General features: G+C 42.1%; 1 long non-coding RNA gene across 5 annotated transcripts; it reads left to right on the forward strand.

Moving 5' to 3' along the window:
* The first annotated feature begins 17,134 nt into the window (after positions 1-17,134).
* On the forward strand, positions 17,135-88,308 carry LOC102153408. Of its 5 annotated transcripts, none has more exons than XR_005365638.1 (11): positions 17,135-17,351; positions 18,227-18,342; positions 18,486-18,629; positions 31,677-31,769; positions 32,010-32,142; positions 50,474-50,590; positions 57,112-57,172; positions 68,166-68,316; positions 69,314-69,398; positions 87,160-87,260; positions 87,990-88,308. It is a non-coding gene; the product is annotated as an uncharacterized LOC102153408 (long non-coding RNA). The 5 variants fall into 5 exon arrangements; XR_005365641.1 differs by having other exon boundaries at positions 57,112-57,150; XR_005365640.1 differs by having other exon boundaries at positions 17,153-17,273; positions 18,488-18,629.
* The last annotated feature ends 55,871 nt before the right edge of the window (positions 88,309-144,179 follow it).

Below are 144,179 nucleotides of genomic sequence, written 5' to 3' on the forward strand. Positions count from 1 at the left end.
CCCATCATCCTACCCAAATACCTTCCTTGCAGCTGCATCTTCCTGTTCCGTGATCGATCGCTGTGAGGGAGGGACATGGGAGCCATTCTGTGCAGGCACTAGGCCATGATAGAGAGAGAAAAGGTCCTCAGTCCCAGTGGGTCACAGACTTGTGAAGGATGTTCAGAGTTGGTCAAAACAGGGGAGGTAGAATTAAATGTCCCGGAGCTTGTGTGGAGTAGGTGGAAAGCAGACAGTAGTCAGTTCCAGGCAGGGCAGCAAGGCCCCGGCTCCCTTTTGTCCATCAGCCACCATCTTCTACCATTCTACCTTCCCCTCACCTTGTTCCAGGTGACCTGCCTCCTTGCTGTATTCTGACTGTGCCTGGCGGGATCTGCTTCCTCCGGGTCTGTGTGGGTCCCTCCTTCATTTTATTCAGGCCTCTTCCACTCTAGTCTCAGCCCTCTCATGAGAGAGCCTCCCTTCACCACTCGTCTTGCAGAGGTGCTGCCCTTCCCTCCATATTGTTGGGCCGGTGGGATCAAGGGCGATTGGGAGGCACCAACAAAATGGTGGCGGACTGTCCATCTTGTTACCCTTGCCTTGGAACTTTCCCACCACCAGCAGACCGCCCAAGGACAGTCATCAGGGGAAACAGGGCCTATGCAGGAAACCCGAACTGCACCTTACCCAAACCCCATACAAGGGCATAAGCAGTTATCTCCCCATACAGACACAAGCCCTTACCCCTCCCCCCCTTAAAAAGCTCCCATGTGCTCCCTTTGGGGGCGACTTCCCCGCCTGCGACTTCTCCGCTCTCTCCCTCCCCTGTGGGGCCGTGGAACCTCTCCTGAGAGCCCGTCCCATTAAAAGCTTGCCTCAACCAACTTTTGCCTGGCCTCTCTATTTCATTTCACTACCAATCGGATTAAACCTGACACATATCACTCCATCACCATACACTGCTTATTCTTCCTTACAGCATGTGTTACCATTTGACATGTTATGGATGTTCATTTGCATATTTCCTTATTTTCTGTCTCCTCCAACTAGAAGTGAAGTCCTGTCGAGGCAGGGATTTATTCTTTGCACTGCTGACTCCCCAGCACCTCAAAGGTCACCAGGCATACAGTACAATGCTAAATTGATGCTTGTTAAATGAATGGGTAGATGATACAAAGGGTTGCCAGCAGATGGTAGACCTTGGGCTGGCCTTGAAGGATGGATGGGGTTGAATGGATAGACATTCCAGAAGGAAGCATTTGTGGGGGCAAAAGCACGGAGGCCAGGAAGTGCAGGAGAAATGCAGCAGGTGGAGGATTGGGATATGGGAATGGAAGGTGTGAGTGCTCATAGCCAAAATGGGGAAGGTGCATGTCAGAATGTATAAGGAAATTCACTTCGGCCTGTGATTGTGTTGGATACCCACCCATCTACCTCCATGATTCCTCCTCCATTCTAAACACTCCATCTTCCTCCTGGCTCTGTCCCACCCGCCTCACAGGCTGTTGACCTCATGCTTTGAAATCTCTTAAAGTTTGGTTACAGTCTTGCCCTTGGCCTTTACTTGCTAGGTGACCTTGCCGCCTCCTGTCTCAGAGCCCCTGTGTCATGCCCTGTCCCACACATTGCAAGAGTGCTACCTGGGGCAGGCTCTCAGCACTTCAGGTGATAGCCTTCATCCATTGTCACCTGCTTCTCTAGGACCTGACCCTGATTTTACATCAGAATTATGAACAGTGACCCTCAGGTTAAGGAGGAAAGCAAGGGTGAATCTGTTCTACCCCCTTACTAGCTATGTGACTAGTATCCCGACCTCGGTGTCCTTGTCCATAAAATAGGAGTCAAACCACTTCCTTCCCAGGTTCATTGTGAAGATTAAATGCAATTCCACTGAAGGTGCTGAGCACAGGGAGGTACTTAAAACAATAGATCAAACTCCCTCACTGCCAGTTCCACCCCTCCCCGCACCCCCTACCAAAGGTCCCACAGCTTCCTGTAAAAACCTTCCTGCACAGCCAACTCCTTGGCTCCCCAGAGGGCCTGGACCACCCCAGGCAGCCAAGGCTCTTGCTAATTAATGGGCTGAATTTTCAAGCAACCTTAGCCTCTCCGAGGGGATCATCAGCCCCATTAATCAGAGCAGGCCTTCCCAGGTCTCCTATAAGGCAGCCTCGGGCATCGTGCAAAATTCATCATAAAAACCCAAATGAGATGGCAAAAGTATGTTTCCATTTGAAAACTCTGATTACCCGTTTGCTAATGCAAGCTGGCGCCAAGACAGGGGTGACATTTTTATTTATTTATTTGTGGCTCGGTGTTTGTTCTTGTGATGGTGTTTTTTTACCCTTCTTCTGAAGACTGATTGGAACTCATTCAGCAAGTGGGGTATGTTTATTTGCTTAGAATCTAATTACATTCTAGAACAGCCAGGCATGGCACCTTGCAGTTTTTCTAGGCTGCTTTCCTTTTCCAAACATGTGGGAAAGTGGACCACAAAGAAATGTTATAAAGCAATCATTTCTCTCGGATTTGGTAAATAAGTGGGGACCAGAGGATATGAGTGGATCTATTTCTGAAGGTGAAAAGGCCAAACCATCCCTTTCAGTTACCTACCCTGAAAACACTTTACATTCTGCTCACGTAGGTCAGTGGCTACTGTGTCCAGAGCATACTCCGAAAAATGTACTTCTTCCTTCCCAGATTTACGTGGTAATAAGTACTAATACTTACTGAGCTTTTACTAGGTGCCAGGCACTGTTATAAGGAATTTAGTTGTATTGTTTCATTTAAACCCCATGAAAGCCTTATTTATTAACTGTGTTATCTGCATGTAACAGATAGAGAAATTGAGGCATACAGACATTAACTGGCCTGCCATCAGTTATTAAATGGTCGGGCTGGGTATCAAACCAGGCAGATTGGCTCCAAAGCTGTGTTTTTAACTGTATTAATGTATTAATATTGATGTTAATGTGTTAATATGTATTATTGACATAAGCATATTGTTGATAAACAGGTTAGTTGGCAGATAATGACAAATAATTAAATTGATGGATTATGATCGGGGCTGACTCTGCTGTTGGCTTCCCATTTGATTTTCCCTTGCAGTTCCTGGATGCTCAGTTCAGGCTACACTTCTTAGCATCCCTAGCAGTGAGATAGAGTCATGTGACCAGGCATACCAATGGAATAGGAGTGGAAGTAATGTGTGTGATTTCTGTATCCCCTGGATAATAAGAAGCCTCAGTCCTGGACTTTACCTATTTCCTCCCCATTGATTGGCTATGGTGATTATTGGGATAGTGTTGGGAGCCTCATGCTGAAGGGAGAGCTACACTCCAATCCCACCCCAGTCTGGTTCCCATGCTGATTTTAAGCAGAGGGTGACAGTCTGCCCCCTACACTGTTATGCAGAGAGTCACAAATTTCTTTGCTTTTTTATTTAAAAAAATTTTTTAAAAAGATTTTATTTATTTGAGAGAGACGGAGAAAGTGAGAGCATAAGTGGGGAGAGAGGCAGAGGGAGAAGCAGACTCCTCAATGAGCAGGGAGCTGAACATTGGATTCAGTCCCAGGACCCTGAAACCATGACCTGAGCCAAAGGCAGATGCTTCACCAACTGAGCCACACAGGCACCCATTTTTTTTGCTCTTTAAGTGATTGAAAGTTTGAGTCTCTTTTTTTATGGCAGCCTACCTCTTATTCCAACTAATATAGTGATACCCACCTGCCTCTTTCATAGAATCAAAGGTTTTTTGTGGTTTTTTTTTTTTTTTTTTTTTTTTGCCTTTAAAGGTAATCCAGGCTAACTTTGAATCTATCACCTGATAGAACATTTCTTGGAGACATTTAGTTGTAGTTGGCTTACTTCCTATTAAGTCATCCCTAAAGTTCTACCATTATAAAATTGATAAAATTTAAATTCTGAGGTAATTCTAAGGTAAATGTAACTCAGTAACTCACATGCAGGGTTCCATTCTCCTTAAGACCATATAAAGTCATTGAGATTCTCTTTCCTACATCCAGAGCCTTCTATTTTCTGAGGACAATGATCCTGCCCCAGAAGTGGTCTTCTGGGCTAAATGTTCTCCATTTCTTCAATTTTCTTCTTATGACATTGTTTTGAGATCCAGGCACCAAATCCCCAACCGTATTTCAGGATGTGTATAGTCCTCAAAGTATGGTGACTCAGGACAAATCCCAACCTTGCATATGTGTTTTGCCCAACTTGGAGAATAGCAGGATAGCTATTCTTATTTTCATTTCTATGCTTGTATTTATTCATCTCATATTAAGCTCAACAAACATTTATCCAGCTTTTTCTGTGTTCAAGGATGCTTGGAGGTAATAGGTGTGGCTTCGGTAGGTGCTTAGCATGGCTGATTTACTCTGAGCCTTCTGTGGGCTGCTACCATATTGTCCTCACTGTTCTGTGAGGACGAGTGCCAGCTGGAGTCAGGGAGGCAAGAATTCCTGTCCTCTTCAAAGGCCCTCTAGCTGGACAAAGAATCAAATAGACATGAGACAGATCAACAAGAGAAAATCAAATTTAGTGATGTGTACACATAGAGAATCCATGCAGATAAGTAAATTCCAAAGACAGGTAAAATGAAGTATATATGTAATTCTGTAGTAAAGAGAAGGGGGTAGGGGTCTGGGACTACAGAGGGAAGGGATGCAATGTACAGGAAGATGAAAACGAGTAAATGTTTGCTAGATCACTTGGAAAGAATGAGATCTAAAGGACTTTGATCAAACAGGTCTTGTTAGGTTTCTCCCTGTCCGCCATACCTAGTTCACAGTAAAATGTAGTTATCTGTGGTGATATGATAGCTCTCTTTCTGGAGCAAGTCTTCTATCCAAATTCTTTTCAGGCAGTTGAGGGGGAGGTAAAGAGCTTTTCCTGAATCTGCTGGGTTTTGATTGCTTTTTAACTCAAAATAATCTTCATGCCAAAGCGGCCCATCTTGGGACAGCCTACGCTGGTTTTTTTAGACACAAGTGCAGGACCTAACAAACACCTCTGTACAATTCCATACAATGACAGTTAGTTCCCCATACCGTCCAATCAAGATCGTCACCGCCTGATTCTGTCATCTTATGCTTCCTTCCAGGAAAATGATGAAGAGATAGACACAGTTTTGACAGAGAGCCTCTAAAGAGTAATAAGCTTTAGCTTGTCATCCACACACCACATCATTTATCTTCAATCTAGTATTTAGTTTATGTGTACAAAAAATGTCATTTTTTAATATTAGAGTGGACAATTTACTTGACCTTGAGAACTACATTACCCAGATTAATATTGTTTGGAGTGGTTGGGTAGAAAAGCCTATGTCATATTCCATATAAAGCCTTTAGGTCTCTAACACAGGTTTGAATTTCTGGTACTTGGTGAAACAAATAGTTCAGTTTATCAAAATTAAAGACTTGTTAGAGGGCCTTAGTGGAATGAATGGACGTGGTGTCTGAGGGTATTTGAAATGTCTGCCGAAGAAGGAATTCTTGGATGTTTCTCCAGTGAACATTGCTTTATTTGTACACTCCCTCTTCAAGTTCACCCCATGATCATGTGCTTTTGCCCATCCCCCATGTCTGTCTCTTGTCTGTCTCTGTCTCTGTCACATACACATAGCCAGGAGGGTCTGTTTTCCATGGCTATGCCTTCCAAGGTTTTCAGCATTGCTGCTGGCTGTCTTATTCTTTCTGGTTAGGTACCCCTGGTGACTTCTGTGTATACTACCATCCAGACCTGCCCCAAGGACCCTCATCCCTGGTCAGCTCCCCACAGCAGAGAGCAATTCCTGCACTTATGGTGTGCTCAGACATCTTACGACTAGTCACCTTCCTCAGGACTATTTGGGACTCTAGAAAACTCAGTGGCCCAGGAACCAAAACTGACAAATGTTAAAGGAGGCACAAGAGACAGACAGAGAAGACCCAGTCATCCCATCATTTCCTGAGGAGCTTGCTGGTGGAACAGGGTAAGACAGGTGCTTTTGCTTAGGGCTGCCAGGCACGTATGTCTCTTGAGGACAAGTGTCTCAGTCTGGTCAGGCCGCCATAACAAAATAAGATGGGCTGTCTGACTCATTTCTCATGGCTCAAGAGGCTGGAAGTCCAAGATCAGGGTGCTGGATGATTTGGCTCTTGATGTGAACCCTCTTCCTAGCTTGCAAACAGGCATCTTTTGCTATGTTCTCTCACATGGCAGAGAGAGAGCAAGCTCAGGTCTCTCTTCCTCTTCTTACAAAGGTACCAATCCCATCATGGGGGACCCATCCTCATTACCTCATCTAAACTGAATTTCCTCCCACAGACCCCATTTCCTAATACTCTCACACTGGAATCAGGACCTCAACATATGAATTTGGGGGCACACATCCATTCAATCCTTAGCAGCAAGGAAAATAGGCTGACTATTTTCACACCCCAATTTATAATCCCAGCTCTGCCATTTACTAGCACAAAACATAAAGTCTCCCACCTCAGCTTCTTCTCTAGGAAGTGGGGCCATAAGCACTTATGTTAATGCTTTTAGTGATATCTGCATGCTCAAGAGATGTCATTTCCTATCTCTGTTCCTTGAAAACTGGTTCATACTTCTTTCCAGTATTTGCCTTTGGTCATCAGTAAAGGTAGGGTTAAACTGGAGGAGATTAGAAGCCAAGTGTGTGGATAAAAATATCAGATCATCATCCCAGTATGGCTAACTCGAGAGGAAGGCAGAGGCTCACCCTCATGTCTACAGTCTCTTGGTATCCACTTCCTGCCCTCCCAAGGCTCATAGTTATTTCACAAATCAAGCAAGCAGTGGCAGGACTGTTGAGTGCTGATCCCCCTGCATTCCCAAAATGTTGGACTGGCCCCTTGGATGACCCAAACAGACCATAATGGCTGTACGGTGTTCTTAATAAAGAGCTGTTCATCTAACATGTATTTACCTGGAATCTCCATGTGTTGAACTTTTATACTGGAGGCTGAGGAGTCACAATTACATTGGTGAATAACAGGTGCCATTTCTTATGCTGTTCCCTCTGCCTCAAACACCCTTCCTCCTAACCCTCTTGTCTGCCTGGCAAACTGATATTTCAAAACTCTGTTCACACATCATATTCTGTTTCATGGCTTCCCTGATCCTTCTAGGTATCATTACTCTCTACCCTGTGTTCTTATGGCATTTGTTCGTAATCTCATTTTAACACAGCACTTTAAGTTATAGTGGTTTGTTATAGAACAAGAACCCCCTCCAAGACAGGGATAGTGACTTAATATTTGTCTTTTGGAGATCTTGTATGGATCTCAATAAATGTAGGTGCTCAATAAATGAATGAATAAAACGATTTAAAAAAAGTTTCTCTGTCATAGAGAATTTAGGGTCTAAGAGGGAAAGAACATTTATTTCCTCTATAATCCCCACACAAAAAACAAATCGTAAATTTAATTATGTCCATTTTATGGACGAGGAAACTGAGTCCCACTGAGATTAAACCACTTACTTGAGGTCACACCATGAATAATTAGCACACTGGAGATTCCAGTAGAAGCTGGAATTCTTCCCACTACTTCATATGCACGATTAACTGTGATATGGTGATCTGAAGACTCCTATAGCCCCAGGTGGAATGCACACTCTGCAGGGTTGAGAGTGTCACAAGAAGATTGTCAGGTCTTCCAGGTCTGGGAGACATGTAGGAGGCTCACAATAGATATTAGGGAGGCAATGGCTTCTCACTGATCAGATATTAAAGCAAGACTCTGATGAGGCTTGGGATTACCTGGCTGAAGTAAGACCACCAACCTTTGGATGGATACTGCCAAATTTATCTCCCCCTTACCCCACCCAGGGGAGTCACGTGAGAAGCCTGGGAGAGAATGTGAGACCATATTGAATCCAGAATATCCACCTGGTAGAGTGGAAATGTCCTGCTATTTGATCCCATTTACCTGAGTAGGACTTTATATACAGGCATCTCAGGTTTTAAATTACATGTCATTGGCAATCTTGCTCTCTGGACGTGACATGAGGGGTTGTCCTTTTAGGGAAGCCAATATGAGCGTAGTGTTGGGCATCTCCATCTCAAGGAAGGAGAAGTTTCTTGGTTTCGTACTTTTAGCAGATCTATGCTGAGTATCCCAGCAGTGCCAGGCCCTGTGGTAAGTGTTGGGAATACAGACATGGCCTCCTTTACGGGGCTCAAAACATGATAACACTAACAGCTACGATTAGTCTATTCATTCCTCCAACAAATATCTGTGTTACTTACTTTTCACAAGGCACCATGACAAGCACTTGGAGTCTATCAGTGACTGTTAGATAAAAAAAAAAAACCCTGCCCTGTTGGAGTCTACATCCTAGCTGGAGAGGAGAAGTAGTAAAAAATACAACAAATGAGTAAGCTATGTAATATGTTAGAATATGATACATGCTTAATAAAATGGGATGGTGGTGGGGAAACATGGTTAAAAAGCTGGAAAGTACTGATAAGAGGGAGGTTTGCATCTGCAAAAGGTGGTAAGGTGGCTATCTTTTAGGAAGCAGCCCATGATGGAAAACATGAAGGAGAGAATGAGCACGCGGATATCTTAGGAACACACTTGGAAGTGATGGCACAGGCCATGCAAAGGCTCTTATGTGGAGTGTGCCTGGTAGGTTTTGAGGTACAGCAGTGGGGTCCCTATGGGTGCAGAGAAAAGAGCAAGGGGGAGAGTAGGAGATGAGGTCAAAAAGAAAAGTGGGGGAGCACAGTATGTAGGGCCTTGTAGGCCATTGCCAGGACTTCGGCTTTGACTCTGAGTGAAATGGGAAGCTATGGAGGGTTTTGAGCAGAGGGAGGATGTGGTCTTACTTACAGCTGGAGAGGATTGATTATCCTCAGATTCCATCAAAAGTGGAGGCAGTGAGATAGGTGAGGAAGCTCACTTCAGTTAGGTGAGAGATGGAAGTAACTGGCTCTTTGGGGTCATAGAGGTAGTGAGAGATGGTCAGGTCCTGAGTATGCTCTGAATGCAGAACCAGTGAGATTGGGAGTGGGATATGCTAAAAAAGGGGGGATGATGATGCTGGCTTGAGCTCTAGAAGGTTGGTGTTACCATCTACTGAGGTTGGGAAAGCTGTGTAGCTTTGGAAGTGCCCATTAGGCATCAAAGCAGAGAAGCTGAGTGGATGGTTATTCACCTAAGCCTAGAATCTCATTAGCGTGGGAGCAGATTTTGAGGGAGGCTTGGACGGGAGATATGAATTAACAAGCACTTACCAACTGCCAGCACTGTATTAAGCATTTTATAGACTTTGTCCCACTGAATTCTTAATGCAATCCTGGAAGATAGTGTTTCCTCATGTACAGAGGAGGAAATGGAGGCTTACAGAGTTTCATGCAACTAGCCCAAGGTCATGCAAAGAAGCAGTTATGCAACCAGATCTCAAACTCAATGTCACTGTGGGATAAACAGTAAGTCCTAGGGGAATTGGTCCACTAAGCTTGGGTTATGCTTTAAAAAAGTATAAACCTTTTATACTTTTATAGTGTCAACCTTTATACTGCACTGGGACAGAGCTTGGGGGCAAGGAGGGTTTGTTGCGGTGGGGGTGGTGCAGGACCACTTAAAAATCTGGAGCATCGAAGAAACACTATAAGCTGGTATAGGTGAGATGACTTAGGTACCCAATCCAAAGGAACCTGAGGCTGCTAGGCTGAGTCTAGAAGGATTGGAATTAGACCAGAGAGTGATAGAGGTGGGAAAGAGGAATGTTTATGGGGGGCCTCTGGATATCCTGACTTCTGGTGGTCCAGCTTCAGACTCCCTCTGCTCCTCGTGAGTCTTCCAGAGCCACAATGGTGAGTCTGACACACAGAGCCAGACGTTTTACCATAGATTGTTCTCTGTATGACACAGTCATGACATCAGAACAGTTTGGCACGTCTGGGGATGACTTCCAGAAGGAAGAGTGTCTGCCAGCATCCATTGTAGATAATGGGCAGTTAATAGGATCCAGGTGAAACCACTGGCCCTGAGTCTTCCCAGAGTCCCCTAGTCTGGATTAGGTATATAATGAAAGATAATAAATGTCCTCACCAGATCTCCATGCCTGTCTTGCTTTGGATACTTGTTTTCATCCAAGGGAGCTCCTTGTCTTGATCTTACTTTAGAACACTGGGATTGACCAGGTCCTGAATGGAGCAGCCAAGTGAATCTTCTCTGCCAATCTTACAGGATTTCAAAGGTAAAAGGACATTAAATTATAATTCCCTAGTGGATGAATTAATCTCTCCTAGCATCCCAGTCTCTTCTTGAATGCCCTTAGTAATAGAGAACTTCTTAGACTATTAATGGAGAGAAGACAAGTTATGGCTAAAAGCCAATAGCCTTTGGAATTAGATGGATATGGGAATAAGCCCCTGTACTGATCCATCTAGTACCTGAGCCCCTTAATTTTCCAGCAAGTTCCTTCATTTGTGCTTTCGAATGGCTCATCTATAAAATGCAAATCCCATTCTCTTCCTAGCTGGTTGCTGCAAGGACCTTGTGAGGCAGGATAGTTCTATGGCTGTGGAATTAGAGTGAGTTCAAATCTTTGCTTTGCTCAAAACCTATGTATTCTTGGACAACTTACCTAAACTCCCTAAGGCCTCATTTTGTTTAGCTCCAAAATGAGAGCCAGAACAATGCCAACTTCCTAAGCAGGCAGGGCTACTGCCAGTTCATGCATCACTTGGACATGAATGAGAAAAAGGTTCTCATTCCTCCAAGTGAACACAGCTCCACACCTGGGCTCGAGCCTTGGCAGGCACTGTGGTCCCTCAGCCAGGCAGACCTCTTTCTGCAGAACACACATGCATGAGAGGCCATGGCATTCTGCTTGTGGTGTTATTGTGACGATTATTCCTGTGAGCCACTCAGAACATTGTTTGGTGCACATAAGAAGCATTTATTTAATTCATGTTAGTAATTATCATGATGTAAAAATATTAGTTCTTATGGCAGCCTGTTTTACAATGGGATAGTTTGGACTCTTTCCTCTTGCATGTGCTGAGATGAAATCTGTCTTCTAACAAATAAATCTTCACCCTAATCCCTGTGGCTTCATAAACTCTCCTCTGCAACATTGTCAGGTGGGCTTTTCTTATGGGGGAGTGGAAGACACACACCCCCGTTCTCCACCTGCCTTTGTATCTGTGCCCATTGCCATTGGATTTCTCCTCCGTCAGGATTTAGAATCTCTTTTTCCCATCCCAAGAATCTGAGCTGGCCTTGTGGCTTGGTCTTTTCTGCTTCTGTTCTTTCTTGAAACTTTGCTACCACTGCACGAGCAACCCCAGGCTAGCCTGTGGGATGATGGTGGACGTGTGGGCCAGTTCTGTCTTATATGGTTCAGGACTTGGTACCCCAAAATATGGCACCTTGGCATATATAATATCTTAAGCTGAGGGAGTTTGAGAAAAATGGCAGAAGCAGAAAGGTCACCTTGACCTTGTTTCTGTCCTTCTCCCCCTGCAGCTGCAGTTCATAGAATCCTCATATGAGAGGTACTCTTCCCGTACCTGCTGGAAAGGAGAATCTTTCCATCTGGAGGCAAAGGGATAGAAGTATCCAAACAATCAGGCCTTACTATTGTTTCCTTCAGTTTCCTACACTTTCCTATACTCATCTTTGTTCTCTCCTATTTCTCTATGACTGTCCACTCTTCATCAAACCCAGCATAAACACACTCAGGTTTAGCTGTTTCTTTGGGTCTTCATTTCCTTATGAGGTCTCCTGTGTCACATAAAGCATGATTAGATAAATTTATATGCTTTTCTCCTGCTAATCTTTGCCAGTTTAATTTTCAGACCCAGGTGGGGCCCCTAAGAGGGCCAGGAGAAACTTTTTTCTCCCTACACCCTCATTGCTTCAGCTGATAACCAGCCAACTACCAGACCTGTAAACAAAAATGTTCTAGATGAGCCATGCCCTGGGGGGGCCCACCCACTGATCACAGACACAACAGTAAGGCCAGCTCAACCTGGCTCATAAACTTGTGCTAGAAAACCAGTGCTTGTCGTAGGCCTCTGAGGTTTGGGGACTGTTTGTTACACTGCACTATTGGGGCAGGAGATAGCTGATTCAGGTCTGGACTTATTGGTGGCTGTATCCAGACTATGTCCCAATTTTAGACAGAATTCAATCTGTCCCATGTCATTAACAGCCTGCTACCCACCCAGCTCTGAATTTATAAATCTCCCCCACATCTGTCTAGAGCCCTGCCCCTAAGGCCAAAGTGATTTTCTGCTCCCCCCCAGTTCTTTCTCTGCCACCTCCTAGATGAGACTATGGGGACTAGACTTGGTCAGAAGGAACGTAGCACCAGCCTTGAGGCTTTCTCTCTGCTGGTCTCGATTTCAAAGGACATTTGATTCTGGCACTGCCGCACACAGTTCCAGGCTTAATGACATCTCAGTGCTCCCACTAGAAAAGCCCTGGTTTTTCCAAGGGTATATAACTTAGCTATTATGACTCACTCTAGGGTAAAACTGGGCAAACAAGTCCTACTGCCCGAAGGCGATTTTGATTTTTAAATTATGAAATAAATCATCCTGAGCTTTTATGTTTTGTTGGAGTTTGTTTTTGTTTTTCTCTCTTGCTCCAAAACTTCCACAGTAGCTTTCTGGTTTGGGATTATTTATCACTTGGCTCTCTTCTTGCCCAAACCATATTTGTTTTGTAAAATGACAAATCACCCTGTACACTCCAGGCCAGAACCTTGTGCCGAGTAGAGCATGTGGGCATGGAAGGGGTCAGAAGTAGAACAACAGAGGTTAGCTTCACTTCTGCTAAGAGGCAGGGAGTAGAAGAAAAAAAAGAAAGAATTCCCAAGGCATGTTGGCATGGGAATAGGTGTAAATACAGTTTGATGCTGAAGTCCCTGCCTTGGCAGATCTACTTTTATTATGTTTGAATATATGTTTTGAAACCAGGTGTTTGTTTTCCTCATTTAAAAAGTCTCCACAGATTTGTTGTGAACCCCAAATATTTTAAATCAGAAATTAGACACCTCCCAGAAGTCATGGGGCCATGGGTCCTCAAATCCATGAATGTTTTAGACTTGTCTGTAGAGTAGATAGATAGGATGTCTCACAGGTTCACATGTTCATCTTTTCATGAAATGTGTAGTTACCTCTGCACAGACAAAATTCTATTTTGGGTAATAAAGCAGAAATTTTTTAAAAAGCAACCTCTAAATTCATCACAGATTTTAGCCATAATACGGCTTCTCGGTTAATGAGCATTAAATATATGACTTTTACCATGAGGGAGGAGGTTGGCTACACATTATTATTATTATTTTTTTTTAGATTTTAGAAGAGTCTTTGCACTTGAAATCTTTGGGAAGCAATTTCCAATATGGAAAGAGTAAGGGGGATCCCTGGGTGGCGCAGCGGTTAGGCGCCTGCCTTTGGCCCAGGGCGCGATCCTGGAGACCCAGGATCGAATCCCACATTGGGCTCCCGGTGCATGGAGCCTTCTTCTCCCTCTGCCTGTGTCTCTGCCTCTCTCTCTCTCTGTGTGACTATCATAAATAAATAAAAATTAAAAAAAAAAAAAAAGAAAGAGTAAGGGTGCTGGAGCATTTGGGCATGGGGAATGCCAAGAGAACTAAGTATTTTCCTCCTGGGAATTGCTGGCCAGTTTTATGGATATGAATTAAGGTCACTGCAAAGGTTGCAAGTCTGGGGAAACAACAACAAAATCGTCAATGGTAGGTTCCCACCTGGCTTCAAGCCACACACCCTTCCTCCCAACTGTGTAGTAGCTACACTGAGGAGTGTGACTCATGGTGGAAACAGAAGGGGAAAATGAGAGAAGATGACAGCATGGCTACTTACGGGACACACAGTAGTGGCGACCTCCAGACTTCCTGTCCCAGGAGGGAATTCCATGTTATCACTCAGCCACTATGATGTTACGTGCAGTCAAAAGCATTCCTGACAGTGCAAATATGCATGAGTGCTTGCCGGATATGAGTCCATCTTGCATTGCACATCTTGAGAGTAGACTGTGATACTGTTCATATCTCGGCTTTCTGCAGCTTTAGCACAGTGCCTGTTAATACAGTTGGGCTCAAAACACATTGTGTTGAGTTACATTCCCTCTGTTCTCCACCCAGTAAGAAACCTAAATAAACCTAACTAATCTTGTCCCTGCTAGTCCCTGCTCCAATCTGTCCTTTGCACACAGACACCAGACAGATGACAAAATTCCTCTTCCCTACAGCTCTCCATGGCTCCCCAGGGGGTCCCATAATGAAGTCAAAAATTCATTTATAAGGCAATCAAGTTACTCAACAACTTGACTCTGACTTGTTTCCAGCCTCATTTCCCTTTGCATCCTGATCAATCTCCAATTCTGCACATCCCAGTTTCTTTATTGTCCTCTCTCCATATTCCCACGTGGGTCTCCCAACGTGGACCACCCATCTGCCTCGCCTCCATGCTTTCAAATTCTCAGCACAAGCTCCACTGCCTTGTGTAATCATTCCAACCAGGAGGAACAAAGCCTTGCTTGGAAAGGACAAGACAGATAGAAGAGACTTTGAAAGAGAAAACCAATGACTGACAATTGAACCAAAAGGACAATTCAGCAAAATCAGATAGAGAGTGGCCTGTGAATAAGTCCATACAGTAGCAAGAATTTTTAAAAGATTATCACGGAGCCTGGTTTTCCACTCAAGTGGAATCAATCATGCCGTACACTTTGACACCACAAAGCCATCAGATCAGAAGCTTATTTGCGAAAACATATCTCAGTCTGCTAAACTGAAACTGTTGTGCTGGGTTTACCACCTGGCCTGAGCCCCTCCTCCCACAGGGCTCCTGGAAAACATGATGAAGAACAATATCACCCCTAATTGAAAAATTGTTCTTGCACCTGTGAGCTGTAAACTCTCCACTCAGATGGGGGCCACATGCCCATTTATGTGAAGGCTGCTCAAAATTCATAGCCATGCTGGGCCTGATGCTTGGCTTCTGCAGCCTCTGGGTTGTTTACTGCTATTGTTCAGAGCAGGGTGAGTGCACATATGCACATTTTTGTGTCTTTTTTTGTGGGGAAGGCAAGTGAAGGCACCTGAGTGCATAAAACTTCAGTCCAAGTTCACATGCAGCTAGAAGAAGTCCACCGAAAGCCATTCATGTGTGGCTCACTTGGAAATTCATTTGGAAGGGAACATTTCAGGTAAAGTTGGAGGCCAAGCAATTTCTTTTCTTGCCAGAAATGTGTGGTAATGGCCTTTGGTGTGTTAGCAACAGGACACGGAGAGAATCGGTACTCATTGCAAGGTGCTTTGCATGCCTTCTCATTTAATCTTTGTAATAAACGGAAAAGAAGATATTGTACTTCCCGTTTCACAGATACAAAAAGTGAGGCTCCGGAACTGACATGAGTAACCAGAGCAAGTGGGGTGAAAAGAGTGGTGCTGGTGTTCACATCCATGCACAGCTAATGTCTCACAATTTCATCCTTTCATTCAGCTGAGATCTTTGAGTGCCTACTGTGTGCCAGGCACAAGTCTACACCCTATACTGGGGACATGTGTTCTACATTGCAGTGTGTGTAACTTTCAGAGATGAAAGGTGAGTTGGGCAAGTCTTAGCCATCGACTGTGTAAGACCAAGGTCTGGAGGGCTTTATTAACTTTCCTGAGGTCAAAGGCCAGTAAGTAGTGGTGTTGGAACTAGAACTTGGTTTATTCTGGCTTCAACCCACACTGCCTTTAACTGCTTGCCACTTCAGTTGGGCTAGGCTCGTGTCTCATTTCTATGCCTACAACTATCCCTGGAAGAGCCTCTCAAGGCTCAGCTGCACTTTCCCGTGCCACAACCCTTCACTGCCTACTGGGTGGTTATTATCCGATCCAATAAAGTAATCTGTGTCACAGTTTTTTTTTTTAGATTTTATTTATTTATTCATGAGAGACACAGAGAGAGAGAGAAAGAGAGAGAGAGAGAGAGAGGCAGAGACACAGGCAGAGGGAGAAGCAGGCTCCATGCAGGTAGCCTGATGTGGGACTCGATCCCAGGTCTCCAGGATCAGGCCCTGGGCTGAAGGCAGTGCTAAACCGCTGAGCCACCTGGGCTGCCCTGTGCCACAGTTTTATTGGGCACCTTAATGTCTTATGGAGCCCGGTGAGCATATTTGGTGCAGCCACTCTGGAAAACTGTGTGGAGGTTCCTCAAACAGTTAAAAATAGACCTGCCCTACGACCCAGCAATTGCACTGTTGGGGATTTACCCCAAAGATACAAATGCATTTTAACAGCAGCTCTTAATTCAGCCCCATTCACCCTGGCTTAATTCAACAAATACAAGGTTCGCTGTTTGCTACATACAAGGCACTTTGCTATGTGATGTGGGGAGACAAAAGGTGAAAACAACCCAGAATGTCTCTTCAAAGGACTCTCAGATTCTTGAGCAGGCGTGGGGGAATGTAAAACCTGAATACACAGAAAAATGATGCCAAGTAAAAACATAGAAGCACATTATAGAAGCATGAAGAACCATTTTGTCTTCACTCAAATGAGTGACTAAAGGTTTAAGTAAAAGGTAATGAGGGTCCTTGTCACCCAAACCCTGAATAAGGAGACTGAAATCTGAGTTCAAAAGCCTAAGACAGAGGTAATCTAGCTTCACAAAACATGTGTTAAAAGAATTTAAGGGCCAGACGTTCCAAATGAGCCAGCCACCATCTGGAACACTGTAACAGCTTACTAACTGATTTTCTGCCTTTGGTTTTGAATCTTCCAGTCCATTCTCTTCTCTGAAGAGCAGGAGTGATCTTAGTGAAACTCAATTCTGCTCATTATTCTCTTGCTTAAAACCCCTCAGTTACCCTCTGTTGCCTTTAGGATAACATTTGAGCTTCTGGACATTTGTGAAGTGGCTGCAGAAATAGATAACTAAAATGTCAGGTACGACTTCTCCTGCTCAACCATGCACCTACTACATAACAACTCAAATAATTGTGTCCAATCACGGGGCCTGTGCTGCAGAGGGACAGAGACAAATTTGAGCCCATGCAGAGGATATTATGAGGACATTAATATGACTTAAGCTCATGTCATAGGAGGAAGATAAAGGGCCTGGAGATGTTTAAATGAGAAGACCAGATGCTAGGACAATGACAGGGGAAGCAAAGGCTGAGGACTTAGCCCAGTCCTCAAATCTCTCTAAGACCTCCATATGCAAGAAGGTGGAGTCCTGTCCTTTTAGTTTCCAGAAAGTGGAACCAAGGATAAGCAATGAAGTTCAGAGAAAGTAAGATTATAACTTAACCAAAGAATGTCCCAAAGACCAGAGTGGCTCAAAGATACAGATAGTAATTTGAGATATCAGGTGAGGGTTACTTACTGTGATATCTTCCACTCACCCTGAAGTACCTCAATCTCATTCCCCAACTTTATCACAATCATGGTCTGACACCAATGACATAGGCAAGGTTTTGGGTGGATCTGAACTAGAAGAGACAACAATCTTGAAAGACAAAGCTTTTGTTGTTGTCATTACTATTCTGAGACAGTGAGTTCATTTTTGTTTTTTTGGTTCTGAATGCTAGATGTTGAATATCAAGAAGGAAAGCTCTTGTGGAATTTAAACCAGAATCAGTAGTTTGAGAGGAATACATGATGATAAAGAGCTGATTTTTACCACCATTCATTCATTCATTCATTCATTCTTTATTTATTGATTGATTGATTGAGTTATATTAGTTTCAGAGGTAGAATTTAGTGATTCATCAATGGTGTATTATACCCAGTGCTCATTACCTCATGTGCCCTCCTTAATGCCCATCACCCAGTTACCTAATCCCCTCACCCACTTCTCCTCCAGCAACCCTCAGTTTGTGCCCTAGAATTCAGCATCTCTTATGGTTTGCCTCCCTCTCAGTTTTCATCTTATTTTATTTTTCTTCCCTTCCCCTATCTTCATCTGTTTTGTTCCTTAAATTCCATATATGAGTGAGATCATACAGTATTTGTCTTTCTCTGACTGACTTATTTTGCTTAGAATAATTACCCTCTAGCAAAGAGCTGGTATCCAAAATCTATAAATAACTTATCAAACTCAATAACCAAAAAACAAAAAAAATCCAGTTAAGAAATGTGCAGGAGACATGATCAATACATATTTATTATTATTATTATTATTAAATTTTATTATTATTATTTTATTATTATTATTATTATTATTGAGCACTTATTATTCTCCAGGTTTTATTCAAGACACTTGGGAATTAAAAGTGAACAAAAATAAGTTACATGTCGTAGGATGGACATGTATCCAGTGTAAACCTAAGAAGCAAATGATATGATATATATGTTAGAAGGTGAGGAGGACTATGGGGAATATGGGAAGTGGGCTCAGAGGTGCTGGCTAAAAGTGAATTGCTATTTTAAAAATGATAGTGTGGACCTTACTGTAGAGTTGAGATCTTTTTTTTAAAAAAGATTTTATTTATTTATTCATGAGAGACACACAGAGAGGCAGAGACACAGGCAGAGGGAGAAGAAGGCTCGCTGTAGAGATCCCGATGCGGGCCTCCATCCCTGGACCCTGGGACCCTAGGATCACACTCTGAGCAGAAGACAGACACTCAACTGCTGAACCACTCAGGTATCCCTGAAAAGTTGAGATCTAAGCCCAACCTTGAAGATGTGGGAGTTAGCTGTTTAAATAATTGAGGGAATAGTGCTGTAGGCAGAAGGAACAGCCAATGTCGAGACTGAAATATGAGATTATGCTCTGCAGGTTATGTTAAGAAACAACAAGGGGGCCACTGAGGCTGGAAGGAGTGAGTGGGGGTGGGGAGAGAGATGAGACAAGAGAGCAGGGTCCAGGAGAGGAATCTGAGAGGTCTTATAGTTTGTTGTCAAGACTTTAGCTTTTTCTCTGAGCAAAATGGGAAGCTATTGAAGGGGTTGGAGCAGAAGAGGGATGTAGTCCAACTTAGGTTATAATGGGATCACTCTATTGCTGGTGAGTACAAGTGGAAGAATGAGAGTGGGAGCCCAGGTGAGTGTAATTGCAATAAACCAAGTGCCAGAGATAATGGGATGGAGATGGGCAATAGTCAATTACTGGAGGTATTTCAACAGTAGAGCCACCAGGATTTCCTGATGAACTGGATGTCAGTGAGAAAAAAGAGGCGTCAAGGATGAGTTGAAGGTGTGGGAGAAGCAACTTGAAGTCCCTCCCCATGGTGATGGGTAAGAGTGAGTGGAGCAGGTGTTAAGTCAGGTGAAAGACCAGCAGTCCAGTCTTAATTTTGGTTTGTTCTACTTGTTAGACATCCAAGTGGAGATGTTGATCGTGCAGATGACAGTCAAGGCAGAATTTCAGGGGAGAAGTCTGGCCTGGACATACAAATATGGGAGCAGTCTTTATGGAAAAATCTTTCCTCATCTTACCCTATAGTTACATTCCTAGAAAATCAATGTATATTAAATTCAATGTATATAAAAATCAATGTGTATTAAAGCAATGCAAAAAATTGCTTTTTGCTTATTTGGAATTAGTGTCTAAACACAGGTCATTATAAACAGCAAGAGAGTCATGCAAGATGAAGGATTCTTTACGTAGGAATGTCTCCAGCTTTGTAGGACATTTAACATACCTGAGCCCCACCCAATAAAAGCCGACCAGTGTCCCCAATCACAGTGACAGTTTAAAAGTACTTGCATACATTTCCAAAATGTCCCCTGAAGGGGATTACAACATTTCCTTTCTGAAAAATCTCTGCTCTGCACACTCTACTTTAGGCTTTAAAGATCACATATACTCTAGTGACAATTCTGTATTGCCAGGTGGACCTTTCTTGCATCTTAAGCCCAACTGGCTGCTAGACACCTCTGCTTGAGTGTCTTGCCAGCAACTAAAACCCAACATGTCCAAAGCTGCCTTTATTGTATAATCCTGCCAAATTGCACTCTTCCTCATCATTCCTATAAGCAGCACATGCAGCCACCTCATGGCTGAAACTCAAAACCAAAGCATTATCCTTATTTTCCTTCTCCCCTAGCCAACCCTCTAATTTAGCAAGTCATCCCAACCTTACCTACCCATCCCAACCTACCCTCTATGTCTCACCAAAGGCCCCACCACTTTCTTCCAACCCTGCTGCTATTATCAAATCTAGGCCACCATTCGGGACATTGCAACACCCTTCTCTGGCTTCGTGCCTTGTCTTGATTCCTCCAATGCATCTTCTCTTCTGGAGAGCTGGAGTGATCTTCAGGAACCTTAAATCAGATCATTATTTATTCTGCTTAAAACCCTGTAGTGACTCTCTATTGCCTTCAGGATAAAGCTCAGGTCTCTGGACAGCTTTATATTCTTTCATCTGCTGTTCCTCCTGCCCTATATTGAGGGTAACTCTCATCCTTTATTCTCAACAATACATATTTTTCTTCAGAAGGCATTCCTTAACCCCTGGCCCCAAATCTGGACAAAGTTCCCGTCTACATGCTCTCAAAGTGTCCTGCTCTTTCTCTAGCATATTTTTCCCATTGTCTTGTAACTGTTATTTGTTTGTCCCTCTCTTCATTCAACTGCAAATGACAGGAAGGCAGGAATCTTGCCTTGTTTTCTACTGTCTTCCTACTGCCTTGAATGGTTTCTGGAACATAGAAATTTCTTTTGCAATGACTGAATGGCAGTGGATAGATGGTTAGATGGAAGGATGCATAGATGGACAGCTGAATGACAAATGTAGGAGTTATGTTCAAAATAAGCCTGAGACATAGGCCCCTACCAATCAGAGTAGATGCTGACCATAAAAAATACCACCCACATCATATGCACTTACTGAATGTCAGCACTGGATGGATGGATGGTTGGTTGAATGGATGGATGGATGGATGGATGGATGGAGTACAGCTCTGAGAAATTGGGAAAAGTAAAAATACTGAGAAATGAGATCAGAGAGATAGATGCTCACTCTGGTCCTTCAGACAAGACTTAGAAAAGATACCTTCATGTAGACATCTTGGCCATGATTTCAGAGTAAGAATCCTTATTGTGTGTGGGGTCTGTGGGTGGTGTTCAGGGTGTTGCCTACAAGCCCATGGCAACAGCAGGCAACTTTTCCATTAAACTTGTTGATTTTAATGGCATGTAACTCCATAGCTTTTTACTAGGTTTCCAGAGGGTTCTGTGACCTAGAAAAAGGTTAAGACCACTGCTTTAAAGACCCAGACCATCAAAGGTGAACACTGCCCTATCTTTGAAGCTTTGCCCACCACGGTGGCTTTGAAGCTGAAAAGGCCATTCTCAAAGGTTTTTATGTTCAAGCAGGGGCCTGAAATTTTTCTGATGAGAAGCTATTTTTGACTTCTCTGAAGCCTCCTGAGAATGGGACTAGCAGGTGGAGGGGTGAGGTGGGGGCTGGTTCTAAAGTGCAAGTAGGTGAGGGATGGTATAGGCAGGTGCTGTGGTCTGCTCCCTATTGGGGATCCCAATGAGCTCCAGAGAAGGAAGGCATGTGATAGAAGCATCCAGCTGGGCAGTCAGATCTGTTCAACTTTGCACTTGTTTGAAGATTTTACAGACAGCTTTAGAAAAGATCATTTGGGGGCCCTAGCTCCAGTGTAGAGCAAGCACAAAAGGGTACCACACCCCAAAAACTGGATTATGATAAGCCAGTTGACAAGGGCCCTTACAGAATAATATTGGTGACTGGCTGGTCTTATCAGATGCAAGCTGATGGTTTGGGGAGGAGGAACTGCCATTCCTGCTACTGACATTGTGGATTGAAAACTCTACATAACATCTATCCCTGGGCTTCTTCCAGAAGGGCTATATGCACACACACACACACACACACACGTATGATGTGATATTGGATTTGATATATATAAAATACATATGCCTATATAAATATATATTTTTCTTTATATATATTTCCATATATGTATACACACATTTCTTTTCCAAGAATTGCAGAACTAATTATTATTTTATAAATACATTCATTTGTACACAATTTTATTTTTTTATTTTAGTTTTTTAAAGATTTTATTTATTTAGTCATGAGAGACACACACACAGAGAGAAGCAGAGACACAGGCAGAAGGAGAAGCAGGCTCCATGCAGGGAGCCTGATGCAGGACTCGATCCTGGGACTCCAGGATCACGCTCTGGGCCAAAGGCAGATGCTAAACCCACCCAGGGATCCCTATACACAATTTTAAATGAAATCAGATTTGTATAGTTCAACCATGCCTCGGGAGCCTGGAGCTATCCAATCTGGAGAGGCCAGATGAGCTCCAAGCAAAATAACATGCAGCCTTCCTTGACTCCAGGGCAAATGTGTGACCTTCTCCAGGCATTATTCCATACCATTCACATACTTCCCTTGGTTAAATCATTTCGTCATCTACACACACACACACACACACACACACACACACACAAGGAAATTGTCCTCTGTTAATTTTCCTTTGGGAAAATAAACCCTCTGCTTTTTGAGGACCCAAGACGGAAGTTCCCAAGCAAATCAAGCTCTCTTTCTCTCTGAAGTGATGTGAGGCCCCTCTGTCTGGCTGGAGAGAAGGGAGGACACCGGCCTGGCTACCAGGAACATGTCTTGTCTGTGACTACAGCTTGTGGTGCCCAGGTTGCTTTCTGAAAGCACAGGGCCACAATTAACTCCCTGGGCTGAGCCTGGCCGTAGCTAATGAAGCAACTAATTCCCTGGCAGGAGCAGCTCCTCATCCTGTGGCAGGAGACTCAGAAACCTGCCCTGCTCAGACTCAGTTCCTGCGTGTCACCCCTGGCATTTCTGCACATCTCTGCCCTCTGCAGGGCGGTTTTGCCTGGACTGGCTTCTTTGACATGAAAGGTTTTATTGTTCTTTAATGTAGTACTGATGGGGATCTCAAACCCCTGCCCAGGCAAACCCCAGAGCCTTCCTGTGTATGTGCATTGGGGGGCATGGAGCTTCTTCCCACCTCATGGTCATTCTGTGCCTGTCACTCTGGAGTCCACAGCACATAAAGGGTGAGAGGAATATGAGATTACTTACCTGGTCTTTTTTGAGGGACAATGAAAGAAGCTCTTAGCCCCTAACCACAATCTAAATACTTGTACAAATTCGTGAGGTGCCTTTAGAGTTCAGAATCCTTCATTCCACAAGGAGGCCTTAGGGTAAAGGGGAAAATATCCCACAGATCAAAAACCCTTTGACTTGACTTTACTTATGAAAGGACACACAAGAAGGAGATGGGGCTGTTTATCAGAAGAAGGCAAGCCGCAGTGACCGTCTGGCACTGCTGGACAGTTGGCAGGAGGCAGGAGGAGTGCCTTGGTCTGGGCAGTCTCCGGAGCTGTGATGCACAAAGCAGAGGAGATGCAGAAGGGTGATTCCAGCTTAAAACCAGGCAGGCACTTCCCTAGAGGCAACTGCAAAAAGGACAAGGCAGGAGTGAGACCTTCTCCAGGTAAAGCCAGGGACCCACTGCTGGTGTGCAGGGGATAGCTTCCCCACTTCAGGTGGGTGTTTCGAAAAAATAAAATCTACAAGCCTCATCTCATTTAAGATTTGATAAGAATTGCTGATGTCTATGCAAGAGCTTGCTGACTTATAAAGGGAGAGGGAGAAGAATGGGCGAGTCTGGAGGATCTGAAAAGAAATTGGTGTACCAGGAGTGTCAAAGAGTATGGGAGAGGGCTCTAGGCCTTGGGCCTGAGCTTGGTCTGCTGTGCCCTCATGGGTAAGAATGTGCCCTGTGCAGACTGAGCGGCTGGGCATTAGAGCTCAAGTTCTCCTACTGTTGATGCAAAGCAGACTCGGAGTAGCAGGGTTTAATCAGGAAAACTAGGAGAGCATTCCAAGGATCTACAGCATGGGTAAATTCTATGTACAAGCAAGTATCAGTGTAAGCAAACCTGTAATCTAGCAGTCAAAATTCCACACCAACATTTCCCAACAGTGGTGCCAGGTATTATGATTTTGTCTTTTAGATAGAAGCCATTCCCTTCTCTCCCCTCAAAATGCTTGCATTTCCCAATGGGCCAACACTAACACGTTAGAATGACTCGCAGAACAGCTGGATACTCCTTTCCACCACTTGGAAGTGTCACTTACCATCTCCCAGCCTGCTACCTTATCTCTTGCTTACAAATGATGCATATGGGTGGTTACAAGTATCAGGGGCTCAGGGTGGGAGGGTTCCACTCTTCTACAGTGATCTCTCCTTTCTTCTGGGAAAGAATTTATACACAGGGAGCAGGAAGCAAATAAGAACCATGGAATTGTTTTATTGAGAGCTCATCTACCGAGGTGAAGGCAGCACTGGCAAAGGCCCCAGAACCCAGGGTGATATCCTATTGATGCCCATAATCTGAATTGTAGGGTCAGTAGGAGCAGAGGGGATCTGTGTTCATTTGTCCAGCAAGTCACAGGGTGAAGAATAATGTAGTTGTGAGTACTTAGCCTTACAATGCCTGGGACAGGGTAAAAAGCTCAATTTATAGTAGCTATTATGAGTGATAATTTGATCTAGGATCATGCTCTCCTAGAAAAGATTAATGCTTTCCTAAATCTTTTATATTGAGAACCTTTTCCTTATTACCAAATAAATTTAACTTTCAAAAAACATACTTTTAGAAAGGCAGAGGTGTCAGCAGTCCAATTATAGCTATTAGATGAGGTCAAAAGGTCTCAGGTACTCAATTTATTTGGGGGATACATGCTAAAGTGCAACAAGACACACCTGGATTTCTCACCATCTCCCTTTGTTTGTCTCAGTTTACCTTTAACAGAGGGACCGCGACCATTTCTTATGCTTGCAGGGCGGCGTGTTGCAGGCAAATGTGGGCAACTTGGAGTCAGAAAGCACAACTTTTGTCTTCATCAACTCTGGTGTCATAGGCAGTCTCTGTCTCTCTGTCCCTCCATTATCATGTCTGTGAGATGAGTTTAGAGATGCCAGCCTTGCCACATTGCTGCCAGGGTCCCATAGCTCTTCTCTCTGGTGCTTGGCACATCAGAAATAGGTTACTCATTGAAGTTACTTGCAGTCAAACGAAAAAGAAAATTCAATGAATTAGAAGTCACATTTCCAGCTTCCACTTCCCTCACTTAGAAAACAAAACATTGCTGTCCTTCATTTCCATGCTACAATCATAACTAAGAAGCCGGTACTAAAACAGTTCATAATAAGAAAATCTGGATCGAATGGAAGGATCATAAACAATTGAGCCACATTTAAAGAGAGAGCTAGAACTCACATTCAGGAGATCCAAAAGTGAGAGTCTTTCTGACCCGGGACACCAATTCTGAATATGCAGCTCTGAGTATTTTTCATGCCTGTCCCTGAGGACATAGGTGAAAGGGTGTTCATGGTAGTGTTGTTTGCAGTGTCTGGGAGGTAGACGCCTCCTTAGGATCCATTGCTGGAGGGAATGGCTACAAGTAATGAATGGATGCTAGCTAGAGAATGTTAATTAGCAGGAGTTAGAAGAGGCCAACTGGTTATATACATAGCAACACAAATGGGTCTGATAAATATAGAATGAAAAAGGTAAGGAAAAAAAAAAGGTAAGGAATGTAATGAACCGTATTCATGCAATGCCATTCCTGCAAGTTAAAGACACCAATGCTCATACAACAAAATTACATATTTACAAAGCTATATGTACATTCAAGAATAGCTAACAAGCATCAGGATGGCAGTTCAGGAGGGTAAGTGAAACAAAATGAGTTGGGAATGGAAATTCTTTTTAAAAGGACACCAGAGTCAAGAAAGGGGAGACAATATAGCAAGGACAATATAAGTAAGAGTCTTGCCATCAACAACCAGTGACCCACACGGGATCATGTTATGTTTGTATTCTGGGCAGATTCAGAACATATGGAGAGAGCAGGAAGCAGGACCTCAATCAGAGTGAAGCGACGGTCAGGTTTTGTGTGGAGAACATATGGTCTGGAGCTGGGTCATGGTGCTGGGAATTTTCTGTGTGCCTCTCCAGATCTGCTGCCCACACTTGCTTTGCACCCAGAAAGTGGACTTCTATAAAGAGCATCTGCCTGGATTCTTTGCCCTGGGCTTCCTGGTGGTTTTGGTCAATGGGAGAGGCTGGCAGGAGATGAGCAGGATGAGGAGGGAGAGGTTGGGGTGTCCAGTTCCCTGGGTTCCTCCCCACCAGGTCTTTGTTTAAGAATGCTGTGCTCCTGTCCTGAAAGTGCCAGCTCTAATGGGCCAGGCCTCTCTCAGGGGATGGCTCTCACCATCCCATGTCCCTTCTAGACCTAAGATGGGTTACAGCTACCTGCTGTGGATGACCCCAGGTGCTTCACCCTCTCTTACTGTTGCTCCTTAGGTCTGTGCACGCATTTGTAAATGGTTCCTTCCTGAAACTCTTAGCCAGGACCCTGGTTCATACAGCAATTGTGCCAGAACTCGTCAAATAATATTCAGGAATTGGATTGCTCACATATCTGATGAGTCCTCTGACAATTTCCTTGCTATCAGAATGAGACACTGGTTATCTGTGGCATGTGTTGGTGTCAATTACTCAAATTATTGCTGGTGACAACATGGGAGAGAGTGCTGGTGGAGACCAAGACTTGGGGAGATTGAAGGACTGATATACATAGTCACTATGGCAACAATAGAGATTTCAGAGATGTCATGTGGGCAGGTTGCATCTGGTGGCACTAGAGAGAGTATACAGAGAAAAGGACAAATTGCAAGACTTGAATGTCCTTGAGAAGGTATGGGGGTAAAATTAGAAAGCCCCTATGGTCACTTTGAATGAGTCTCTTATGTCCATGAATAGCTTCTGGTGGTCAAACTCAGGGCCAGATTATAAGGGCTATGGCTGCCACATATCTTATGCTAAAGCAAGGGACTAGAGGACAGAATGAGGCCCTAAGATATGGGATGAGGATTTTGGCTGGAAAGAATTGCAACTGAGAGCTCTCCTTGAACGTTCCTTGTTGTCCCTGTCTGTGGAGAAGACTTCCTAGCCATAATTCCTTCATCCTAGGAACTGTTGAATTCTCAGGACCTGCGTGCACAATCTCATTGCCTCCAGGCTTGAGGTGACAGTTAGAGTCCTATTCAGAGAAGTACAACACCTGTTCCAAAGGGAGAGAGACTATTATTGTAGTTTAAGTTTTAGGGTGGATTATTACTCAGCAAACTAATACAAACAGCAAAGTGTTTGCAGTCATCTTCACCAGATCTATATGACCTGCTAGATTTGCAGTATCTTGCTGACTTTTTTCAACAAAAGTCTAGAGATTATGGGTGTTGATTCTAAGAGTAATAGATCAGAGAGATTACAATATATATGATTATATCAGAAGAAATCTGTCAATGAGGGACATTCATTTATGTTTTGAGATTGATGTATTGACATAAATGACAGAGAATGACGGTAACTGCCTACTGGATTGGGTAATGGAACATGGATTCAATAGCATCCTCTAGCATCTTTCCCTCAAATGGCAAAGAACTGAATCTTGCCAATACTTTGAATGAGTTTAGAACTGGATTCTTCCCCATAACTTCCATAGAAGAGCACAGCCCAGGCAACACCTTGACTTTGAACTTGTAAGACCCCAAGTGGAGAACCTTCATCTTCCTCTTATGTAGGCTTAGTTGGTTACTTCCACTCTGAAACAGAAACCATTGCTGAGCTTCTGATTTGGCACTTTTCTTTGGAGAATAAGTCATCTACCTTAATGCAGGTAGATTCCATTAGATTTCTTTTCTTGTGGATGAAGTAGCAATTTATATACAAGAGAATGTGTGTGTGTGTGTGTGTGTGTGTGTGTGTATGTGTGTATGTGTCGGTAGGTAGGTAGATATAGTATAAATATAAACTAACCTTCTTGGCTTGCAGTGCTTCTGTCTGCACCACCAGTCATTGACTTATGAAGGTTTTATCTATTGCCATGGTGTCCCACACTTACTGCCTCTGCCTCTGACAAAGAAATTTATTTTATGATGAAAGAAGAACACCACTACACTTACATCCATTTATTTCCATCACGGAAGAGAAGATGATTTGATAAACTGAGGGAATGCCTGTTGAAGCACTTATGGTGCCAGTTGAAAGACAATACTCTAGGAAGTGAGAATTTCTTAGGTGTAGTTTGTGCCTTAAATCAGCTGCCTGTATATTGTGTAGTCTCCCTTTCTACAAAAGAATAGAGGTGAAAGTGTACTTAAGGAATTTTTGCTTCCTTTCCCAACAACTTTACCCTTAGAGTGTTTAGAGGTCCTTGTGCCCAAGGGAAGAATGCTACTACCAGAAAACACAGCCATGGTTCTGTTAAATTTGAAGTTGAGAATTTTCCTAGACATTTTGGACTCCTTATGCTACTCAATCAACAGGCACAAAAAGTGTCACTGTAAAGATTGAATCCTGATCACCAATGAGAATATTGTGTGCTGTCTTATCCATCCTGGTGATAGCCCACAGTATACCATCTGTTGTATTATTTATCTATTGCTACGTAGAAAATAATCCTGAACCTTAGTGACTTAAAACAACAGGCAATTTATTAACTGAATCTTAGACTTTCAGGTCTCTCATAAGGTTACAGTCAACGCATCTGTCAGGGTTATATCTCATCTGAAGGCTCAGCTGGAGAAGGATCTGCTTTTAAGTTTACTCACATGGTTGTCAGCAGAATTTAGTTGTGCAATAGCTGTTGGACTGAGGGCTTTCATTCATTCAGTTCCTCAGGCTGTGGACTGGAGGCTACCCTCAGATCATCTCCATAGGGTCCCTCACAGCACATCAGCATGTTTTATCAGAACAAGTATGCCAAAAGTGAGAAAAATGGAGGGAGGGAGACAGGGAAAGAGATCAAATCCTTAATAATCTCAGTGTGCCTTGTGAGATTAGTCAGGAATATAATTCCATAGATTAGAATCAAGTCTCCAAAGTCTAGCCCACACTCACACACTTAGGGAGAGGGGTTTACACAAGGGTGTGAACTCCAGGAGGCAGAGGTCACTGGGGACCATTTTGGTCACTCATTTTATGATAAAGGATTTGAAGCAATAAGCTTCTATCCATTATGCCCTATCACCCAGAAGGACTAAATTGAAGACCAATCTGGGAGCCAAGGAAGTTTTCTGGGTCCTTCTTAGTACTTCCTTGCCCAATAGTCTTGATCAGTAGAAAGCTGGTCCTGTTCAATAAAGAAAGGTGATCAATTACTCAGAATCTAAAAAAGTGACTGGTTTCATCATTCCACCAGGTAGAAAGATCAAGAGATGTTTTGTAGATAGTAATTTTGACGTGGTAGAAGGAAGCTATGGTTATCAATCCATGCATTGTGACTAGTTACAGAAGTGTGGACTGTAACAGCTAAATTTTGGGTGAATTAATTATTCCCTTGTCTTCTTCCTCTCCTGCCCCACTACCTTATACAAAGAGCCCTCTTGGTGTTAATATTTTAGGTTTAAGGTGGGAATGACTGACTGAATTGGCATTATTAGGTGATGATACAATACCTGGAAAAATTTTGTGTGTCCCACCTGTTAAGGACAGGTATTTTCCATCCAAACAATAAAAGTGAATGCAAATGGACAAAGGCATTGAGTTGGATTGTGTTGGATGCTCTTCATTGCTCTCCCAGCTGCACTCCCTACACTTCCATGGCTCTTCTGTTCCCTGAGAGACTGGATTCTAAGGGTTGTTGGGTTCCTGCGGGATTCAGTCAGAGTCATTTACAGAAGACTGGAAGAGGAAGGAGACAAAGGCTTTGAGTATTTACCTCCTTGTGTTCCTTCTGGGTTACAGTTTGGGAATGGGTGCTTTCTTCTAATGAAAACCACAGTTTCAGGGAGGCCATAATCTCTAACAACCACAGCTCTCTTCAGTTCTAATAGGAGCTTCTTCCCTTGCCTCTTTGGTGTAGGGGAGGTAAAAATTTTCACTGTTGCTGGCCCCAGGGTGCTTCATTGTCCCTTGTGGGTTTCCCTTTCTGCACAGGCTTTTATAAATAGTCTCTTCTCCAAACTCTATCCTTTTGTGTGAACCATCTGTTTCACTTTGGGGCCACAATTTTCATGAACAACTTTTCTTTCTTTTTCTATTCAGAAAATATACACAATTTAAGTTTATGCTCATGAATTATTTAGTATAGTTTTTATTATAAAACTTGTTTTGTATTTCACAAAGGATGTTCAGCAAACACTTAGTGAATGAAATGCGTGAATTGTGACCTGAAATCTAACAGGATCATCCTTTTCATAGAGACAAAAAGCTAAGGAAACTTCAACTATAACAAGTCACTGCCAGAGTCCAGAAGGATTTATGTGACTGATCAGAGTTCATTCAATGAGTTAGAGAGCTCAAGTATAGGATGTACAATCCTGAATTTTCCTTAAAAGGGAAGCTGGCCAAAGTTTGCCCTCTTACAGAAAAAGGAGAGAAAGAGGGAGAGAGCATGGTGGATGAGGACCTTCTCTGATGAAAGGGCTGAAAAGTTTAAACACAACCTTCTGCAAATAACAGCTACCCAAGTCTATCTCTGAACTTCCACTCTGGTCCCCTAAGAGCCATCAAACCTGGACCTCCAGTGACTAGAAACTCATAAGTGAGTTATTTCACTTCCTGTCTGCCAAACATAGGCTGATGCTACTCACTCAGTGTCCATCAGAACATTTCAGAGAGGACTAGTTAGACTTGCAGAATGCCTTTGACTATTTTTAAGACTTGACTTTCACTTGACTTTAAAGCAACATATTTGGCTAAATAGTTTGTATCTTTGGCTTTGAGAAGCTGGCGTGAGTTGGCCCAGTGAGGCACTGTTTGATCCAGCTTTCTTCAAGTAGAGAGAGCCCTGGACCCCAGTGAGCACCAGATTCTTGAGCCTGTTCTGAAGTCCCTTCAAGACTTGTACCCTGACCCCTGGAAAGGGCCTGCCAAAATCTGGGTCTCAAAATTTCCATCTGTCTCTATGTTTCTCTCTTAATCTTCTTCAGAAAGATCGTCCCTGGAGCTTTTTATTTCCAGCTATCTTTGGATGTTTTCTGAGTTCTCTAAGATTTGATGGTGTTTCTGATTGATATCTATGGATGAACCATTTAAAGTGAGATTGATAGAGATTTATAGAATGTGTAAAGAGCTTATGTTATGTTATATTAGGAAAGAACTGTACAATGCCATCTATACAGTATGATCATAACCCCTTAAAATATGCTCAGGAAATATAATATCCTACAGGCCTTTGGGATGTGGAAAATGGAGTTAATTTTAATATACATTAGAAATAATATTTTAAAGAGTATGCATCACATGGGTAGTGTAAATATTTACTTTATTTAAAATAGGTTTAGGGTTATCACTTGAAATTGCAGAGTTTGTCCAGGGCTCTGGGGGCACCTGGGGCTGAAATTCAGACCACACCTTGGCCATGGCATAGAGGTGCACTTGCTTCAGGGTCCCACTTCTTTCACATTTATTTGCCCAGAGGAGGCATCTTTTTCAATCCTTATGGAGTTGTTAGAAAGAACAATGGCATCTCAGAATATGAAGCTGGTGAGTAAGTTGATCAGCCTTATAATGGTGAGGTTGGGGTCCTAAGTAATTTATCTAAATGAGACAATTGTGTTTTACATGTTCCTCACCCTCTGACATCATTTAGAAGCCCAGAACAATTGTTGTGTAATTGTGCTTTTTGGTTCCAAATAGAGCGGAACGATTCAAATCCAATCTCCTGTGCTATGAAGACACGCCAAATACAGTGGCAACTTTGCGCCTAAAGTTTGATCGCAGTGAAACATGGTAGGTGTTTTGGATCGTTCAGCGTTAAGACTCTGAGTAAGTGTCGTTCTCAGAAGGAAGCTGGGCTGATTCTATCTGTGCAAATTAATCAGAAAGTTCTTAGCCCAGGTTTTGCAAATTGAGTTCTGTGAGATGTTAATGCGATTTATAGCCACACATTCATAAATAGATGATGGAACTATGTTTTGTTCTAAAATCTACATAAAAGAATACTAAATTAGGTGCTTCCTATTTTTTCAGAGTCCTCAAAGGTCAAGAACAACCTAATGGTCTGTGGGGCTCCTACATGCTGAAAAGTGTGCTTCCCAGGATGTGAACACATCACTGCTTATACTGCTTCCCCAAACCCCTTCTAGCTTCAGTAATAGGAGAGGTAAGGGTGGATAAAGGACTTCGGAGAGATTAAAAAGTAAACACTGGTCAGAGTAAGAGCTGCCAGGGACCTGTGAGTCCCTGCTCCCCTCTTCACCAGTAGAGCGGGGGTGCTTCCCCCACAACTCCAGCCAAGCAAGGAAAGCTTCAAAAAGACATTTCAAGAACTTGACATGTGTTCCCTGGAGTTGAGGGGTTCAGAGCCTGGCATCTGACTCACATTCAAAAATTCAGGAAATGAGAGCTGAGGTAGACACTTCTCCAGCTGGCCTGAGAGCAAGAACAGCTGCTCTGGGAAGGGTCTGACTTCTAGGGTTTTGTGGTCCAAGAATGCATGCATATTTCTGGAGATTCAAATGTGGACCTCTAGGAAGGGCATGTGGCATCAAATCACAAGACAGACTCTCCCTAAGAAGGCCATGTGCAGGTGTGGAGAGGGAAGTAGAATAGGGGAGTGGGCCAGAAAAGACCAGGGATCCTAGGAGAAAGTCACCAAGGGAACAGTGACTGAGAAGATCCAGTGACCCAGAGAGTTTATGAAGAACCGACAAAGTCACTGGGAGACAGGAAGAGCCACTTCTGGACAACAATCTTATCCGTAAGGTTCCAACATGAAACAGAAACAGGGCTTATCAGAATTTCTCACACCTGCAGGAGTCTCAGGTGGTAGCTGGTCGGTGGAGAAGGTAGCATTAAGAGAGAAAATACACAGAAAAGACACTATACACTATACTTTCCTTTTACATCTCTGCTTCCCTGACTAAGATTGACATGAACAGGGGGCAGAGAAAGATTTTAAATTGTCTAAAGTTTGGAGTTTCAACATTTCACTGGACTTTATTTATTTATTTATTTTTTTAGTACTGGGGCAAAGGCTACTTGTTCAACAACATAGTTATAAAACTAACAGACCTTCCTGAGATTTCACCACAGACAAGGAGGAATGAGTCAAGAGAGGGGTTCAAAGGGAAAGTGGTGTGAAAGAACCCAGTGAGTTTCTGCTCTTGTCTTACCAGGTTCAGGCTCATTCGATTGGCTGGTTATGGATGTCTAACTGTAAAATCTTGGTTATTGATCTCACCTGCTGATAACAGCAGCCTTGACTCATGCTTCCTTTACAACGATATTATAGAAGGAGCACCCACTATCCTACTTGCTGGAGATGATTTCACATCAAAGTGCCCCTCTTTCATAATTTCTGAGGATTTTCTTTTCTTGTGGAATTGTAATCCTTACATGGAAGGGTACATTTTTCTGGCCCCCATATTCCAATTTTCTTGTTTCAATTTGCTGTCCCTCCTGTTGTTGGTTCTTATGAAAAATAGCTACTTTCTGTTGGTTCCATGGAGCAGACCTTGGTGACTCTTCCCTGGCCCAGGTGACAAGGCACTGCTTTCCTCATGTCCACAGTATCAACCTTGTGTGCTCAGATGGCTACTCTGGAGCAAGAAATCCAATCTTCCCCTTGAAACAGGAAGTCTTACAGCTGCTATTTTAGGAACTAGAATTTCACTATGCCCCTGGTACTGATACTGCCACCAATTTGAGAGCTCCTGCAAAATCAGAATGTTCAGTGGTGCCACTTATGCTTAGTTATCTCTGCATATCCTAAGACATCTCACCTCAGCTACCTGAACCACTCCAACTCTTCCCACATATCGCCACTGCTCCCAGCCTCAGAGAGGAGGGAGTCTCTTTCTTCCCTATTCCAAAACCAGTCTATTTCTTGACCCCAGATTAACTGCTTCTCCAGGATGACTGGCAAGGTAATTGTTAATTTCCTTCAGGAGAGTGCCCTACCACCAACCACTCCTGTGTAATATTGGCCCCAGCAACTTAGCAAGCCAATAAAAAATTTGCTTTTTCTAGGGTTAAGACTATCTATGACTGCCTTTTTACTCAGGAAGCTAAATATATTTATGTAATTGCCTTAATTGTTATGTGATAAACTATCTTTACAATGTATTATAGTATGTAAAAACCATACCAATTGACCACCACGTTAATATCATCTTTGTTATGCGTATTTCCTATCATTTCAACACACTTTTATGGTAATATTCAAATTGTATTGCATAGTTAATATTTCCATGATTCCAACGTATTCCCTGTAGATCTATGGCAAAAAGAAGGAAACCTTGAACCAATTGTGGAGTCTCATGGCCCTCAAACTGTGTGAATCAAACAAAAACTCAGAACACAACCCCAAGCGAAGACAAACAATTGCACTTAATAATGCATGAGCCGTTATTGGCATTCCATCAATGCAAAAAAGTTGTGACAGCTTATAAAGTACCAAATAGTTCAAGAAATACTGTTATTAGTAGATGAGAGGGGGCTGGTAAGTAGGAGGCAGATGGAGGTTGGTCAGGTTGTTTCAAAATCATGTGTCCACTGTGCTAAGGTCTCTGTGGCAAAGAGGATGAACAATCAGAATTTGCTTAGCAGTTAAGAGTGTGGGAGTTTTAGAAGGTGCCACAAAAGATTGTCATTTATCTTGCTGCCCAGGAGGTGTGGACAGAGCTCCAGTGACCTGCAGAGAATAAGTTATGTTTGTCTTTCTGCCTGCAGGCTCTCATCAATTACAGGTTCTATAAAAGTAAATTGGGTGCCCTGCTGGGGAGAAGGTGAAAGGTCCATAGGGATTTCTCTCTGGGCTCCTTCTTATTAGAGAGGATAAAGCAGTTCCTGAATGGGTGGGAGACATATTCCAACAAAGCAGTCAAAAAAAACAAAACAAAACAAAACAAAAAAAGGATTCAGAGAGGCAGAGGAGGGATTAAAACCACTGTCATGAGGCTGGCCAGAGGAAGAAGGCAGTGTGGAGGAATAAGGGAAGGGAAAGGCTTTGAGGTGGGCAGGCTGGCAGGTCTGGGGAAAGCTGTGTCTTCTGAAAGAGCTGCTGCAGCTCATGCTTGGAAACAGGCTGAAGGAGGCTTGTGACTCCAGGGGTGATCTGGAAGTCTGCTGAGCTGCACAGGGTGTCTGCATGCAGACCCGACATGCCTGATCTGGAGGAGAGCTGACTCCTGTGCCGACTGCCCATCTGCCCAGATGTGTCAGACCCAGCATCACTTCCCACTTCCTCCAGGCTGTGTGGGTGAAATTGATCCAGCCCTAAGCAGCTTGAAACTTGCCTAGGTATTAATAGTTTGATGCCTGGGAAAGAAGACTGAAGGCCCTCAAGATGCAGGTATTGACATTTCTTCTTCCTCCCACAGAAGGATGGTCATTTAGAGGAGAAAGGAAGGTGTGTGGAGTGAACCTGGTAGAAATTCAAAGAAATGGGTCATGGCCTTCTAGACTGTGTGTTGAGAAGCCAGAATAATGAGCTTGCTACCGCTAGAGGCTACTGGGAAGAGAGGGTCTTGTTAAAAGTGAACTTCTCCCCTGATCAAGGAGGCTTTCAACTGAAATTTGAGAGGGATGTAGGAAGGACCCAGATAAAAAGGTGTGTCAGGAGACCATGGAGGATGAAGGGTACCATCTAGAACAGCTATCCCCAAATGTAGGAGCTTCAGTTCTGCATGAGGTTAATTGTTGTTCAGGTAAAAAGGATTTTGTGATGAAGGAGGAGTGGGAATCCCCAGGTTATACTCTCAAGTTTCTTTGGGGAAGGGCAACTCATATTACATGTGTGGTCTTTCAAAGGGGATTAGAGAGAAGTGTCCCACAACTTCTTTGACCACAGAATATGTTTTTTTTCCCCTCACTAAACCTCTTAATTTTTTAAAAGGATTTTATTTATTTATGAGAGGCACAGAGAGAGAGGCAGAGACACAGGCAGAGGGAGAAGCAGGCTTCCCACAAGGACCCCGACGTGGGACTCGATCCTGGATCCTGGTATCACACCCTGAGCTGAAGGCCTGAGCCACCCAGGTGTCCCCCTTTTAATATTTTATAAAACAAAACATAATGATGATCCATGGCACCCCATTTGGGAAGCACTGATCTGGAGGCATGTAGCAACTCTATAGAATTCTCTCCATCTCCTTCCACAAGGAGTAGGTCAGTTGGCATTTAAGAGAGCTCAATAAATAAAGTCCTATTCTCTGTCAGAGTTAGGAACTGATCCAATGTGAACAGCTAAGCCAGAAGGAAGAACATCCAGAAGTCCCTTTGTTACTAATTGGAGCTGGGTGGACAATATGGCTTAAGGTTTTTTAGTCATGTGGTGCCATGGACTGAAATGTGTCCCCCCCCCCCCCAATTCCTGTGTGGTAGCCCTACCCCCCAGTGTGGTGGTATTTGGAGATGATGCCTTTGGGAGATAACTAGATAAGCCCATGATGAAGATAATGCCCTTATAAGGAGAACCCCAGACCCTGCCATGTGAGGACATGGGAGAAGGTGGCCAACCAGCGAGCCAGAAGAGAGCTCTCATCAGAGCCTGGCCATGCTGGTAGCCTGATCTCAGACTTGCAGCCTCCACCAGCTGTGACATTTTAGCCATCCAGACTGTGGTTTCTTGTTAGGTTGGTCTGAGCTCATTAAGACATGTGGCTTCCCTAAATGAATTCTACTTACGCCATCAGTCATAAAGAACTCTGGAAAAATGCAACCTTCCATCATGAGGAAGTTTGGCTTGGCTAAACTTGGCTAAGAACTGACTAGAATCCTTACAGGTGAGCAGATCTGCCATACAGGCCAAGTGGGTCCTCCCAAACTCACTGATTAGATATGTCATACACCCTACCTTAGGGCAAGGAGGGTGGAGAGTAGAAGGCAGCATTAGGGATGAATGAGAATGTGCTCTTCCCTCCCAAGTTTTCCATTCACCAAAGGAAAAGTTATCTAGTGAGGGAGCATTTGGAATGCTACTGATGTCCTGTGTGACCATGGAATGAAATCAAACAAAGAAAAGCAAGAGTGATTTCGTGGATGTTCAGGGCCTGACCTGGTGCATGGCTTGTGCTCAGTAAATATCTGCTGACTGTAAATCTGTGAGAGGCTACCTGTGTCTCCCAGTCTGCTCACAGAAACTCCAATGAGCTCATTAAGAGTAAACACTTCAATGTACACTAGTTCATACTTGTGGACCCATCTTGACAGCATATCCAGGACCACATGCAGTGAAGAGAAAAGAAAGTGAGCTGGGTATGTCCTGAGATGCTAACAGGGAGGTCAGAAACTCAGTGTGGATTCTAAAGATTCTTGGCAGAGAGATTGGGCACTGGGAGCCATGGCTCTGAGACCTGGGAAATTCTGATGCTTGTAATATTCCTCCATAAGGGATTCTTCTATTTTCCATAATGAGTAATAGTAAAATTCATAAATGGCAAATTCTAGGAGAGAAACAAAGAGATCAACTGGGTTTGGAGGGAGGGGCTTCCCAGGGACAGAGTGAGCTGTGGGATCCATAGCAAGGAAGAATGGGGTGTCCAAGTTTGTCTGGGCCAGAGGGGGACCTTGGCCTTCAGCAGTTACAGGATTCAGGATGGTATTTATGCCCAAATATGAAATAGAGGGATGCAACTTGTTTTAACAAAAGAAGTCTAAAAACATGGACTTGTTCTATCCATTATAATGACACCTGCAGTGGAGAAGTTTATTTATTTATTTTTAAAGATTGTATTTATTTATTCATGAGAGACACAGAGAGAGGCAGAGGGAGAGGCAGGCTCCCTGCAGAGGCTCGATGCTGGACTCCATCCTGGGACCCCGGGATCATGACCTGAGCTGATGACAGATGCTCAAACATTGAGCCACCCAGGCACCCCACAGTGAAGAAGTTTAAACACTCAAGTTGAAGCAAAGGTTCTGTCATAGTGAACTCATTCAACAGGCATCTGCAAGGTGCGCGCTGGCATAAAGCCATAAATTCATTCATTAATTGAATACATAACTTGTCTTACATAGATCTCTATTGGTTATAACACAACTGAGAGTTAGAAATGCATGTAAGATATAATCATTGCTAAACTTCTCTTGTTGTTGGTTTTTTGTGTTTTCTTGTAGGTATTTTTTTTGTGTGTGTGTGTTGTTGTTGTTTTTTAACTCTTGTGATCTTTGGCCTCCCAGTTTAGTTAGGTATATGTTACACGTAAAACTGTTCAGATCATGGTCAAGGATCACAAGTGAGACTACCTGTGCATTGCAGGGCAAACACAGCTGCATTGTAGTTTGGTTTTGAAACATTTTTTAAAGCCAACTTATTCTTTTTAGCTTGCAAAAACAAGACCAACTTTGAGCTATTAAAAACACCTTTAACTCTGGAATTTTTGGAAGAAAAACAGCTTTGTTATTTTGAGTCTGAAATTCTCCACTCTGAATTCTTTCCTTCCTAAAAGAAACGATTGTTATTGTAACATGATTTCCTGACCAAAGTTGTGTTTTCTCAAGAACACAACTTTCACATTTTGTAAGAGAACAAAACGTGCTCACAGGACCTGTTATGTGACAGGCTACTCTTTTCTGATCAGTGTCTTACCTTGGTTGCCACATTTCTGGGAAGTCCTCCCTCCCCCATCTCCATTCCAAGGTTGGACCATATCACCGTGGGCTATTGTTTATTTATAATTTGGCCACGTCTTCACCTTCCTAAAGGGTCTTGTTTACTGTTCTTTTTTTTTTAAGATTTTATTTATTTATTCATGAGACAGAGAGAGAGAGAGAGAGAGAGAGAGAGGCAAAGACAGGCAGAGGGAGAAACAGGCTCCAAGCAGGGAGCCCGATGTAGGACTCAAGCCCGGGTCTCCAGGATCACACCCTGGGCTGCAGGCGGCGCTAAACCGCTGAGCCACCAGGGCTGCCCTTGTTTACTGTTCTTATTACATAAAACAGACCTTCAGTAAATAGTGATTGAATAAATGACTTGACAAAAGGCAGATTTTCAGTGAAGTTAAAAGGGAGAAGGAACAGATGAGGTCTTGCAGGACTCTGGAAAAGGTCATTTGGCCAAACCAAGACACAAAGAATGAGCAGGAGCAAGTGAATTGAAGAGGTGCCGGGGTGGGGAAGAGAGAAAGGAAAGGAGAAAAAAAGAGCTCCATACAGAGGACAAGTATTTAGAAACCAAAGAAAGGGAGGACACAATGCGTCTGTTTTGAGAATAAGAATGTAATGTTCTTGAAAAACTTCATCTGATAAAAATTCAAATTATTAAAGTATCATTTCAATGGGAAAAAAGGGTTAAGGGGTTAGAGATTTTCAGGCTCAAAATAACAGATGATGCTTTTTCTATATAGGTCTCAAAATCTGCAAAGAATTAAGATCTTGTACCAGTAGGAATTTCAATGAAGCAGACATCTGCTGGAGGTCTAACTCTGTGAAAACACACCAACTGATAAATTGTTATAAAAACCTAATAATCATTTCATTTTTCAGAAGCTGGAGTAAGCAATAAAGGGGATAGAACTTAATAGCAATGGACACAGGACAGGGCAGTGATAAGCAAGTGGAGGACCTTTATGTGAGCCCTCCCCTCATCTTCCTTCCTATTCTCTTATTTTTCTTCAACACTTACTGGGTGCTCAGTGCCAGAGATACAAGATGAAGATTAATAATGTTCCATTCTTTTATGTCCTCTAGGAGCTCAGGGACCAGAGAGAAAACAGTAGCAAAACACAACTAAAAAGTGATATAAGAAATGACATATCTGGGTTCAAATTGTGCACTATCTATAAGGAGTTATATGCATCTGATGGCATTGGCCAGGGGGCTGCGTCCACTTTGAAGTTGACCTATAAGAATGTATAGGAGCTTCTACTTCGACCAAGTGGGATAGGGAAAGGGCTTTCAAAGAATTCCCAGTGGAAGGGACAGCTTAGGGAGAGGCAATATATATGAAGGGGAATCATAACTGTATGGGGTAGCTGAATTAAGAGGATTAAAGAAAAAAAAAGCAAGGTAAGGCTGGAAATGTGAGCCTGTAAACAGTGTCTGCCTTCACACATGTTGTTATGTGTCAGATGAATGTGAATTACAGAGGCAAAGAAACAGACAGAAGGGTTTTAAATGGAGGAATTAAACGAGTAGATTTGCATTTTAGCTCATAGAGCCAACTGAGTGGTTAATGGCATGGATGGGAGGGCTGTACTAATAAAATACAATCTGCTTTCCTTAGCTTTGAAGATAGTAGATTTTAAAAGGGTCCCCAAAAAGATAGGAGTGGTCTTACAGGTTCAGATGTGACAAGGGAGAACTTGTCAGGATATTCTACAAAACGTAACTCTCGATACATTTATTTATTCACTTATTCAACAAAGTGTCACCAGGTGCCAAATATGTGTCAGAGGATGTATTGGGTTCTGGAGAAAGAGCTATGAACAAGAGCTGAGAGCCCTGCCCTGGTGGCACTTACAGTCTGGAATGTACTAGCACAGCCTGTTGGTTGATTGTGAAGTGAATTTAATGGGTTTTGTCCATGAGCAGCAGCAGAGGAAGGAGAAGAGGAGAAATGGAAGCAGAAGGAGATAAAGGGGAGGAGGAGGAAGGGGACAGACAAGGAAGACAGTTAAATAGCATGGCACAGAGTGGAGGAGAATAGGAAATATAGGGTGACATCTCACATCATGGGAGTAAGAATTGCCTCATTAAAATGCTCATGTATGGCACCCATGTATGAGTCCATGTAGTGGCCCATGATGTAAGATATATGCCTCACCGTGCATCACAATCAAGAGAGTCTGAAGAGCTGCTGGTTTGAAGCAGCAGACTTTAGGGGTTTCCTCTGTTGGAATCCATTGCAGATACAACTCAAATCCCAACATTCCCTATTGATTCCACCCCATCTGGTTCTCTCTCTCTTCTACTCCTGGTACCTCTTTTCTCTTCCATTCTTTTGGTACTTTTAAAATGAATGTTACAGTTACTTACTTTTATGTGGAATCTACTGGTAATTATTTAGTTAATACAACATTCATGGAGGCCCCCTGCCCCATCACCATAAACATTGATGATTCAGAAGTGACTTCAATAAGATTCCCTGGCATAATAGTGTTTACAGTATAGTAGGGGAGACGAACATCACTGAAAATATCACACAAATAAATAATTACAAACTGTGATGAGTGATCCTAAAGAGGAGCTTAGATTTCCAGGAAGGTGTACCAATTTGTGCACGGGAGGCAGTGAGGTGCTTCTGAAGAAGCTGGAGAGAGAGGCTGTGCATGAGGGAAGGTGTATTCGTTTCCTGTGGCTACTCTAACAAATTGTGACAAACTAGATAGCTTAAAACAACAGAGATGTACTCTCTCAGGATTCTGAAGGCTAGAAGACCAAAATCAAGGTGTCAGCAGAGCCTGCTCTCTCCAAAGGTTCTGGGGAGGGGCCTGTTGCTGGCTTCTGGAAGTTGCCAGCAATCTCTGCTGTTCCTTTTCTCAGAGTGGCATCACTCAGATCCTTGCCTCTATTGTCACATGGCCTTTGTCCCTCTGTGTATTTCTTTGTGTCTTGTCCTCTTTTTAAATGTTTTAAAAGATTTATTTATTTATTTATTTATTTATTTATTTATTTATTTATTTGAAATAGTGCAAGTGAGTGGGGGGAGTGGTAGAGGGAAAGAGAATCCTCAAGCAGACTCCCTGCTGAGTGCAGAGCCCAACATGGGACTCAGTCTCATGACCCTGAGATCATGACTGAGCCAAAATCAAGTCAGATGCTTAACCAACCGAGCCACCCAGGCATCCCCATCCCCCTTTTAAAAAACACCAGTTACTGGATTTAGGGCTACTCTAATTCAGGATGATCTTATCTTAAGGAATTATATCTGCAAAACTATTGAATTAGGTGGCAATTTCTGCTATTCCTAAACTTCTTCCCAAGCTATATTAGGCATCCATTAGACTGCATTCTAAAGTTCTGAGATGGATATCAATTTTGGGGAGTACTATTTGAATCCCCCCCTCAGCCAGCTTCCCTGAGCCATGAGCTAAGTGTAAAAGCATGTAAAGAGTGCATTAGGCAAAGGGGTTTGGAGGGGATAGCGATCCAGAGAGAAGGAAGAGTGTGAGTTGGGAGAAGCGTGGGAGAGGTCAGAGCCTCAAGGGGGCTGGCACAATGTGGGGTGCATTGTGGCTCCTTTCATGGGGGCCAGATCAGGAAGTCTGAGCTGCCATGAAGGGGCTGGGTCTTCTAGGAGAGGGAGCAATGGAAGCCCCTGATAGCTTTAACCTGGGCCAGATTAACATATTACCTGTCTAGCTGGCCCGTCCATGAGAATGCTCTGTCAGGGGGTGCCCAGGATCATTTCTGTCCTCTTGACATACATCTGTTCTTCATCAAGCCCTGGCTGAGTAGGCCTTCTTAGCCAAGCCCTCCCTGACACTCCATCTCCCCCATAAAACAGATTGGGCGGCTCTTCACAGGACTCCCAATGAACCCCATGTTTCCTTCTTCCCAGTACCTACTAACCTGTACTGGAAGTGACTGCTGACTTGTCTCTTTCTCTCTGTGGAAGTGTGAGACTCCCAAGGATAGCTAGGCCCCAATGCCTAACATATGACTTAGTAACAAGTATATTGAGATGAAGGAAGAAAGAGAGAAAGGAATTGAATAGGGGAGGATAATCTCCAACAGTGAGAAAAGGACCTTCCCCCTTGTAAAGAAAATATGCAAACAAATGCAAAGAAACCTTGCTCATCTCTGTAGGGCATTTTCTCCTGTCTTCTTGAAACCCTGTGGCCAAATCAGCCCCTTGTCTCCATCCCTCAGATTCCATTAAATGGCTCCATGTGTATAGTCTGGGAGCTGAGGGAAGAAGGGTATTTCTTATGGAGCCACTTATTCCACTTTGTAGTCCACTGGATGCCTAATGCAGCTTGGGAGGAGGAGACAAGTTCATTACTTCCCAAATTAGGAGTTGAAAGTGAATTAAAGTATCACTGACTGGCTCTCATTTTAGCCATGGTTCTACTTAGGAAGCTTTTATATTTTTTTTCTAGGTCCATACATAAGATCTACAAATTGGACTCATTCTGCCATTTAGATCTTATTGATGGGCAGGAGTATTGCATCTTCGTCCAGAACATTCCTCTGCATCAGTACCTGCCTTCAGTACCTGCTTTCCCTCCAGGCTAGATGAGAATAGTGCTTCTTCTCATCTGTGTCTGTAAGGCAGAGGCAAGGAAATCAATTGGATACCAATGTCAGTGTGATTCAGTGCGCACTAGGCAGAGGCTGGGGATTGTCTCTGATTCCATGGGTAGATAGGGAAGCAAAAGACCAAAAATGGAGAGTTACCAGGCACAGAAGCTGTAAAAGTGTTTTTAAGATGAAGGCACATAGCACACCAACGCGATTAGCAGAAGGGGACTCTGGCATCTTACAAAGACAGAAAAAAAATAAGAGGAAAATAAAAGTATCCTTCTGGAATCCAGGAATCTCAGAGATTTGATTCTACCCTAGTGATTCCAGCTCAGCTCCCAGGTGCCTCAGATGGCCCCTAGCAAGGCATGCATGCAAAGAAGGTGACCAAAGCCCTGAGAGCCAATCCCCTGCCAGGTGCTGTACAGGGTGCTCTTCATCTCCAGTCTCAACAAACCTCCTGACAGCTCTATGAGAAAGGTCTTGTCATGCCATGGACAGCACATGGTACTGAAGTTCCCAGAGGAAAGTAGCTTGGACAAGGTCAATCATTCATTCTATACCAGTGACCTCTGTTCAGCTTTACAATGGGCAAGGGGATACTGTGGTTAACAAAACAGGCAAGATCTCTACCCTCAAAAAGCTTCAAAAGACAGAGAACTGGTATCCAAATAAACAAAAATAAAATTTCAGAGTGATGAGTGCCATGGAAACAATAATGGTGTAGTGTGATTGAGAATGGCTGGAGTTTGTTTTAGGTGCTATGGCCAGGGAAAGCCTCCCAACAGAGGTGACATTTGAGCTGAGAATGCTTGACAAGAAGGAGCCAGGCATAGGGATATCTAAGAGAGGACATTTCAGGCAGGAGACCACCAGTATAAAATGCCCTTGGCGGGGAATAGGCTTGTCATACTCAAGGGACAGGAAGGCCAATGTGGTTGGAGCACCATGAGAAAGGGATCACTGTGGCCCCTCAAGTGCAGGATTTGGGGTGGCTGAAGGAGGACATGGAGTGTGAGCTAGAGTTGCTGAAGCCATGTCATCAAGATGAGGCAATGGAACAGCAATATGTCTGTGAGAAGTCACAGCACTGGGCTCTATACTGACTTTTGTGGTGTTAAAAAAAAAAAAAAAAAGAGCTGCCATTGTTTTTCCCCTTCCACTTCCAAATGCCTCTTATGGCTAATGCATCCTGGAACTGCATAGAGAGTTCTGGAAGCTTTGTTCCAGATTACTAGATTAGTAAATATTTCACTCTAGGTCAACTTGGCACCCACATATCTCTTTTAGCTATATTTAACTTCTCAATAAAAATAATAGGAGAGTATTGCTTCTACCTAACATGTTTTTATGTACAATAAAAAATACATGAACACTGTCTCCAAAAAAGAACACAAAGTTCTTTACTCATCTTTATTTTTATTTATTTTTTTAAGATTTTATTTATTTATTCATGAGAGACATAGAGAGAGAGGCAGAGACACAGGCAGAGGGGAACCTGATGTGGCACTTGATCCCAGGACCCTGGGATCATGACCTGAGCCAAAGGCAGACCCTCAACCACTGAGCCACCTTTATCTATTCTTTTTCCAGCTAAGTCACTTCTCCTTAGATAACGTGTAGCTTAAATATTGAGATGTAAGATTAAACACTGTTACACACATTTTATGTTAAGTGGTGTGCAAATGAGAAGGCAAAAGAAAAACTGGCTAATATATATGCAAATAGATTCACATCCAAATAAGGAGGAAACACAACTATTATGGTCCTTGTTTCTGCAACTGGTCATGTAGTGGTAGCTGATATTTATAACTTCCATTTAGCACATACATCCCATATTCCCTTTGCCTTCAGCAAGCAGGTTAGTTCCTTATGGTTCTGTGCCTGGTGGGTGACTCCAAAATTTATTCCTGAAGAGTGTGGGTCACTGGCCATCTTGCCTATATTGGGTCATAGTTTTACATTTGACTTTAATCATAGGATATGGAAGTATAAGAGGCACCCTAGGGCGTCTCTTCCTCCAGATGTATCCTTCCTTCCCCAGATCATATAAGAATAACCAAATTTCCTCCTGATAATCAAGATCAATCACCCCATGTGTTAACCCTCTTCTTAACCTCTTCCACGTGGCTGAATACAAGTCTTAACTTCCAGTTTAATTGAGCCAATCTTTTGTCCACAGTGGCAGTGCTATACCATGGATATCTAAGACTTTTAGACCAGCATAGTCTACAGTTGCAAGATTGGGAAGCAAAAATTTAACTTGTGGATCATAAGAGAAGCCACTGCCATTTCTATTCTTTGACTCTCCATCTGTGAAACCTGGCTGTAGGGACACACACTATGCATTGGTTTCTAACCAAGAGCATGTACTACAACATGCAGGAGGACATTACCCTGGCTCTGTAAGATGTGACCCTCTTAGTGCCATTACTGAGACTTTATATATTCTGTTCCAGTTGTCTGCTGTTGGGTAATGAATCATCCTCAAACATAGTGGCTTGCAGTAATAACAATGATTTTATTCTTTTTTAAAAAAGATTTTATTCATTTATTCATGAGAGACAAAGAGAGAGATAGAGACATAGGCAGAGGGAGAAGCAGGCTTCCCACAGAAAGCCTGATGTGGGACTGAATCCCAGGACCCTGAGATCACAATGTGAGCCAAAAGCCAACGCTCAATGACTAAACCACCCAGGTGCCCAACAATTATTTTATTCTTATGTCTCACAGTCATAGAGTTGATTTGGCTCAGGTAGTGGGTTACAGCTCAGAGTTTTTCATGTGGTTCAAGCCGGCACTGGTGATGGAGTCACCTCAAAGGATGCCCTCACTCACATGTCTGGTACTATTTCTGGCTGTTGACTGGATTTCATCTGGGACTCTCAGTTAGAACATGTATTTGTGGCATCCCTAGGTGACTTGGGTTTCCTCATAGCAAGATGGCTACATCAAAGAGTGCTTGTCCCCAGATGCAGGAAGTAGAAACTGCTAGTTTTAAGGTATGAACCTGGAAAAATGGCCCAACATCACTTCCACCATCTCCCATTGGTCAAGAAGTTACAGAACACAGAAAAAAGAGAAGAGCACCTGGACACACCTCTTCTTGAGAGAAGCGGACAGGCATCAACAGAGTGGGTTTTTAAACACAGATGCAACGCTATGTATTCTTTATTTCTCTATGCTATCTTTGACTAAGAATCCTGGGTTTAGTCTAGATAAGAGCTAATTCTGTGATGTTGAGGAGAGTATTGTTTCCTTTCTAGTTATATATGAAAATGGAGGCTTGTATGAAGTCTATTCAAACTGTGTGGTACTAGGTAGGCCTTTTCAGGGTCCTGGGGACCATCTTCATCATGACTGGTTTTTCACATACTGAGGCCTCCATAGAAGCTTTCCCAAAGCTTTTCACAAATGAAACACCCTAAATGTCCATGTCCATAAGTGAGACGTCCTAGGTAAAGTCCTACCTCCTCTTCAACCACAAGCTGCAGTAGTGCTTTCCTCTGTAGTTTAGCACCTTGGCCCATAATGCTGTATTGTATCTGTTGATTAATTTGATATTTCACCCTACTTCAAAGAAGATTTGGGATGTGTTCTCTGATTTTCCAGATTGATTTAGAAGGGATCGGGGGGTAGTTAGAAGAGTATTGATTCTGAGCTGCCACTCTGCCTTCATTTTAACTCTGTTCTTGAGACTAGGCAAGCCATACCTCCTTTCCAGACTTCAGTTTTGTCCTCTATAAAATGAATTGGGAGACAGGGTTAGGTAGGATGATCTCTAAGGCTGCTTCTGACTGGTCTCAAACGTATTTATGAGATAGGTTAAGTGAAGGGGAGTGACTGATGCTTTTATATTTTATTTTATTAAAAAAAATCTTCTTTTAGATAGAGCTTTGTATACAGTGGGTGTTTGAAGCATTTATGCTCCCAACATGGTGACTTCTTTTGTCTTATAGACATTTCTCATGTTTGGTATCCCTAGTGAGATTATTGGTTCCTTAAAGAGAGGGGCACAAAGAATTGGTACTTGCCAAATACTTGTCGAATCAACACTAAAATGTTAGCAACTAGCTGAATACCACTTCAGGCTGGGATGGGGAGTCATAAGAAATATCAACAAACACAGTGTAGTTACTTCTTGATTCGTTAACCACTCCTGTGTTAAAGCATAGCCCAGAAGCTCTGCAGACCATATGGAATAAAAGAAGTGGTCCTTGGCCTTTGGCACCTTCCACACAGTGTGGAAAATTCAAGGAAGACTAAGGCAGATGGTAAAATATAAGTCAAAAATATCTTGAGACAAGAGAGAAGATGAACTGTCTGGTGAGATCATCAAGAAGACAGGATTGGACTAGGGATATGAGGAACAATCTGACCCTAAGGGAAGAGATAGGAAAAGAGGTAAAACAAGGGGCAGGGGTAAAAAAAGACAGAATGCTCACAGATGGGAATTACTGAGACTTCTTAAAAAGAGGAGAGGGGAACAGCAGACCTTAGATTTTATGTACCAAAAGGGAGAAAAACACAGAGAGTGGACATAGTAAAGACAGTTGAAGCCAAGCCATGGATGGACAGCAATGCTCTCCTAGGACTTTGGGCTTTCACTGTGTAGGAGATGGGAAGTCATTGCTGATGAGGAAGAATGCGGTATGATCTGACCTACACGTGGAATACTTCTTCCTCCTTCCCTCCCTCTACATAGAATCTTCCATGTGTCAGCCTGCATGCTAAGCCTGGGGAATGCAGAGGGGAGTAACATAGGGCCCCTGCTCTCAAGTTGTTCATAATGTGTATACAAACTGTGAAGTAGAATAGAAGAAAGAACCCTAGGTCTATGGTTGAAGTCTGGACAGGGCCCCATGGGAGATGACAGGAAGGGACACCTAATTATAACTGGGAACAGCAAGGGACTTGGAGGCAGAAGGGACACTAGGAAGGCTATTCATTTATTTGGTAAACATCTTTTTTTTTTTAAAGATTTTATTTATTTATTCATGAGCGACACCGAGAGAGAGAGAGAGAGAGAGAGGGAGAGAGAGAGAGAGAGGCAGAGACACAGGCAGAGGGAGAAGCAAGCTCTATGCAGGGAAGCCAACGTGGGACTCGATCCTGGGTCTCCAGGATCAGGCCCTGGGCTGAAGGCGGTACTAAACCACTGAGCCACCCGGGCTGCCCCAGCAAACATCTATTGAACACAAACTATGTGCTAAGTGCTTTTGTGGACACGGGAGACAGAGGTGCATGGAAATTATGTTAAAGTGGAAAAAGACAAACTACAGATGATAGCAATGGTATCTGACACTCCATTCTTGGCAGTGTGCCAGGTATCACTCTCAGCACCTTTGATGAATTCACTTAATCTTCATAACAACCTTGTGAGGTGGGTGTGGTTATTCTCCCCTTTTACAGATGGGAAACTGAGCCATAGAGTTTGAAGTTAGGTAACTTTCCTGAGGCTTTATAGTTAATAAGTGGTATAGATTCAAACCCAGACTGCCTGACCCCAGAGAGAAAGGTCTTAGCAACAGGGCCACATGACCTCTTCATGAATCAAATAAAGAGATTCCAGAGAACCAGAAGTGCCATAAAGAAACTGAAACAGGGCAACAGGATAGAGAGTAATGAGATGGGGTGGGGTGGTGCCACTATAACGGGATGCTATCGAAGACCTTATTCCAGAAATGACATTTGAATGATGTCTGAATGATGGAGAGGATCTGGCCATGAAATGATCCCAACAGCAGGGTCCAATGGCCTCCACTGGACCACTGAGAGTGAAGGAGAGAAAAGCTACAGAAATGCAAATTTCCTCCTGGCTGGATGTACAAGTCAAGAGACTGCTGAGCTAGAGATGCTTTCAAAGGACTCTTAAGCCCAAGTGGCATCAGAGGGAATGGGGCACTGACTTGCTTCCCAACATGGTCCAGAAGCCTTCCCCTTCCTGCATAGCTGACCTGGATACCAGCTTGCCACAAGTTGTCCCAAGTCCCAGCTGTCTCTGGCTAATGTTCATTGGCCTGGAGTTCCAGCTGAGAATTTAATGATACACATAGGCAATCTGGGCTTTGAGCAGGTGAACGTGTATTTCCTAATTCTGCCAGAACTGGGAGCCAAGTCTCAGGGAGCAAATATGTAACCAGATGTCTTTGAAGTGGGTGAGGTGTTGAAGCTTACAGCAGAAGGCAGAGGGGCTCTTTGCTGGTCAGAAGACCAGAAGCCTCTTCCAGAAGGCTGTGTGGGAGGCTGGGTCTTTGGAAGGAACTCTGGCTAAGTTTCTGGGAAAACGGGTGGGGAAAAAATGCTGTTCAAGTCATGGATCAAGAATTTGAAGACCTCAGTATTTACACTACTTCTGCTGCCAGCTTACTGTGTGATCTTGGCTAAGTCATTTTTTTCTCTCTGGGCCTATTCTCCCTGTAAAAATAGGGCTTTGAGCTGAGTTACCTCTATCCTGGCAGGTGCCCTGATCTTGGAGTTTGAGCACTTTATGAGCTGAGTCTTATTCTTCTAATAACTTAATATGTCAAGTATTTCAACAAATGCACCTAAGTCACTATCATGAGGAGGTATCAGAACTTTGTAGGATTCCTTATTTTTGTTTTGAGGTTTAATATGGTTTTTTGAAAGGTGAGACATACACCTAAGGATGCTTCTGAAGCACTGTCAACTGAGGGTTGAGTGTCCCTGAAGAGCTAACCCAGGTTTGCTCAGTTCTGCTTTTGCCTTCATTCATATCTAGGGTGGGGGCAGACATTTGGGTGGGGGAAATCCCACCTGTCTTTCCAGATTCCTGTTCTCAGTAGAAAACTTATGCTTTTGCCAAAAGTTTTTAAAACATAGCACTTAGGGATGGCACTGGGTGGTGCCATTGGGCTAAAGAGATCTCCATCAAATTTTTGCTTCTGTTTCCCTCTTAACCCAGGCTCTGTACTCAAGACTCAGAATGCAGCTTGAATGATGGAATTTGTGAAGTGCAGACACTCTGATTCCCTAGGATGTGATAGCAGATGTTTCTACAGATCTTCTGAAATTTGCTGCATTTGTTCTCCCAACTTAGAGACCTCTTCACCATCCCTAGTGAGACTAATGTGATGCTTTAATTACAGGGCTGATGGCCAATTGGACACTTGGCTAATCAACTTCACACTTAAAAGGGGGGGGAGGAGAGTCCTTGGGTGCAGCCAAGAAGCCCATTGTAAATGCATCATTTCTTAGAGAAATGGAAACGGCTATTTCAAATTTGAATGCTACCTCCTTGAACAGGATGATTTGCCCTCTTACTCTTTTCCTTGTCTTTCTTTCAGGGAGGTTTCAAGCTTCTCCCAGAGATGGGGACAGATTGCCACAAATAGAGATACAGCAGACAAAGGGCGGAGACTGTTCCAGGCAGAGCCCCTCTCCTGGAGGGATCATCACCAGAGGTGGGTTTACCTTGAAAGCAATAAAGGAAGCTGAAGATTCAAAACCCCCCATTGCACAAGATCCTATAGAGGCTCTGAAGGAAGCTCTATCCGTGTGTTCACATGAGCAAGTCTACCTTAATTCATTTGGGCTACCATAACAAATGCCGTAGACCAAGTGGCTTAAAAACAATAGAAATGTATTTCTCAGAGTTCTGGAGGCTGGAAATCTAAGATGAAGGTGCCAGTATGGCTGGCTTCTGGTGAGGCTCTTCCATAGTACAGATTGTTGATTTCTTGTTGTATCCTCACCAGATAGAAAGAGAGCCAATTAGCTTTCTGGCTTTTTCTTAGAAGAGCATGAATCCTATTCATAAGGGCCCTACCCTTCTGACCTATTTACCTCTCAAATTCCCCACTTTCAAATGACATCACACTAAGTGTTAGAGTCACAATATGGACTCCTTGGAACTCAAACCTTCAGCCCCAAACAATGTGTTGTAAAATTTGCAAGGGTAGGATGTATTAATCACAATCAGTTAAGGCAGTTGCCCTCTCATGCTGGGTGGTTGTTTCTCTAAAGTGGCCCTAGGCCTCTATGGTACTGACAAAGGGGACACTGAGATGGGGACACATTTGGTTTGGGACTAGTGAGCTGTATTTATGTGGTTGAGGCCAGTTCTATATATAGTTACTGTATTCTTGGCCATCCTGGTTAGGAATTGTTTTCCACTGTGTTAATTCACTTTTCAGTATGACCCCAAGACAGGGTCTAGGTCTGATTATAGTATGAATATGCACTGGAGCACTCAGCACTGGAGGTTCATAGGTAGTAGGAGAAAACAAGGTTTGAAATGTGCTGAGCCAGAAATTAGTACATTGCCTTTTCTTTCCCTTGTTAGAAGTTGTAAATTTGTAGGTTGGAGGACTGATTCATTTCCTATCGATATCTGGTCCATAGGGAAGTTCTTTTGTCAGAAATATACTCAACGGGCACCTGGATGGCTCCGTTGGTTATGTGTCTGCTTTCAGCTCAGGTCATGATCCCAGGGTCCTGGGATTGAGCCCCACATCAGGCTCCCTGCTCAGTAGGGAGCCTTCTTCCTCCCCTCCTCCTACCCCCATTCGTTCTCTCTCTCTCAAATCAATAAATAAAATCTTAAAAAAAGAAATATACTCAATAATGCAGCATGAACAAATATCAATTGTTTAGGGGCTGAGGGGTTTGAAAGGAATTGTAGAAAATGCTGTTTATCATAATTCTCATGTTTTTAGGGAGAAAATTCATAGTCATAGCACAAACATGAGTACACCCATAACAGCTCATATGTAAAGCATATGTGATAGAAGATTTACCATATTTTGACTACAATCATAAACATTTACATGACATTACAATATGGAGTTGTGAACCTAGAAGAGCCTTTTTATAAACTATTAATAAATTGTTTTGAGCTAGAGCGAAGCTTAATTATCTCCCTGTGCTTTCCATGGAATAATAGTACAAAATTGTTATCACATGGAGAGCTCATTGAAGAGTTATGTAGCCAAATGGAGCATTATAAAAGTGGTTGATTAATAATAATATTTATCTCTCTGATGTTGTTGTGATTTTTCTATGTGTCATCTTTTTAAACAAATATTTGAAATTCCATTTTAAACCTAATTTTGCATCCCTTTTCTTAAAGGAGGACCCCAAACATATAGGCATCAGACCCCATAAAGCCTGGATCCATCCAGCTCTTCAGTGTGGCTTCCAGTGCCCCCAGAGCAGCCTGCAGCCCACACCTGCTCCTGGAACCAGGCCAGCAGAGGCACCGTAGCTGCTTCCCTTCCTTGTATCTGCAGAAGTTGGGGTGCAGTCTCATTCTCAGATCTTGGCTGGGGCGCAACATACTGCTGGGGCCTCTGCTGCCTCGGGAGCCCCCACATATCCCGCCCAGGTCTAGATCTAGCAGCATAGTGGTGAACCTGCTCTTGTGGGCAACAGCCCCTCTCCCAACCATGCGTGTACTCCCTATTCTCCTCCATGGCTCCCCACCAGAAATGACAGAGCTCAGGAGTCTGGGCCCCTGTCCAGGCTTGATCCCATTCAAGCCAACACACAAACCTGGGGCTTATCCCAGGATGCGGGACCGAACACCGAGTGGGTTATAGCACTAGGAACGCAAGAGTGAGTGACAATGAATAGGAATAACAAGCCTGTCCTAGCCTCAGGTGAATATGAAAATTCAGTGACATACAGAGTGATATGGGTACTCTTGGAGGTTGCATGGAGGGAACAGGGGGACAGGAGAGAAAGCAACGTGATTGATTCACTCTCCTTAGTGATTCGTAATAATAGATGATGGTAACACTGCACCTTTTGCTAATAACAATCTGCAATGAGGAGAGCAATCGATGGTGAATTGTATAAGGGCAGAAGCCATGCGGGTTGTAAACTCGCAGATCTGCAGCGTCTGGACCAGAACGTGGTATGGAGTAGGTACTCAACAGACAGCTGTTAAGTGAGTGAAACGAAAAAGATTTTGAGTGCTTACTTTGTGCAGGCACTGTGAGAAGTGCGCCACTTCATTTAACAACCCTCTGGGAGGTTTCACAGGTGAGAAAACCAAGGGGGGCATAGGTTATGTGGCCAAGGTCCACAGTCACTCGGGTGGGTCCTCCCTGGTACTTGGCTTTCTTGCTTCATTCTAAGCCCGGAAAATTGCTTTTCATTACTCAACCTCCATCTGTACCAAATCCCAGACCATTTGGTTGGAAACGGATGACCCCAACTGCCAGTCTTTGGTCTAGTCTGAGAGTCTTGCTGCCTGTAGAGACAGGTGTTCTGGGATGAGAACAGAGCAGCCAGTTCCCAGGTGTTGGGTCATTGGCTGGTCTTGCTACCTGGTCCACCTCACCCACTGGCTGGATATGATCTGCTTCTGAAATTAGGGCTCATCTGGCTGCCCAGACTGAACCCACAGACACAGCCAGGTTGTCCTGCATAACAGAGTTAAACTCACGCCTCCCAGTGGGCTTCTGTTTGTGTCCACCTCTCCCCTAGTCTGCCCATCTTTAGAAGTTGCTAATAGCTTGTATCCCTGTAAACATGATCAGTGCTTGTGCTCCCACCTCCTCCAATAGACTATGCATCCTCAGAGGCAGGGGCTGGGTGATACGTGTACCTCCATGCCTTGTGCTCTGCATGAAGTCCTGTATGTCCAGATAGTGGCAATTTCATAGGAGGATTTCAATCCTCTTACTGGCTGTTGATCTTAGGCAAATGACTTCACTCCTGTTTTCTCATCTGTAAAACAAGGGGTGATAATGGCATATACCTCACAGAATTGCTGTGAGGTTTAATTTAGTCTTAGTCAGTAAATATAAAGACAAAAAGTGGTACCTGGCACAGGGAAGCTCTCTATCAGTATTAGTCATTATTTCTCTTAATGACCATACAGCACCTTCTTTTCTTCCTTTTTAAGCTTGTTAATAGTACATGCAACACATTTTAACACCAAACCGTTGGCTGTCTGGTGTTTTTCTCTGATTGTTTCTTAAGGACAAGCTTTGGTGTCTTGATTATATTTTATAAACTCTCTTATGCTAAGTTAAGGATACTGCTGGGTTTTTACCTGGGTTGGTTTATAGATCTCTTCGGAAATCTGAGCAAAATCATAACTGTTCCTGCTCAGGGACCCATAGATGCAAAGTATCACTTCCCACTTTTAGGAGTCTTCCCACTGCCAGCAAGGGCTCTCTGATCAAGAATATCTAGCCTGGGGCAGTCTGGGTGGCTCAGCAGTTTAGCTGCCTTCGGCCCAGGGTGTGATCCTGGAGACCCGGGATCGAGTCCCATGTCGGGCTCCCTGCGTGGAGCTTGCTCCTCCCTCTGCCTATGTCTCTGCCTCTCTCTCTCTCTCTCTCTCTCTTTCTCTGTGTCTCTCATTAATAAATAAATAAAATCTTAAAAAAAAGAATATCTAGCCTGATTCTAGATCTGGTCCTGCCACCAACATGCTGTTGCTGGGCAGGCAACTTTCCTTCTATGGGCTTCTGTACAAGGGGCTTGATGGATCCTTCTAGTAAGGACATCTCATACTTTTCATCTTCTGCTTTACCAAGCAATAACTTCCTTCTAAATTCCATTAGGTCAGATAGAAAGGGGAGAAAAAAAAAACAAACAAACCTCAAAAAACAAATCTCATTCCATTACAGCTCAAAGCTTTCTCTTCTCTTCATAGTACCTTTAAAATGGGATAGACAGAAAGAAAGCTTCATAAATCTCCCATAAGCCAAGAGCTTGACTAAAGTAATTGCAAGACAGGGCAGAGAAGGCAGCTTGCGCCTCCACTTGCTGTGTCTGGAATCAACTACCCTTAGGCTCCCATATATCAAAAGCCAAAAGGAGGGCACTCCTTGTATATCACCTCACCCCCAAACAGAGGTGGGGTCGATGGTAGGACTTCAGTAGGACAATCAGATCCCAGGGACCTCTCCATCTCCTATCCCAGGTGTCTTCTCAGGGGTCTAATAGGGTCCATTACTCTGCCCCTATTTCCTAAACTGTTCCTTCTACACCCTCCACACCCCAGATACATGTTGGTACTGGGCAGAAAGTACATAAAATAAGTCACCTTTTGTAAGCTCTTGGTCTTACGTTCTTAGACTTTAAAACATCTCCCCACCCTACCAGGTTGGTATTTCCAAGGTAAGGCTCCATCAGAGGGATGATGACATACAAAAGCCCTATGATGGGCATGCTCTACAGTAACTGAAAGAAGATTAGAGCAGCTGGACACTGAAGGATGTGGTATAAGATGTGGTGAGAGGGGCCAGTTCTTGCAGGACCTTGAACTTCTTGTGTAGTATTTTAGTGTCCAAGACAAGTAGGACGCCTACTGATAGGTTTCAAGCAAGGGGAGGGGTGGAGATAGTGCTTTAAGTCCAATGGCAGTCTACAATCAGGATGTCTTAGAAGAGCTGGAACAGGGGTACCAGGGTGGTTCAGTTGGTTAAGCGTCCTATTGTTGGCTTCAGTACAGGTCATGGGACCAAGCCCCACATCGGGCTCTGTGCTCAGCTAGGAGTTGCTTGAAATTCTCTCTCTCTCCCTCTTCCAAAAACACCCCTTCAATGAATAAATAAATCTTACAAGAAGAAGAAGAAGATAGATGAAGAGGAAGAAGAGGAAGAAGAGGAAGAAGAAGAAGAAGAAGACGAAGAGGAAGAAGAAGAAGAAGAAGAAGAAGAAGAAGAAGAAGAAGAAGAAGAAGAAGAAGAAGAAGAAGAAGAAGAAGAAGAAGAAGAAGAAGAAGAAGAAGAAGGAGAAGAAGAAGAAGGGCTGGAACATGACATTCATCCCGACAAAGCTCAGTCCCCAGGTAACAGGCACTAGGTGGGTCTTGGGACCCAGGAAGCAAGCAGGGACTTGGTTTCCAGGACTGAGATACAGGTTAGCAAGAAAAGCAACAAGGCAGCTTAGGTTGTGATTAAACTAGAGATTCCTGCAACCACACCTCTCCTTCCTAGGGAGTGGGTCAGTGATGGCCTGTGCAGGCACAAAAACAACTCAGTCTGCAGGTGTGGGTCAAGTGACACTAGCTTGGGACTGGAGTGCTTCAGGGTGGGCCATGAAAGAGTTTAGGGCCTGAAATTAGGACCTGCACTTCATCCTGTCTTTGGAGATCTGTGGAGGGGAAGATGATAAGGAGGAGGAAGAACGTGGAAGATGGAAGTACTGGTGCATAGGCAGAGTAGCTGTTGGAAGTTTATGTAAATGCACAGAGGAGGAGGCCCATTTCCTTATTTTTAGTGCATTTGCATTCAGGATCTTCCTAGCTGAGAGCTGGCCAAGGTCATTACAATGGACATTTTCTCTTGCAGGGACCCGTTAATTTATCCCATTATAGCTACGCCTCTCCATTCTCCATAGGTACTTACCATACATCTAAATTCTGCCTGTGTTAAAGCTGAGCCATGGGAAAGGCCCACTGAATTATGGGGTCAGGGCCCTTCTTCCCATTCCCTCCCCCAAAATTTCCTCTACTTTTGGTTGTCACAGAAGCATTATCACCTGTCTGGAGTAACCCATTAGCTAAAGAGCATATTAGCATAGATGGCTTTTTCAGACACACACCCTCAGGAAGCAGTTCCACCCAGCCCTGGGCTTTAAGGGGGTGATCAGGAGAGTTCATTTCAGTGGGAGGCAGCATGGTGTCCTAGAAAGAGATGGGACCTCGGGTTCTGGTTCTCATCATGCCACTTCTCATCTACTTATTCATGTAAAGGGTTTGCCCTCATACTTCCTGAGTGCAGACATGGACCCTGCCCTCAAGGATTCTTGAAGTTCTGCAGGAATGACATGATAGTTGTATGGAGACTTAATTTAGTGATGTCTTGCATTCAACTCAATTAATTTGTATTTCAGTTTGGGGTAAATCAAGAAGTCTTTGTGGAAGGGCTAGCCTTTGAATTGGCCCTTGAAGAATGGAAAGGGACTGAACAACTCTTGGGACATCATCTGTAACATGTAACTTATTCTTTCTGTGTTACAGCTTCTGGCCAGATCTGCAGATGGAGAAGCTTTCCTCTAGGTGTATAATAGACCAACTTTCGGTGAGCACTTTTCATGAGGCCGGTGCCAAGCTGCACAATAGGGTACAAAGATGCAGTGGCTGGTATCCCTTGGTAAAAAATCCCCAAGGCCATCACAACATGGAGCCATCTGCTCCCTAACCTCTGGCTTTCCCACATACTCCCACATCTCTATTTCTGACAGAGACCAGCACTCTGTTGCCTCCTCCCAGGTGAATCACTTTTGGTCAGATTCTACTTGTTCATTAGTAGTTCTGACATGTTTGGAGTGTTCATGCATTATCTTGAGGTGTCGTACAAACATGATTAACACCATCATGTCTGGTAAAGGAAAGAGCAGAGAGTATGGAAGTTTCTAGCACGAAAGGGGCTGTTATTATGGAAGAAAAATTGTGGTCAGGAAATGATAGATGTTGAGGTCTACATGGGGTGATTTGTCTGTAAAGGTAAAGGTAATTCCCAAGGGCAGAACACATACCATGAAGCATACAGAAGAGGCTCTGTGTGCAGAGTCATCACTCGCCAGAAAAGGCAATGACAGTGACAATTTCAGAGTACCTGCTACTTGCCAAACAATTTCAAAATGCTCTGCATACACATTAACATGTCTATTTCTCACAAAAGTCTTTGGAAGGTGGGGGTCACTATTAGCATTGCCCCTGTTTTACAGATGTAGAAAGGGAGCCTCCGGGTTGTTACACAACTTACCCAAGGTCAGGAAAAAGCATCCCCAGCCACTAATACATTGGCACAATTGGACATGCATTGAATGTGTATTATGTGCCAGGCATTGCTCTAGGCTCTTTCTACCCACTATTTGTTCATTTCATCCCTACTGCAGCCTTATGAGATGGGCTCTAATTATGGCTCTCATCTTGCCAGTGAGAGGGGTTAAGTGACATGGCCAAAGGAAGTGAATCCAGCCTACCCAATTCCACAGCCTTCCTTCACATAGAAGAACGTGAAGGTGGTACAGTATTTATGGAGGGAAGGGGACCAAGCTGAGAAATACTCAAGGCACAACCCAAATGGCTTTGTGGCTGAGGGTGCAAAACAAGGAGAAGCTGAGATTTCTCTAGGATTTCTTCCAGCTTCCCCTCTATGTTTCAAAGGAGGAGAGCAGATGTGGGGGCTGTGGTGAGCTGTCTGAGCCTTTGAAGCAAAAATTGAACTGGCATGGGAACGTGAATGCTGGCTCTGGTGTGCAACCAACTTCTGACTTCAGGCAAATTATTTTTACTTCAATAAGTCTGTTTCCTCATCTGGAAAATAGAGGAAATAAGATCTGCTCTCCACTTACTTCACTTCAGTGTTTTTCAGATAAAAGACCAAGTTATGCAGAACACCATGTCTCCATCACTCTGGGGGAGAGCCTAGGTGTAAATGATTGACATCTGCAAATTCATTCATTCGCTCCCTCATGCATTCAGGTACAGGATCATAGACTCTTTGAGCTAGAAGGGGCCTTGAAGATTCACTCCACCACTTCCTCATTCCACCACCTCCCTGAAGCTGGAATTCCACCTAAAATATTTCTGAGCCATTCTAGGTTCAAGCACCTCCAATGATGGCTAAACACTTACATCTCAAGGGTGTTCTTTCCATTATTAAAAAATAAAATCTGTCAGTGCAGGAAGTTATCCTTCCATTTAACTGAAGGTTACCCTTTAGTAGCTTCCTCCTCTGGTTCTTATTTTATTCATTTAAAAAAAATCCATGTCAAAATGTAACTTTTGGTGATTCATTGGCCATGTATTAGACACTGTGGAGGATCCAAGAGAAATAGCCATTGACATTGCCCTTGAGGAGCTTTTGATGTGGCTGACAAGATAGGATAAACATTCCTAAAGATTTGCACAGCAAATGAAAAAAACAAGAGACACCAGAAGGCTGAGCCCTGTTGGAGCCACATGGATGGTATAGAAATAAGTGCCAGAGGGACTCAAAGGGGGAAGAGAATCCAGTGTGGACTAAGTGGCCAGGAAGACCTGCCAGAGGGGAAATCTCATGGGATCCTTACCAAAAGAGTGCAATTTGAACAGGCAGGGGATCATTGGGACAGGGGAAACATTGGGAGCAAAGTTCAGAGACAAGACAACAGAGAGGCAGTAAAGATTGCCCTTCAGAGTTACTGTGTGAGTAGCCCAGGTCCAGATGTGTATTGAGCAGCTGGCGAATAGGAGCTGCTTTGGTGGTTTTGCCTGTACTCTCAGAAACGTGGAACCACTAATCCTCTTTAAGCTTCAGGTTAGCATATTTTTCTTCCTGAAGCCATTTATCTTACTGAGACCCAAACTGACAGTCAGACTATTCTCTTTTGATTGTTCTGGATCCTTTTCTGGCGAGAGATAGCAATGACCCAAAAAATGGTCCAGAAGTCTCTTTGCTAAAGGAAAAAGAGAGAAATCAACAGACCAGAGGGAGAAATGTCAATGTTAATCTCAGCTCTGTCACTGACCTTGGGTGAGCCCTCTACCCTGTCTTGCCCCACTTTCCTTACCTGTCAAGTGAGGATCTCCATCCTGGCAATCACTAATATCCATTTCCCCTTCACTCCTGGGCTGGGATATGCAGTCTTGAATAATTGTGGCTTGCCTCTATATGAAGCATAATCATTATTCAAATTAACTTTTGTATTTGTCTAGCACTTTTTACACTTCATAGAGCCTCCACATCCATCACCTCACCTGCAGCTTGTCACAACTCTGACATAACCAGGGCAATAGCTCTTGTAATTCCTGACACATGGGGAAACTGAGTTCTAGAGCAGAGAAGTGACTCGCCAATAGGTCTAGGGCCTCCGAGTCTCTGGATTTTCACTTATTATCTCTGGGCTGATTTTCATCCCATTCCAGGAAAACCTTAAAAAAAAAGTCCAAAACATATTATTTTGTAAATTGAAAGTTGTTTTTCTTTTTCCAAATGAAGCAGTCTATTTACTTTCTTCTCCAACAGCAATCTTTGTCCCTAATTTCTCTAAACTTTTTTTAATTGGAGCTGCCAAAATTTCAGGTTGCTTGCAGTACAAATATTAATTTGACTAATGAAACTTGGAAATTATGTGATCCCATTTCCCAGTTTGTACCACAATACAGAAATTAAAGAAACATGCAGAGATTGGAGTAATAAAGGAGTATCAGTTCCTTTATCTTCTCCCTGAGGAAGATCTTAACAGAGGCTGAGACCTCTGGAAGGTTAGACGGTATATGAACCCAGTGAAGCTGGTTGAGTTAAACTTAAAGACATATTTGAATATTCAAAATATCAACACTTGAAAATATTGGGTTTAAAAGTATGAAGACTGGGCACCTGGGTGGCTCAGTCAGTTAAGCATCTGCCTTTGTCTCAGGTCCTGATCCTAGGGTCCTGGGATGAAGCTCCACATCTGGCTCCCTAATCAGCAGGGAGTCTGCTTCTCTCTCTGCCCCTCCCCCATCTTGTGCACACACACACACTCTCTCTCTCAAATAAATAGAATCTTAAGAATGAATGAATGAATGAATGAATGAATGAATGAAGATTGGAGCTCTTGGACTAGGTTTTGAGTTGTTTTGCCACTTACCAGGAGTGTGATATAGGACATGTCATTTAAACTTTTGGAGCTTTAGTCTTTTTATTTCTTGGGGTTTTCTTGCAGGATCTTTTGGTTTTTTTAGAGCTTGAGGTTTTTGGGTTTTTTTAAATTCTTTTTATTTTTTTTATTTTTTTTAATTTTTATTTATTATTTATTTATTTATTTATTTATTTATGATAGTCACACAGAGAGAGAGAGAGAGGCAGAGACACAGGCAGAGGGAGAAGCAGGCTCCATGCAGGGAGCCCGACGTGGGATTCGATCCCGGGTCTCCAGGATCGCGCCCTGGACCAAAGGCAGGCGCCAAACCGCTGCGCCACCCAGGGATCCCTTAAAATTCTTTTTAGTGGTGATACTAATAACATCTACCTCTTAGGATTGGATTAAAGATTGAATAAGGCAATTAGTCTAGACCGTTCTTCGTAATGTTTGGTATATACTAAGAGCTCAGAAAGGTTAGCTGCCATTAGCATGAGCTTAGGACCTAGAAGCCTGTGTTTCCAAGATGTGCTCATATGTTAAAGTCCTCAGGGCATTTGTATCTCAGCCCAGTTCCTTAGCTGGGCTTCTGACCTACCTATCTACCCATCCAATATCTCTTTCTGGAAGCCTTATAAGCACATTGGTCTCAACTGATCCCAAGGGCTCTAATGGTCTTCCTCTCAAACCAGCTTATCCCCAGGCTCCCCTATCTCAGTTAACAGCATAGATCCCCATCCAGTTGCTCAGTCAAAAAGGCCAAAAACAATCCCAGATCTTCCCCCTCTCTCCTGCTGTACCATCACTAATCCCATTAATTCCACCTCCTAAAGATCTTTTTTTTTTAATTTTTATTTATTTATGATAGTCACACACACACACACAGAGAGAGAGAGAGAGAGAGAGAGAGAGAGAGGCAGAGACACAGGCAGAGGGAGAAGCAGCCTCCATGCACCGGGAGCCTGACGTGGGATTTGATCCCGGGTCTCCAGGATCGTGCCCTGGGCCAAAGGCAGGCGCCAAACCGCTGCGCCACCCAGGGATCCCAAAGATCTTTATTCTTTCCATTCTCCTCTATATCCATTGCCATCATGCTAGCCTGAGAATCACCATGTCTCTCTTGAAACCCCTCATGATCTCTCCCCATCATCTCTGGCCCATCTCTAATCCACTTCTCACAATCAGCCAGATGCACTTTTGAAGCCAGCTTCTTATTGGGACCCATGCAATCCCCCCATACATGCTGATGAATTTCTGACCACAGTCCTGTATACCTCAATCATCCATCCACTGTTCTGGCCTGTTCACTGTGCTTACAGCTCAGGGCTCTGGGGGTGGGGGGTATGCACTTTTATCAATACACTTTATTTTCTACAAGAGCTTTAGGTTTGCAGGAAAACTGAGCATATGATACTAGGGGTTCCTATATATACCCTCACTCCACACAGTCTCCCCTATCATTCGTGGGAAAAATTTGTTAAAATTAATAAAATAATATGGATATATTGCTATTAACTAAAGTCCATAATCTGCATTAAGGTTAACTCTTTGTGTTGAATTAGTCTATGGGTTTGACAGAGGTAAAGTGTCATGCATCCACTGCAGAATAGTTCTGCTGCCCCCAAACATTCCAATGTTCTACTTACTCATGTCTCCTCTCCTCCCCCAAATCCCTGGCAACCAGTGATCTTTTTCCTGTTGCTATAGTTTTTCTTTTTTCAGAATGCCATACAAGTGAGATAATACTGTACATAGCCTTTTTATATTGGCTTCTTTCATTTAGCAGTGTGCACTTAAGGCTCCTTCCTATAGTTTTGTGACTTGATAGCTCATTTCTTTTTATTGCTGAATAATATAACATTGTATAGATAGAATGTGGTTTGTATGGCCATTCATCTACTAAAGAACATTGTGGTTGTTTCTAGTTTTTGACAATTACGAATAAAGCTGATAGAAACGTTTGTATGCAGGTTTCTATGTGGACGTAAGTTTTCAACTCCTTTGGCTAAATACCTAGGAATACAATTGGTGAATTGTCTATGTTTAACTTTGTGAGAAACCACCAAACTATCTTCCAAAGTAGCTCTTCCATTTTGCATTCCCACTAGCAATGAATGTGAGTTTCTGTTGTTCTATATCCTTGTTAGCGTTTGGTGTTGTTAGTGTTTTGAATTTTAGCCATTCTAATAGGTATGTCAGAGGTATCTCACTGTGGTTTTAATTTGCAATTTTCTAATGATTCATGACATTGAGCATCTTTTCATATGCTCAGTTGCCATTTATATATCTCTTTAATGAGATATCTGTTCAGATCTTTTGCCCATTTTTTAATCTGGTTGCTTGTTTTCTATTGTTGAGTTTTTTGTAATTTTTGATACAAATCCTGTCTCAGATATGTATTTTGTAAATGTTTTTTCTTAGTCTATGTCTTGCCTTTGCAGTCTTTTAACAGTATATCTCAGAAGCTTCTAATTTTTATTAGGCCAGCTTGTCGAGTTTTTCTTTCATGGATTTGCTTTTGGTGTTGTAGCTAGAAACTCATTACCAAATCAAATCCCCTGGATTTTCTTTTATGTTACCTTCTAGAATTTTATGGTTTCACATTTTACATTTAGGTCTGTAATCGTTTTGGTGAATTTTTATGAAAGTCTGTGTCTAGATCTTTTTTTTTTTTTTTAATGTGGATGTCCAATTGTTCCAGTACCATTTGTTGAAAAGACTACCCTTTCTCCATTGTATTGCCTTTGCTCCTTTGTCAAAAATCAGTTGACTCTAATTGTATGGGTCTATTTCTGGATTCTTTATTCTGTTTCATTGGTCTATTCTTTTCCCAATACCACACTATCTTGATTACTATAGTTTTATAGTAAGTCTTGAAGTCGAGTAATGTGAGTCCTCTGATTGTTATTCTTTGTTCTGTGGTTTTGACAGCCCTATAATGCACACCAGTCATCCTGAAGGTTGACTCCTAAAGGATACTTGATAAACCTCACAAATATGAGGGGGGTGGGAGAGCCTAACAACTTGTTCTGTAGGAAAATTTCAAACAAGTTCTATTCTCTTCCACCCTACCCAGGAAACAATATGTTCCTTCTCAATATGAAGAAACTGCATGAAGGTTTCCACTCTTATAGAAGATGTCCAAGTTTTCTGCCTTTTCATCACTAAATGGGGTTGCTTACAGGTGTCTGTGACAACTAACAGTTCTCATAGGGATGAGTTAGTGAGAATATCCGCAATGGCAGACACACATCTTTTGAGTCTCTTTCACTCCCTGACTCTCCCACTCATCTTTCACTATTAATCAAGTCACCACTTCCCTTTTGGAAATCTTCTGGTGAGAATTGGTTACTCTCCATATATAGAAATTCTGGAGTCTCTTGTCTCTTCCAGAATTTTCCTCCGTCTATGTTCTAGTGGCAGATTGAGATGAGGATATGATACCTGCAGCTCAAATAATGTTCCAGCTGGAGAGTTAGATATCAATTTCCTTCCTGGGAGAAAACCTGCATTACAATGGGGTTTTCTTTAGAAATCCTCTCACTGTCCTTCGAATAGGAGTGGTCCTATCTCACACTGAGGACAGGAAAAATGCAACTGCGCTCTTGATGAGGCCAACAATTTCTTCAAATGTTAATTTTCTCTTCCATGGGTTGGTTGGGACAATGGAGGTAGGAGTTGAAGGATCAGGTCTTCTATCTTTTAATAATACCCCTGAGGGGAAATGTGGCAGCTTCTAGAAGGTGAACACACTTTGATCCTATTGTTTTTAACTATTGGCCTTTAGTCAAATACGGAGACCACAGAGAAACTGCCAAGTAATATCCAGTCATAAGCAAACATGCTCATCTGAGTCCTTTTCTCCAAATCCCCAAGTTTCTTTCTTTCTTTCTTTCTTTCTTTCTTTCTTTCTTTCTTTCTTTCTTTCTTTCTTTCTTTCTTTTTTTATCCCCAAGTTTCTTACCATAACTTATTCAGACTCTACAGTTAGGTCCCTGGCTTCCTCCCTGAACTCATCATCCACCTCACTTCCCTAGCATATTCTGCTCTAGCTATACTTGCTCCACACTGTGGGTTATACACGCCGTGCTTAGCTGGCTTTTAGTCTGTGCTTCTGTATTCCCTCTATCAGACACTCTTCTTTCAGACTGTTACATGGCTCAGTCACTTCATGTAGGTTTCTGCTCAAATAAGACCTTGGCAGATGTCTCCCCTGGCTACCTCTAGTGAGCTCCTATACTCTCCCTTCTCTCATCCTGTACTTACCATTATCTGTGTATTATCTACCTCAGTACCCTTGAATATCAGCTCCATAAAGGTGGTTGGGTATCTTTTTCACCTCTGTGTCTTCAGTGCACACAACAGGTGCTAAGGAAATATTTGTTAAAGATTCAATGCACTAAGTACTATGGCAGTTTTGATCACACATTTGCTATGTACCATGTCTCTTGTGATCATCTCTACATTTTATTCCTATCATTTTCCATATTGTTTTGATTTTAGGACAGAAATCATTACCAGAAGATGGTTAGCGGACTTAGTACAGAGCTGGGTACACACTGAGAACACAATAGCATTTGTGGACAGAATGAGCTCTGCTGGATCTTTACTGTTAGGTTGTGCCTTGAGCTGAGTACAAGATATGCAATACCTGCATGCAGCCTATGGGAGTAGGCGTTCCAACAGCATTTAATAAGATATTCAATAATGTACTAATTTTTCTCAGGACTTTCAATTTTAATTCGTTCTAACCTTCTCTTCTTTCACACTCCCACTGTGGTGCCTTTGAGCAGATGTCTTCATTGGTGCAGACATCTCTGTTGAATGTTCTGGGATGACCTGACTCTCCTTTGGGAGCCAGCCACTAATTCTGCCCATTACAACATGCACAGAGAGTTAGCGTTTTTCCTTCCAGCACATTCTACCAACCACTTGTCTGTGTCCTATTTTGTTGTCTGCTGTATTGAGTAATTATTCACTTTAAAAAAAAATTCCTAGAGGTTCTCATATTCTTCCTTTGCCCAAAATCCTTTTTATCCAAATAGAAAACTTTTAGTTTCACATAAGTCTGCATTTTAGGAACATGAGCTAACTGGCCCCACTCTTTTGATCTACTCTCACTCATGAATGTGGGAGTGATGGGTTGTGGTGGGCTCAGGAGGTTAGAAATGGGTACTTGTTTCACAGGCCAGAAATAAGAGTGAGAAGTTCCTAATTGACTCAACCAATGGTACTGAGAACCAGAGAGTCATACAAAATCAGTCTTTTTGGGGCATCATAAATTAAAAACATCAGGCACACTAATTCAAACCCCCAAATCCAGCATTCCAGAATCGGAGATCAGGATAGTGTCTCGAAGCCAAGAGTTGACAAACTAGTTTAGATGGGGTGGGATGCAGGAGATCAGGATGGGATTCTGAGTGTTCTCAGCATTTTGGTACCAGACTGCTTATGCAGAGGATGAGAGAGTTGGGCCAAAAGCAAGGAGAATAATCACTTTTTTTGAAGAACTTTTGATATTTCTGTGTGACCACAACAACAGTCACACGAACATTCAAATCTTGATATAGAATTTATGAAGGATTTTAACATGTGTTATTGTGTGTGACCAGTTCTGCTAATTAGAAATGATTATATTTTTCTCGTATTTATAGCTGAAAAAACTAAGGGATAGAGAAGTTACATGACTTGCCCAAAGTTACAAGCAAAGAAATGGTTGAGCCAGGATTCAAGCAGAGTTGTATCTAATCCTAAAGGAGTTAGGAGTTTGTATCCTAAAGGAGTTTGTATCCTAAAGGAGTTCTTTTTATTTACCCCATAGATAGTTACTCAGTACTAACCATATGCCAGACACCATTCTACAGGCTTAGGAAATTTCAGCAAATCAGAAAGACAAGCACCTGCCCTTCTGGGCCTTACATTCTCTCCATTATCACTGTATTACGCAGATCTTCTGGGTAGGTTCTTTTCCTGTTTTTAAAGATTTTATTTATTTATCTGAGATAGAGAGAGCACCAGCAGGAGGCATGGGAAGAGGCAGGAGGAGAAGCAGGCTCCCTGCTGAGCAGGGAGCTGGACATGGGGCTTGATCCCAGGACCCTGAGATTATTATGTGAGCCAAAGGCAGATGCTCAACTGACTGAGCCACCCAAGCACCCCTGTAGGTTCTTATTCTAACGAGCAGAGGGTTGTTGTACCTAGTGCACAACCACAATTAATGAGAAGAAAAACATTTATTAAAGATTTATTATGTGGTAAGCATTGCAAGAAGTGTTTTCTGTGCATTATCTACTTTATCTTCACAAGCACCCTCTGAGGCAGGTATAAAATGTCACCATTTTATAGATGGAGAAATTGAAGCTTGAGGATATTGTTTAAGTGATTCACATAGCTAGTCATATTACAGCTGGATTTGGATCCAGGAGGGTCTGATTCCAAAGCTCATGCCCCTTATCATATCACCTCACTGTTGGTAGTTTTGTTGCCTGATGTGGAAAAAAATAGAAGATATACTTAAGGGCAGGGTACCATTCTGACTGGACATGTGTAGAAACTTTGCTTTTCTTTCTTCTCATCCCCATCAACCAGACAGTGGTTCTACAGGATTTTCAGCAACTATCAGGTTCAGCCTCTCTCCTGACAAGGTTCTGTGAGATTAAAACTATTTACAAATCAAAATGACTCTTAGTGACTTTAGTTAATATACTCACAAAAGTCGGGCACCTGTGTGGCTCAGTATTTGAGTATCTGCCTTTGGCTCAGGCCCTGACCTGGGGTCCTGGGATAGAGTCTCTCATTGGGCTCCCTGCAGGGAGCCTGCTTCTTCCTCTGCCTATGTCTCTGCCTCTCTCTCTATGTCTCTCATGAATAAATAAATTCATTAATATATTAATATATAAATTAACATCAATTATTGCTATATTAATATTCATATTATATATTAATACGAATTATATTAATTAAAAATTAATAACATCTTTAATATATATATATACAGTCACAAAAGAGAGCTCAAATGTATTCACAAAATGTAAATATAAAGAGAGTTTAAAAATAAATGAAATATTTAATAATAATACTCCAGGACTATTTTATAAGCAAATTCTATAAGCCATACAAGAAAGTTGGCAGAGAAACATTCATGGAGAGAGATGTTTGCTCCTGTCTTCATTATATAGGGGAGTAATCATGGTTTCATTGTTGAAAGTGATAAGAAGAAAAATATAATTTCAAGTATTTTTTAGTGCACAAAGGCTTTGGCATTAAAGATAGACTCCTAATTCTGAGAAATGAACAAGAGGTAGTGGAAGGGGAGGTGGGTGGGGGTTGGGGTGACTGTGACGGGTACTGAGGGGGGCACTTGAGGGGATGCGCACTGAGTGTTATACTATATGTTGGCAAATCGAACTATAATTTTAAAAATGTACAAAAAAAAAGATATGCTATTTCTTCTTTTCAAAGTCTCACTAAAGGGAAAGTATCCCACAATGATGATCAGAATGGGAGAAGGCTCCTTAGCCGTGGAAAGAATGGAGGAAACGTGGGAGGAAGAAGTGGCAGCTAATCACACGATGTCAGGCTTGCTTCATGGCCCGGCATATTGTCAATTTTAGTAAGTTTTTTTTTTTTTTTTTCCTGTATGCCTTGGAAAAGTAGATATTTTGCAGTTTCTAAATGCATGTTTTGTATGTTTTATTATTTCTAAAATTAAATAAGTACCTGTTATTTCCAAATTATCATAGTAGGTGCTGCCGGGAAAGAGCTTTATTTTTTTTTTCATTTATTTTTTATTTTTTAATATATTTTTTAATTTTTTTTATTTATTTATGATAGTCACAGAATGAGAGAGAGAGAGAGAGAGAGGCAGAGACAGAAGCAGGTTCCATGCACCGGGAGCCCGATGTGGGATTCGATCCCGGGTCTCCAGGATCACGCCCTCGGCCAAAGGCAGGCGCCAAACCGCTGCGCCACCCAGGGATCCCGGGAAAGAGCTTTATTAAAAGACTTGGTGCCTATTCTTTTTTTAAGAGATTTTATTTATCCATTCATTCTTAAGAGACACAGAGAAAGAGAGAGGCAGAGACACAGGCAGAGGGAGAAGCAGGCTCCATGCAGGAAGCCCGATGTGGGACTCGATCCATCCAGGATCGCCTTGGGCCGAAGGCGGTGCTAAACCACTGAGCGACCCAGGCTGCCCGTCTTGGTGGCTGTTCTTAAAGAGCTTAGACCCCATTGCAATTTGAAAAATAGATTTATGAAGGTAATAAAACCATCTGTAATCTAACGGTAATCTAATAAAAAACATTTTTTATTTTATTTTAGTTTCCCACTCCATCCCAAGCATCTATTACTTATCTGAATCATACTACTAGAGCAAACTTACACAATGCTTTTCCCCTACTCTGTTAGATACCTTTGCTTTGTCTTTTTACATCAATTCCCCTTAGCTTTACTCTGTCTTCTGGGATTTTGATGGGTATGGACACATTAATGTGTTCTCTTCCCTCTCATTCCCACTTGGCATTTGGCTAATGGAAATCCCAGCAGGGTTCAGAAGGAGGGAATAGAATAATATTGGGTTAATTTTTCTCCTTGCTCCCTTCCTACAGGTTCACTGCAGGCAGACTTCATTCTTCAGCTGAAGATCAAAGCTCCTGTCAAGGAACTCCTGTCCATGTGACTTTCTCCTTCCAGGTGCCAGTAACTTTTTCCTTCCATCCACCCTCCAGACTTAGGGGTTGCCACCACCTGGGGTAATATACTATGTGGCCGTACTGCACTCTTCTCTCATCTTTGTAAAGTAGTCCATTTATTAAGCTTGTATCAAATTAGTCTAGCTATAGCTTGCCATTTATCTCCTGTTGGGATCCTGATTAAAACAATAAATGGTATTGTATGAAGTCCCAGAACAGAGACCTTCAATATTGGATTCTGAGATTGAGTTGCTCATATTTGACTAATGTAGGGATAACCTCCTTGCTAAGGGGGAGATAGGATATGGGTTATCCATGGTAAGTGGTGACATGCATCATGATTATTTAATTTTTCATTAGCAGTAGCATGGATGACATGTAAGTGGGGGCAAATGCAGTGCCTATGATACTTTGTTGCTGTGGTGATAATTGTCATAAATATTGTGAATTCACATGGCCTCTCCTCTTGGCCCTAGGAAGTATTCTTTGGGGAAAGGAGAATTTGCAAGCTGTAAACATTGAACTGAGAACATGGTGGACACTTAGGAGCTTGCATGCTGTGTTTGAAGAAGCCCCTTGGTTGCGGTCATAAGGCAGCTATGCTGAGGACCAAGCCACATGTCTTTGTAGCACTAATCATTGCACATTTGGTGTAACACTACACCATAGACAAAAGATTGGTGGGGAAAAAGTATGTGACCCTGAGATGTGGGATGATGACATTTCAGTGGGTATGGATGAGGCTGAGACTACAACTTTAAATCCTGAATTTCTCAAATTCCTCTGAGCCTCCGTTATTTATGACACAATTCTACCTATGCACCCCCTTTGAGTCCCACCGGGCAGTCACCATCAGCCACCCTGCCATCTGAGGGGCAGTTGCATTGGAAGCTGAAGTTGATTATCCCAGAACTCACTATCAGCACATTGCCTTGTCTCTAGGCTTGTTACCGGACCCAGCAGAGCAAGGATTGAGAAGCAGAAGATTGTTCCTACAAGAAAGAAATTATTCACCATAAGAATTTCAAGGCCTGAACAGCAGGCATGGGACTGAATTATAAGGATATTAGTATAAGGTGGAGAGAATATTAAGTTCTGATGGGCCTAATTTGTGAACTTGGGACCATCTTTCTAGGATTTGGGATTGAATGTGTTGGTTAAGCCATGTACCCTGGATATTCATGATCTACTAAGTTGGATCACTGAAGCTTGGACTCAAAGAGTTTAAGTTAATGAGATTTAAATACTGGAACTTCCTTGATAATGTTTCAGAGAAGGGAGTCTGAAGGCTCAAGGAAATGGGGATGTAAGAATGGATCTACTACATGCCATCTCTTTAGCTTGCCCCTAACCATATCCTCACAGGAGAGCTTGGAGACAAGCCCTTCTCCAAGCCATTAACACATTCACTAGTGAAAGAAGCCGAAGCATCCTTACAGCACTTTGTGTTGGCTAGCTCCTGTGGGCTGGAGATTTGGGAACTGGATATCCTGATCTTGGTGGAGTTAATGGGATTCCACACAGCATAAGCTATATGGCAGCTCTTCACCATTAGAGACAGGTAACGAACAGGATAGACACAAGGATGGAGTGGTCACAAAAACGTTTTACCTCTCAGGTATCTGTGGAGGTGATTAATTGATCAGTATCACTACACACAAAATAATCTACTAAGGTGCTGCTTTATATATACAGGGAAAATTCTAAGACTATTGGGTAGGATTATGACTTGAGATCTGCAGTGGGGATTTTCAGCTTTTTCTTAATCCCTAGACCAAAACCAATTCACATATCCACAACCTCTCAGCCATGGGTGAGACTGGCCCTCCTTGAAAAAAGGATCCTGTTGTGTTTCTCCACTTGCATAAATGTAAATCTTCCTCAAAGACTTCTCCAAAGGGATCTGCAGTCATTTATTAGGGTGTTATGCACTGAAAAAAAGGATAGTAGCTATGTCTTCCATGGTCATTAAATACTGGGTCCTAACTGATTCTAACATACAGAGGCCTGAAATATTGCCATGGTTCACTTTTCAGTGTAGGGCCTCATAGAGACTAGGTAATAGATGGGATCTTGGATCTAGAATGTCTTATATGGATCCAGTGGCCCAAACACCCACCTGTCATTTCTCCCCAATCCTGGAATATATAGTAGGAATATATTTACAGAATTGTCACAGTAAGGGCTATGATAGTTGAGAGGGCCAAGACCAAGTGAAAGGCCTTGTAACTAATGTGAACTGACAACTATCCCCAGAATAAGACACATAAATCAGAAATCAGTGCTTCCAGCAGGGATTTGAGAGATTGCAGGCATCATGGTTCCTACACAATTTCCATTTAACTCATCTGTTTGGCTGCTACAAAAGGCATTTAGATCACAGAGTATGACAGTTGGTTATCACAAATTTAACCAAATGGTGCTGCTACTCCCAGCCATAGTTCTGGAAGTAGCTACCATCTTTACTGAATCAACCCAACACAGTTCCTGCCACATGTAGCCACAACTAGCAAATGTTTTTTTGTCCCAACCAATTAGTAAGCAAAATCAAAATCATCCTGTGTGTATAATAAAGCAATATATCTTTACTGTTTTGACCCAGGGCTGTGTCTGCTTTCTTGGTCTTTGTCACTATAATCTAGAGGGACTGTGACTAATTCTCATAACCTACCAAATATCACCCTAGTTTGTTACATTGATGACATTATGCGAATTGGTTACAGTTAACAGGAACCCCAAATGTCTTAATAAGATATATCCATGTTAGAAGATAGGGGATAAATCCTGTTAAATTTCAGATACCTAGCATATTGATGAGGTTTCTGGGGTCCAATAGCCCTATGCTTATCAGCATTATGCCACTGCAATTAGAGCCTGCTTGCTGTACCTTTCATCATGCACCATGAAGAAAGAAGCACAGCACTTGTGGGCCTTTTTGTGTGTTGCAGACAACATACATCGTATTTGGTCATGCTCCTCTGACCTGTTTATTGAGTAACTCATAATGATGACAGCTTTGAATGGGGCTTAGAGCATAATAATGCTCTGTAACAAGTTCAGTCTGTAGTGTAAAGCATTTCAAAGCTTTTTGATGCTGTAGGCCCAATGGTATTGAAAACATCTATAGCAAACAGCGATACTATATGAAGCCTCTGGCAAGCCCCAAAAGGTGCTTGACTCCTAGTGTTTGTAATGAGGACTTCTTCTGTGACAATTATTCTCTATTTGAAAAGCATTTACTGGACCCTGGTAGAAACTGAATGTCTAGCCATGAGACACCAAGTGACTATGAGACCTGAGTTGCTCATCATGACCTTGATGTTATTTGATACACTGAAGCATAAAATTGGCACATACAGTAGCATTGCATTACAAAGTATAAATGGGACATATGGAACCAGGCCTCAATTGTCTAAGAGATACAAATAAACTGCACTTACAGATGGTAAGACTCCCCTAGAGCCTCATCTACTGCTTTGCTGCCTCTCCCTCAACTCACACCTCTGGCTTCATGAAAGGTTCCCTGTGATCAGTTAATGGAGGAAGAAAAAGTATGGGCCTGGTTTAATGATGGGTCTGCAAAGTATGAGAGCATATGCTGGAAGTGGATGACTGCTGCACTTACCCCACTCTGAGATGTCTCTGAAAGAAAGAAATGAGGGGCTGCTGGGTGGCTTAGTCAGTTAAGCATCTGACTTTGGCTTGGGTCATGATCTCAGGGTCTTGGGATCAAGTTCCACATTGGGCTCCCTGCTCAGCAGGGAGTTTGCTTGTCACTCTGCTCTTCCACCTGCTTGTGCTCTCTCTCTCTCTCTTTCTGTCAAATAAATAAATAAAATCTTAAAAAAAAAGAAAGAAATGAAGGAGACTAATCCAATAGGAAGAACTTTAGGCACTACATCTGGTTGTCCAATTCATGGGGAAAGGAAAAATGATCTGAATTGTAGATGTACACTACAGACACAAAAGTAGTGGCTATTGGGTTGGCTGACTGTTTAGGGTAAAGAACAAGATTAGAAAATTGGGGACAAAAAGATCTGTAAGGAAGAGATAAACTGGCACCTAGAATAGGTAAAGAGAGTGAAGTCATTTATCTCCTACATTGATTCCTATCTGAGGACATCCATTGCAAAGGAAGCTCTTATCAATCAGGTAGACAAGAAAGAATGTCTTGTGGATGTCAGTCCCTACACACCCTAGGGCTTGCTCAGTGGGCCCATGTGGGCATGACAGCCGAGATGGAGGCTATGCATGGTCTCAGCATCATGCACTCCCCCTCATCCTGGCCTGGCTGCACCACGCTGAGTGCTTAACTTGGCAAGACCGGAGGCCAATTCCAAGTTCCAGATATGGCACCATTCCAGAGGGAAGTGGTTAGGTATCTGTTAAAATAACATATCATTGAACCCCTCCTCTCACAAATAGGAAAACTCTTTGTTCTAACAGGGATAGGCACAAATTTTGAGTGTGGATTAGTCTTCCCAGCTCAAATTGCTCTTTTAGTACCAGTGTTCTTAGTTCAAAATGCATTATGAAACACTATCTGAAACACTATCTCTGTTGACCAAGAAACTCACTTTATAGCAAAGAAAGTGTAGTCATGGAATCATATCCATTGTCTTCACTGATCCAACCATCTCTCCACTATTCAGAAGCAACCAGCTTGACAGAATGAGGGAATGGTTATGAAGGTCTCAGAATGGCACCTTGTGGGAGCCTACTATAGGTGCATGGGGTCCTAACCTACAGAATGTAAGAAATACTATAAACCAGTAGATAAACCACAAAGCCAGAATGCACTGGTTCATGTGGATGTAGGAACAAACTCATTTGAAGACTTTTTGGTTCTTGTCCCAGCAATCTAGGGCTTGGTGGCTTTGTAGGTAGTACTACCCAAGGAGTAGTATTTCCACTATCATGGTTCCAGTGATTTGTAAGCTAAGGTCTGGCCTTTTTGGGGTCTTCCTGTGAACAAATCAATAGGAAGAGGAAGGATCCCCATATTGGACTGCATGACTGACCCCAATTGTCATGGGACCATTGGAAATTACATTTCTGCTACAAAATAAGGCCATGGATTAGGGAGGATTTGCTGAGGTGCCCCTTAGTACTTGGTCAGTGAAAAACTTCCAACCTCTCAAGACTCAGATCCTATGGAAATGAAAGCTTCCTTAAGATCCCCATCTTCCTGAGCATACTGGTAGAATGTCAGAGAAGTAAAAAAAGTAGTGGAAGAAGGTGGCTAGTGCAGAGGCAAGGAATGAGATATATTTTAAGTTAATGGTACATTTTTTTTTACCTCCTCTCTGCTCCCAGATACCTTAATATAAGGATACTGTTATGTAACATTTTAAATATTAGTGAAAGTGAGTTAACACAACTATGCAATGATACAATAAGAAATGAGGTCTGTGCATCTCCTGGGCTGGAGATAAAAACTTGTGAAGCATATGACAAAAGTACAAGTGGTATTTTAAATTTTATTAAATGCCTGTGATATGCCAAATACCATGCTCTGTGCTGGAGATGCAAAGGTTAAAGAGAATAGTTCCTGCCCCAGTTCAACAACCTCAAATTTGGAAAATATGAAGAAAAGGAAAATTTACTAAAAACATTAAGACCTCAACACAAAACGTACTATTTTAGTGTATTTCTTTTATTTCTTCTTTTCCCTTGGTTCACACCATAAGGATAAACTTAAACACTGCTTTTCTCCATTGTACTGAGTCTTTTCATTGTATCTCCCCTGATCTCTTTATGTCTCCTTTCCCCCTGTTCTGTTCCTTGAACGGTTGATGTGAGTAGATGATATAAAAAAATCCACTTACTCTCTAGCTTCTCACTGGTCTTAGCCAAAGGGGGATCTTGGAAAGTTATTGAGGATATGAAAATGAACAAAGAATAACCTTATCAAAAGTCCTGAAGTGTTCTCATGCATCTTCCATTTGTCATAGCTTACCTTTAATACCTCAACAGAAAATAAGCTTTACAAGTCTCAGGAGGAGGAAAGATTTCCTCTTTGCCCAGCAATAACGTAGCCAATGAGAACCACCACAACTCAGCCAATGAGAAGTTGCCACCTCCCTAAACTCTCACTCTTCTCTAACGGACTTTCATTTCAAGCGGTCCCTCCCACCTTCCTCCTTCTTCTCTATAAAGGTGAGCCCCTCTTCTTGTTCTGAAGACTTGCCTTTGGTTGGCTATGGTTTGCATGTCCTGAGTTGTAAATCCCCTGCCATTCCTGAATAAACTCATTTTCTTGGTAAACTAATTAACTATGTTTATTTTTAAGGTTGATAGGGAGAAGAAGGGGAATGATAATAAAATATTCTCCTGTATCACTCCATGGAGACTGGCTTCAGGATGGCTGTGTCCCTTGACTTAAAGAAGTCATAAGTCCTATCAAGGTGCACCTCACCACACAACTCTCCTTGCTCCTTTCCCACACCTCATTAGACTTAGAGGTTGCAGGAGCTCTTTTATTAGCTACATGTCATAAGTTTTCCTATACTCTGCCCAAAACTTTGTAAATAATTTCTTTCCTAAACCTGTCTCAAATCAATCTAATGTGACCTCATCACCTATTTCCTTCCAGAACCCTGACTGATATACTTAGTAACATCATATAAAGCATAGATGAATATGTTATAATTGACACCATTTTCTCGTCTTATAATGATTATTATACTTATAATTATTATTTTGAACTATTAATAACTATTATTTTGAACTAATAATAACTATTATTATTATACTTATAATGATTATTTTGAATTCTGCTACAGAGAGCCTCTTGCTAATGTGTCTCCTTCTATGTCTCTTCTCACTCTAATATTTAAAAATATTTTTAGTTTAGATTCTGAAAATTGAGAATGCCCCTTAAAATTATCTGAAGTCTTTTCAAGTGTCTTAGTATGAATTATGAAAATGTTTTATAAAAGCATTACACAAATTCCTGCTACTCCATGCAGTGGATAAGTGTGATAACTTCTTTATACCAATATCAAATATTTTTATTTTAAAAGTTCATATTTTATTTTAAAATTTTCCATTATCTTAATTGCTATTGAGCTTATATCTTTTCTCACATTAACAGATATAGCTTCTTCATATTTGAATTTTCTGTATCTTTCCCATTTATTGATCTATGTATTGGTATTCTTTTATATTGATTGATATGAGCCATTATTAGAAAAAATTAACACTTTGTTATTACTCACTGCAACTATTATATAAAGTCTTGTCTTAGCTGTTGTATGTCTGTGTATCAGGATTTTAAAAATTAAATTGTAAGTGGTTGAATCTGTTAATCTTCATGCTTTATTCTATTGCTCTAAGCTTGAAAAGTTCTTCCTCCTCTGGGGATTTAATTCTTATTCACTCTCTTTTTTCTCTGGTTTTTCTAAGATTTGATATTTTTATATTTAATTATTTAACCCATCTGGAATTGATTTCTCTGCAAGATGTGAAGTAAGAGCCTAAAATTGATTCCCCCCTCTAAATTGCTACCCAGAGGTCCTAGCCCCATTTGCTAAATAATCCTTCTTTTTCTTACTGATATGTGATGTCTCCTTTATCATATATTAAATTCTCATACATACTGGAATCTATTTATAGACTATCTACTTTGTTTCATTGATCTATCTATTTCTGTCTGTCTATTCTTACCTATTCCTATCTATTCTAGTCAAAAAGGACTACTTTAGATATGCATGGAATAAGAAGATATACAAGGAAGAGACAGGCTATTTGGGGTCAACTATAAAAATTTGATGTTATGATGAAAAAATCATACTCTTTATTTTTTCCTTTTTCTCTTTTCTTTCAGGAAAATACCTCATTAAAAAAGAAAGGTCAAATATTAGTCAACAGGGTAGTGGAAGCTAAAAATGGGTAAAAGTTATTTTAAAAAGAATAAAAATTTTCATGTATCTTTTTTAAATGAGCACAAGTCTCCTGGCCTACTAAGCAAGTTACTGGTATCTTCCATGATCCAGGAATTGTGTCTGAACTTAAAATCCATGATCTCATTAATCCTCAAATAATTCATTCGTGGGACATGTGTTATTATTCCTGTGTGTCACATCTCCAGAATTTCTCAGGCTTGGGCAACCCAACCATGATTCAAAATAGACTCCCAATAACAAAGACAGAACACACTATTTTTTTTTGGCTTTATCCTCAATTATAATGTCAGAACCACAGTACTCTTCACATTCTTTACAAATAAGCCAGTGGAATCCACAGCCTATGTGGTATGCTCTATGATTAGTCCTCTCATCACCCAGATGGCAACTTAGAACTTACCTCCTGTCCTGCTCCAATAATCTTGATTATGCTCCACCAAGACACCATCAATTCTGCTGAAACTTTCCAATATTCAGCCTAGGCTGCTCATGCCTCATATTCAGGGAAATGGAGCAGGCCTGGGGGGAAAGAGATGAGGCACCTGCAGTGGAAAGAGGATAACTAGGCTTAATCAAGGAATTGATTGGATCCCTAAGGATATCCAAGTTGCAAAGACAAAACACAGGTTCTGATGCTAATAAAATTAGGAAAATAATAATGAAGTTGTTTAACTCTAACCCAAGGATGCCACTTAACAGTTCCTGTGAACCAGGAGGAAGTCAACAGGGGCTAGATGACCATCTCCCTCTGTCTTTGTGCCCTATTTAATTTTTTCCCTAATGACTTGGATGAGGCTGAGGAAGGTACATTCATTGTGTCTGAAATTAACATTGGAAACATAAGTACACATAGGCTGAGGTAATAGGAACTCAAATCATTCTCAGCAGATTGATCGGTGGACCCATATAACTGACTTGGAATATCATAGGCAGCTCAAGTACTGGATCAGGACCAGAAATATGTTTGAGAAAGGCTAAGTGCTAATCGATTGTGACTACAGCATGGCTGCTGCAATCTTAGCTGTCCTATCTTCCAGCTTGTTTCTTTTCCCCACCACATTCTGTGTCACACACATTAGTTGCTCAAGAGATCTTTATTTAGTGTGGTAGTCAGATATCTAAGATCGGGATCCCTGGGTGGCGCAGTGGTTTAGCGCCTGCCTTTGGCCCAGGGCGCGATCCTGGAGACTCAGGATCGCATCCCATGATGGGCTCCCGGTGCATGGAGCCTGCTTCTCCCTCTGCCTATGTCTCTGCCTCTCTCTCTCTCTCTCTCTCTGTGTGACTATCATAAATAAATAAAAATAAAAAAAAACAAAAAACATCTAAGATCATCTCCAGTGATTTCTCCCCATGTACAATTCCCTCCCCTGTGAATATGATGAGATATCACCCTATGTTAGGTTATAAGACAAAAGGCATTTTGCAGATGTAATTACGGTTACTAATCAGTTGGCTTTAATATAGGTTGTTCAGGTGGGCCTAACATAATCATATAAGCTCTTTAAAAGCAGAGCTTTCTCTGGCTGGTGGCATAAGAGGAAGCCAGAGGGACTTGAAGTGTGAGAAGGACTTGATGCAATGTGGCTGGTTTGGAGATGGAGAAGGGATGTGGGCAGGCTCCAGGAGCAGAGAGTGACCCTGGCAGTGAGACATGGGAGCCCCAGTCCTGCAACCAGAGGAACTGAATCCTTCTATTAATCTAGATGAGCTTGGAAGTGGATTCTGCCATAGTGTCTCCAGATAATGGCCCGACCCAGTTGACATCATGGTTTTGGCCGTGTGATACCCTAAGCAGAGATCCAGTTAAACGCATCTGATTTCTGAACCACAAAACTTTGAGTTAACATCTGAACATTGTTTTCAGTTGTTGCATTTTTTTGTCATTTGTTATAGACTTCATAGAAAATGAACACACTTGGTTAATGTGCCTTGATATCATGGTAACAACAACAAAAACAACAGAAATAGTAATTTATTGCAAGCCTGCTACCTGTTGAGCACTTTATAGGACTTTTCTCAATTAACCCTCAGCTCAACTCCATGACCTAGGTTACAAATTGCTCGAAGTGGCCTACTAAGTAGTAAAGCCAGGATTTGAACTCAGCTGAGGCCTTATGTTGAAATATAAAATGATCCTACTCCCCATACTTTCCTGCCTTGGTTCGTGGGCATCCCGCTGGCCTGCAATCTCTTTGCGGAATTCTTAGATACAGGTGCCACACTCCCACATCATCATCATCATCATCATCATCATCATCATCACAATTTCCCTCTCACTGTGGTACCACAGTGTCTTAGGGATACCTTCCTGTGCTCCAGCTTCCCCAAATTCCCTCCCCATCAAGGCTTCTCTGGCTACCCAAACTCTTGAATCCCTTAATTCTTCCTCTTTGCCTTAGCACCAGTTATTAGCATGATCTATTTGGCATTCAGTGCCCTGCAGCATTATGACAATTTCCCCCATATTTTATTTCTTGTATTTCTACTCCCAGTAGAGTATAAGCCCCATGAGGGAAGCAACATTTCTGTTTGGGTCAGTGCCAGGTCCCAAGCACCTAAAATAGTTGTTAAATCATTGGGAATACTCAATGCATTTTTGTTGAATGAATGAGTAAACTTGGATACTTCTCATTCTCTCACTCAAATTTTGGTGATCTAGTTCATTTAAAATCAGCTTCCTCCAGAGTTCTCTCTGCATGGCCTTCCATTCTCTGCTATATCTGAGCTTCTTGGAGGTCATGCTGAAGATGAAATGTTGTAATTCTCCCCTGAACACATAGCCATTAGTGCTCTAGCTATGGAAAGGAAATACCATTTGTTGATTACCTGCTTTGTTCCTGGCCTTCATTAGGTATTTTACATGTATGCATTATCTCATATAACAATCATGCTACTGTACAAAGTAGATGTTATAGCACCTATTTAACCAATTAAGAAATTGAAGATCAGGGAAGCCAGCCCAAGGTTCTCTGTCTAGTAAAGGCGATAACCGTCATTCAGGTGTTCCCGAATCCAAAACCCACATCTTTCCCCTATAGCATGACTACTAGAAAGTCAACACTGTGAAAATGGGTTCTTGGTTTTTGTTTATTTCTACATTTTTAGTGCATAGCACATATTTGGAGGTCAATGTATATCTGAATAAAACTAATCAAAGGACAAATAATTGAATCATGCTTTGTCTCTAGTCCTACTTTAGAGAGAAAGACTCTCATCTTTCATCCAAGTGACTTTGATTTATTTTCTCCTATATATGTTTCAGCACACCTTCCACTTTCTTCTTGGCTTAATAGGGGTATTAGCATATTGGAATTGGAAAGGAATTGAAAGGGTTCTTAGAAGGTGGTTTTTCAGCCTCCCACCAATGTAGAAATCTTTTTTATAGCATCTTGGACAGATGGTTGGCCAGTCTCTGCATGAACACCTCCAGTGACGGAAGACAGAAGAGAACAGGAGGTGGCCTGCTTTATTTTGGAAGCAGATCTGGTGATTGGAAACATTTTCAATGAAAAGAACTGGATTATGCTATGTCAGTAAGGATTCTTCATGTTGCAAAAAGCAGAAAGAAAAACTGAGGTTGGATTTTAAAATAGTGAGAATTGATTGACTCAATAATTGCGAAGTTCAGTGCTCAGGTGAGTTCCAGGTATAGTTTGAGTCAGAGATCCATAGTGTCCTCAGAGTTCTGACCCATTTTGCAGGCAATCTCTGTGCCCTGAAATCCTCCCTGGGATACTTTTACTTTGTGATGGGAAAAAAATAGTAAGAGCACATCTAGGACCTTCTAGCCTCATACTACCATGATACAGAGGAAGAAAGAAAGAGCTTTTATTCCAACCAATAAAGCAAAAGTCGTGAGGCTTACTGATGAGACAGGACTAAAACCTGATTTACTTGTGGGTCCAGGATAATGAAACATGGTGACTGATGGAGTGTCAGTCAAGGATTCCAGGAATGGCATGATCTGGGAAGGCAATTGTAATGTACAACATTGGCGACCCTGCAATCCTTCCACCCTTCCAACAGGAACCAGATTTTATTCATGGATCAACTCACTGGCCATGAAGTCCAAGTGACTCAGAGGAAGCCACTCTATCCATACATAAATTCGATGGTTAATCTCTGATTAGCCTAACATAATAGTACATAAACCCCCTGGTGACTGCTATTGGCCTGGGGGTAGGCCATAACCTAACTTGAACCAATCAAATAGAGATGAAAGATGCAAAGATTATATTCTGTGCTGGAGAAGAGGTTTTCTTCTCTCTTTCATGGAGATGAAGAGGAAAGTGTTTAGTTCTGATTGCCACCAGCAACCACTTTGTGACAATAACAGTAAGTGGTCAGACTTCAGACAAAGCAGCAGAATGTAGATGAAAAGATCTGGTTATCAATACTACTGTTGAGCTTCTAATAGTTCTATGACTGAACCCCTCCCACCAGTAGCTCCCAGTAACCTCATTATTCAATTCTTCTTGAGTATTTCCCTTTGTTGAAGTCAAAGTTGTCCTTATTGACACAAGTAGAATGGATGTTGGAGTGGCTGTTGACAGGCAGGTGCAACCTCTTGGGATCCTTCTGTCATCTGTCCATTGGCTCAATTTCCACCACTCAAGAATTTAAGAATGGGTGTCTTCTGACATGGCACAATGCTTTTTAAGTTAGCTAACATGCCAGCCTTCGAATTCTCACAACTTCCACCAATGCTAGGATTGATGATGGTTTGTTTTGTCTTGAGTGACTGTGCCATCTGCACTTACAGACCCCTGTCTCTGGTTTTTCTACCAGGTAAAGCAATAGCATTTAGTGCTGTGCCTCTGGTGTTGACTGTAGCCCTTGTTGGAGTCTGGTTCTGATATGCTCACAGATAGGGCTGTGATCTTTCCCAGGGCCTGTGAGTGAGTCTGTGAGAAAGAGAGCAGATCCCTAAAGCCATGATGGTATATGCATGAGGATGTGTTTCTTGGAGGTGTGCAGCAGAGAGAGTATAAATCTGCTGGTTAGCTGCAAATGAATACAAATCAGCCCTCATTTGTATTCATTGATTCCACAAGCAAGCGTGTTTGGGAGGCTGCAGGGTGTAGCACACTCCAGATGAGGTGGGAGAAAGCCAGAATTCAGGTCTCGGCTGTGCCTCTAACTTATAAGTGAACTTGGGCACATTATTTGCTGAATGAGTCTGAGAGTCTTCTCTATGAGGCAGGTTCATTAATAACTGTCTGCAGAATAGTCATATTCTTATGGGTCTGACAGGCCCATCCTTGAACCCCACCTCCACCACCTGCCAATTGTACAGCCCTGAGCATGTTACTTAAACCTCTGAGCCTTGGTTTCCTTATCTGAACAGTGGGAATTAGGATACTCCCTCACTCAGAGGGCTACTATGGAGAGGAAGTGAAGTAGAACCCATATTTCAGAAGAAACTGGGCACATGGTAAACACGAAAGCCCCATGAGCAGTTCTAATCAATATTATTCTCTCATAGGGTTGTTGTAAATAGAAAATGAGATTTTATTTTCCCAATTGATCCAACCCCAAGAAGTAGTCATAATTATATATCAACAATAAAAACTGCATTATGAATTTAAATGATCACTGATATTGAGCAATACATAGCAATCTACTAAGATAATAGAAATATCTATCTTTAGACTAATAGGATTTTAGAGATGATTTAATCCTGCTCTCTTGTTTTATAGCTGAGGATACTAAAGTACTATGAAACAGAATTACTTGCCAATATCCAGAGCTAATTAAGGGCAGACTGGGACTAGAAGCCAGATCTCTTGACTCAGATATGGTTGTATTTCCATCTGTTGCATTTTATATATGAAGAAGTCAAAGTTGGAGACTAATGAGTTGCCCATGGTCACATAGGTCAATAGTGATAGATCTAGGACTCATATCTATGTATGTAACTCACATGTCCGGTGTACTTGGTATATGCTGAGCACTGTTCTCAGTGCCTTGTGTGTATCAGATCATTTAATCCTCCCTACTTCCCTATGAGTTAACTATTAAGACTCCCAGTTTTCAGATATGGGGATGGAGAACAGACAGGTCAAATAAATTGCCTAAGGGTGCACAGGGCACACTCACATTGACCACCCGGTTTCTGAGTCTGTACACTCCCCCATCACAGTGTCCCTCAGGCACCAGCAAGTCTGAACTAACCAGTTATAGCCCACACAGATCAGCAGCACAAGTACATGCAGTACAAGTGTGGCTGTATCATTAGAATAGCCCATGGTAGAATACTGGCCACTGACCTGCATCCCACTGGGGAAGGAGACTGCCTTGCCCTCCACCTCTGCATTCTGGAAAAACCACTGCTGGACCAGCACTGACATCCAGCAGCAATCTACTGGCTCACTGGATGTGCGGGGCCAGGATTTAACATCGAGTCTGTAGGAAGCAAGAGCAAGAAATGGGGGTCCACCTGCTCACTGGATTCTCCAGGTCTAGATGAAGCATTTGCAGCAGAGCTGCCTCCTTTGTGCTGATTAAACATTCTTGGACCATTTCAGGGCAGTCCAAAGGGCCCCAGTAGGAAATTCTGGGCTTCTTGGTAATCTGGGCATATGGGGAGCTTGACAAATTAATCGTACCATTAAAAGAGATGTGACTTTATTTGTTCTGCAACTAGTTACATGAAATAGTAGCAGGGACATTTAATGAGAACTTACAGTGCTCCAGGCACAGTGTCAAGTAATTTACATAACTCCTTTAATCTTCGCAACACAAAGGGGTGAACTGTATAATCCACCCTTTGTACACCAGGCGACTGAGCCCCAGGAAGTTAAATCACTTGTCCAAGGTCACAAAACTAGGGTGTGGCAAGATATTCATAATCAAGATTTCTAATAGCAAAGGATGTCCTTTTCACTGTGAAATGCAGCTATGCTTAAATATGGAGGGGAAAAAATAGTAAACATGCTAGATGAAAGGATGCATGTGTGTTTTTGTGAGTTCTCTGGCAGGGAAAGAACTAAATGATCAGTGTATCTTGCCTTTAAGAGAAAAGTTTTAGTGGAAGAAACTGGTGTCCAAAGGGAGATGGCGGGGGGAAGAGCCCTACTGAGCGAATAGGCTTGCCAGGTGAACTTGGCCAAGTCAATTTTCTTTCTAGTCTATAGAGCAGCCCAGCTGGAAAACTGGGCACAGCAGAAGAGCCTTTTCTGAAAACCAAATTTCACAACTGAGCCAGGCTTTGTCCCTTGGAAAGAAATTGCCACAAAATGAAAGGCAGGAAGGGTCCTTTTCTAACTGGAAGAGCGATATCAGGGCTGTGTGAGAATGCTGTGCCAGGAGGCAACGCAATTAGCGAATCTTGACACCAGTGGCTGCTTCTCTCCTGGGCAACGTCTGTGTCGGAGCCAACATCTGCCGGCTTACCTTGCCCAGCCAGGACAGGGGCTATGCCAGCCTTGCTGCCCACGCAATCCACGCCAGAAGCACTTGGCAGGGCTCTGCTGTCCCCCCTCTTTCCACTGCCCCCTCCGAGGGCTCTGTGGCATGGCTATCTTGAGGAAGGGACAGACTAAAGGCCCCAGGTGGTCCCACAATCAATATTAATGCTGCCAACACAACCCCTTGCCTGTAAATACTGACCATGGCTCATAAGACAAGATAAGCCCAATAAATAAGATTGAAGTGGACACTGAGCATATTAGAATGTCTTTGCTGCAAGGCGCCTGCAAAATGTGTTTGTTCAACAGAACTAATAATATTAGTTACCATTGACTGAGCTGGGACTCAGTGCCAGCCCCTCTTCTAAGTGCTTTGTGCACATCCTCTCAATGGATCCTTACAACCACATGGGGAGGAAGGTGTGATTTCACACTCCATTCTACAAGCTGGGGAACTGAGGCCAGTAGGCCAGGTAACCTGACCCACAATATTGTGAGTGGCAGAGTCCAGGTAGGGTAAGAATCAGCCTCAATCCTGAAAACTGTCTCTCCACACTGCCTTCCCCCAGTTCCATCCCTGGCTTAGTGGATTCTGAAGCACATACCCCAGACAGCCAATCCCTTTTAAAAAGAACACACAAAAGAGCACTTCTGCCTACTGCATATGCTTTTGTGCCCATAGATTCACACCCATGACTAGCAATAGTGGAGTTTCCCAGGTGTGATAAATCTAGCTTGTGACTCTGGTCAAAAAAGTGATTCTCAGAGTAAGTTTTGGATTTTGGTCAAAAAAGTGATTCTCAGAGTAAGTTTTGGAATTTTAAGCAAAAATCTGTGTATTCTTTCTCTCTCTAGGCCTTAATCTCATCTCTAAATCCAGAGGACAGGATGATAGAATAGCTGAAGTCCCTTCTACCTCCCAAACATTAAGATTTCTCAGAATATCTGCACCACAGCCATGTTGGAAACAAAGGGAATGCAACCATCCCCGATGCACAGCAATGGTGTATTAATGTTGGGTCTATTACTCTCTGTCCTTCTCCCCACAAATGGCCTCTTTCTCCTTTTCCATCTGTCCAAATCCTCTCAAATAGCATGATCCCAAGTCATGGACCATCTGCTTCCTGAGGCCTTCTATGAGCCCCTGAACTAGAGGTAGCCTTTTCCTCAAAACCATGTGAGCTAGCAGCCTATGAGTGCCTTCTCTGTGCTATCCTGTAGCACACCAAGGTTGAGAATCCCATGCTTGCTCTCTTGGACTGGCCAGCAAATGTGAACAAAGCAGATGGCCAGGGGGTGGTTGTGGCTGGGATGGAGGAAGGAGGAGCATGACAATGAAGGAAGTGTGTGTAAAGACTTGGAGAACAGTGGAAGGGGTGAGATGGTTCATAGGCACTGAGTGTGAGACTTTGGGAAGAGGCATACAAACTTTAGTAATATTAGGAAATCTTGGAATCAATGGTGTTCTTATCCCTTGGCATTTTTAAGTAAGAATACTGGGGGAAATTTGATTACCACTGATTGCCTGTTGGTAACTAGACTCTTTTTTTTTAAGATTTTATTTATTCATGACAGAGAGAGACATGGGGGGAGGGGGAGCAGAGACACAGGCAGAGGGAAAAGCTGACTCCATGCAGGGAGCCCAAGGTGGGACTTGATCCCAGATCTCCAGGACCAGGACCTGGGCTGAAAGTGGCACTAAACCGCTGAGCCACCCGGGCTGCCCCTAGACTCTTTCTTTGAATGTGACTATACAGAGATTGGGCCATGTGGAGCACTGGGATTATAAGGTTTACAGCAATGATGTTAGCTGACACTATTCCCACCAGACTCTAAATCCATCTGCCTCCCACTCCAGGTCTGAGATTTGCCCCATTGCCTATGGTTCCCTTCATGTCAGTTTGCTTTTGTTCTTGCTTTTCTTTCTGCCTGAAATTCCTTTTCTTCCCATGCTCTGGAAGCCTGCTTTCTTTCTTTCTTTCTTTCTTTCTTTCTTTCTTTCTTTCTTTCTTTCTTTCTTTCTTTCTTCTTTCTTTCTTTCTTTCTTTCTTTCTTTCTTTCTTTCTTTCTTTCTTTCTTCTTTCAAAAGATTTATTTATTTATTTTAGAGAGAGAGCATGAGCCAGTTGGGGGGGGGCAGGGCAGAGGAAGAGAGAATCTTCAAGCAGATTTCCTGCTGAGCATAGAGCCTGTTGTGGGGCTTAATCTCAAGATCCTGAAATTGTGACGTGAGCTGAAATTGAGTTAGATGCTTAACCGACTGAGCCACCCAGATGCCTCTGGAAGCCATCTTTTTAGAATTTTCTGAAGCACCACCTTTTCTGAAGTCGGCTGACATCTTAGCCAATAGCACTGTCCACTTGCTCTGTGGCTGGCACTGTAGCTGGGATAGATATGCTCCATGACGGATGCTATAGGCTTATCTCTATTGATTTGTTTACAGATCTGTGTCCTCTACCACACAGTGCAACCAGAGGGCTGAGACTCATATTGGATTCCTCTTTAATCCCCAACACTCAGTAAATGTTTGTTGAATTTGCAAAGGTGAGTACTTTCAGAGCACCTAGTACAGAGTTTTATAAATTATTAATAATTAATAATATCTCACATTTACTCAGTGTTTACTATTTACCAGAGAGTATGTCAATTTTTTTTAAGATTTTATTTATTTATTTGAGAGAGAGAGAGAGAGAGAGAGTGGGGGAGAGCACATGTGGGAGGGAGGAGCAGAGGGAGAGGGAGAAGCAGACTCCTCACTGACCTGGGAGCTCGGTGCGGGGCTGGATCCCAGAACTCTGAGATCATGACCTGAGATGACAGCAAATGTTTACCCGACTGAGCCACCCAGGCATCCCATGCCAATATTTAAATGGATCATCAGATTTAATCTGTTCAACAACTCTGTGAATAACCTTATGTGGTAGGTTCTACTATTATGCCCATTTTGCTTATAAGAAAAATGAAATTTAAGAGGATTAGCTCAAGGTCTCTACTACTAATAAGCAGCTGAGCCAGGAATCTAAACTAAACTGAGCTCATGTATTCAACCTCAAAATTATATTACATCAGGAAGGAAGCAAGCATAAAGGGAACAAATTATATGTAATATGAGAACAGGGGCTGAATATTACTAAGATATACTAATGAAGTAACATATCTAAATTTTAAGTAAGCATGCCTCACCTTATAAATCTTGATAGCCACCTGGGGAAGCTTGAGGTATACCAGAGTAACAAAGCGATGATTGGGATCATTCCTGCTCCTTCTCCCTAGGACAGCTGCAGATCTTAGAGCATATTCACTTGAATTTCTTCAGTAAGAGACCAACTCGAAGACATCTTCGTGCACTAAGAGAAGGTGCCCTATTTGGAAAGTGTCAAAAGTCACTGGGATCCACACCTGCTGGGCTATGAAGCAAGAAGAAAAGCTCCACTCTCTTAATTAAGAAGTTAAATGCAATGTTACAGTTAGAGAACGTTCTTTGAAGCCATGAAGCCTTCAGTTCCCATCTCTTCCCTGCCCCTTCAAAAATGCGTGACTTTGGGAAAATCACTTAACTTCGAGCCTCTATTTCTTATAGTAAAATGGAAATGATAACAACATCTACTTTCCAGTGGAATTTGTTGTGCAGCTGAAATAATATAATGTATGCAAAGAATATGCACAGGGCTTGGCACATAGTAAACATGAGCTAGTACTCTGGCAGGTATGACTTTAAAATTGTAAGCCTTGCTTTCAAGTGCACATGAGTGTGTGCTCATGAAGTACAGGCCGTTCCTAGTCAGAAATCCAGAAAAAAATCTGAGGCAAGACTGCATCCTGTAAGGTCCTGTAAGGAGAACTTTCATTCTAGTGCACTAATTTAGGTAGTTTGTGAAATCAGGGAACGTCTTCATTTAGATATACCTCATGCATCGCTGTACCTTCCAAAGTGTCTTGTGTGCAGAGAGATCTCCTCAAACATGTAGCTGGTTGATTCGTGATTTGAGAACTTGGATGGAGCTTATGGTGGTGGGGAGGTAAATACTCCAGATTTATCCCTCCACGTCTTCTGGCCACCCCTTTCAAGTATTCTTTTTTTTGTGCTGCCCAGACTAGAAAACTAAAAATTTCCTAGGTACTCTTGCAGCTAAGATTTTTGGATGTGATTTTGGTTTCACAGTCAGGCACACCTGGCAAGACTTGAATCAGTCGTAGGTTAAGCAGGGACAGTTGGAACATACATGGCATTGTGTTGTTGGTGTTAACCTTGCAGTATCTATATGACCCTGCACACAAGAGCCTCTGCAGTGCCTTCTCCTTAAGATAGAGGAAGTAGTTTCTCTGGTAGTCAATTCTACAGCCATATCCTCTGGCTCCTCCAATAATTCCCCGTATTAAATCTCAAAAAAACTTAAAGGAGTCCTGCTATCTACATCTAAGCCCTGATGGATACAATATTTGGTACCAGAAATGGCTGTAGGCATTAGGCTCCCAAGGATGAAAATCTAAGACAGGTTTTGTCACCTGGCTGGATTGAAGGTAGCAAAGCCCTGGTTACCATCAGAGAATATAAAACTAGGAGCCTGTGGTACCCAGTGGTAAAACAGTACTTAAATGCTCATTTGTGGTCATCTGCAATGAAGCAGCTATTGGAGATATAGCTTTGGCACGCAGAGTGGCGGCGGCTTTGGTTCTGCCAAAACCCAGTATCTGGCATCTGATGGAGGCATGATGAACTACGATAGTAAAAGGGACAGTAGGTCTGATTTGCCTTCCTCTCCCAACAGGGCAACTTATTTGAACATCACATTACTCTCCCTTACCAGAATTGCACATTTTCCCTGAAATTGGCAGAGCCCTCCATGACTATACCATGCATTCATTCTTCCAAATGGAATTATTACAGTTTTAGGTAAGTGAGCAAGTATGTGCTTACAAATACAAGTGAGTAAAAATTACTCCCTAAAATAACTAACATTCATTTTAGGGAAACCACAACTGGCTTTATGGTCTTTATGGATATGCCACACTAGTATGTTTTAGTTTTCTTCCACATACTATTCAGCCTCAAATTTAAGAAATGCCACTCTATTAAGGGCACATGAGGACACATGCTCTCTCTGCCTCACCATTTCCCCTGCTGCTCGGCAAGTCCCAGCAGTTGGGATGGTTGGACTGGTCCTGTTGGCGGCATCCATGAGAAGCCCCCAGAGACCCTTCTTCCCAATTTGGAATCCTGTCGACTGTAATGTGCACTGAGGCTTCCTGTTCCTGATGCCAGACAACATTGTCTACACAAGAACAAAATGAGTCTGTGCCTCGAAGTAATTGCCAGCACCCCTGAAGTTGATGTGTTGATGCAATGGAGATAAAGTTTCTCTGACTCTCAGCATATCTGGCACATTTAATTCCATATTCTTACTTACAAGTTTTGTCTGACATTACTTATTTTTTTTAAGTGCTGTAACCATTTTTCTTTTGATAAGACTCAAGCAGCCACAGCTCAGTCTTCCCTTGGGTCCTCAACAAAGCAGTTTTATTCCTCCACCTCCTGGCCACAAACCACTTGGAGATCAAGGCTTCTGCAGCCCTTTGTCTTGAATGGAAGCAGGAAAGAGAAGCTGGACTGCTGAATATGTAAATCCTCCCTGGCAGACAGCCTTTATTGTCTCTTCTTGGTATGGGGAAGCTCAATTAAGGGCTGAACTCTAACCCTGGAGCCCAAAAGCCTTAGGAAGAGGCTCTGTAAGGTGTCCATGGAGAAAATATTGAAGGTTAAAGAAGAAAGCTAAAAGCAATCTTAGTGTAAAGGCCTTGATTATGGTGGGTTTTCTTTTCTCCTTTTCTTTTCTTTTCTTTTTTTCTTTTCTTTTTTTTCTTTTCTTTTTTTCTTTTCTTTTTTTTCTTTTCTTTTCTTTCTTTTCTTTTCTTTTCTTTTCTTTCTTTCTTTTCTTTTCTTTCAGTTCAAAGGCCAGAATGGCAGCCCCATGCTGTCACTGGTAAAATGGACCCTAATGAAGGCTAGTCTCTAGAATATTTCAGGGCTTGGAGTTCTTCAACTGGACCAAGTAAGTGTGTAGTCTGCAGGGTCAGTTGACTACACATCGGAGATGATGTCAAGCTGACTTTAAGAACTGACTTTAAGAACCAGTGGCACCCAAGCTGGGCAGAATAGAATAATGATGGACAGCAATGTACCAAGGGGTGGCCCCTAGAATTGGTGTTTTGCTTCCCTGAGGCCCACAACTGGAGGTTTTACCTTTCCTCTATTTTCCTCATTCTGCCTCACTTTCTGATGGACCCTTCAGTGCTAGAACTTGGCTGAGGACCTGGGTTGTAGCTCAGACTATTCTCCTCCAGGATGGTTGAAATTACATGGCTTCCATTAGCATGATTCAGAGTACTGCCCCTTCCCAGGGCTTTGGGGAATTGAGGGGACATTTACCAGATTCAGCCCTAGGGAGAGTGATGTTGACACTGATCAAGCTTGCCATGAACTTTGAGCATGGTAAAACCTTCCCTGAAAAGGAACTACTCTCCATTCCTGAATTCATGCCTTTTTTTGCCCTGAGGTCTTTGTACTCTGGGCAAAGTCTAGTACTTTCTTTGTCTAGTACTTTCTTTGTCCCTGCCCAGTCGTTAACTCTCACTTAGTCGGCCTGCTTTAGTCTTTGCCTCAGATGTCACTTCATTGAGGAAGAATGACCTGACTTTCTACCTTCCTGCCGTCCCAGGTTTGGTTGAGAGGCTCCTGCTTCCTTGATTCTTGCATTCTATTGTAACACTTAACAATCCATAGCCTTGCTTTCTCCCCCACTAAATTTCCATTTGATTGGGGCAGAGGATGCAGTGGGGGGCAGGCACAGAAGGTCCAATTGGGTGCTGGGGTTCAGATCATGAAAAGATCTGGGTCTCAAACGAAGGAGATGGGAGCTTCTATGTGATTATAAGGCAAAGGTGGATAAAGTGGAATCCACAGGCCAAATCTGGCCTACCACCTGTTTTTCTATGTGGAGTTTTATTGAACACAATCATAGCCTTTCATTTACTTGTGTTTGCTTCATTAGTTAAGCAAGAGCAGATTTCAGTAGTTTCAACAGGGACTGCCTGGCCTCAAAATCTAGAATATATACTCTCTGGCCCTTTATAGAAAGAGTTTGCAGATGCTTGCCTTAAGCCAAGGAGTGACATGGTCAGATTGACATTTTGGGAAGATCATTCTAGAAACTGCATGGTGTTCTGCATAAGACATCATTTGGAGGACTAAAAGATGATGTTTCTAGAAGATCTGAAAACCTCCAGGCTGCTTGCCAAAACCCCAAATCCGTCCTCACGTGCAGCATTATGATGATTTCTTTGCCTCATTTTAACCTGTGATCATGTTTATGTTCCAGTCTCTAAGAACAAATTCTTCCAGGGTATTTTAATTTTTTGTCTTCATGTCCCTGATGTCTATCTCACTTCCTGCCACCTATGGCTTAATGACTGAATTTCAATGCATTGTTGAATGACTGTCCAGCCAACATGGAGACTCACCATTGTCCTGTTCACCTCCTCCCAGTGTCCATCTGGCTGAGGGCCCAGCTACAGGCAGGAGTGCAGAGAGAAGACAATCTAGTCCTCTGCCCTGCCTGGAGCCCTAGCAAGGACTCAGTTGAGAAGGTTTTATGCTATTATGTCTGCCTTCGGGTAACTTGAGAAGATCTATTTTGAGGTCTTTTCCAGGATGGGTCCCCAAGTAGGCAATCCTTTGGCTGAAGTCCCAGAGAGAAGAAAGCAAAAAAATGAGGTGAGGGTTGGGTTTACTCCTGGCCGCCATGAGCCCTTTAGGAGGCTAATCGGCATTTGCAAATGAAGATTAAGGACCAAGCAAACAACTCAGCAAGTGATAACTGCAAAGCTGACCTAATCTTAATGAAATCTGCAACATATATTTATATAAATCATAATGACTCTTGCTTGCTTTCCATGTAATTTGCTCCAATGGGTTTGGAATGACACAGCCAATTGTTTCACCACTGGCTTTGCCCTATTTTCAAGAGCTCCTTAGCAGGCCATGCCATGCTAACAATGACACCCAGCTGGTCCAGTGGGACTTCAAGCCTGTTGTAAATGCGTTATGTTTAACTCCTTATCCTTTTGGGAAACCCATGCATTATCTTCTAACCTGAATCTTGGAGAGGACTCGGTGAAAGAGAATGTGGGTGTGCTATCACTGGGGTCCCATTAGCAATAATTTCCCTCCATCCCATACCAAATCTTCATCTGGATATCCTCAGGGATTCCTGGGCTTCCAGAATCAAGTTCCTTAGTATTCATTGCTGTCATTATGAGTTAGCTTGCTGATCTGGGCACAAAGAACCAGATACAAGCAGGTAATGGCAAGGCATTGGGTATGCTGATGATATAGCCTCCATCCTCCCTCTGATTCACTCACTACCTCACCTAGTACCTGCACATTCACTGTCTCCTCCAGCACCCTGCACTGCCTATGCTTCTCCTTTGCCCAAACGCAGGCCTCTTTCTTGTCTCTTTAATTCAGTGGTTTTCCAAATGTATTCTAAGGATGGTCTGCATCAAAACCAACTCAGGTGTTTGTTGAAAAATTCTCTAAATCTCTTGGGGTGAAGCCCCAGAATGTGCTTTTGTAACAAACTCTCTGAATTATTCTCATATTCATTCAAGTCTGACAACTGTTGTGCATTACCTAGATATTAGAGGATTTTGTTCTTACACTGTAGCTTGGATCAGTCTTGTTTTTAATTTGCCCAGTGCCCAAGACCCCTTTCTTATGATACTACAATTTATTTCTATCCATGTTTGAGATTACCCAGGGTATTTGTGATGTTATTTTATTCTTTTATTTTTTTAAGATATTATTTATTTGTTGAGAGAGCATGAATGGGGAAAGGGACAAAGGGAGAAGGAGAAGCAGACTCCCCACTGAGCAGGGACCCTCCCCCCCCCAACATGAGGTTCAATCCCAGGACCCCGGGATCATGACAGCTGAAGGGAGACACTTAACTAACTGAACCACCCAGACACCCCTATCTTATTCTTTTATACCTAGAGTTTTATATGTGGAGTCTTGTCCAGCCAAGCCAGACTTTCCCTATTGCTGCATTGGCTCCACAGCACGTTTTTCAGATCTCAGTTTTATGTCATCTTCTCAGAGAAGCCTTCCCTGACTATTATATCTAAAGTTTCTCCCACAGCTCGGTACCCACCACATTGTTCTGCTTCTTTTCCTCTGAGCATAGAGCACACTCTGTAATCATGCTGTTGTTCACTTATGTGTGTTATATCTAATGGGAATATAATCTTTATGAGGTAACGAGCCTTATTTGTCTCAATCCCTCTGAATCCCCAGATCTTAGTCCAGTGCCTGACAGTAGATACTCAGTAAACATTTGTTAAGTGAATGGATGAACAAACATTACTGTGTTCAAGGAAGATGACAGATGTCAAGAGGAGTCAAGTCATACATGTTATCCTGAGCAAAATTTTGGGGGCTACCAGATGACTGGGCAGAGTCAGAGGTATCATGCCTCACTCCATTCAGGGCTGTCCACCATGGGGCCCTAATCTAACTTTTTGGCTCTCCTCTCATCAGTCCTGCAATACATTGATTTATAAGAAATACTTATTTTGTCATTCAGATGACCAAAATATAGTTCTTGAATGTATTTGATCTTTGCCCAGAGTTCTGGGCTCAGGGATCCTAAAGCCTTTGGAATTTCCTATGATAAGGGTGATAGAGGCATCTATTTTTTATGTTAATGAGATGACGTTTGGACCCCATCCAAGGGCAGAAGCTGGTTGCCAGGAGGACCAACCTTATGATTAGAAATTGGAACTTTCTGTCCTACGCCCTGACCTTTGAGGAGGGAAGAAGGGCTGGAGATTGAATCAGCCAATGGCCAAGGATTTAGTCAATCAAGACTATGCAATGAAGCCTCCATAAACCCAAAAAGACTAAGCCCAGGGGCTCTCTGGAAAGGGGACACGGGTGCCCTGGAGAGGGCATGGAAGTTCAGGGTCATTTCCTCAGGCCTCGCCCTATGCATCTCTTCATCTGGCTATTGACTTGTATCCTTTACTATGTCCTTTAAGAAACTAGTGAACCTAAGGAAGTATTTCCCTGAGTTCTGTGAGCTACCCTAGCAGATTAAAAGAACCCAAGGAGGAGGTGGTTGGAACCCCCAATCTATAGTGGGCGGGTTAGAAGCACAGGTGCCAGTGTGGGGGTATGACTGATGTATGAAGTGGGGGTTGGGCATGCTTGTAGGACTGAGCCCTCCCCCTGCAGTATCTGCTGCTTTCTCTGGGTAGATAGTGTCAGAATCGACTTGAGTGTCTCAGAATTACTGGGTTTTGTGTGGTGGGGGACACACCCCCATGTTGGAATTGGGTCTGGAAACCTAAAAGCAGGACCCTACATGTACTCTGTGCTCTGCTAAGCACTCTCTCTTTCTGAACCCCTCCTTTTCTTGCCTCTAAGACCTTTCTTTTTTTTTTTTTTTTTTTATGATAGTCACAGAGAGAGAGAGAGAGAGGCAGAGACACAGGCAGAGGGAGAAGCAGGCTCCATGCACCGGGAGCCCGATGTGGGACTCGATCCCGGGTCTCCAGGATCGCGCCCCGGGCCAAAGGCAGGCGCCAAACCGCTGCGCCACCCAGGGATCCCTCTAAGACCTTTCTTAAACTATCAGAGGCAGAGCAGAATCTCCCCTCTAAGAATTCCTACCTGCCTTATAATTTTATTCCTTTGAAAGTGCCACATCTAAGACTCCATCCACACATATAGAAATATTTAGTGATTGACCTGTAGATGCCTGGGACTAGGGCTGAAGGGCTGAAAAAGATGCCCATACTTCCTGGATGACCTCAGGAACCCACTTCCCCCTGCCCAGCAGGTCTCACTGGATTCGTGTGCCACTGCTGTGGGTGTTTGGATGTTGTCCTTTGGCTCTAAAAATACTCTGACACTCATAGTGGAATGATGGGCCCTGTGTCCCTGTGTTGGACCAGAGGAGACAAGGAATACCTGGGGCAGACTTTTTGCCTTTCCTCAAATACTGGAACATAGGAACATTCTGCTCTGCCTCTGATTAGCCCTTGTCTTCTCTCACCTCGGTGTTCCCGGACAGCTGGGCAACGTTTAACATGGGGCAGAAATCAATGTGGCCATTTCTGAAAAACAAACAAATAGCCCCAGTGTCAGGTTGAGGGTGATAATAGATTAACAGCACCTTTGGATCAGAGAAGTCATTAAATATCAGGCTTCCCTGAGCACTTACAGGAAAAGAGCTTCCAATACCAAGTTGAACCTGCTCCACCTGAGCGTCTTCCTGAATGTGGAGCTGCAGAGACAGTCATGGTGAAGAGTGTACAGTGCAACCAGCCCAGGGCCTGACACTCCATCCACCTCTTCCAGGGCCCACTTATTGGAATGAAAGACATCAGAATTAACTTCCTTGTCCTTATATCTATATCCGTGCAAGACACATCTGAGCTGAGAACAGGCCTCCCGGGGTCTACTGAAAGCAATGGCACATAGGGGCTTTGGGGACAGACAGACCTGAGTTTGAATCCTGAACCCTCTTTTTATGCTAATGTGGACATTGATCACATTGCTTAACACCTAGTTTCTTCTTCTGTCAAAGGAGCCTTTGTAAGAATCATTAAATCACCCACGCGAAGTGCATGCTGGGGATACTGGAGGCAATCACTAAGTTATGTTTCTTTTCCCTTTGTCTGTTACTTAGATCACTGCTGTGAGTCAAACTGGTCAGCTTCAAATACACAATTCTTTCACTGTGTCCTGACCCTCCAACCCTACTGCTTTCAATCCAGGTGTTTGGTGGAAGGTATGCAGCTCTGCTCTTGCCCACAGGCCAGATTCATCCCCAGTTTTCTGACTCAGTCCTCACATTGCAGATCCCCCAGCCTAGTGCTTAGCAAAGTCAATCATGGTTGGCTGAGCTACATTCTGGCCTCCCTCCCAAGATGGAGAGTTATTTAAGGACCCGTGGATTGTGTTTGTTTCTGTATGCCTATTACTGAGCGAATCGCCTGGTACATAATAAATGTTCTGATTTCCTGTGGCCACGAGATTGGAAATAGTACCCTAGAAGAAGGGGAGACACAGTGACGGACGGAGATTCAACGTCTGATGGCTTGGCATAGAGGTCAAGAGGGACACATAGCTCTACTGGCTACAGAAACCCAATATACAGCAACAGAACTTCATTGGGAAGAAATGCCTTTTTATTCTCTACACACTCATTCATTCAACAAATATTTATTGAACATCAATGTTGCATGAGATGCTGTGAGGCAGAACTAGAAACAAACTTCAAAGATAGCCTTATTCAACTCAACCTTGTTCAACTTGAAGAGAGGCAAGGTAGCCTGGAAGTAGAGTCACTGTAAAACCAGACATCCTCTTTGCTTTCAGGAAGCTCAAAGTTTGGTTGCAGACACAAGATGGAAACGCAAGGAGTAATTACAGATTTAAGATTTTAACCATATGATCTGTCATGTTAGTGCAAATATTGTGTCAGTTTGTTATTTGCTTTTTATTTTGTTTATGTGGATTTTGACATGGAGAAACTTAATTTCTATGTAGTCAATCTATTAGTCATTTTCTTTCAGCCTCTTGGGATCTATGTGTGTGTTGTGAAGGCTCTGATTGTTTCTGTGCTGGTGGGATTTTTTTTTTTTTCTCACTGGCAATTTTTATTTCTGTTCACTAGGACTAGATTACATTTGTAATAAAAACTTTTTTTTTCCATTTTGCAAAGGAAGTCACTTTAAAATCAAACAAAATGCACAGCAATTGAACAAAGAACCTAAGTACATCCAGGAAGAATGAAAATGTGTTCCAAACCTCCGCTTAAGAAGGCAAGGAAATGTGTATTTGTTCCCTTTAAGAATTATTTCCATGAAAAATGTCAAACCAAAATAATAATAATAAAAAATCTTTTTTTAAAGATTTTATTTATTTATTCATGAGAGACACAAAGAGAGAGGCAGAGACACAGGCAGAGGGAGAAGCAGGCTCCATGCAGGGAGCCCTACGTGGGACTCGATCCTGGGTCTCCAAGATCATACCCTGGGCCGAAGGTGGCACTAAACTGCTGAGCCACCTGGGCTGCCCATAATAATAAATCTTAACTTCAGTTGTATTAACAATTGATCTTACTTCTTTCTTAAGCATTTTAATAAGTAAAGTGTTATTGCAAAAACAAGACATATGTGAGCATGAGGAGCATCCCTGTCAGGGCTGTGCCATCAGAGGAGGGGACTGGGAAGTTAACTTATGAGTCAGTGTCAATGCACAGTTGTTGAGATTCTTAGAATGTAACTCATTTAACTAATGTAACAACCACGCAGATCTGTGCTTTTATTTCCATTTTAAAGAGGAGGAAACTGGGTGCTCAGTTGGTTAAGCATCTGCCTTTGGCTCAGATAATGATCTCTGGTCCTGGGATCGAGCCCCACATTGGGCTTCCTGCTCAGTGAGGAGTCTGCTTCTCTCTTTCCTTCACCCTCTGCCCTTCTCACTGCTCATTCTCATTCCCTCTCTCTCTCTCTCTTTCTCTAAAAAATAAAATCTTAAAAGAGAGCAAGAGAGAGAGAGAGAGAGAGAGAGATGTATGATTGGTAGATTGTACATTTGAAATCCAAACCTATAAATTTAGATCAAATGTAACTGAACACCCTCCAGAAATGTCCCTATGTGCAGCCTAAGACACCCCCATCCCCACCACCTAAAGCTGTGGCTAATATTTTTCCCTCTCAAGGAAGCATATGAGACTGTTATAGTAACATGGAGGCTTAAAGTTCCCTCAAGCAGAGAAAACCATGTAAGCCTCTTGAGCAAAACTAAACCTGGCTTATTTCAAGGATATGAGAGACACTTAACAACTAGGTTGTATCTTGCAAGTAACTCTGATAATCATAAACAAAATTGACGCCATCTTTCTAAAATGGTACAAGATAATCGCTTATAACCACTCCCCTGTCTTCTGGAAATCCCCATTGTAAAAACCAATCACTGTAAAGGTTAACAATTTCTTCATTTTTCCTGTAGAAGCCATTCTGTAAGATCATCTCTGAGCTTCATATTGGGTTTGGGCTTAAAGACTCCCAGTTTGAGAATTATTCTTTTGTACACAATAAACTCTTACTAATTACTCTTTTACTGATCTGGTTGTAATTTTTACTGTTCCAGGATTTTTGACAAGATATACAGAGTGGAGCTATTATCAATTATTTGTAAGCAAGGGCACCCCAGGGTCTGGTTGCCCATCTCAGAGATGTGCCATCCCCTTTGCCACATGAGAGAAAAGCATGTAGTATTTGCAACCTCCCCTTTAATGCCTCTTTGTTTGCAAGCATGCTCACTGGTGTGTCCTGCTTGTCTGTTACATTAGGAAGAAATGTGTGTCTTTTGGAATTTAAATAAGACAAAGGATGATTCTGAATGTATTTTCCCATAAGGAGTGACGTGTGTCTCCAGGGGAAGATTCCCACCTTCACAGGGCATCTGGGGGATGAAGGGCCACTGAACACGCATGTCAGCGTTTGCTCCCTCCATCACTGCATTCAACTGACAATGGGGCTCTTTTAAAAGCTTAAACCTACAAAGGCAGAGAAAGTAGAAAAGGACAGCACATTGGGAGCTGGGAATCCAATAGATACAAGAAAGTTTCAGGGAAACAGTGTTGAAAGCAAGTGCATCACCTCAGAAAGGCTCAGAGCATGGACGGGGTCTGAGCAAATACGGGACCAAGTGTGAGGTTGCCCACAGAGGGGTCACTGAGTCTGTGCAAGGAGGAGTCAACGCCCATCCCTCCCCAGGTCTGATAGAAGACTGCTGTTTCCACTTGGGTGAAGGAGAGCTGGTTGGTGCAATGGGAGGCTCAGCAGATGGCAGGTGCTGCCAGAAAACCTGGGGCTTGAGGGGGAATCTAGATCATGAGCTCTCCCCCCATTCTGACTTTGGGGACCTATAAACTGGAAGCCAGGCTATTCTATGCCTCAGCAGGAGATGCCATGATTCTTCTCAGGAACCTGTGCAACCCAAGGGAAATATTTAAAGACACTGTCAAAAGAAAAACTGAAAGAGCTTTACTTGATATGAATAATTTATTGCACGGGAAATAAACGGTTCATGAACAGAGATACTTCACACCCAAACCTGGTATGAAGCTCAGAGGTGACGTTACAGATTGGCTTACACAGGGAAAATGAGGAAATTGTTCAACCTTTACAGTGATCGGCTATTACAATGGGGGCTTCCAGAAAGCAGGGGAGCGGTTAAAAGGGATTATCTTGCACGATTTTAGGAAGACAACCAATGTTGCATTTATGATTATCAGAGGCATGTACAAGAAATAATGTAGGTTATGTTTCACTCCTGTGCATGAAATAAGCTAGGTTTAGTTTTGTTTATGTAGCTTAAATGATTTTGTCTGCTTGGGGAGTTTTCAGGTCTGATCTCCATTTAATTGGGAAGGTCTCCTAACCAGGTGGCCTAGCAGATTGCTTCAGGGGCATAGCCCTCCACTGGATAAGCCTTGCGGCTCTGCTCCCCCCAGGGCTTCCCATCAGGTTTCGATACCAAGCTCTCAGTATGAATATATAGAGAAATGTCACCAGACATTTGAAGAAAGCCTGGAAAGGCAGAGAAAAATAAAGAAGAGACAAGGAAAAGAGTAAGATGAAAACAGTGACTTTTCAAAAGCGACTCTTTACAAAGAAGACAAGGAAGAAAATTAACTGCTCGGGCACATAAGGAAAGATAGTGTGTCCACGTAGCAAAACCAAGGCGCTATAGAAGGGAACGTTCAGAGAACCAAAAAGAGCTCTGGAAAACCAAAGATATGACAGAAACAAAAGACTCAGTAGCATGTATGAACGATCAATGTGAATAAATATGCCAGAACAGAGATAAAAAAGAAATGGGCACTAGCAACAGTTTAAGCAGAGAAAATACAGAATAAAGAGGGAAATAATTTGTAAAAATAAATATATTACTAAAAGGAAGGTTTCCAGAATCACACAGCGTGACTTCCTAGACCAAAAGGTCCACTGACCAAAGTCATGGAATCTCAGAACTCTGGAGACAAAAAAGAAGATCCTTCAAGCCTCTAGAGGAAAAAAAAAAAAAAGGCAATCAAAAGACCAAGCATCAAGATGGCATCAGATTGCACAACAACAGCATAAGAAGGTAAAGACAAAGTAAGAATCCTTTTATAATTCTGAAGGAGTTCGACAATGCTGAGCAAACCTCCAGTTCCATATTCTGGCAAAAGAATCAATTAGGTATGAGTGTACCATAGATGATCAGATATGCAAACTTCTCAAAATTTCCTTCCCCTGCAGTTTTCCTTAGGGAGCTGCTGGAACAAGGCAGCATCGAAATAAGGGAATGAGCCCAGAAATAATAGATGTGGGAGCTAAGAAACAGGTGCATGGACTGGGGAGGATAGGAAAGGCTGGTTCTGAGGACCAGTGGGATAGCAGGCACAGGCTGAGGCCGACTTCAGCAAAAACATCTCCAGGGAGAAGAAGCTGGTAAAACCCAAGGCTTCTGAGTGTACTGAAAGGAGATTTACACATGCGATGGAGTTGGGGAATGCATGATGGGGACATGAGAAACTCTGGACCTGAAGGAAAAATAAAGGTTACTTCCAGGGTAGGGGGTGGGGGCAGGAACAAGAGAGGAAAAGAAATCAGAATATCCTACGTGGTTCAGCTGTAACTGTGCTCACACAATCACATAACGTCATCATGGGATGGATTCCTATCTTCTAATACTGGGAAATCAATATACAGTGACCAAAACTGGGAGGGTAAGATTTTGTAATATAGGAACATTATTTTGGGACATGAAGGTGAATTGTAAACAGAACAAAACAAACCCCCCACACAATGAGAAGAGTTAACAAAGATTATGTCTGAGGAATAGGAATGAGGAAGTTGGGAGCAGGAGCAGGAACTACTGTTTGTCATAGTAAATCTTCTAGAGCCATTTGATTTCTATAATACTCAGGTATGAAAACCGAGACCTGCAGGCAGAAGGCTGCTGACGTGCAGGCTGTACTTGGATAATGTTTTGCACTGCATTTAATAAGAAATAAAAGGAGAGTGAAACAGGGCAGGGAATCATCACACAATTTAGCTCTTATGGAAATAAAACAAAGATCAAAGTTTGGTTTGGATGTGAGGGTAGGTGGCTCAAGTTTGGCAGACCCTCCCTAGAGGTTCAAACTCAAAGCTGCAAAGTAAAAGCAGACACATTGTTGAATTTTATTCTCATTTAGTGTAAGTAAAAATCTGTCTGCATTTTACAAATGAGAAATCTGAAACTTCCAAAGATGAAGTGACTTGGCAAGGGCACACGGCTCTTGAGAAGCAGGGCTGGGACACTGAACCCCAAGTTCAGCATTCCTTTCAGTGCCTGTTCCTCTAAAGGATTGAACCTGAGCTCAAGGATGGATTATTGATATGGAGAGCAAACAGCCAAGAGGTGCATTTATTTAAAGAGTTACTAACCTTCAGTAGTCATTGAAATGGTTACAAGATGCTTAACCAGGTGGTCACTATTCACTGCCCACATGTTCTAGAGCCAAATCTCACAGAGAAATTGGCAAAATAAGGCGATTAAATTACACTATTTATAAAGTGTTTACTATGTGGCAGAAATTCTAAGTCCTTTAGAGACATATGGTTATTTGTTTTATTTCTTATTTCCTTTCAGTAGGATACAGGGTTCATGGAGGTAGGAGGAGAAAAAAAAAATATATATATTCCCCTAAATATTTGTTGGGATAATAAATGAGGGATTTTATTTAGTCCTACACAAAACCATAAGGTAGCTATACCCACTTCAGTTTCACAGATTAGGAAATTGTTTTCACAGGTTTAAATAATTTGTTAATGGCAAGTTATTGCTTATGAATGGCAGACTCAGAATTCAGAATCAGGTCTTCCCAAGCCAAAGACCAGCCTCTTGCCCATTGTGCTGAACTAGCATGTGACATGTGAACCACCCACATGGTGCTGGGCCATCATAGGAAGATAAATCCCTTCCTCCCACTCTTCTATACCCTACTCCTTGGTCATGGCTGCAGCTAACACAGAGATGTGTGGCCTGTAAATTTCAGGCCCTGGCAACTGCTTTTTCGATGCCTTTCTAGCACACTTAGGCCTATTCCAATAGGAAGGCAAGCCCGGTGGAGCAGCATTAATTGCTGGTGACTGGTGTGCACATCTGAACCAAGGAAGTGGCACCTCCCATCAGTGCTTGTCTCTTCACATCATACTGGGAGTAATCTGACCTGACACCCCATCACCATTTGACAGGAACGTCGCTGCCTAGAGACACAAAAATAATAAACAGCAAAGCCCCAGCAGAGTGACAGTCGGAACATCTGTGTGTGACAACTCCGAGTGGCCAGCACAAGCAGACCAGCACAACTCACATGCTGGTGGTTGCTCATTCCCTTTCTCAAGCTGAAAACCCCACATCTGTGTCTGGGTCTGTCGAAAGTACAGGTTCCTGGGTTTGCCTCCTGGCTGTGCTCCCCCACAGCCATGTCCTTACATGAGAGACCTAGAGGATCTCTTCTTCCGCCCCGTCACTTACCTTTTCCTGCATCTCCCAAGGCTCTCTGAGTCCCTGGAATTTTGCAGTATTCTTTGATGCACCTTCCTCCCCAGCATTCACCTGCAGGTGGGACATACCCTTTGTCTGTAATTTTCTTTTCTTCTCCAAATAAGATCAAATTTAAAAAGCACATGTGTAGTACAGTGGATTTTGCTGGAGACTTTGGCATCACAGAGCCATTAACTAGAAATCTCATATTCAACATTGTCTCAACACCTTCCGGCGCTTCTTCCTGCCCCTCTCCATGCCCTCACCTTGCTTAACCTCCCACCTGCAAAATTCTGTTTCCTTTCTTTGCCTTTCAGCTCCTCCCTCCAAAATAAACTCAGAACCTCCAAATTCTTCTCCTTTTGTTACCCAGAACAGAGTAGATTCCCCTTACCTCAAGATATTCAGAAACGAAGGGCTTTAGAAGGTGGTTTAGGGTGAACAGAACGTGAGAAAAGGAAGATAGCCTGTGCCCTAGTATCAATGACTGAATCGTCATTCGAGACGACCCACTCTTCCACTTTGCTCCTGCAATGGCTTCTCTGCAGCTCCCACTCTGAGCTGCTTGCAGTGGATTCACACTTACAGTGCTGTCACCTCCAGTTGACCACGGACATCTCTCCTCGTTGTTTCTGCCTAACATTCACTCCCCCTGAGGCATTCCACACAGAGCAGGTATCCCAGGCTTGGAAGGGGACTGCATTTAGGTTAATGAGGGGTTAGTGTAGGACCCCAAAAGGCACTAAGCCCTAGAAGAAAGAACTGATCACAACTGGACTTAAATCATGCATGCCCTCAGAACCAGCTCTCACTGACCTTTGTGCTTCCTCGGGCCCTGAAGCAGCCTTTGGACTCAGGCCCCACCTTTACTTCTTTGGAAAGTGGGTGCTTGCCTGTGGATTGTCCCAATGTCCACCCTCTCCAATCTGCTTACACTTTCTTCCCACTCTTTAGGATTTTATGTATCTGAGAGAGAGCACAAGCAGGGTGAGCAGGAGAGGTAGAGGGAGAAGCAGACTCTCCACTAAGCAAGGAGCTGGACTTGGGGCTTGATGCCAGGACCCCAGGCATGACCTGAGCCAAGGCAGATACTTTACCAACTGAGCCATGTAGGTGCCCCCAAACTGGGTTTTTTGAAACTACCTCCTCTACCACAGTTTTTTTTTTTAAACCACCCCCACACTGGGGGCACACTGGGTTTTTTGAAACCCCCCACACTGGGTTTTTTGAAACCACCTCCTTCCCAGTGAAAACAAAAAGTGAATATATGGCAAAATTGAATCACTAGATGCTGTACAATCTATTAGCATTGCAGTGTGACAAGGTATGATGTATTCATTTCTAAGAATCCCCAGAATTTCATTCCTTCTTCTCACGCCTGCCCCTCATTTGGGAGAATTTTCTCACTCAACTTTCCTTCCTGCCCCTCCCCTTAAAGGAGTTCTGCATTTTCTCAGAGGTCTCCAAACATACTGTGCAGAATCAGGAATCTGAGAACAGAGATTCCTAAAGGGATCAATCGAACATGAGAATATAACATTTGTAAATACCTATACACCCAACCTACGAGTCCCTAAATACATAAAGAAATAGTGACAGACATAAAGAAAGAAATGGCCTGCAATACAATAGCAGGGGATGTGAATGCCCCACATGCACCAGTGGATAGGTCACCCAGACAGAAAATCAATTAGGAAACATCTCCCTTAAATGACACTTGAGGCCAGATGAACTTAACAGACATATACAGAACATTCCATCCCAAAGCAACAGAATACACATTCTTCTCAAGCACACATGGAAAATTCTCCAGGGTAGTCAGATGTGCAGCCACAAAACAAGTCTTGATAAAGTCTTAATAAAGGAGAGATTGGGGACTGGAAAGATTGAGGAAAGGAGATATTTGCTGTTGGGCTTCACTGTGAGCAATGGGTGAAGTAAGAAACATCCAGAGAGGGCGATGGTGGAAGGGAGGGTAAATATGGCAAAAATAAGACAGGGATGTGGGTGAGCATGTGGAGGATTCAGGGTGAGACACTCTACAGATATGCCGTCCATATAGTAGCCACTAGACACCACCAACTATAGAATCTAAACTTAAATTAAGTAAAAATAAATAACAGTAACAATTTGCATCCTCAGTTGCCTTAGCCACAGCTCAGGTGCTTACCAGTCTCATGTGGGCAGTGGCTACTGTCCTGGACAGCTGGAGTAGAACATTTCCAGCACCGCAGAGAGTTCTTTCAGACAGTGTTGCCTAAAAGTATTATAGAATGTGGAAAAATTAAAGAGGGAATTTTTAGGAAGAACTATTGTGTTCTAAATTAGATTTTCTTTTACACTATAAGAGAAATGAGTCAATGTTGAACTTTTTCTTTTCTATTTTTTTGGGGGGTCATGGGGTCACTTTGGCAACTGATATCTGTTTTGTTTTGTGTGTAACCAGGAATAGAGTTGGGCTCCATGAGTACACTACATTGGTTCCTGTTACAACGTACTATTAATTGGGTGGTACAATTACATAGGAGAAAGAGTATTGGTGTTGGCTTCAGAAAATCTGGGTTCATATCCGAGCTTCTCCACTTACCACCTGCAGTCGAAGAACGCTGGCTGAGAAGAGTGGTTCACTTTTTCATTGGCTTCATCTTGTTCTACAAGAAGAGAAATGCCATGCGGTGAACATTTACTGAGCTCCCACTAAATCTATCCTACAGCTCAGATCAGAGAGCAAATCAAATGGGGTGGGGGGAGGCTTTTCTGGAAGAATTCTGATCATAGAGAAGCAGAACAGAAGACAAAAAGCAACTGAAAAAAAAAAACACCTTCAGGATATCTTCACCTAGATATACAGACACATGGCAATCTCAGAGAATCTGGAATGCAGGTGGAATTGAGCATGATATGAGTGGGTCAGGTATCCCTTGGTCTTGGTCTACCTTCTTGAGGCTATCTATCTACCTCTCAATTAGTCTGTTATTCTTGGAGGTGATTTTATCTATAGCCATTAAGTCAAAAGACTCACTGCTACTCAATCTCCTAGACTGTTAGGCATTCATTGGCATAAATGAGATTAATTCACTTTTGCAAAGAACCCATCACCAGATGAGAGTCTGCACCTAGAGTCTCCTCAGGTATAAAAAAATGTTTAGATTAGTTTTGTCAAATCAGGAATTTGTTTGGCTTTTCTTCTGCCAGTTAAAAACAAAAACAAAAACAAAAACCCTGGCCATGGATCTATGCATTCATAAAGTAGAATTGTTGTTTGAGTTTCTTTTGGAACTTAAGATCTAGATGTTTGATGAGAACCTTCCTTGGATAAAACTACTGTTCAAGGGACCCTACACCCTTCCCTAGCTTTGGCCTGATATTGAACTGTTTACAGAGAGGCTTCAGAAAGATGGTGGTTTCCTTAAATAGTGTAAAGATGATCAGAGGCTCAGGTTCATTACAATCATAGACATCGAACCTCCTCACCTAAACTTGTGCCTCACCAGTTCACTCATCCATGACTTGGCAAATGGGAAAATTAAACCACGTGCACTGAAGAGTTCCAAACTATGCAAGCCCTAACAAAATATAACTTAAAAATCCATTGTCTTTTTCCTTGCAAATTAGAATGCCTGTTTGTTAAGTAATGCAAAGCACTCAGCAAACAATTCCTGTTCCTAGTCTCCACCTAGCCAGGCTTGATCTGTGATACAGTTCTTAAAATTAAGAATGACAACTCTAATAAAATAAGTAGCATTTACCAATCTCCATGATCCAAATGTTTCTACCATGGTTGATACTAAGCCACCAATGGTTAACAATTGGCACATAAAGTCCCTAAAAATCTGACAAGCAACTCTTGCAAGTTGGTACAAGCCAGTTTTGGCAGATGACAAAGAGGCATTGACTGGATTCAGCTGGGATTCCTGGGAACTTTTTTTATCTTCCCTGCAAAGGAAGATATATGTTACATGTGCCATGGTTTCTCTATCCTTCCTGTCTTTTTTTTTTATTATTATTTTTATTTTTTATTGGTGTTCAATTTACTAACATACAGAATAACCCCCAGTGCCCGTCACCCATTCACTCCCACCCCCCGCCCTCCTCCCCTTCCACCACCCCTAGTTCGTTTCCCAGAGTTAGCAGTCTTTACGTTCTGTCTCCCTTTCTGATATTTCCCACACATTTCTTCCCCCTTCCCTTATATTCCCTTTCACTATTATTTATATTCCCCAAATGAATGAGAACATATAATGTTTGTCCTTCTCCGACTGGCTTACTTCACTCAGCATAATACCCTCCAGTTCCATCCACGTTGAAGCAAATGGTGGGTATTTGTCATTTCTAATAGCTGAGTAATATTCCATTGTATACATAAACCACATCTTCTTTATCCATTCATCTTTGGATGGACACCGAGGCTCCTTCCACAGTTTGGCTATCGTGGCCATTGCTGCTATAAACATCGGGGTGCAGGTGTCCCGGCGTTTCATTGCATTTGTATCTTTGGGGTAAATCCCCAACAGTGCAATTGCTGGGTCGTAGGGCAGGTATATTTTTAACTGTTTGAGGAACCTCCACACAGTTTTCCAGAGTGGCTGCACCAGTTCACATTCCCACCAACAGTGTATGAGGGTTCCCTTTTCTCCGCATCCTCTCCAACATTTGTTGTTTCCTGCCTTGTTAATTTTCCCCATTCTCACTGGTGTGAGGTGGTATCTCATTGTGGTTTTGATTTGTATTTCCCTGATGGCAAGTGATGCAGAGCATTTTCTCATGTGGATGTTGGCCATGTCTATGTCTTCCTCTGTGAGATTTCTGTTCATGTCTTTTGCCCATTTCATGATTGGATTGTTTGTTTCTTTGGTGTTGAGTTTGATAAGTTCTTTATAGATCTTGGAAACTAGCCCTTTATCTGATACGTCATTTGCAAATATCTTCTCCCATTCTGTAGGTTGTCTTTGAGTTTTGTTGACTGTATCCTTTGCTGTGCAAAAGCTTCTTATCTTGATGAAGTCCCAATAGTTCATTTTTGCTTTTGTTTCTTTTGCCTTCGTGGATGTATCTTGCAAGAAGTTACTATGGCCGAGTTCAAAAAGGGTGTTGCCTGTGTTCTTCTCTAGGATTTTGATGGAATCTTGTCTCACATTTAGATCTTCATCCATTTTGAGTTTATCTTTGTGTATGGTGAAAGAGAGTGGTCTAGTTTCATTCTTCTGCATGTGGATGTCCAATTTTCCCAGCACCATTTATTGAAGAGACTGTCTTTCTTCCAATGGATAGTCTTTCCTCCTTTATCGAATATTAGTTGCCCATAAAGTTCAGGGTCCACTTCTGGATTCTCTATTCTGTTCCACTGATCTATATGTCTGTTTTTGTGCCAGTACCACACTGTCTTGATGACCACAGCTTTGTAGTACAACCTGAAATCTGGCATTGTGATGCCCCCAGATATGGTTTTCTTTTTTAAAATTCCCCTGGCTATTCGGGGTCTTTTCTGATTCCACACAAATCTTAAAATAATTTGTTCTAACTCTCTGAAGAAAGTCCATGGTATTTTGATAGGGATTGCATTAAACGTGTATATTGCCCTGGGTAACACTGACATTTTCACAATATTAATTCTGCCAATCCATGAGCATGGAATATTTTTCCATCTCTTTGTGTCTTCCTCAATTTCTTTCAGAAGTGTTCTATAGTTTTGAGGGTATAGATCCTTTACCTCTTTGGTTAGGTTTATTCCTAGGTATCTTATGCTTTTGGGTGCAATTGTAAATGGGATTGACTCCTACAAGGCTGGTTCAACACCCGTAAAACAATCAATGTGATTCATCATATCAGCAAGAGAAAAACCAAGAACCATATGATCCTCTCATTGAATGCAGAGAAAGCATTTGACAAAATATAGCATCCATTCCTGATCAAAACTCTTCAGAGTGTAGGGATAGAGGGAACATTCCTCGACATCTTAAAAGCCATCTATGAAAAGCCCACAGCAAATATCATTCTCAATGGGGAAGCACTGGGAGCCTTTCCCCTAAGATCAGGAACAAGACAGGGATGTCCACTCTCACCACTGCTGTTCAACATAGTACTGGAAGTCCTAGCCTCAGCAATCAGACAACAAAAAGACATTAAAGGCATTCAAATTGGCAAAGAAGAAGTCAAACTCTCCCTCTTCGCCGATGACATGATACTCTACATAGAAAACCCAAAAGTCTCCACCCCAAGATTGCTAGAACTCATACAGCAATTCGGTAGCGTGGCAGGATACAAAATCAATGCCCAGAAGTCAGTGGCATTTCTATACACTAACAATGAGACTGAAGAAAGAGAAATTAAGGAGTCTATCCTTCCTGTCTTAAACATGGATGTGAGGTCTGAAATCTCAGCAGTAATCTTGCCATCCAAAGGTGGAAACATGCAATGTTAATGTGGTAAGGTAGAAAGCTGGAGGGAACCATGAAGCCATCGCTCCAGTCATGGCTTGCCTACCTGCAGTCTTCTCGTTATGAGATAAAAACAGACCCTGTGTTTGCTAATTGCAGGTAGAAGGACCTCATATGTGAAGAGAGTTCTAAAATGAGTGAATGGGAAGAGAGAAGAAGAGACATGTGGTGCAATGAGTCACACATCATAGCAGGACGTTGAAGCTCAGGTGACAGAAATATTGGGGCATTGTTTTCCCTCTCATACAATATCCCCCTGTAGTTTTTGGATGTTATAAATTCTATTTATATTATTTAAGAATTGCCCTAGAAATTTTACTCTGTACTTAATAAATTCTATTAATTAATTAATTTTACTGTATACTTAATAAAGTTAATCTTAAGTTTAAATTTAACCAACTCTTCTGTTGGGTGTACAATATTATTGCCAAATTCTTGAGTTCTGTCTTGTTTTTTAACTCTCCAATTATCTTCCTCCTCATTCTCTCCAATACTTCTCCAACATTGCAGGTAACATATTTAACATGTCTCTTATGACTGGAAATTTGTATCTTTTGACCACTTTACTCCTCCTTATCCCTCACCTCTGGTAATCACCAGTCTATTTTCTGTTTCTATGAGTTTTTTTAAAATTCCTTCTATAAGTGATATCATACACTATCTTTTTCTGACTTATTTCACTTAGCCTAATGCCCTCAAGTCTCATCCACGCTGTTACAAATGGTAAGATTTCCTTCTTTTCTATAGTTGAAAAATATTCCTCTGTGTGTGTGTGTGAGATTTTCTTTATCCATCCATGGGTTGATGGACACTCAGGTGGCTCCCATGTCTTGCCTATTGTGAATAACACTGAAGTGAACATGGGGGTGCAGATACTGTTTTCATTTTCTTCAGATACATTCCCAGGAATGTGATTGCTGGGTCATAGGGTAGTTCTAGTTTTAATATTTTTTAAGGATTTTATTTACTTATTTGAGAGAGAGAGAAAAAAAACATGAGTGGAGTGGGGGAAGAGGGAGAGGGACAAGCAGAGTCCCCACTGAGTATGGGGCTTGATAGAGGGCTCCATCCCAGGACTCTAAGATCATAACCTGAGCAGAAGGCAGATGTTTAACTGACTTAACCACCCAGGTGCCCCTCTAGTGTTAATTTTTTTGAGGAATCTCTATACTATTTTTCCTAGTGGCTGCATCAGTTTACATTCCCTCTGAATATATGTTCCAGAGATACCATGTATAGCATGTGAAGTATCACTAACAATAGCATATTTGAAAGTTGCTAAGAGAGCAAGATCTTAAAATTTTTCATCACAAAAAAAACCCCAACTATGTGAAGTGATGGATGTTAACTAAACTTGGTGAGGTAATCATTTTGCAATATACCCATATAACAAATCATTATGTTGTACATCTGAAACTTACACAGTGTTATATATCAATTATATCTCAATAAAACTAGAAAAAAACAATAAAATACAATCATTAAAAACATAAAATAAAATAAAATGTCTCTCCTCTGTCTCTTCACATTTCCTTTATAACTTGCATTTATTTATGCCTGTGCTACGTTCTACACTATTTCTTCAGATCTAGCTTATAATTTGAAAAGGCTATTTTTTCTGATTTTTTTAACCACATAAGTTCTATTTTATCCTTTCATTGAGGTATTTATTTTAAATACTACACATTTAGATCAAAATCCAGTTGGTTCTCTTGCAAATACACCAGATCATTTTTGGCCATCTCCTGTTACTCATACTTTCTATTCTTTCCAATTTCTTTAATCATACAAATTTTATTATTTTATGTCTAGCACCTGGCAAGTCAATCTGTGGGATGGAGGTAAAAGTCAATATTTCAGACTAAGGGGCAGATCCTTGCTAGCATGGTGGTCACATTTAGAGACACGAAAAGAGGCTAGAGATGCAAAGGGCTCTAACTGTGTTGGAGTGGAAGTCTCTAACGGAAACATGAATTCTTTGACCTCCTTCACTAATGTGCCTGGGTCTCCAGTGATGGGAAGATCATTACCTTCCAGGGCAGCACTTTGAGGTGTCAACTCTTCCCACCACAAGCATTTTTTTCAGTTTATTCTTGGTCATGGGTATAATTTCTGAAGTTAACCAAACCAGCTTAATCTTTATTTCTCTTTCAACCTTTCAGATATACGAATAAAATGATATCCACTTCAAGCCAATGTCATCATATATACAGAGAGAAGTAGTTGGTAGGAAGAAGGCACACTGCATGTAGTGAAAAATTCAATGCAGAGCATCTTAGGCTAAATGAGTGTTCTTGCCACTTCTTATTTTTGCCGGATCCTGCTCTTCCTCTTCCCATCCCCATTGCAGAACTAGCATTTTGATTTTGTCATTGGCTGCTGGCTGATTTACTTTGGAAACAAGGATTGACCATACCTGTCCATCCCAGGAATGGCACAAATTAGAAGACTCAGAAAAGGAAGGGGCAGGGTCTTTATAAAAGAAAACACAGAAGTGACCTCTCGCTTGGAAGAGGAAATGCAAATGGATTTGTGGCAGACAACCAGCCAGATTCAGTCCTGGGCTTGCAGTGGCCTTTGCTGATAACGGGAGGTAAGTCGGGCACCCAACTCTGGGAAACACGAAGGATATGATTTCTCAAAGGCTCTTTGCCTCAGGCAGAGCTCAGGTGAAAGGGAGTGAATTTGTGTTAGAGCCTTCGTATTTGTTCCAGCTTCTGGATGCTACTGACTGATACATGGTTTTGAGGTAGAATCCATACAGATTCGATGTGGATTTTGTGGCTTATCTTCAGAGGGAAGAATCACAGGGAGAACTAGCATTCTGGTGGCATAGAAACAAGCGTGAAGCATGGAGCTTAAGCCATCGGGTTCCAGTTCTGACTCATTAACTTAATTTATTCTTCCAACAAATATTTACTCATGGTTTACTCTATATTAGGGACTGTGGTAGGTGTGAGGACACAATATGGAGCTGAACCAGACAAGGGAGGCTGCTGCTCTCAGGTAAGGCCTTGAGCTTGCCCCATAAGAACAGCAATGATGACTCTGTTACAGGGACCAGGGTCAAATACTTTCACAAGTACCCTATGAAGAAAAAAAAATGTCACCTGGTAAGACAACTAAAGTTTCAAAAAGTTACACAGTTGGCCCCAAATCTAGAAATCAGTAAATGGCACAGTCAGGTTCAAACACACATCTATTGACACAATATCTGGGTATGCTTAGGTCTCAGGACTGCAGTTTTATGACCTGTGAAACAGGAAGAACTAAATAACATTACCTTTTAATGGGCTTGTTGTTAGTATCAAATAAAAACAGTATTAATTTCACCTGGGCACACATAGAATTGACAGTAAGTGTGGCCATATGAGGAAGTTCTATGTAAGGAGAAGCATTGTATGCAATTTATGGTCAGACTTTTAAAGGGAAGATGTAATTTCCCCTTTCTCTATTTCTCTTTCCATCTGACTGGAACAAAGGTGTGTGGTGACCAGGAGGCTGAGATAATAACATCTGAGGGATGGTGAAACCACAGGACCAAAGGAGCATGGGCCTCTGTCACCTAGGGACCTATATCAGCCTGGAACTTGCTACTGGCAGACTGTGGGAGGAAAATTAATTCTATCTTGTTTAGTCTTCATTATTTTGGATTTCTGATATATACAATGGAACCCAAACCTTACCAAAATATATCCTTGCCAAAATATCATCTATGTAAAAATGGTAGGATAGCAGAAAGGACTTGTGACTGGGGATCAGGAAACCTTTTTATCCTTTGTCTCTAACTAACTGTGTGACCTCAGGCAAGTCACTCCTCTCTGAACCTCAGAGTACTTTCATGTGAAGTAAAAGGGGGAGGATGAGAAATAATAACATCCACTCCAGCCTGGGTGGTCTCTGAATCAGTGTTACTTATGATACAGAGCTATTTATTCTACAAGTATTTACAAAGTGCCAACTATTTCAGATACTGGGGTATGTATTGGGGCTCTAAAAGTGAAAAAAATGGCCTCTCCTCTTTCACACACATTGTATTGGGTGGCTCTGTGTTTGTACATCTATTCTCCCCCAGTGAACAGCTGCCAGGACAAGGACTAAACCTTCCAGCAATGTTTAATTTAGGTTTCTGGCTGAGTGGGTGGGGAGAACTGAAAAGATAATGGTGGCGTGATATAGGCAATGTAGGGATGTGAGCAGACTCCTTCGTTTGGGAGGGAAGAGATGGGTTGAGTATGGATGTATTGAGGGGCAGGGTTTGTGGGGCATCAAGGGGGGCCTGTCTAGTGACAACTGTCACAACAACCAGCTCTTACTAGAAGCCTGGCACTGTTGTAAGTGCTGTATGTGTATAGTGAAGACTTTAGCCCCACGACAACAATACACAGATATGATTACTCTCCCCATTTTCAGAGAAAGGAAGAGAAGCACAGAGAGTTTAAGTAGCTCGCCCAAAGTCACACATCTGATAAGTGAAAGAGCAAGGACTGGAATCCTGGTGAATGGGCTCTGAGTCAGTGGTCCTCACCACTAGAGCACACAAACATGAGCCAGAAGGTCTTTATACCCCAGCTGGATCCCCAGTTCTGCAGCAGAAAGCTGGGCTGGGTGGCATCAACAACTTGTAGCATGCTGGGCTCAGACTAAATGAGATTATTTAAGGAAAGAAATCAGAAGGGGGCTGAGTTTGTGGCTCTGGAAAACATCAATATCTAAAAGCTGAGCCAGGAGACCTCCAACAAGGTAACAAAAATGCAATGTGGACAAGACCACACAGGTAAAACAATTAATCATATGATGTGTCATTGAGCACCCAATGTGTTCACTGGGGGAGAATAGATGTACAAACACAGAGCCACCCAATACAATGTGTGTGAAAGAGGAGATGTCTGAGGGGTACCATGGAAGGCCACAGAAGGGTTCTCCTAAATTACTCTGGGACGTCCAGGGAAGATTTTACAGATGTGGGAAAACTTGAGCAGAGATTAAAAAGAAGATTTGATTGATAGGGAAATAATGGACACTCCAGTCAGAAGGGAAATATGTTCTAGATCAATTAGGATTCATTGTCAGCAACTACTATGGCTGGCTGCAACATGAAGCAGGCAGACAGGGGCAATCTTGTGTTGGGGTGGTGGCTCCCCAATGCCATAAGGATACTGGACTCTTTTTTCATCATTCCTCTCTGCCATCCTTAGCATTTTGTCCCATTGTTTGTTACCTCATGGTCCCAAGATGGCTGCTGTACTTCCAGACTCCTACATTTACATTACAGGCAAAAATGATGAGAAAGGCCTTCAAGGCTGGAGCGATGCCCTGAATCTGTGCCCTTTATAGCAGTTTCCCAAACACCTCATGTGGTCAGTGCAGGCCCATGTGGTCACACCTTAGCTATAGGAAAATATGGAGAAGGGAGGGTTGCCAACTGGGCATGCTGTTATTCTTAGTGAGAATAAAGAGGAATGGAGGTTGGGTAAGTAACAGGTGTCTACCGTACTGCTGCAAAAATTGTGGGTCTGGAGGATGGGAAAACATGTCACTGGCTGTAACTATGACTTTAGCCAAGCCAGATAAAAAACTGTGTCTCCTAATTTTTCCTTCTGTGGAAAACAGACAGTGATAACACCCCCCCTCCCATGTCACATGATTGGCAGCAGCATCAGTGGGAAGGTGCATGGCAGAGTGCTCCGGACAAAAAGTTAACAGCTCTGCCTACCTGTGAAGAAGCCCTGCGGTATTCTATTAATCATTTTGAGAAGGAGACTCAGGAAATGGACTACCATCCATTCAGGAAAATGTTCTCCAAGGAACTAAGGGGACGTACATGATGTGTGTTTATCTCAGCAGTGGCATTTTTAGCATATGCATCTAATGCCTTAGACTGTCTTCCAATTGTAACAGATAGGTTCTTTTTTTTTTTTTTTTAGCACTTGTAGATAAAGTATGTATTGTTGGAACATATTGAAGCCAGATTAATCAAGAAGTAACAATGCTGGAAGCACAAGGCTGTTGTGCTGGGAGCCTGTCACCCTGGGTAGCTCAGCAGCAAGAGAGAGGAAGGAGAGGAAGCTGATAATGCCGTTATCTGATGGGGAGAATGTGGTCCGTGGGGTCGCCTCCTCCAACAAATCCTGTCTTCTTTCTTCATTTCCTGAGCAATCTTGCCAGTGGCTAGGAAGGGGGCAAGCTGGCATTTTTGCTGCCTGCCTGCGGAGTAAAGCCAAGATGATTAATTTTCATTTGCAGAAGGCTGAATTATCTCTGCCCCCCACATGTTAGCACACATTGCCCAGTAATTTCTTTTCTCCTCCAACTCCATTCCAGCACGAGTCCAGATGGGATTCTGGACCAGCAAGTCAGGATCACCAAATGGCTGTGTCTTTGGGGAATTAGCATGTTTGCCTGAAGATCATAGTAAATTAATATTTATTATTAATAGTAATAACAGCTAGCAATTATTGAAGGCTACCTATGTATTAGACTTCAATGTGCATAATGCGACAGGTGCTGAAATTGAGGCACAGGGAGGTTAAGCAACCTGCTTAATGCGTTACAGCCAATAAACAGCGTGGATGGGATTCAGGTCCAGCTTCCTCTGATTCCTGTGTCCCTTAACCATCATGATATATGACGACCAGATACTGTGCTAAGCAGGAGCAATACTGTTCCTGACCTTGAGAAGACAGGCTTATAAACAAGTATTATAAATGCTTGTTGAAATATGAACAGGAAGGTGACACAGAGTGAAATGGACAGTTCTAGGAGGGAAGAGAGGAAAGGTCATGAAGAAGGGGAATCTTGAGCTGTGAATTGCTGGCTACTGAATCAGAAGTCCTAAAAGTCATCTCTTCCTTAATCTGGGTGGTCGTGTGACATTGGGCAAGGTGATTCATCTCTCTAAGACTCAGTCTCCTCACCTGCCAAATGGGTAGGACTGCCTTGACCATCTTGCTGAGCGGTGGTGAGATTCTATGACTTTGTAATTGTCACAGTTGGGTAAAGCTGGAAATGTTTACCACTATGGGTTTTCTCTTATTCTATGGCTTTTGGAACTGGAGCAGGGAAAATTTACTAACTTCCTCCTTTACTTGCGTACTCTCCCCTTTTCTCCTTCTCTATCAGCGCATTTCAATATGATGAGAAACCTAGGACCAGAAGCCTTCCTCTATACCTCATATAGAAGCCTGGGCGTGCCACCCTCAGAACAGGGGACTTTGTGACTGTCTCTGCACTGATTGAGCCACCCACCTCGATAGATCAGGACATGAGGGTCAGTGGGCAGCCTGACCAACCTCCCAGGGCTTCCATCTCGATTCAGCTTATTCTTAATCTTTATAGCATATATATTTAATAGTGACAAATCTGGGGATTCATGAATTATTTCATTCAGTCAACAAATATTTATTGAGTTCCTGCTGCAAGTAAGGCATGGTTGTAGGTCCTGGGGATACAATAGTTAACAAAATCAGCAAAGAACTAGCAGACCTAAGGCTTACATTCTGGTGATAGAGGCAGTTACTATAAACACAACACCAAGTGGGCAGCCCAGGTGGCTCAGCGGTTTAGCGCCGCCTTTAGCCCAAGGCGTGATCCTGGAGTCCCAGGATCGAGTCCCACATCGTTCTCCCTGCATGGAGCCTGCTTCTCCCTCTGCCTGTGTCTCTGCATGGAGCCTGCTTCTCCCTCTGCCTGTGTCTCTGCCTGCCTCTCTCTCTCTCTCTCTCATGAATGAATAAATAAATAAAATCTTAAAAAAAAAAACAAGTAAATGGGGATCTGAGAAAGCCTTATTATCAAGCCTTCAAGGCTCCTATTTTATTCTCTCATGGTTTATCCCATCTTCCCCATAAGACACCACACTGAACTTCTTATAGTGTTTTGATAGGTCAAGCCCCCTTTGTCACTGCTTCATTGTACATGCAGTTCCCTCTACCCAGCCTTCAGCACATTCTTACTTGGATAATTCCTCATCATCTTTAAATGTCATTTTAAGAAAGAATTGCCTATGTACTTCCACATTTCTGCCACGCTTTTCCCAGTATGACATAGATTATGCTATTTAGACTTACTGGTTTTCCATCTGAAGGACAGGACCAAGTCATTTGGATACTAACCATGATAGGAATCAGATCAGGGATTGTCTAGGCTGAAAAGCAAGGGGAATTGAGGAAGGGGCAGGAAAGAACATTTTGGGGTGATGGGAAGTTTCCATGTCTTGAATGGGGTATTGGTGTGTGAGTGTATACATACGGCAAAATATTTCCTATAGCTCACTTAAATCGGGGGCATTCATTTATTTTACCTAAAGTCCACTTAAAGAAATTTGATTTAAAAATTCTCTCTACTATTCCATAACCAAGTATTCTTCCCATTCTTTGGGAATCCCGATAATTGGGGATTGGGTAGGGGCATATCTAATGCCTCTTGGTTTGTCATCAGCCTCTGTAGACGCTCAAACCTTCCCCTGATCCTATTTGTAATATCCTTCAGCTGGCTCATCTGTGGTGGTGACAATCATGGCATTCTTAATGACAGAGCATCTCAGAGCAAGTCCAGGTTGGCTCTGCCTCTCTTTTTTGCTCATGGGAAAAGGCTCTGGCAGTGATGGAAGACAGCTTAGGTGAGTTGTATCCGAGGAGTCGGGGGACACTGATATATGTTATCCTCCCGCATAGGGAAGTAGAAGCTAACGAGATGCCTTCTCCTTCCCAGCAGGGCAGGGACACAGAGGCAGAAGCTGGGCCATCCTTTCCTGATCTTGCCATGGGCTTGGAAACAATGTCCTTCGATCCACCTATGCAAGCACATTCTGAGGAAGAAGTCAGTCCTGGGCTGGCTCCAGATCAGGATGGGCTTGAAGTCCAGTCAAAAACCCTAGGGGGATAGTTCTCCTTTCCCCTGGGTCCTCTTCTCGGGCTCATTGGGCTTTAGTTATCTTTGGGACCACAATACACAAAGGGTCTGATAATCTTTGGAGGACAGCTACTAGAGACTGTGTTTGAAATAAGAAACCACGTGCAGTGGACTCAGGGTGCCCTGCTGTCTCCTCCCATCTGTCTTTACCTCTGACCATCTCTATCCTTTACCTCAGACTTCAGCAAGTCTGTTATTCTTTGGTGCTTTCTTTGACTTGGGGGTCAGGTGGTGTGGGGTGGCAAAATTTTATTCTCTAACAAGACTCTTCATCTCTTTACACATATGTTTCTCAGAAGATTGGCAGCCTTTTGAGGGTGGGAATAGTGTTCCATTCATCTCCTGCCTGCAGAGCCTAGCATAAGCTATGGCATTGTGTATTGTATGAACATTTATTTCTGAGCCTTGCCTACATATATTAACCATCATTAGGGGACAAAATAAAGAGAAGACATGTTGCTTTTTCCTCAAGGAATGTGTTCTGCTGTCATGAAGACGAAACATTTCCACATAAAACAATTAGGAAAAAACACAAATGAGTACAAACTTGGCTCCCGGCTCTTACGGTCAATTCCCCATTCCTGCTATAAGAAGGCGGACACCAGGAGTGATTTGTGTGGAATGCCTTAGTATTAGGAATAGTGTCATGGAGGGAATGTGATTTGACCCAGTATTTGGTGAATTGGCATACTTTAGGTAGACCTGGGGGGAAAGGAGAGTGACTTCTCAGCACAGGACGAGGCTTGTGCAAGACTTGAGATATGCGTTATCATTATTAGCATTGTTTATCCAGTTGAGACTATCATCTTTCACAAGCTTTCCATTTCAAATGCTTCCCAGATTTCCTATCACTCAAGGGATGTGATTTTTCTTTCCTCCATGTTGTAGGATAGCAAAAAGCTCATTGGAATGCAGTAAGGCTCAAATGTCTGCTCCATGAGGGTAGTGCTTGGCACTCAATTCAATGATTTTTTTTGCACAGAGATGAAAACAATTATGTGTGTGTATTATTTCTCCCACTGGAGTGCATAATCTTTGAAAAGTGGTTCTATAATTTATCTCTAAAACTAATACCCTAGTACTAGGCACAGAGCCACATACAGATTAAACACTCAGATTAAATATTTACTGTAGCAAACACAAGTATCAAAATTTAGTGATTAGCACTTTTTTTCCCAGCTAAGCCCCCTGAGAGTAGGTTTTCATGATGTAGGAAAAGGCAAAGAAAATATCAAGACCCCAGGCTTAGAAGTATGGGGAGACCTTGGTCATGGTACTGAAGTGGTAGTTTATGAGTGGGGCTTAGGTGGGGAAGAGCACTGCCTATGTTGGCTGTGATCACTGCTCCCTCTAACTTCTGACTGAGACCTGCCTTAGGATCCTGGATGTGTTAGATTGCCTTAATGATTCCAATTTTGTGCTCTTCTTTGTATCCACACCCTTTATCATGAAACTTAGTGTTATCTCCCTATTGGTATTCTGGACTCATCAATTTGACATTCTTTCTCCAGCAGAATGAGGTGTAAGTAACCACATTCTAACTCCAAGACTTGTTTTGGCCAATAGAATAAGAGAGAAGTGACTATGTGCCAGTTGCGAGACTAGGCACATGTCTCTCCTTGTTCTCTCTGACCTGTGCTATAGCCATGAGGAGGACCTTCCCAGGCTAGCCTGCTGATCCCAGGACAAAGATCAGAGATACATAGAACAAACTTACCCATAGCAGAGGCCAGCCTAGATTGGCTCACCCTTGGAAAACCCAAAGATACATTATAAATCATAAATGATTGATGTTTACATTCCTGAATTTTGGACTTGCTTGTCAGATCATAAGAGCTACTAGGAATACACTGGCCTTTTCATATATTCATTGGGTGACCCTAGGCAAAACACTGACCCTCCTGTCTTAGCTGTCTTGGGCTACCATAACATAATAACATAGACTGGTGGCTTCAACAACAGACATTTCTATTCTCACAGTTCTGGAGGCTGGGAAGTCCAAGATCAAGGTTTTGGTAAATTTGGTTTCTGGAAAGATCCCTCTTCTCTTCATGGCTTGCAGACAGCTGCCTTCTTGCTACTGTGCCCATGCAACCTCCTCCTAGTGTTTGTGCAAGTGTGGGAGGTGGGGTGGAGTGAGCAAGCTCTCAGGGGGCTCTAATTATAAGGACACTAATGCTATCAGATCAGGGACCCAACCTTATGACTTTATTTCACCTTAATTACACCCTTAGAGGCCTCATCTCCACATACTAGGGGTTAGGACTTCAACATATGGACTCTGGAGCAGGGGACCCAAAAGCATTCAGTCCATAAAACCCCACTTAGGTTTCTTTTACTCATCTGAAAGTAAGGATACCTGGTACATAATACACAATCAATAAAGTTTTGTTGAACTGAGGAAACTAGACTTTATAATTTCTATGAATCCATCCAAAGGGGTTTCTGTTTAACAATTTTCTATTTGTTTCTTTTTCTTTTTGCCACAAAGTCATCCAGAGTTGATGTGAAAGGAAACATGTCCTCCTCTATTGAAATTATTATTTTTGTATATTTTTTATTGGAGTTTGATTTGCCAACATATAGTATAATACCCAGTGCTCATCCCATTAAGTGCACCCCTCAGTGCCCATTACCCAGTCAACCCATTCCCCGCCCCCCACATCCCCTTCCACTACCCCTTGTTCATTTCCAAGAGTTAGGAGTCTCTCATGTTCTGTCTCCCTCCCTGATATTTCCCACTCATTTTCTCTCCTTTCCCTTTTAATCCCTTTCACTATTTTTTATAATCTCTGAATGAATGAAACCATATGTTTGTCCTTCTCTGATTGACTTACTTCACTCAGCATAATACCCTCCAGTTCCATCCACGTTGAAACAAATGGTGGGTATTCGTCATTTCTAATGGCTGAGTAATATTCCACTGTATACATATACCACATCTTCTTTATCCATTCATCTTTCCATGGACACAGAGGCTCCTTCCACAGTTTGACTATTGTGGACGTTGCCGCTATAAACATTGGGGTGCAGGTGTCCTGGCATTTCACTGTCTCATTGGGGTAAATCCAACCCAATTACTGGGTTTTAAGGTAGCTCTATTTTTAACTCTTTGAGGAACCTCCACACTGTTTTCCAGAGTGGCTATACCAATTCACAATATCACCAACAGTGCAAGAGGGTTCCCCTTTCTCTACATCCTCTCCAACATTTGTTGCTTCCTGTCTCATTAATTCTCACCATTCTCACTGCTGTGAGATGGTATCTCATTGTGGTTTTTTTTTTAATTTATTTTTTATTGGTGTTCAATTTACTAACATACAGAATAACCCCCAGTGCCCGTCACCCATTCACTCCCACCCCCCGCCCTCCTCCCCTTCTACCACCCCTAGTTCGTTTCCCAGAGTTAGCAGTCTTTACGTTCTGTCTCCCTTTCTGATATTTCCCACACATTTCTTCTCCCTTCCCTTATATTCCCTTTCACTATTATTTATATTCCCCAAAAGAATGAGAACATATAATGTTTGTCCTTCTCCGACTGACTTACTTCACTCAGCATAATACCCTCCAGTTCCATCCACGTTGAAGCAAATGGTGGGTATTTGTCATTTCTAATAGCTGAGTAATATTCCATTGTATACTGCAGAATTTAGAGCTAATCAGGCAGAAATTAAAAATCAATTGAATGAGATGCAATCCAAACTAGAAGTCCTAACGACGAGGGTTAACGAGGTGGAAGAACGAGTGAGTGACATAGAAGACAAGTTGATAGCAAAGAGGGAAACTGAGGAAAAAAGAGACAAACAATTAAAAGACCATGAAGATAGATTAAGGGAAATAAACGACAGCCTGAGGAAGAAAAACCTACGTTTAATTGGGGTTCCCGAGGGCGCCGAAAGGAACAGAGGGCCAGAATATGTATTTGAACAAATTCTAGCTGAAAACTTTCCTAATCTGGGAAGGGAAACAGGCATTCAGATCCAGGAAATAGAGAGATCCACCCCTAAAATCAATAAAAACCGTTCAACACCTCGACATTTAATAGTGAAGCTTGCAAATTCCAAAGATAAAGAGAAGATCCTTAAAGCAGCAAGAGACAAGAAATCCCTGACTTTTATGGGGAGGAGTATTAGGGTAACAGCAGACCTCTCATTGTGGTTTTGATTTGTATTTCCCTGATGGCCAGTGATGCGGAGCATTTTCTCCTGTGCTTGTTGGCCATGTCTATGTCTTCCTCTGTGAGATTTCTGTTCGTGTCTTTTGCCCATTTCATGATTGGATTGTTTGTTTCTTTGCTGTTGAGTTTAATAAGTTCTTTATAGATCTTGGAACTAGCCCTTTATCTGATATGTCATTTGCAAATATCTTCTCCCAATCTGTAGGTTGTCTTTTAGTTTTGTTGTTTCTTTTGCTGTGCAGAAGCTTTATATCTTGATGAAGTCCCAATAGTTCATTTTTGCTTTTGTTTCCCTTGCCTTCATAGATGTATCTTGCAAGAAGTTGCTGTGGCCAAGTTCAAAAAGGGTGTTGCCTCCAGAATTTTGATGGATTCTTGTATCACATTTAGATCTTTCATCCATTTTGAGTTTATCTTTGTGTATGGTGCAAGAGAGTGGTCTAGTTTCATTCTTCTGCATGTGGCTGTCCAATTTTCCCAGCACTATTTACTGAAGAGACTATCCTTTTTCCAGTGGGTAGTCTTTCCTGCTCTGTCAAATATTAGTTGACCATAGAGTTGAGGGCCCATTTCTAGGTTCTCTATTCTGATCCATTGATCTATGTGTCTGTTTTTGTGCGAGTACCACACTGTCTTGATGGTCACAGCTTTGTAGTACAACCTGAAATCCGGCATTATGATGCCCCCGGCTCTGGTTTTCTTTTTCAATATTCCCCTGGTTATTCGGGGTCTTTCTGATTCCACACAAATCTTAAGATCATTTGTTCTAACTCTCTGAAGAAAGTCCATAATATTTCGATAGGGATTGCATTGAACGTGTAAATTGCCCTAGGTAGCATTGACATTTTCACTATATTAATTCTTCCAATCCATGAGCATGCAATAGTTTTTCATCTCTTTGTGTCTTCCTCAATTTCTTTCAGAATTGTTCTGTAGTTTTTAGGGTATAGATCCTTTACCTCTTTGGTTACATTTATTCCTAAGTATCTTATGCTTTTGGGTGCAATTGTAAATGGGATTGATTCCTTAATTTCTCTTTCTTCAGTCTCATTGTTAGTGTATAGAAATGCCACTGATTTCTGGGCATTGATTTTGTGTCCTGACACATTGCTGAATTGCTTTATGAATTCTAGCAATCTTGGGGTGGAGTTTTTTGGGTTTTCTATGTACAGTATCATGTCATCTGCAAAGAGGGAGAGTTTAACTTCTTCTTTGTCTATTTTTTTAAAAGATTTTATTTATTCATGAAAGACACAGAGAGAGAAAGGCAGAGACATAGGCAGAAGGAGAAGCAGGCTCCAGGCAGGGAGCCTGATGTGGGACTTGATCCTGAGACTGTGGATCATGCCCTGAGCCAGGGGCAGGTGCTCAACCGCTGATCCATCCAGGCATCCCTTCTTTGCCTATTTGAATGCCTTTTTTTCCTTTTTGTTGTCTGATTGCTGAGGCTAGGACTACTACTACTATGTTGAATAGCAGTTTTTAATTCTTCTCATCCCTGTCATGTTCCTGATCTTAGGGGCAAGTCTCCCAATGTTTCCCCATTGAGAATGATATTTGCTGTGGGCTTTTTGTAGATGGCTTTTAAGAGTCTGAGGAATGTTCCCTCTATCCGTACACTCTGAAGAGTTTTGATCAGGAATGGATGCTGTATTTTGTCAAATGCTTTCTCTGCATCTATTGAGAGGACCATATGGTTCTTGTTTTTTCTTTTGTTGCTATGATCTATCACGTTGATTGTTTTAAGAGTGTTGAACCAGCCTTGCATCCTGGAGATAAATCGCACTTGGTCATGGTGAATAATCTTCTTAATGTACTGTTGGATCCTATTGGCTAGTATCTTGTTGAGAATTTTTGCATCTGTGTTCATTAGGGATATTGGTCTATAATTCTTCTTTGGTAGGGTCTTTGTCTGGTTTTGGAATTAAGGTGATACTGGCCTCATAAAATGACTTTGGAAGTATTCCATCCCTTTCTATCTTTTGGAACAGCCTTAGTAGAATAGGTATTGTTTCTTCTTTAAACGTTTGATAAAACTCCCCTGGGAAGCCATCTGGCCCTGGACTTTTGTGTCTTGGGAGGTTTTTGATGACTGCTTCAATTTTCTCCTTGGTTATTGGCCTGTTCAGGTTTTCTATTTCTTCCTGTTCCAGTTTTGGTAGTTTGTGGTTTTCCAGAAATGCCTCCATTCCTTCTAGATTGCCTAATTTATTGGCATATAGTTGCTCATAATATGTTTTTAAAATTGTTTGTATTTCCTTGGTATTGGTTGTGATCTCTCCTTTTTCATTCGTAATTTTATTAATTTGAGTCTTTTCTTTTTAATAAGGCTGGTTAATGGTTTATCTATTTTATTAATTCTTTCAAAGAACCAACTCCTGGTTTTGTTGATCTGTTCCACAGTTCTTCGGGTCTCTATTTCATTGAGTTCTGCTTGAATCTTTATTAACTCTCTTCTTCTGCTGGGCATAGGTTTTATTTGCTGTTCTTTCCCAGTTCTATTAGGTGCGAGGTTAGCTTGTGTATTTGAGTTTTTTCTAATTTTTTGAAGGATGCTTGTATTGCGATGTATTTCCCTCTCAGGAATGCTTTTGCTGTATCCCAAAGATTTTGAACAGTTGTATCTTCATTTTCATTAGTTTCCATGAATCTTTTAAATTCTTCTCTTATTTCCTGGTTGACCCATTCATCTGCTCTTTAACTTCCACGTGTTTGAGTTTCTTCCAAATTTCTTCTTATGATTGAGTCTAGTTTCAAAGCATTATTCATATGAAAATATGCAGCAGAGAATCCCAATCTTTTGGTATCAGCTGAGACCTGATTTGTGACCCAGTATGTGGTCTATTCTGGAGAAAGTTCCATGCGCACATGAGAAGAATGTGTATTCAGTTGTGTTCAGATGCAAAATTCTGTATATATCTGTTAAATCCCTCTGGTTCAGTGTATCATTTAAAGCTCTTGTTTCTTTGAGGATGTTGTGCTTAGAAAGCTGTCATTTGCAGAAAGTGCCATGTTGAAGTCTCCTACTATTAGTGTATTATTATCTACGTATGTCTTGACTTTGGTCATTAATTGATATATTTGGCAGCTCCCACATTAGAGGCATAAATATTCATGATTGTTAGGTCTTGCTAACAATAGGATTGCTACCCCAGCATTCTTCTGAGGACCATTTGAATGGTAAATGGTTCTCCATCCTTTCATTTTCAGACTGGAGGTGTCCTTAGGTCTAAAATGAGTCTCTTGCAGACAGCAAATAGATGGGTCTTGCTTTTTTATCCAGTCTGAAACCCTGCATCTCTTGATGGGATAATTTAGCCCACTCACGTTCAGAGTTACTATTGAAAGATATGAATTCAGTGTCACCATAATACCTATTCAGTCCTTGTTTTTGTGGATTATTTCTTTGGGCTTCCTATTTCTTTTGCAGGGTCCCCCTTAATATTTCTTGCAGAGCTGGTTTCTTGCAGTTTCTGCCTATCTTGGAAGCTCTTTATCTCTCCTTCTATTCTGAATGAGAGCCTTGCTGGATAGAGTATTCTTGGCTGCATGTTCTTCTAATTTAGTACCCTGAATATATCCTGACAGCCTGCCAGTCTCTGTGAAGAGGTCCACTGTTAATCTATTATTTCTCCCCATATAAGTTAGGGATCTCGTGTCTTGCTACTTTAAGGATTTTCTCTTTATCTTTGGAATTTGCAAGTTTCACTATTAAATGTCGAGGTGTTAAATGGTTTTTATTGATTTTGGAGGTAGAGGACCTCTATCTCCTGGATCTGAATGCCTGTATCTTTCCCCAAATTATGGAAGTTCTCAGCTATGATTTGTTCAAATATGCTTTCTGGCCCTCTGGCCTTCTCGGAGCTCTCTGAAACCCCAATTACATGTAGATTTTTTTCCTTCTGAAGCTATCATTTATTTCCCTTAACCTTTCCTCATGGTCTTTTGTTTTTCTCTTTTTTCCTCAGCTTCCTTCCTAGCCATCAACTTGTCTTCTATGTCACTCACTCTTTCTTCTACCTCACTAACCCTGGTTGTTAGGACCTCCAGTTTGGAGTGCATCTCATTTAATTGATTTTTAATTTCGACCTGATTAGATCAAAATTCTGCAGTCATGAAGTCTCCTGATTCCTTTATGCTTTTTTCCAGAGCCACCAGTAGCTTTATAATTGTGCTTCTGAATTGGCTTTCTGACTTCAAATTGTAATCCAAATTTTGTAACTCTGTGGCAGACTACTGTTTCTGATTCTTTTGTGGTGAGTTCTCCTTTCTAGTCATTTTGCTCAGTGCAGAGTGGCTGTAAGAGTGGGTTGAGTCAAGAATATCAAACAGGACCTAGGTGAATTTCACCCTAGATGATTCTGCCGAGGTCAGAGACCAGAAATTGAAAACAAAAATCAGAACAAAATAAAACAAAAAGACCACTAAAGTGAAAAACAAATTTTAAAACAAAGTAGTAAAAAATAAAAGGCCAAGAATCCCAAGGAAGAAGAAGAGAAAAAAAGAAAAAAGAAAAAAAGAGAGAGAAGAAAAAAAGGGGGGGGGGCGCTGGGAAACGGTGGTGGTGCCATAGTTGTAGTGAAGGGAGAATGTAACATACCTGAGGGTCCTACAGGGTGATCCTCTTGCTTCTGAGTATATTAAATTCTGTATGTTAGATGCTCAGTCCCAAATTTATATAAACCAGAAATACTTGTAGAGGGCCCCAACACTGACCACCAAAACATAAATGAGATAAAAGAGGGGGGCAGAATGGGAATGAAGAGAGAATATAATCTCACAGAATGAACTAGCACGGTATGCCACTTGGTTCTGGGTGCATGCTGGTCATGTTTTAGAAGGTATTAATTTCTGCCATTGCAGAACAAAATGAGGCAGAGAAAACAAAAAACACAAAACAAAACAAAACAACATGTCTTGTATATCTCCCAAAATTAAGTTGAATATGTTGAAGGGGGTCAGCCCTGGTGGCTCAGCGGTTTAGCGCCACCTTCGGCCCAGGGTGTGATCCTAGAGACCCGGGATCGAGTCCCACGTCAGGGCCCCTACGTGGAGCCTGCTTCTCCCTCTGCCTGTGTCTCTGCCTTTCTCTCTCTCTCTCTCTCTCTCTCTCTGTATCTCTCATAAATAGATAAACTCTTAAAAAAAAAAACCTACACATTTCTTTAAGAACAAAAAGAATATGTTGAAGGGAATCTAGAAGTGGAAAATATATCTAAGACTTGTAATTGTAGAAATATGAAAGTCATAAAGGAAGAAACTTAAAAATGAAGAGGTGGTAGAATATTGTAGTTAAGGTGGGAAAAGAGAAAAAAAAAGGAAATTTATGGTCTGGTATAAAAATGAGTTGTACTGGAAAAAGGAAGAGAATAAAGTAGGAGGGGTATCCTCTGGTTCTATATACTGTAAATCCCTTGACTTCGCCTGGAGCTTTCCAGCTCTGCTCGGTCAAGAGCCTGCCCTTCCTCTGTCCTTCCAGCTAGTCTCTGGGGGCGGGGCCTGCTATGCTGCTTCTCAGGTGTGTGCACCTGGGGAGCTGCCCCGCCCCCTGCCAGGTGCCGGGCTCAGTGGGAGCTGTTGACCCCGGGAGGCCCCTGTTCCCTGGCGGCCCCGCCCCTCCCAGGAACACGGTGACACCAGGAGGAACAATGACAGTGACAGCAGCAGCCAGCTCTCCAGCCCTGGAGTCAGCTCCCGCAGTAACCACCGCAGCTCCCAGTCTGCAGGGGCCAAGGTGCTCCCGGGGCGGGGGGTGCCGATCTGCACAGTCTGTGGGCGCCCGGGGCAGGAGCGTCCTCGCTGTCCTGGGTGCTCCCCGCCTCCGCCTGTCCCGGGGGCAGTGCAGGGTCCCGGGCTGTGTCCCCCGCGCCCTGGGCTCCAGGGCTTGCGCCGCTGGAATCGCGCTCCCGGGCGGCGGCTCCGAAGGCAGCAGGTGCAGCCGCCTCCCCGAGCCCCGCCTGACCCCCGGCTTCCCCCCGAGGCCCCGCTGCCCGCTCCAGCCCTTGGGGAGACGGGCCGCCGTGTGGGTGCGCTCTCCCCGGCGCACCTCCTCTGTTAGTGACCCCGGGAACCTGGGGGCTCCACTGCCCTCCTGCGACTCTGCTCGAGTTCCCTGCTGAGCGCCTTTCCATCCGGGAAGAATCCCGTGCGGATTTTTTAAAGTTCCTGCTTCTCCGGGGCGGGGCTCTCCTGTCCCGAGGCTCTCAAGCCCGCTGTGCCCGGCTCCTCGCGCCCCCCCCCGCCCCCCGATTCTTTTATATCTTATTTGTTCCGCCTTCCTACTTTGTTAGAAGCGAAAACCCTTCTCTCTGTAGCATCCCGGCTGTTCTCTCTTTAAATCTCAGGTCACATTCATAGGTGTTCAGGATGGTTCGAAAGTTATCTAGGTAAGTTGGTGGGGCAGGGTGAGGTGAGGACCCTACTCCTCCACCATCTGGCCCCGCCTCCTCCCTATTGAAATTAAACTGTCAGAGAGTCCATATCATTGAGCAAAGAATTAAATGGTTTCATTCGATGTGGTTTCCCTGGATTCTATATCAGCTTTTGGTATATAGGAGGTACCTCAGTATATTTACTGAATAAAAAAATGAATGATCCAGTCAGTGAGTCAAATAAGGGCTCATGCCTGCCTGCAGCTGTCCTCAAAGAGTTCAGGGAGATGAAGCAAATGAAGTGAGTCATTGGGGAGACTGGGTCGTCTGCTCCAGTAATAGGAAGTGCAAAGATGGAGGCAGAGGAGGTTCTAAGCTGTCTGGATGGCTGGGGCACCTTTGGTGTAGTCAGCAACTCCTCCCTTGTCCCTTTGCCACCCTTCATGATTTTCTTCCCTCCTCACAGTCAAAGGCATGTCAGTTGCAATATTCCAAACCATGCTCATTTTTCTCCTCCTTTCTCCAAACCTAATTGTCCTTGTCCTCAGTATCTGCCTCGTCCAAGTGAGAGATGAGTCATCTTCTACTTTGCTACAGCAACTTCACTGAAATGAAGAAATACAACACACCCTTAATTCTAACCACTGAGCTACCATTCGCTGAGAGATATGCCATGGGTCATACACTGTTCTAGATGACTAGTGTGAAAGATCTCAGCTAATCTTCACAACGCCTCCACGAGGTGCACTAGTGTGAAAGATATCAGTTAATCCTCACAACCCCATGAGGTGCATATCAACTTATATTGTAGTGAAGACATACAAGCTCAGGATGGCTAAGTGACTCCCAGGATTGGAGCACTGAATAAAGGAATTTGCACCCTACCTGATGGACTTTAAAACCCCTGCCCTTTCCACACTGTCTGATTGCCTCCAGGTCAGATGTTCTCTCCTCTTCCTTCTCCACTGTCTCCACTCTGGAACTGGGCTCTCATCTCAGTTCCCACAAGCATCTGTCTACAATAGCTCTTACCATATGAGGTGCTCATCTTTCATTTGCTCACCTATGACCTGCCAGAAAATGTTTTATTCTTCTTCCTCTGTTCTTCATTCTTGGCTCAGTGTCCAGTATACCTAGCACCTATCCATAGATACTTTCAGAAACTAATTAAATAAAAAAAAAAGAAACTAATTAAATTCCTACATTTTGAATTATCAATCATATTCTCTTTCATGGTGTGGAGGGCGACACATAAATTGTGAGGGAGAAGAAAATCTCCCTTATCAGTCCAATTTGTTCTCTAAGAACAAACTTTTTAAGCCGCCAACTCCCCCCTCCGCCCCCACCCTGCCAAAGTCCACGGTTCTCTTCAGGCACTCCAGCCATAAGGCAAAAGTTGTTGAACCACCTCCACACTCTGCTGCCTGGAGGGGATAAAGCTCCAAGGGGCTTGCTGCTCTTGAAAGGCCTGGTCTGCCAGGGAGATCTTAGTGCATCTAGCTGAATCAGGCTGAGTCAGAGACCCCTCTCCTTCTAGAAACCTAAAGGAGCTTCACCTCATTTTTCTAACTGTATTTTCTAGACCTTGTCATTACAAGATATATCCCTTAAAAAATAAGCAAACAATAACAACAAAAACAAAAATAGTAACCTTTGGCTTCCTGTGTACACACCAGGAAGGGTTCTTGCTACACACCTGTACTTCTACTTCCTCAATATCACAACTCAACTTTCCTTTAGCCATTCTATTCTCTCAATCTTTTAAGATTCATGCTGGGGCACCAAGCAGACTCAGGAAAAGACTTCTAAAAATTTGCTGTTCCAAAGAGGAAAGATGAAGCAGAACAAGCCCGATATCCTGAATTGCAAAGAGGCAGCCATCTTGGCTGCCAACTCATTCCAGCATTCAAGTAATCCCTGAATTTACTTGGCAAAAAGGAAACCAGCAATTACTCAAGACAAGAAGTGAAATGGTTTTTATTCTTGCCTGATTTTTTTGCCTGCATGAGAGAAATGACTGAATGATTTTTATCTTGCTCTCAAAATAACCAAGAGAAGAAAAAAATCACTGCTGTGTTATGTCCTGCACTGGGAATATTTCCAGGATATTTCAAAGAATGGATAGTGGGCCGGGAGCCTTGGGAAACTATAGCAAGTGCCACGGGTGTGGATTGGTGAGGGCTGCAGAATGGGGGTAATGGGTCTTCTGTGCAGAAAATAAAGCAGGGATTACTTCTGATTATCTTGACCTTATTTTTTTTCAGTCTTATCCCTGTCCTCCCTAAAACTCTAGACTCTTAGGAACATGAGTGCAATGACTTCTGGTACCAACTACCCAGAGTGAGGCCAGACTTCACAGGTTAAGTTCACAGTCCTCCATAAGATCACCCTCACCTCAAACATCAGCCACAAGTTTGAGAGTTCCCAGGATACCCCCACTTCTCATCAGCTGTCTACAAACTTAAGGGTTCTCGCTAGTTCTTCAGGTTTGATAATTCACTAAAATGACTTACCTCAAGAAAATGCTATACTTATAACTACAGTGTTACTATAGCAAAAAGATACAAATGGAGAGAAACATAAGGTGAGAGGTTGGGAGAGTCTCAGATGTGAAGCTTCTGTCATCCCGTGTTGTATACCCTCTAGATGCATTATTGGGTATTACCAATAAAGGGAACACACTAGAACTTTTCAGTGGACATGATTGACTGAATCACAGGCCATGCACTTGAACTCAATCTTCAGCTGCTCTATCCTCCTGGAGGTGGTTCTGCTACCACAGGGCAGAAAGCCCCACCTCTCTATTCATAAGGCTGGTGTTTCTCACCCTGCCAGCCCCAAACCCTGACTGATCTCATTAGCATAAAGCACTCAGAGGCCCGTCAGGAGGGACCTTGTCAACAAAACTATCAGGTGATCGGGTGTGGTCAGAGACACTCACAGGAACAGCAAAGACACTCCTAGTACTCATCAGATTACAAGGATTAAGAGGTTATTCCCCAACTGTGAGGACAAAGGCCAGCCAACTTCTTTATGAAACAATGAGGAACCCAGATTCAGACTTTATGTCTGACCTAATGGATTTCACCATTTCACCCCTGTGCATATATTGTGTGCTCTTATGTAAGAATATTTGTGGTATAAAATTCCTGGGAGAAGAATTGCTAGGCTACAGGAAGCCACGATTTTTTGTGTAGAAAATCCCAAAGTAGACAATCCCTACAAAAATCTCCTGTAACTAATGAGTGAACACAGCAAGATGAAAAGATACAAGGTCAATAAAAAAAAAAATCAATTGTTTTCGTATTTACCATCAGTGAACAAGTGGAATTTGAAATTTATAAAATCACCAAAAATAAAGTATTTAGACATAAATCTATCAAAATATGTAGTACAGGATCTATATGCAAAAACAAAACAAAACAACAACTATAAAGCACTGATGAGGGACATTAAAGTTCTAAATAGATTGAAACATGTTCCAACCTCATGAATCAAGAGACTCAATGATATTATTAGGTCTTCCCAATTGGATTTGATTGCCAACACAAATAGCAATCAAATTCCGACAAAAAGCTATTCTGCAGGTCTTGGCAAACTGCAGAAGTTTCTCCAAAAGTTTTGTGGAAAAAAAAAGCACAATGTCTAGACTAGTCAATACAATACTAAAGAAAAACAAAGCTAAACCTAATTTCACCTTACCTAATTTCGAGATTCGTTATAGAGTTACAGTAATCAAACCAGTATGGTATTGGCAGAAGAGCTGACACAGAGGTCAGTGGAACAGAACAGAGTGCCCAGAAATAGACCCACACAAGTATAGCTAATTGATTTTTGACAAAGGAGTAAAGACATTTCAATTGAGAAAGGATAGTCTTTTCAACAAATGGTGCTGGAATAATTAGATATCCAAATAAGCAAATTAACCTAGAAACAGACCCTATACTTTAAGAGAAGATTAGCTAAAAGATATCATAGACCAAAATGTGAAATGTAAAACTATAAAGATGTGTAGAAGAAAACAAAGAAGAGGGGCTCCTCTGTGGCTTAGTTGGTTAAGCATCTGCCTTCGGCTCATGTCATGATCCCTGAGAACCGGGATTGAGTCCCACATTGGGCTTCCTGCTCAACAGAGAGTCTGCTTCTCCTTCTGCCCCTCATCCTGCTTGTGCTCTCATTCTCTGTCTCAAATAAATAAATAAAGGCTTAAAAAAAGAAAGGGGAAAATTGATGTGATTTTTGAGTCTGGTGATGAGATTTTAGACACATTAAAAGAACAATCCAAGGCACAAAATAGAAAATATTTGCACAAAACAGAAGAAAATATTTGTAAAGGATTTGTATCCAAAATATATAAAGAGCTCATAAAACTCAACAATAGGGAAACTACCCAATTTAAAAATGGACAGAAGATCAAACACTCATCAAAGAAGATATATAGGTGGCAAAGCAGTAGAAAAGGTGCTCAACAGCATTTGTTGTTAGGGAAATGAAGATTAAAACCATAATGGAATACCACCACATATACTTGTTAGGCTAAAATCCAAAAGAACAAAAACAAAAACCTGGTAATATCAATTGTCATCAAGGGCACAGAGCAACAGGAACTTTCATTCATTGTTAGTATGAATGCCAGTATGTACATGTACCGCCACTTTGGAAAACAGGCAATTTGTTACAAAGTTAAGCATAGTTTTATAAAAAAAAAAAAAAATCCACTCCTAGTATTTCCCAAACTGATTTGAAGCATCATGTACACCCAAAACTCTGAATGCAAATGTTTATAACAGCTTAATTCATAATGGACAAAACTAGATTCATCCAGAATATTCTTTAATAGGTGAGAGGATAAACAAACCCTTATATCCATACATGGAATACTATTCAACAATAAAAAGGAACAATAAGCCATACAAAGATATGGGTAATGTTAATGTATACTGTTAAGTGAAAAAAAAAACAATCTGAAAACACTCCACACTGTATGATATTTATAGAACATTCTAGAAAAGGTAAAACTATAGCTATGGCGAGCATATCAGTCATTGTTACCTTTTTGTCAAAGGAAGAGGCTGAGAAACAGGATCTAAGGTGGTGAAGCTATTTTGTATGATCCTGTAATTGTGGATTCATGACATTTTGCATTTGTCAAATGTAGACAAATATGAAAAAAATAAAAGTAATTTAGGAGGTCAGGAAATCCCAGAATGGAATCCAGAATGAAGAATGTGATAAAAATAATCTAACTGTATTAAAAAATGTACGAAACAATCTCACTGAAAAAAAGTGCTGAATTAAGTTAACTTTGGAAATGAATGGATTCTGTAAGATTGAAGGTAAAATGAGCTGCACACAAGTCCTCTATTCTAGTCGATAGTTGTTTCCCCACGAGATAAGGGATAATGATTCTGGAACCACTATACATATAGGCAATTAAGTAAATGGATGAGGGGAGCCAGGCTCCTCACTGTTGGGAATGTGATGTTACAAATTAGCGAGAGAAGAAGACTAGAATGTTCCATGTGGTAATGGATTAGAATTAGACACACCACTAACAATATAGATGCAGCCGTTTACATATAGAAATATTTATAGATAGGTATCTGTAGAGTAATAGTATACTCATTCTGTCAGCTATGAGGGCTTAGAAACAAAGTTATCTTAGTAGTAAGAATACATTGTACCCAGATCTTGGTTTCTAATAACATTTGCTAATAAAAGGAACCAGTGCTCCTTGGAGAAATGGTTGATTCTAGGACTGGGGCAGTGAATTTACAAGATGAGCCTGGAGCACCTTGTAGTTTCAGCAAAAAAGAAAGTTTTTATTTGTTTTATTTATTTTTTTAAAGATTGTTCATTTATTCATTCATGAGAGGCAGAGAGAGAGAGGGGGCAGAGACATAGGCAGAGGGAGAAACAGGCCCTGTGCAGAGACCCTGATGAGGGACTCAATCCCGGGACTCCAGGATCACACCCTGGGCCCAACACAGGCGCTAAACTGCCGAGCCATCCAGGGATCCCTGTTTGTTTTTAAAGTACAATGATGAGGGTATGTCAAAGAGACAGGGCAGCCTAGTGAAAGGGCTCCCGAAGGAAACCCTTGAACAATTTGAGCCACAAAATGAAGTAGTATTTGATTCTTACTTTAAGTATAAAATAAAAATGTCTGATGTAAAATAATTATTGAGTAAACAAATGGAGAAGAGACAAATTCCTTATGCAGAAGGACTCTAAATAAGTTATGCAGATAATATACCAGCAAGGAGTTGGAGCACATCTCTCCACTCCTTATGTGGTGTCCATACATAGTGATTTCCTTCCAAAGAGTACAATATGGAAGGGGGAAGATACAGAGGAGAAGCCTGTCAAACACTATATCCACAGGGAGAATTCATGGTGATATTATGTGCCTTTACTAAGATGGGATGTGAATGGCATTTGACCTCTTTGGTCTTCCTCCCAAGAAAATATTATGCCAGTCAAAACAGGAGAAAAACATCAAAATATCCCAACTGAGTCTTTGTAGACGGACTTTGTAATGCCTGACCAGCACTCTTCAAACAAAATTGTCAAGGTCATCAAAAACAAGGAAAAATCTGAGAAACTTTACAGCCAAGAGGAGCCCAGGGAGACATGATGACTAAATGTAATATGGTGTCCTAGATGAATCCTAGACTAGAAGAGGCACATTAGGTAAAAACTAAAGATATCTCAGTGAAGTAATGACTTAGTAATAATAGATCAATATTGGTTCATTAATTGTGACAAATGTACCATAGTAATGTAAGATATTAACAGAGCAAAGTGAGTGTGGGTATATTGGAACTCTCTATACTGTCTTCTTAATTTCTCTGAAAATCTAAAACAACTCTAAAGTCAAAAATTTATTTAAAAATTTTGATTGATATTGACAAATTACCACATTAAAATGTGTTCATCTACACCTCCACCAACTATGCATGAGAATTTCTGTTGCTTGGTACCCTTGACAAAAGTGAATATTATCAATCCTTTTAATATTTGTAAATTTGAAAGGTGACAAATGATATCTCATTGCTTAAATTTGCATTTTAAAATTACGAATGAGATTTAGCACCCTTCTTCTCATTGATTGGACATTTATATTTCTTTTTTCCACAGCAGTACGTTGCTATCCTTTGCTCATTTTTCAAACTGGTTGTTGCCTTTTTCTGGTGTAGAGCTTTTAGTATGGTAAAAAAAAAATTAACCCTTTCCTTTCAGAGGTTTGTAAGTTTTTTTGCAGACTGTTTTGACACTCTATGTTTTTTTCTTTACTATGCAGAAAATTTAAACACTTTTAAGTAACCAAATCTCTCTTTAAATACAATTTCAGAGGTTCAACACATTTCAATTTTGTTTTCAAATTAAGTCCCCAGTGACTTGATTACCATAAATTTTAGGTCCCTTTAAGCTAGTTCCTGATTGATTTAGGTGTTCATGAAAGGATGCCTCCCATAGGTTCACAGTCCAAAATCCCTTCACATCCCCTCTGAGTTTTGCTCTTGTCCTTCTCCTGCCATGCCACTGCTTTTCTGAAAGCCACTAGAGAGAGATGGTTAAGTCAACCCTGGAGACGCTAACAGCCGTATCAAGAGTACTATCCTTCTATCATCTTAGGTACTATTCCTCCTGATGTTGGAATAGGTTGGTTCACAATGCAGTGGTAGAAATGTCTTCTCTTTTGCTTATCATGGGAATCATTTTGTCATGTACATAAATGCTGAATCACGATGTTATAGCCTGAAACTAATATAATATGGTATATCAAGTACACTTAACAAAAAAAAGAGAGAAGAAATGTCCTCCTTTTTGAAGTACATTTTTCACTTGCTTCCTGTACACCTCTGGCCACTCACCAGTTATTCCTAATATCTTTTGCTGGTTTCTCCCGGCTTCCTGGTGATTAAATGCTAAGTTTATGCTCTAGGACTCACTTCTTGACCTCCTCTCCAGCAGCAACCATTTCTCAAATGATGTCAGTTCATTTCGTGGCTATAGCTAATGCTTCCTGGCATTCCATATCCCCAGCTATAATTCTATCCTGGACTTCCTCTCTCCTCTTTAGACTCATATATCCAAACCTGCTCAGACTTTACATTGTTTATTTAATAGACCTCTCATGGTTAACAAGTCCAAAGTTGAGCTCTTGGTCTCATTCCCCATCTCCAACACCTCAGTAACTCATAACTTCATTATTCCATCTGCTCAGGTCAAAACTGTTGGAGCCATTCCTTACACTTTATCCCACACTCCATTATCAGTCTGCCTGGGAATTCAGCTAGTTCTAACTTCAAGTATATCCATAATCCCAACATCTTTCAATGGTCCTACTGCTATCAGTTAGGTGCCTGACAACCAAATCTGAAGCAGACACCAGACTCTAGATTTGATCCCATCTCTTGCTCCTTTTTCCTTCTAACCCATGGCCATATTTATGTCCACTGGTGTCTCAGTGGTCAGCAACACTGCAGGCACTTAATGCTTTCTCAAGAAATAGAATCAAATTCCAAAGGTCTTGGCAACCTGAGAGGGGACCACCATGAAAGCAGATCAAGAGTACCTTGGAGCAAGTTGGAGTATGACCCTGGGGAGAGCACACAAAGTAGAGATGGCTCATGAATGGCACATACCAGATCTAGTGCTGAGGTGGATGCAGAGATAAATGACACAACTCATTTTTCTGCACCATTTTTCCTTCCATAGGAGCTCAATTTCCTTCAATTCATTTCCAATTTCCAGCCACTCTTGGAAAAGGCAGCAGCATCATGTGAAAAGAGCCCAAATTGGGAACCAGAAAGACTTGGGTTATAACCCAGCTTCTGATGTGTAGAGCAGCTGAACAAACTTGGCCATGGCATTTACTTTGGGGGTGTCACTTTGTTCATTTGCAAAAGGCAGCAAGTAACAATGGCTACCTCTGAAATTTGCATTAGTATTACCTGTGATGAAAGCCAGAGGAAAACCTCCTTACCCCACACCCAACACAGAGCAGGTACTTTGTAAATGTAAATTGAACCTATCTTAATTGGCAGGAATTGATTGACTTTATGTATGACCTTACAGCTTTCCTACTTTATTTATTGCATTAGATGATGGAATTTGTCTTTTCTGTTTGTCTCTCTTTTAGACTCTTTTCCCAACCTTTCCTTCCTTTAGTGCTCCTGTCTGATTATCTGGACCCATGGAATTCTTACGTCAGTCTGATTCTTCTCTTTATACACAAGATGTTGAACTCTAAGTTTTAGAGCAAATAGAAGCAAAAGACAAGGTGGTTGGATATTGTTATCTAAAGAAATGGACACACACACACACACACACTCCTTTACTCGGGGCCCATGGTGAGGGAAGAGAAGCGATTTCCATATCCTTGCCCCAACATGCCTGCTACGAAAGCAGAGCTGCTTAACAGAGCCTCTGGACACCTCTTAAATGCATCCCTCCCAGTGTGGCATTGGCAGGCTCCACTATTAAGAAACAGCAAGGGCAGGTGAAGGTTCAGAATAGCCTGGGCCCCTGGGGAACACAGAGCTGCCTTGATGAGAATAGACTAGGGCACCCTCAGGAGCTCTGCTTTCTGACCCACAGGAGGAAAAAAGAGCCTCAAGAACTAGAACTGAACTTGAATTCTGGGGAGAGAAACTGTCTCTAGGACCAGGTAGAATGGTCTTGGAGTGATACATTGAAAACATCAGAGAGCATGAAAGCCACCTCCAGGATGTGTCTGGGCCGCTCCTGCAATTTTCTTGGGCTCCCCTCTGAGTTTCAATCCAGAGCAGAATAATTCTCACCTTGATTAAGACAAATTTTTTTTCCCAGCATGGTGTCCTCAAAAAGTACACCTTTCAGGGCCATAAAACTGTTTGAATTCCATCTCTTTCAGTTACTAGTGGTTGGCTTTAAGAAGGTTAGTTAACATCTGTAAGCCTCAGTCTCTTTCCTACAAACTGGAAGTAGTGATACTTGTTTTCCAAAGCTGTTTAAAACATTAATTGGGAGAGCATACATGTAACATGAATCCGCAGGTGTCAACCACTTCTCATTTGCATAGAAGATCTCCAAATGGAGAGATCCCTTTCTCTTTTCCAGCTTCCTGGAAAATTTCTAAAGTATGGAATATAAATGTTACCAAAGGGAATGTGATTTATATTCTTACCACTGATGCTTCTCATCCTTATAATCTCTGCCGTTTCTACCTCACCAAGATCTCTCCTATCTCCTTTTCTTCTCAGAAAGACAGTATGGTCACCCATGGGCCACTCTACTCGGCTGATCCTCCAAAAACGGATCTCTTTTAATTGTCTCGCATTTCTCTCCTCTGCTGTTAAACAGGGAGGCTCAAATATTCTATCCTCATAAATAAAAGCAAGAGTTACACGGCATTGTGGACTTTTCTGTTTTAACTCCTGTCCTCTCATGATTCTGTTCTCTATATGGTCATAAGAGTGGTCCTTTTAAAAATTCATAGGGATCTCACTCTTCTGCTAAAATTCTCCAACAGCCTCCCATCTTACGAAGAAGTACAAATCTTTACAATCAGCTGCAAAGTCTTCCTTTGTTTTTCCCTCTGTTTTCTCCTGTGGGCTGATAAGTAACTAAGAGTGGTATATAATTCCCTCATTCCTTACACTATCCAGCCATCAGAATAATCTTCCTTAAGTAACCAGTCTTATTACTTACCTTTTGTTTTAAAATTGTTTACCAACTTATCTTTGTTTATTGGGGAACACTGCAGAAATTAATTTAATTCATGAGCTCTGTAATCAGGCTCCACCCCCTGGGGTTTGTATGACCTTAGGAAATCACATCTATCCTTGCCATCATATTTATAAAATGTGGATAATAATAGCATCCTGTGTAAAATCTCCAGTATGGCACCTACCACTCATAAGTAGTAAATGAAAGGCAACAAGTTTTGCTAAATTCTATAGCAGAATCCAGACTCCTTATTGTATCAGGCGAGTCTTTTTAAAATATCATCTGAACTTAACTCACTTTTAGATTCTTTTTTTTTAAGATTTTATTTATTTATTTATTTATTTATTTATTTATTTATTTATGAGAAAGAGAGAGAGGAGAGGGGGCTATGGGGTGGGAGAGAAAGGGGGAAAATCCCCAATAGACTCTGCACTGAGTGTAGAGCTTGATGTGGGGTTCAATTCCACATCTCTGAGATCATGACCTGAGCTGGAATCAAGAGTTAGATGCTTAACCGCCTGAAGCCACCCATGTGCCCCTTGATTAATCTTGTTTCTGTCCTAATGGATAGTGCTCTCCAGCTATATAGTTGACAACAGTTGTGCAATGCAGCCTTGAACTGCACAGGTTCACTTATTTTTGTTGTTTTATTTTTTAATATTTTTAAAATTCAATTTGCCAACATATAGTATAATAATACCCAGTGCTCATCTCAATGCACAGGTCCACTTATACATGGATTTTTTTATATAAATACAGTACAATATAATATGGCAAATGTATTTTCTCTACCTTATGATTTTCTCACTAACATCTTCCCTCTTAGCTTACTTTATTGTCAGAATACACTCTATATTACATATAGTACATGAAATATATATTAATAGACTATAATCAGTAAAGCTTTCAGTCAATAGTAGCCTATTAGCTGTTAAGCTCTTGGAGAATGAAAAGTTATATGTGAGTTTTCAACTCCACGGGGGCCAGGGCTCCGAACCCCCATATTGTTCAAGAATCAACTGTATTTAACTTTTCATCATTCCCTCTGAAAAGTTTGTTTTTTCATGACTGCTTTGCCTTAGCATCACTTGGTCACTATTTCCACCTGGCAAGTCTACTCAACCTTCAAAACACAGTTCAAAAAGTGGGTCAAGATAGTATACCAAACTTACTTGCTTTTTATACCTTTTGCATAAAAATCCCTTTGAATGATAGGAAAGAATTATTTAATACAAACAAACAATAAACACTGAACAACATGGAAAATATAAGAGGATATCATCACTGAACCACAATTCTTATGTATATGCAAAATTTAGAAAGCAGTTAGATTATCTCTATTTTTTGCTATCTGACAAACTTTTGGAAAGACTCCCAAGTAAAAAAAAAAAAAATTAATGGTTGGAAATGAATGATAAAATGTAAGAAGCATCTTTTAAATGCAGAGCTGAGCTTTTGAGGAGAAAGGATAAATCTCCAGGGACCTGAAACAGAGGGAAACATGAAAATTCAAGTTTTAAGCTGCCACCCATGCAGTGACTATCCTGGAAGCATTTGCTATGCTTATTAACCATGAGGTTTGAGTTTTAGTTGTCTGTTACAGAAAAAAAGAAGGCCTTTGGCTTTTTAAAGGTAGAAAGTGGAACTGAAACCCTGCATAAACCAGAGACCCTCAAGGGGCTACAGTGTAGGTAAAATAGTGGAAATAATGGAATAAAGTATGTCCTGTAACAAAGGAGACTGCGTGGGACTATGCCTGCCTTAGCAGGGGCTTCAGGAAGGAAAAAGTCTTCTTTGCATATTTCTAACCACAGGCTGCCCATTAGGAGGGACTGGGGTACTGAGAAACCCCAAACACATCAGGGTCCCCTCTCAATAGTGAATGAAAAATCCTCTCTGGAGAGAAAGTCTTCAATCCAGGCTTCACGGGGGTTTTCAAAGCTGCAAAATGTACTGAAGAAAGTATCTAAATTCAAAAGGATAACATAAAAACATCAGAAATCAAATCAGAGAGCAAGATTCAGCAGAAAGAATAAATACCAGAATTAGACCCTCAATAACCTTGGTTAATGTAATTATTGGATTCAAATGATAAATAGATGGCAAATTAAAAGCAGATTTGAAAATACAAGAAGGAAACAACATACAATAAAAGAATGCAACACAGGGTTGACAAAGAACCAAACAGATCTTCTTAAAGATGATTAAAATTAGCAATTTAAGAAGTGATTTTAGAAAGATAGTAGACAAATGTTTGGTGTGCAATAAGTATTAGGAAATTATTCAGAATGCAGCATAGACAGTAAAAGAGAGAGAACATATCAGGCATAGAGAACAAACAGAAATTTACAACATACATCTAATCAGATTTCTAGGGAAGACATTGAAACAATGGGGGTGTGTGGCAATTGTTGAAGATATAATGGGTAAAAATTTTCTACGGTTGATGAAGAAATCCTGTATTCAGATTTAGGAAGCACAATGAATACCAATCAGGATAAATTTTTTTAAAATTCACATCCAAACACACTGAAAAACACAAAATGGAGGGAATTTGCTAAAGCAGTCAAGAGGAAAATAGAACAGCTTTCAATCTAAAATCACTAACTTATTATTTTCAGGAAAACAGAAGTGAGTTGATTATTTAAATTTCTATACCAAATGAAAGTCTGAAATACACGTCAGAAAGAAAAAACTTCAGTCCAGAGGGAGGATTTGGATATGACAAAGGATGGTAGGTTTTCAGAAGTATTGTCTGTACTAAACACTGATAATAGTAATGATGAACTTGGAAGCATGTTCAAAACAAGTTGTAAATAAAAATATGCTTAGTAATAATGAAAATAATATGAGAATATGTTGGCAAAATTCATCTAAGTTGCTTGTGTAGTTCTGGAAAAGATTATACACTTGATTAAATTTTAAAGATTGTCACAAAAAGAAACAAAATTCACTGTGTAACTTCCAAAAAATGAAAAAAAGAATTAAAACTATTTGATCAATAAGTCAGGAAAAGAGAAATATAAGTATAAAATAGATCAAATAGAAAGAAAAAAGTAGATATAAATCCAAATATATATGGATACACAAATATATATTTATATACAGTATACCTGTATATAAAATATGTACACAAAATTTTTGTATACAAAATTGTATACAAAATATGTATATGATAATATATGTGCATATACACATGTATTTTTTTTAATTCTTAAAAAAGATTTAAAGATTTATTTATTTAGTTTAGCAAGAGAGAGCACAAGTGAGTGGAGGAGCAGAGGGAGAAGGAGAGCAGCAGATCCTCACTGAATGTGGAGCCCTTTGTGGGGTTGGATCTCACAACCCTGAGATCATGACCTGAGCCAAAATCAAGAGGTGACCAACTGAGCCACCCAGGAACCCCCACATGTATTTTTAGATTGAATTTTAAAACTAAGTGTAAATGGGTTGAATTGTGTTTCCCTAAAATCCATATGTTGTAGTCCTAATCCCCAGTACCTCAGAATATGACCTTATTTGGAGTAGGATCATTGCAGATATAAATAGTTAAGATGATGTCACACTGGAGTAGGGTGGGTCCCACACCAATATGACTGGTGTCCATAGAAGAAGGGTAAAATGTGGACCAAGAGACATTTTGGGGAGGACACATGTGAAGATGAAGTCAGAGATCAGGTGATATTTCTATAAACCAAGAAATGCCTGGATTACTATCACCTCTGCCAGCAACTAGGGAAGAGGTATGGAGCAGATTCTTCCTCACAACCCTCAGAAGGAACCTAAGCTGCCAACACCTAGATCTCAGACTTCTAGCCTGTAGAACTGTGAGACTATCCATTTCTGTGTTTAAGCCACCCAGTGTATTGTTCTTTGTTATGACAGACTTAACAAACCGATATACTCAGTTATATGTGTTTTACAAGAGACAAAATACATGCCTAAAAGATAAGGACAAGAAAATGTTGGAAGTAAAATAATCAGAATAAAGATGTATTAGGTAAGTTCTGGGGAAAAGAAAAAAAAAAAAAAAACCCAAACTGGTGCTTTATAGTAATAGCAGAATAAAAAATTAACTTCAAAACCAAAACCTTACGATTACCAAAAGGATTATTATATAATCATGAAAAATAAACTTCATGAACATTACATACCTGTATATACATGCATACATAGTTAACGGTAGAAAAACAAAGA

This window comes from Canis lupus, chromosome 10 (assembly GCF_011100685.1).
Source record: "Canis lupus familiaris isolate Mischka breed German Shepherd chromosome 10, alternate assembly UU_Cfam_GSD_1.0, whole genome shotgun sequence".
NCBI classification, from domain to species: domain Eukaryota; kingdom Metazoa; phylum Chordata; class Mammalia; order Carnivora; family Canidae; genus Canis; species Canis lupus.